At 44.1% G+C, this 116,765-nt stretch overlaps 2 protein-coding genes across 3 annotated transcripts; both read left to right on the top strand.

The window, feature by feature from the left end:
* Positions 1 to 4,344: 4,344 nt before the first annotated feature.
* ATXN3 (ataxin 3) lies at positions 4,345 to 34,014 on the top strand. Its single transcript, XM_045823051.1, has 11 exons — positions 4,345 to 4,419; positions 11,594 to 11,758; positions 12,018 to 12,062; positions 16,281 to 16,366; positions 16,753 to 16,819; positions 19,372 to 19,459; positions 19,861 to 19,993; positions 20,527 to 20,693; positions 21,903 to 21,999; positions 27,942 to 28,057; positions 33,684 to 34,014. Exons 1-11 carry the CDS (start codon positions 4,396 to 4,398, stop codon positions 33,776 to 33,778), a joined length of 1,083 nt encoding a protein of 360 aa, XP_045679007.1. The 5' UTR covers positions 4,345 to 4,395; the 3' UTR covers positions 33,779 to 34,014.
* An 8,177-nt stretch (positions 34,015 to 42,191) lies between these two features.
* Positions 42,192 to 105,139, top strand: TRIP11 (thyroid hormone receptor interactor 11). 2 transcript variants are annotated; one of them, XM_045822009.1, is made up of 21 exons: positions 42,192 to 42,330; positions 46,102 to 46,163; positions 50,642 to 50,752; positions 55,581 to 55,856; positions 59,580 to 59,648; positions 61,336 to 61,501; positions 63,075 to 63,440; positions 66,321 to 66,361; positions 66,938 to 67,021; positions 69,330 to 69,542; positions 70,130 to 73,135; positions 76,896 to 77,036; positions 77,722 to 77,915; positions 81,077 to 81,240; positions 82,345 to 82,448; positions 86,044 to 86,143; positions 96,583 to 96,664; positions 97,478 to 97,592; positions 98,020 to 98,136; positions 99,582 to 99,723; positions 101,808 to 105,139. In XM_045822009.1, the coding sequence occupies exons 1-21, from the start codon at positions 42,204 to 42,206 to the stop codon at positions 102,026 to 102,028; spliced, it is 5,901 nt and encodes a 1,966-aa protein (XP_045677965.1). In that variant the 5' UTR covers positions 42,192 to 42,203; the 3' UTR covers positions 102,029 to 105,139. The 2 variants fall into 2 exon arrangements, with proteins under 2 accessions (XP_045677965.1, XP_045677966.1); XM_045822010.1 differs by lacking the exon at positions 42,192 to 42,330 and adding an exon at positions 45,097 to 45,199.
* Positions 105,140 to 116,765: the final 11,626 nt, after the last annotated feature.

Genomic DNA, 116,765 nt, shown 5'->3' with positions numbered 1-116,765 from the left:
CATCTAATTTATGACCAAATTCAACCAATTCTGTGAGCATCCTGATCACCAGTGCTTTGAACTGTGGATCTGATAGGTTAGCTATCTTTTGGTCGCTTAGTTGTATTTGTTCTGAGGCTTCGATCTGTTTCATTTGGGCCTTTTTTTTTTGGTGGAGGGGTCTGGTCACACCTGTTACGTATGAGGGGCGGAGCCTTAGGTGCTCAAGGGGTGGGGCAACCCAGTCACTGGGTTGTGACGCTGTATGTGGGGGCGGGGTCCAAGCGGGAACAACGGTGCTTGCTCTGCTCTCTGTTGGATTCAGTCCCTTCCACCACTTCCCCCAAGCAAACTGGGCCTTTCTGGTGTTGATTCCTGTGAGGGTGGGCTTGTGCACGTTCTAGGACCCCGTGGGTCTCTCCAGCGAACTCACCTGTGAGGCTGGGAGTCTCTCCCTGTGCCTCAACCCCCACTGGTGTTCTCAGTGCCCCAAGGCTCTATTTCCCAGCGCTGGGACCCTGGGTTGCACGCACTGCCTTGCTTCACAATCACCACCTCGCTGGGTCTGCTGGTTGCCACCCGCACCTAGGGTCTGCCAGACACTGCCTGCACACCCAGGGTCCACCCGCTGCGGGCTTGCATGCCCAGATTGCCTTCCGTGCCCAGTGCCACCGCTCTTTGTGTCTCGACCCCTCTCCACCTGGCTGCCCGACTCCGCCCCTCCTACCCGTCTGGATGAATGTGTCCATTTTAACTCCCTGGTTGTCCGACTTCCATACAGTTCAGTTTTCTGTCAGTTCTGGTTGTTATTCTGTTTCTAAATTGTTGTTGTCCCTATCTTGGTTGTGTGAGGACGCACAGTGTGTCTACCTAAGCCTCCATCTTGGCCGGAAGTCTCCATGTAGCCAGTTTTTTCCTCAGATGTTTTCTAGGAAAATTTTGGCAAGCCATTTGCTTGAAAGGTATTTTAAAAGGATGATGCTAAGGGGTTTTTCTTTTTGCTAAAAATCATATAGCCAAAAATTGTAGTTATGCTGTGTTTTGCCAGATTTCTTCAGTACTTGTGCTTGTGTGTTAAAAACACATAAAGCATGAACTAGTTGTAAAAATCAAGAAATCGTATTTTGTTGAAATTGAAAACTTTTGCTCTTCAAAACACATTGTTAAAAAAATGAAAATGCAGCCACAGACTGGAATAAAATATTTGCAAAACAAAGAACATAGTATGTAGAATATGTAAGAACTTTTCTCTAAAGATTTTATGTACTTATTTTTAGAGAGAGGGGAAGGGAGAAAGACAGAAGCATCAATATGTGGTTGCCTCTTGTATGCCCCCAGCTGGGGACCTGGCCCATAACCCAGGCATGTGTCCTGACTGGGAATTGAACCAGCGACTTTGGTTTGCAGGCTGGCACTGAATCCACTGAGCCACACCAGCCATGGCTGAAGAACTCTTATAGCCAAGGAAGACAAGCCCAATTTTTAAAGTAAACAAGGGGTTTTTGTTTTTTTGTTTTTTAAAGATGTTATTTATTTTTTGAGAGAAGGGAAGGAAGGGAAAGAGGGAGGAAAAACATCAATGTGTGGTTGCCTCTTGCACACCTCCAAGCCAGCACTCAGTCCACTGAGCCACACCAGCCAGGGCAATAAGCAAAGGGTTTTAACAGTCACTTCACCAAAAAAGATAGAGTGGAAAACAAGCACATGCAAATCTGTTCAACATCAGTGGTCACTAGGGAAATGCAAATTAAAAACAATGAGACACCACTACACACCTATTAGAGTGCTTCAAATTTAAAAGATTGGTATTATCAAGGGCTGACAAGGGTGTGGAGCATCTGGAAATCAGGTAAGCAGTTTCAAATTAAACATATACCTACCACATGACCCAGCCATTCCACTGAGGTGTCACCCAAGAGATGAAAGCACATGTCCACACAAAGGCTTTGTCATGAATGTTCATGGCAGCTTTATTTGTAAATTAAGAAATAACCAAGATGTCCATCTATGAATGAATAGATAAATGTGTTAAATCCATATAATTGATTACTACTGAGCAGTAAAAAGAAATGATCTATTGATACAGCAGAGATGAATTTCAGGTTAATTATTTTGAATGGAAGAAGCCAAACAGTACCTACTGTACGATCCCATTTATGTAACATCCCATTTATGTTAGAAACTGCAAGCTCATCAGTAGTAACAAAGATCAGTGGTTGCCTGGGGAACCAGGGTGCAGAAAGTGGTCAGAAGACAAGAATGCCAAAGGGACACATGGAAGCTTTTGGGGTATAGTTCGTTCATTTTCCTGATTGTGATGGTCTCATGAGTGGATATATATGTCATCTGTTATATTCAACTACCTCTTCTTGGGGAATCATTTTACTTTAGGTAAGATTGAGTGTAGAAGTAAAATTACAGTGAAATATGCCCTAATTATCACTGATTCTTGCCAGAACTCAGGACATGAAATGACACATTTTTAAATGTTAAGATTCCTAAGCTATTTGGGTTTTGTTAACAAAAGGCCAGTTTAAAAAGTACCATGTTCAAGAAGATAGAAATGTATTTGTGCAATCTTAAACTTTCAGTGAAATGGATTAGGGAAAAGCTGAGTTCAAGGTGACAGATAGGAAGCAACAGGGGTGCATGCATTCCATTTTCCCTGTCTCCAAAACTCTCCCGATTAGCTTAGTAACCTCTTTTCTACTGAATTATTGTTAATACTTTTTTGTGCCAATGAGTCAAAAAGAATCCATGCATTTATTCATTGTTCTGTACCAACCCTTATGTATTGAGTACGAATCCTCTGACCGTGTACACAGGCACACTTAAAAAAATCGGGAAAAAATGTTTTGCATATTTCGTCACTTCATGAGACCACGATTTCTTCCCCAGTTAGGCCACAATTCCTTAAGAACACGGACTGCTTCCTCAGTGCCGTGCAGGACTGCAGACTGAGCACGCGGAGACATTCGGTAAGTGGTCATTGAACCCTCCCGGAGCAGGGTCCTCACTAGCAGTCTCCTCTCCTAACCTCCCGCTGCCCCTTCTGTTCCTCTGAACGTGCACTTGCTACTCACCAGTGGTGTCCATACCAAAATTTAGTGGGCCCTTGACCTTACGTTGCTGGACCTCTTGGCAGCAATATGGCTGCTGTGTGACACGTCCCTTTTTCAGGGCTTTCGTAATACCACACACTGCTGCTTCTCCTCCCTTCTCCCGGGCTAGTCCTCTGCTCTCAGGGCTCTGCTCGAGGTCCTCTTCTCAGTCTCTTCCTTTCCCACCGTGGTGATTTTACTCACTCTTGTGGCGTCTGTCACCTTTTCTACGTCAACAACTCCCGCGTCCACAGCCAAACCTCGTTATCCAACCATTACTCAACATGATTACTTAACTTCATTTCAAGGTGCAAGATCTGCCCCTATTCAATGCCTTTAGCTTCCTCAACACCCCCCCCCCCAACTTATTGGACTTTTTACATCCCTCAGCTGACACTCTGCAGGACCCCCAATACAACACCTATAACAAACTGGATTTGGACTCCGGCCCAGAACTTGGGACACTGTGCAGTTCAACACCTCTCTCTGTTGTTTCCTCATGTGCAAAATAGAGATAACAATGCCTGCATCAAACATTGTATTACATTCATTAATATGTGAATTTATGCAAACTTTTGCATATTAATATATGCAAAGCTCTTAGAAGTGTGCCTACCCTAAAGTAAGCCCTCTATAAATATTAACTGGTGGAACGTACTGGGAGGTGCAATGATGCCTGTTTCTCTTAAAAAATGATTGATTTTAGAGAGAGAGGAAGGAGGAGAAAAAGAGAAAACTCCTATTTGTTGTTCCATTAATGCATTCATAGGTTGCTTCGTGCATTTGCCCTGACCGGGATGGAACCTGCAACTTCGCGGTATGGGAACAACGCTTTAACTAACTGAGCTATGGAACCAGGGCTGATGCCTGTTATTTAATGGGGCTTTCAGTGGGGTGGAGGAGGAAGACAATAAATCATTGTAATCAGATATTGTAAGTAGAAAATACAAAATAAAGGGGAAAATAAAAAGAACGTAGAACCCGGGAAGTCCTTAAGAACCTAGAGCAATGGGTGGGAAATGGAGATCCTCCAAACGGCAGGTGACGCTGCAGCACCACCCTATCCTGCCAGCTAACAGTGAATGAGTGGACGTGCGATAGAGGTCACGTGTCCCCGCCTTTACAGCCCCAGCGTTCCGTCGCCCTTCCCTCCACGTGACTCTCATCCTTGGGGATGATTGGTCTACGAGAGACACGTGGCCAGGGGTGGGCTGGGGTGGGGCGGGGCCGGGGTGGGTGGAGGGGTGGGGCCGGGGTGGGGCGGAACAGTAAGGGGTGGTCCAGCGCGGGGGCGGTTGGCTCCAGACAAATAAACATGGAGTCCATATTCCACGAGAAAGTGAGTATCCGCGTTCGGGGGGTTACCTGCGTGCGGTGCCGTGGCGGATGTAGCGCGGTATGGCTACCTCCCCGAGAGCTGGGTGGGGCACGTGTCGGCCCCTTGCCGATCTTGCCAGGGGGGAGGAGCTTCCCTGGAACGGGATCTTTGCCGAAGCCCCCATCGCATCCTCCGCCCGTGAGGCCCGCGCCCGAGGTTCTCGGGGAGTCCGGTGGCCAGGGAAGTCCCAGGAGCCGGAGGGAGGCAGGGCAGGGCGGGGCCGGGGACGCCACAGGGCACCGGAGGTGGTGGCACCGAGTGGGCTTGCTGGTGTGCTGCTCCCCTTTCCGTAGGATTCCCTCTCCCGTCCCTTTTCCCCCATGATCCGTAGCCAGTCACCTCTCAGACACTTCCCTCCATCCTTCCCAACTCTTCCAGCCCTACCCTTGGCAGAATTAACTTTTCCTTCTCTGGGCTCCTGAAGTCTGTGTTGGAGTCTCCCCTGCAGTTAGCTCCCTGGGGTTGTATTCATGTCCTCCTCCTGCACCACGTCCTGGAGTCTCTGAGTGCAGGGAGCCTGGCTCCCTCCCATGGAGGCCCTGCCATTTAGGGATGTAAAGTAGGCATCCCTTGTGCCCATAAACAGGGAAGTCATTAAAGAGTTTTTGTTACGAAATGTTTGGGTTTCGTTTCTTTCCGTAGACCCATCTTTCCGGATTAGGAAAGCAGCTTTCTTATTAGATATTAGGGGTGGACTGAAATTGTAGCGTTGTGGTCCGCCTAGCTTGTTTTGCTTTGATTCTTCAATGGCCACGCACTCGGAAAAAATGTGTTGGTGGCATGTGGAGAAACTCGTCTTTTCCAATATACAATTATCAAGCCATTTGGGTGTGAGTGAAACCTTCCTCGGGGGGACTTTGGCACATGATACCTTGTTTCATAAAAGTTTCATGTCTTCAAAGGGTTGCTGGTGAGTCTCTTATTTAATAGGAGAAAAGAGGTTTTGTTAAATACCTGTAGTAAGTGATCCTTTTTAAATTAAAAAGCCTCACATACACGACCATCAAATAAAGCGATCAAAGACAAAAGAGGCACAGCATCAATATCAACAGTGTTGAGTGGAGCGTCCTTCTTTAGAGAAAACATTTCAGAAGTTTTGGTGCTAGAATAGACCGGTTTTTATGTTTGGGGAGGAAGGACCTATTGCTGTAGTTATCACTAATCTTGATAGACATGGTTGATGAAACTTGATGAAACTAGTTCTGAAAAGAAATTTAGTTGCTTGGCTAAGGAATTGGATGAAGAGAACCCTGTATGTTTACTGATTTTCAGAAGCTTTGGTATAAGACCAAATATTTCAATGCCATTTCTTGAGAATTATGCAGTGTATATTTTAACAATATTGTTACTGATTTTAGATAGATTTCAGTGAAGGTAACTACTATGGGATGAAAGGAAGCTGCCTGATGGCCTAATGAAAATCTGGTTATGTGACAGAAGTCACTCAATTATCAGCATGTTTGTAAGCTTAAAGATACTTTAGGAATATATTTACCCTTATCATAAACTTGCATATTCTTAGCAAATGAAGGCTCTTGAATTAAAGTTCTTCAGGCATATTTCAAGAGTATGGGAAACACCCTTAATCATAGGGCCCGTTGTTAATTTTATCGCAGTCCCTTGCGGGAATGTCAATGTGCCATTTTCCAGCACCCTCCCTTCCCCTCCACCACATATATTTAACCCTTGCTACGTCCTGGGTTTGGAGAGCCAGAGGACCAACTCGGGCTCCAAGGAAGCTGTGCATGAAGGGGTGTCCGCCTGCAAAGGGGACCTGCAACTTGGAATGTGGGTTTCCCCGTATTCAGAGCTGTTACTTTGAGTGCCCTTTTATTAATTAAAAGGTAAACTCAACAAACTGTTTACCGCTGTGTCCCCAGTCCTTCCTGTAGTGCCTGGTCCAAAGGAGATGTTCAGTAAACGTTTGCATAACTTGAGTTCTTGGAGCATCTAAGATGTAGATGTTGCTGTTTATCTAAACAGTTTTTTTCTGTAAATATTTTAGGCTCTGCAGGTCATAGATGGCGTCACATATTCTTGTTTGTGTTTTCACAGCCATCTGGAAATGTAAAACCACTCTTAGCTACAGGCGCAGGCTGAATTTGACTCAAGAGCGAGAGTTTGCCAGTCCCTAACTTGAACCCTAATAGTAACTGGCCACTAACTGGTTTTTGTTTTGTTTTGTTTTGTTTTGTTTTGTTTTTGTTCTGTTGCCTGCTTTCTGTCATTTTTGTTATCACTTCCATTGCTGACGGCTCCAGGTGAGGTCGCTGTGCCATCTGAATTGGTACTTTTACGTAATGTAAACTGAGGATGGCAGCCAAACTTGCTGGGATTACATTTAAAATCAGTGAAAATACTGAAAAGATTCCGAGCATCGACTTTCTGACATCTGTTATGCTCTTTTGTGATTGCTGGCGCTTAGCCATATATTTGAGGTGTAGGAATAACCGCATTCCACCCAAGCGGCGGGAGGAAGTGGTAATAACACAGACTTGAAACCTCTGCCTGGGTTTGGAGCCTCGCTCTGCCGTTTTGCCACCTGTGTGCTCCTGGATAAGTTACTTCTTATCTCTCTGCTGTAGTGTCTTCCTCTGTGGGGTGGGGATATCACAGGGTTTGCCTCAGACTTCTGAGAGCCTAGAATGCTGCCTGGCTCGTGCCGTGGGAGTGCTGGCCTCTGTCACTCGGAGGCCGGTGTTTGCCGAACCTCTGCTGCAGTGAGAGGTGGGGCCTTCATGTCTTTCGGACGGAATGACGTGCTGCTGGGTGGGTGGGGTGGCCCCTCTGCTCCCTGCAGACACACCCTTAGGTTTGTGCCTGGTTTCTTTCGTAGGCAGTAGTGTCTCTGGGAGTTTGAACTAGTTCAGGTTGGTCCTGAGGACTTGGAGGGCAGTGAGGAATGATTTAGGTGCTGTTCCCTTTGGCTGTTTTATAAAACATCATGGTAAAACTGAAGATGCCACCGGTTCATCCTCTGAGCGCAAGGCGATAAATTTGGGCCAGAAATCATGGAATGTGAGAATACCTCTGAACTTTGACTGTAACAAGTGAACTTGGAGTCAGCTTTGGTTAAAGCTTGATAAGAAGCAAGTGGCTGGGGATAGGTTGTGGGGAGAGGAGGTTGCATAATCTTAAGAGGGGCCGTTGTACAATTTTTTTTTTTTTGGTCCGTGTAGAATTTGATTCTTCTTAGGACTTTAAAAAGTGATTTTAAATTTGGAATGGACGATTTGTTCTTTCCTTCAATTAAATCATAGTAGAAGCACAGAACGATATTATTTCCTATAGTAATACAGTTTCTCTTAGGATTTGATTTCAAGTGCTTATTTTTCCTTTTTTATTTTTAATATTTACTTTTATCCTCACCTGAGGATATTTTTTCACTGCTTTTAGAGAGAGAGGAAGGGAGAGAAGGGAACATTGATGCGAGAGAGAGGCATTGGTTGGTTGTCTCCCGCACATGCCCAGATCTGGAATCATACACACCTGGACTCAGGACCAAACCTATAGCCCAGGCATGTGCCCTGACTGGGAATTGAACCTGCAGCCCTTGAGTTATGGGTTGACACGCCAACCAACTGAGCCACACCGGCTAGAACTCAAGTGCGTAATTGTCATTTTTTAAATCAAATAATTGGATGTCCCTATTTCTATATATGAGGTCTGTCCAGAAAGTCTTCAACCATGTGATACGAAAAATAAAGACATTTATTGAAGAAGACCCAAGAAACACTGTACACATGACAATGATGCCTCAGTCCCCTTCAAAGTAGGCACTTCGGGACCTCACACAGTTCCCCCAGTCACCACCAGCTGCCCCATCGGATTTTCCGGAATCTCATCCATGGTCTGAAATAGCTTCCTTTTCACAGGTGATTTTAGTTTTGGGAAAAGCCAGAAGCTGCAGGGCACCAAATCGTGCTGTAGTGGGGCTGAGTCACCTGGGTGATTTGATATTTCACCAAAAAACTCTGCACGAGACGTGATGCATCAGTGGGCACGTGGTAGTGAAGCTGCCAGTCCCCAGTTGCCCATAGCTGTGGCCTTCTGAATCACTTGAATAGCTTCCGCTGAGAAATGTTCAAGCTTAACGCAAAACTTGATGCAGATTCATTGCTGTACTCCCTCAGTCATTTTGAATGCCACGGCCACACAGTACACATGTTCCCTCAGTGGCGTCTACCGCCCCCACTGACCAGTGCAGTGAAGTCATCGTTGTTCTGCATGTGCACTCCAGTCCGCTCCCCTTGGCTGCCAGGGTCCATGGATGTCACTAAGCCCTTCTCGCTATATTCACAATGGCTGGACTTTTTCCGGACAGACCTTGTATAGTATTTAATGTGGTAACCATAGTTTGAGAGCCCTAAACTGAGGCATGTGGTCTGACAGCAGGACAGAAAATTTGCATTAGGACTGTTCCCAGGAAAGTCCTTGTCGCCGTATTCGGTAGCTCTTGCCGTGTGCAGTAGCTGTATCTTAGCAGAAGCTTTTTTGCTGTTTGAAATTCTTGCAGTATTTTTTTATTGACTTTATACATAGGGGAAAAGCATCAATTTGTTGTTCCACTTATTTATGTGTTCGTTGGTTGCCGCTGTATGTATGTGCCCTGACCAGGGGTGGAACTGGCCACCTGGGCATATTGGGGCTAAGCTCTCACCCGCTGAGCTACCCAGCCCGGGCTGCTGTTTGAATTTGTAAATCGAACACATGTAGGGGCACACAAACCCTAAGAGTGGAGCTCAGTGAATTCTCTCCAAGTGAACACACATGTGTGAATAACACTGTGATCGAATAACAGACATGTATTTCCCTGAACTCCCTAAGCCTCCCTGTGGCCTCTTCGTCCTGCCTCGGCCCCCTGCAGGGGCAGCCACGGTCCCGAGTCCTAACATCATGGGCTAGTTGTGCCTCTTGCTGAACTTCTGTGAATGGAGTCACATGGTGTGTCCTTTTTTGAGTCTGTCTTTTTTTTTTTTAAGATTTATTTATTAATTTTTAGAGAGGGAAGGGAAGGAGAGACAGACAGACAGACAGACATCAATCAATGTGCGGTTTCTGGGGGCTGTGGCCTGCAACCCAGGCATGTGCCCTGACTGGGAACCGAACCTGCGACACTTTGGTTCGCAGCCTGCGCTCAATCCACTGAGCTACGCCAGCCAGGGCTGTCTTCTTTTAACATTGTTTGAGAGGGTCATCCATGGTGTCGAAAGTCATTGTAGTTAATTCATTCTTATTGTTATGTACTATTCCTTTGTGAATGTAACATGATGTATCCATTCTACTTTGATGGGCATTTTAGTAGTTTCCAGTTCGGGGGGCATTATGAATTAGGTGGTGCTTTTTTTAAACATTGTTACACATGTTTTGATGAACATATTTTTGCGTTTCCTTTGTTTGCATTCTGTCCCTAGTAGTGGAATAGCTACATCATAGGTAGATCATAGGGTGTGTAGATATTAAACTTGAGTAGGCGCTGCAAACAGTGTTCCAAAGTAGTTATACTAATGTGCAATTTCACTAAGTAGTGAATAATAGTTTTTGATGTCTCTAGTCCTCTCCAATATTTTAGCCATTTTGTAGAGTGTGTAGTAGTAACACACTGTGGTTTTAATATTTATATTCAATACTTTTCCCTGATGGTAATGAAGTCGAGCACCTTTTTGTGGTTTTTTTAGCCGTTTGGCTCTCCTCTTGTGAATGCCTGTTTGCCTTGTCCTTTTTCAGTGGAGTATAAGTAGGACATCCGTGCATCCTCCGTCGGCATGTAGTGTTCAGTGGGAGTTGCTCTCTGGTGGGGAGAACTCAGCAGAAGGAGAAGGAGGTGGAAACAAGTCCTCTCTCACCGTCACACCAGGTTGTGCACTTGACTTAGCCAGAAGGCCTAGACGCGACCAGGTGATGGAGATGAATTTATCTCAGCCCCTGTCCCAGCCTCAGACCGTCTCCGCCCTGCCTTCCTGTTCCTTGCATGTGTGTTCCTTATGTCTTTTTTAGCAGCGGAGTGTTGCTCCTGGAATATGAATTCGCAGGAAGAATAACTGCCCTGCAAGGAGGTGTCCCTCGGGGCCACTGTCTGTCGTGTGCTGGAGCTCAGCACAAACTGCAGGGTGCCGGACAGCCTTGCGGAGTGGACTGTCCCGGGGCAGGGTTCAGGGCCAGGGTCAGCAGGAGAAGGACGAGTTCTCCCCTCTGCCGTCATCCCCCAGAGAGGCAGACCTCCGTGGTCTCTGTTCACCGGAGGGGTTCCCTTCACCTGTGAGTCTCTCCGCTCACAAGGCGAGCTGGGGAGGGCACCACCTTGGAGGGGTGGTGAGTGGGCTTCCCAGGGCCGGGCAGTCTGGACACAGACTTGGATGGTCGCGTGTGTGAGAAAGCCAGCTGCCCAGCACCGCAGGCCCTGGGGCCCCTGGGAAGTTGTGCGTCCTCACCTCGCAACAGGAAACCGGTGATCCCACGGGGAGCCGAGCTCGGAGGCAGCCCCCTAGTTGGGCTCGTCCAGAGGTGAGCTCCGGGGATGCTTCCAGTCAGTCTTCCCGTGTGTGTATCTTTGTCAGCGTTCCCTGCAGAAACCTCAGCTCCGTAGCTGCAGGTCTTCGGTGACGTTCAGTAACAATTCAGTGCCATGAAATTCAGTAAGAATGGAATTTTACTTCCGTGTGTCAGTTCTTGAGATAGGAAATCACAGGAGCAAGCATTTTGACCAAGTAGAGATTATCTCGTTAAAAGAACAAATGTTCCAGGGATTACAGTTTCCTGTCAGCATGAGTGGTTTGCCATGGGGTCTCTGAAGACGAATTTATTTCAGGCACTGAAAGTGAGGGAGGATAAATGCTTATAATTTTTAATACAATATGAGATTTGGTATATTTCACAGATGTTCGTTTAATATAGATCATTCTTAAGTATTTGATCATACAGCTAAATTATCGTAGTTTCACCGATGGTCGAGTTGTAAAACAAGTGTTCGATGAAAATGCACGTGCTGTCTGTTAGTCCTGTTTGTCTAAAGCTGAACAGGTTCCGTTTTGACAGTGTTGAGAAGTTCATGATTACATTCCTCTTTAAGGCAAGACACTGGACGAATCTGTTCAACAAATCACATTGGAGTTTTTTTTTCTTTTGGAACCATTAGCAAGAAGGCTCACTCTGTGCCCAGCATTGCTTGAATAATCTGTTGCAAGGAGAGTATTTTAGCCCCGTGGAACTGTCGTCGATTGCACACCAGCTAGACGAAGAAGAGAGGATGAGGATGGCAGAAGGCGGCGTTACGAGTGAAGACTACCGCACATTTTTGCAGGTACTGATTTCAGACTCATGCGGCTGCCTTTTTAAAAAATAATGTGGGTACTGAAAAAAAATAAGGAAAAATGTGCGTATTGTTTAGAAGAGAGCACACCCTTCTCCCTATCGGGATCTGACCTGTTAATTATAACTCTGCTCTTGACTTTCTCAATGGGAATGCATAAGATGCTATTTTAAATATGCACACTAATGACGGTTTTCCTTTCTCTCTCCACCCTCCACCCCTGCCTCAACTGCCTGTCCAAATTCAACAGCAGCCTTCTGGAAATATGGATGATAGTGGTTTTTTCTCTATTCAGGTAAGTAGTCACACACATGTGCTGCGTGTCGTTGTTGTCCCAGGCTCTGTTGAAGCTCAGGGTGTGATCAATACGATTATCTTTAAAGTCACTATAACGATGTGACCCTCAGAAGTTCCCCCGATAGATCGTGTCCAAGAGAATGAGATTGTACTCCAGAGTAGTAAGTGTTTCTGTAGATAAACATGAGTGTTAAGGTTGTAGAGTCTTCAATTTAGGGTATGGTTTTTTAAAAAGATGATATACTTTGCATGTGGATACTAATAACCTTAACTCTAATTAAAGTCGGAGCCTTTTAAACTTACTATCTCTTGTGTAAATTTGAGAAAAATGCAACACCTTGCTGCCTTCCCTTTAAACCACCCTAGTGGGACTAGGTTCTTTTATGGTGGTCTGTGGCTATGCCTTTTATTTGTTGTTTAACATACAGGATTCAGAGGAAGCTGTACTGCTTGTGAGATTCTTTGACCTGTAGGTCTCTCATTCTGTTTGTCATGCCTGGGAGGTGTACCTGGAGTTCTTCCCAGAGCCTCTCCTCGGGGACCTGTGTCTGCAGATGTCTTGGTGTGTGTTCCGCTTGTGCTGTCCTGGACTCCTCGCTCCCCAGCATTTCCATTCAGTGCTTCCCTGGGGACTGTTAGGGTAACGGATACCACGGGGCTGGGATCCAGGCCGTGAGGGGCCCAGCCCTCCCCGTTCCTGGGTGTGGCGCTGCCCTTGGTGCTGATTCACATGTGCCCACTGCATTGCCTCCACTTTTGCCTGCTGGTTTCTTTGTGAGCTGCCTTGGAGGGTAGGTGGTGAGTATTTAGAATTCTCCATTTTATTTCCAGTTTGAAATCATCAGTATTATCTTTTGTTTTTTCCTAAAATTCTAAACATAGGATAACAGAAGTTTAAAACCTACAAAAACTTCATTTTAAATCCCTTGAAAAAACTCATTTTAATAGATATCTAATTATCACTATTACTGACATATCAGGAAGTGGGTTGAAATACAACTTTCCTATGGCAGGACACATATCAGCCAAATTATCGTATGTGGAGAGAGAGAGAGGACTAGTTTTAAGAATGCACTTTAAGGATAGACTGTACATCTGGATTTTTGAGGCAGTTTTATCTAGGAATTGTGTGGATCCCTAGAATATCCCAGAAACCTAGTGTTAGGAAGTACTATTTTAAAAATACTGTATTGATTATGCTGTTACAGTTGTCCCAATTTTTCCCTCTTTGTCCCCCTCCACCCAGCACCCCCCACTCCCTCAGGCGGTTCCCCCCCATTTGTTCATGTCATGGGTCATGTGTATAAAAGTTCTTTGGGTGCTCCGTTTTGTATACTGTAGCCATTACATGCCCATGGCTATTCTGTAACTACCTATTTGTACTTCTTAATCCCCTCCCCTCTTCACCCCCTCCCCCACACCCTCCTCCCATCTGGCAACCATCAAAACCTTCTCCGTATCCATGATTCTGTCTCTATTCTTTTTGTTTGCTTAGTTTGTTTTTTAGATTCAATTATTGATAGATATGTATTTATTGCCCATAGTTTTGATGTTTTTCTTTAAAAAGTCCCTTAAACATTTCGTGTAATAACATCACCATGTTTTGGTGATGATGAACTCCTTAAGTTTTTTCTTGTCTGGGAAGCTCTTTGTCTGCCCTTTGATTCTAAACGATAGCGTCGTTGGATAGAGCAATCTTGACTGTAGGTCCCTGCTTTTCATGACTGCATATTTCTTGCCAATCCCTTCTAGCCTGCAAGGTTTCTTTTGAGAAATCAGCTGACAGTCTTATGGGAACTCCCCCATAGGTAACTACCATATTTTGCTATGTATAATGCTTGCTTTTCTTTTACCCAAATTTTTGAGGGAAAAATAAGGATGCTCATTATACAGGGGTAGTACTAATTCCTTATCTTTATGCATTCTTTTAATTCTTTTATTTATGCTTATGTGTTAAAAGTGTAACTCTAGAAAGCAATAACAATACCTGTATGCAAAATAATACTCTGGAATACAACAATTGCTTTTGTTTCTAAATATAAATAAAAGGTTGAATTAAAAAATGAAAGGAAAGGTTTTTTTCCTGAAAGCTTAGGCAAAAAAGGTGGGTGCACATTATACACAGGAGCGCATTATACATGGCAAAATGTGGTGGTGACTTGTTTTCCCTTGCTGCTTTTAAGATTCTCTCTTTCTCTTTAACCGTTGGCATTTTAGTTATGATGTGTCTTGGCGTGGGCCTCTTCACATCCATCTTGTTTGGGACTCCGTGCTTCCTGGTCTTGCATGTCCATTTCCTTCACCAAATTAGGAAAGTTTTCTTTCATTGTTTTTTCAAATAGATTTTCAGTGTCTTGCTCTCCTCTCCTCCTGACACTCTATGATGCGAATGTTGGACCTCTTGAAGCTGTCCCAGAGGCTGCTTACACTGTCCTCGTGTTTTGGATTCATTTTTCTTGTTCTGATTGGTTGTTTATTGCTTCCTTATGTTCCAAATCATTTGATTTAATTCTCGGCTTCCTCCACTCTACTGTTGTTTCCCTGTAAGTTGTTCTTTATTTCAATTAGTGTATCCTTCATTTCTGACTGGGTCTTTCTTATACTGTTGAGGTTCTCACTAAGTTCCTTGAGCATCTTTATAACTGGTATTTTGAACTCTGCATTGAAAAATTGCTTATCTCCATTTTGTTTAATTCTTGTTCTGGAGTTCTGATCTGTTCTTTCATTTGGGCCATGTTTCTGTGTCTCCTCCTGTGTTTGTTTCTGTGTATTAGGCAGAGCTGCTTTGTCTCCCTGTCTTGGTAGCGTGGCCTAATGCAGTAGGTGTTTAGTAGGGACAGTGGCACAGCCTCCCCTGTCACCCAAGGGCCCCTGGGTACTAGAGGTGTGCCCTTCGTGTGGGCTGAGTACAACCTCTTGTAGTTGAGCCTTGGTTGCTGTTGGCAGGTCAATGGGAAGGATTTGCCCAGGTCAGTCCGTTGCAAGGACCGGCTGTAGTCACTATCCACCAATCTGCACCCTTGGTGGAGATCCGCTGTGTGGGGGCAGGGTGGTGGTGCCCCAGCATGGTCTGTAGCTGTCCACTGGGTGCAGAGGCTTTGGGGTTTCCTGGGTGGTCAGCCCCTACCTGGGTTTTATCCGGGGCCACCCTGCCTGAGCTATAAAGCAATCTGAGATGGCTGCTACTTGGAGATTCCCTGGCAAAGCCAAGCTGTGAATCTTGTCTGGCTGCTGCTAGTGCAGGGCCTGGGGCTCACGGAGACCAGCTGTTGCTGATTTGAGAGGATTTAGGAAGTTCTGAAATGTGAGCCAAGACCAGCCATTCATATGGAAAAGCAGCTTGGGTGGGCCCTTAAATTGGGTGGGGCAGAGTCTTTGAGGATCTCCAGGGCTGGGTAAACAGTGTTAGTCAGGTTGTGGAGTCTCAGATATGGCACCAGCTTGCTGGCTCTATGGCCCTGTTGGGGGAGGGTTCAAAAAAGGGACAGTGGCTTCTACCTACTTGCTCTCGCCTTGATGCCAGTCTCTTCACTTCCTTCCTGTATGTCACTGGGGCCTCTTAAGCTGCTACGCTGGTGCTGCAGCTCTGAGGAAGTGAGTCTCCATGTTTGGGTCCTTTAAGGGAAACTGCTCGGGACTCCAGAAGTTTCTTCCACTGACTCTCTCCCTGCCGGTTTTTGCAGCCAGAAGATATAGGAACTTATCTTTCTGGCTCTGGAACCCTGGGCTGGGGGGCCGGTGTGATGCTGGGAAACCTCACTTCTGGGATATCCTTCCCAGATTTTTTCCACCACATGTGGGTGTGGGACCAGCCTGTTCGGCGTGTGCCCCCCTCCTACCAGTCTGGATGGGTGTGGTTTTCTTTAATTGCATAGTTGTCTGACTTCCATTCAGCTTGACTTCTGACAGTTCTGAGTGATGGTTGTTCCATCGTTTAGTTGTGATTTTCATGTGGTGGTTTGAGGAAGGCAAGCTGTGTTTACCTGCGCCGCCCTTTGACTATAAGTCCCTAGAAGCAATTTTTAAATGCTATGCTTGTATGTTATTTATAGATGTAGTGGTATATCTTACACACACTTGTTAAAAATCATAGCCTTCTGGAGAAATTGGTGTATGAAGTACAATTGTTTGCACAGCTAACATGGCTTTCCCTGCTTAAATCTGAAATTGAACAGCGTAGCTCATGAGAAATTGCTGTTTGTTTTTTTTTTAACAGGTTATAAGCAATGCCTTGAAAGTTTGGGGCTTAGAACTAATCCTGTTCAACAGTCCAGAGTATCAGAGGCTTGGGATTGATCCCATGTAAGGTTTTATTTTGCTTTTCCTACATTTCTTTACCTAATTTTGATTTTGAAAGTTATCATTTCTTAAAGGAGAAAAATACATGTTCAGTGCCTTCGTCTTGATGTGCCCCGTGTCACTCCCTTTTCGCCTTTGGGGGCATCCGTGTGTCCCCAGCCATCCTGGCAGCACAGTGTCTGGGCACCGGGCTGCTCCTCGGGTGTCCTGTGACGCCACCGTTCACATCGCGTCAAGGACCTGCGCACAGATGCTCTCTGGTGTGCTCGTAAACATCCGTGACACTTAGCTGTAAACATGGTCTGAAATTACAAGTTTTGTATAACCCTATAACCCTTGCCAGTAGACAAACTTAATGTTGGGTCTCTATTTTTTTTTTCCTTTTCTAGAAATGAAAGATCATTTATATGCAATTATAAAGAACACTGGTTTACAGTTAGAAAATTAGGAAAACAGGTAATGTTTCTCCTTTTTCCTTGTCATTTTTCTCATTCCACACTTTATTTGCAGCTAAAATGTAAAGGATTAGATGAAGAAATTTATCAGTCATGTGTAGGTGGCATAGTTAGAAATTTCCTGTTTTAAAAGACAATATCAGTTTGCCTTATAGATTTATTTGTGACAACCATTGCTGTATCATAAGAAAAATTCTTTATTTAAGACAACGGCAAACGTGGTTACTTTTAAGTGGGTTTTATGTGATAAATGTTTTGTCGGTTAACTCTTCCATTAATAGATTTGTATTTAGCGCAGCGGTGTGACAAAGCTTGAAAGTGTCCAGAGGGAGTGAAGTTTTCAGCCATGTTTGCTTTAGCATAACAAATTCTTCACATTTCAAACTGCCACATAATACATATATCCCCATAAAATCATTTCTCTTAAAAAGAAAAAAGAACATGAGCTGTGTCTTGAGCAAGGCTTTTTTTTAAGATTGAGGAACGTGCCTAACATTTTATTTTTTAACATAATTACCAGTGATCTTTGTACGCACAGTTCTATTTTTGAAACAATTATTTGAAGTCTGATTTTAGAATTTTGAATCTTTGAGTGAGTGTTAATAAAAATGGGCTAATATAATAAAGAATTAACTATTTTTTAAAAGGATTTTATTTATTTTTATTTTTAGAGAGGGGAAAGGAGGGAGTGAGGTAAAGAAACATCAACCTGTGGTTGCCTCTTGAGTGCACCCTGCTGGGGGCCTGGCCCACAACCCAGGCATGTGCCTGACTGGGAATAGAACCAGTGATCTCTTGGGTCACAGGTTGGCACTCAGACTACTGAGCCACACCAGCCAGTGCAGAAGGAATTAACTATTGATACATGCATCAACATGGGTGATCTCCAAATAATTATGCTCAGTGAAAGGTAGATACCAAACTACCTACTGTATGGTTCCATTATGTAAAAGTGTAGAAAATGCAGGCTGACCTGTGTTGACAGAAAGCAGATCAAGCAGTGGTTGCCAGGGATGAGGAGGGCAGGGAAGGGTGAGGAGGTTCCAGGGCATAGGGGCTCAGCAGTGGTGAGGGCGTTCACTCTTCTGGTTGTGGTGATGGTTTCATGGGTGTATGTGCATGTTAGAACTTTTCAGATTGTGCACTTTAAATATGTACAGATTATTGCATGCCTGTTACACCTCAATAAAGCTGTTTTCAAAAATAATACAAAAAGACGAAGTCAAGAAAGTACGTTGAATTAATGCAATAAAGGATAATTCAAAAACAAAAAATACTGCTATTATCTTTTTACTCAGCTGCCTAAATGCAGCTTCATCTTAAATGGTTATGTCTATTTTTAAAGATTTTATTTATTTTGGGGGGAGGGTGGAAGGGAGGGAGAGGTAGAGAAACATCAGTATGTGACAGAAACATCGATCCGTTACCTCTCTCACCCCCAACTGGGAACCAAGCCCAGAGCCCAGGCATCTGTCCTGAATGGAAATTGGACCAGTGACCCTTTGGTTCACAGGTCAGCACTCAGTCCACTGAGCCACACCAGCCAGAGCTTAAATGTCTTCAGGTCCCCTCCTGAGGAACTCAGAGCTAAGCAAGTAAGGCACAGGAAGTGTGGTGGAGCAGAGGGTGACCCAAACGGGAATCGACTCCAGGGCAGAGCGAGGGCAGGACACTGGGGGTCTGTGCCTCTGGTTTCCTTTATGTCTTTGAAAAGTATGATCACGTATTCTTCACATTTTGTGTCTATAGTAGTCCAGGTATTTTTTTTTTTTTAAGATCTGACGGCTTGGATTCCAGAAGTTCTTTTATATTGATTTGCATGTAGATTTATATCATTATTTTGAGAGGTTTTTAAGATTTTAGTTCTTCAAAATTGTATTTTCACATTTTAAATTACTTTATCTTTGACAAAGACAGGAAATGTCAAACATTGGCTAATCTTTAGCTGTAATTTATATTTTTGTTTAAGATTGTATTTTTTCCCTGTTGACTCTTCTGTCTGAGGTCCCTTGTAGGTTGAGTTCGGGTTCCTACGAAGCAGTGACTAGATGATGTTAGTTACACACAGCGGTGGCTTTCGCAGTCTTTTCAAAATGAGTTGTGATTTAAATTTCTCCCTGTATAGACAGGCTTTCTCACAGTGAAATCTTTGACCAAAATGATCGGTAGTAGGAAAACTTGGTGTAGTTGTCATTTTTCTTCCACATCAATATAGTGTGATTATATTAGGGTTTTCTTAGGCATGCTTTGAAAAAAGGTTTAATTATAGCTATTAATGAAGCTAATTTAAAGTACTGTCAGTTTCTTTTCTTTTGGGGGGATTTAAAGTTTATGGCTTAAAACAAACTTTTATTTTTAAAAAATTTAATAGTGATAAATCATTCTGTTTCAGGTTTTAAAACATTTATTTACTCTTTAAAGTCTCAGTTTGATGTGTTTTCACTGTTTAGACAGCCTTACTAAGTTTAGACGGTGTATATTTATTCTTAACGTGTGAAACATCCTTATTCATTATAATGTACACTAACTGAAACATTGGCAATTTTTTTCCAGTGGTTCAACTTGAATTCTCTCTTGACGGGTCCAGAATTAATATCCGACACATACCTTGCACTTTTCTTGGCTCAATTACAACAGGAAGGTAAGTTAAAATGGAAAATTTTATAATGTTATCTTTCAAAGTAGCTGAATAAAACTGACTCATTTGATGTGAGTGTAAGAGTGCTACTTTTTAAAAGATTTTATTTATTTATTTTTAGGGAGAGGGGAAGGGAGGGAGAGAAACATCAATGTGTGGTTGCTTCTCATGCGCCCTCCACTGGGGACCTGGCCCGCAACCCAGGCATGAGCCCTGATTGGGAATCGAACCGGCCACCCTTTGTTTCACAGGCCAGCACTCAATCCACTAAGCCACAGCAGCCAGGGCCTCAATTTATATTCTTTCCACAATTGTATAGCATGCTGCCTCTGTAGCTACAGTAATTTTTAATTGGTTTTGAATCTCTAACTAGCTGTTTTAGTTTATTTTTGCCTTTTTTTTAGGTTATTCTATATTTGTTGTTAAGGGTGATCTGCCAGATTGTGAGGCCGACCAACTCCTGCAGATGATCAGGGTCCAGCAGATGCATCGACCGAAACTGATTGGAGAGGAACTGGCACAGCTGAAAGAGCAGAGGTAACAAAGGGAACTCGCATTGTGGAGTATGTGACAGCATTTCATTGCACGAATTAAATTTTCATGCCAGCATGGAGTGGGTGGTGGTTTTATAATTGGTGATTTTTTTTAGACCCATATATTTTAGTCAAGTTTATTGGTGCAAATTTGAATGAACTCTTTGAATTACTTAAATATATTAACTTAGAGTCACATCACAACACAATCTTTATATTGGACCTAATCTGTAAGAAAATGTGTGAGGGTTTTTTTTTTTTAAGATTTTATTTATTTATTTTTAGAGAGGGAAGGGAGGGAGAAAGAAAGAGAGAGAGAAACATGAATGTGCGGTTGCTGAGGGTCATGGCCTGCAACCCAGGCATGTGCCCTGACTGGGAATCGAACCTGCGACACTTTGGTTCGCAGCCCGTGCTCAATCCACTGAGCTATGCCAGCCAGGGCTAAATGTGTGAGTTTTGACTTACACAAGATATTCAGCTTGTAAATGTCCGCAAGACCGGCCTGCAGTCATTATCGGTGCTTTCATTCTTCAGAGTCCAGAAAGCCGACCTGGAACAAGTCTTAGACGGAAACGACGGGTCAGGGGTGTTAGACGAGGATGAGGAGGATTTGCGGCGGGCCCTGGCACTGAGTCGCCAGCAGATTGACATGGAGGATGAAGAGGCAGATCTCCGCAGGGCTATTCAGCTCAGTATGCAAGGTATAGACATTCCGGCGTGGCTTCTTCCCTTGTCGAAGAATTGATTCAGAAAATTCTGGGTTTCCGGGGTGAACCGTGAGAAGTTGCTGGACAACCTGGCAGTCACTGAAGAAGCAATGCAATGGCCGTGTACAGTCAGCTGTTCTGGTGGGACACAAAGGGGGGCCTGGACAAGAACGTCAACTGACTTTACAGAGAGCTAACATCGGCGTCTGTGCCATTTACAGCTCGAGCCCCCCTCGGTGGGCCTGCTGTCACCCCGATGACAGCCCTGCAGCAGAGGAGCATGTAGCCCCTGGGGAAGCCAGGCCTGGAGAATGTCTGGGGGTGGCACAGGATGGCTTCATGAGAGCGTGAGGGGTTTCTTTGGGTGGTTTTGTTTTTATCTAATTAACGTGGTTGTGCCTTCCTGTTTTCTAACGAAATTATTCATTGAATTTCTTAAATATCTAAAAATTGAAGTAATGGCCCACATCAGCTTCTATAATTTTAGGTATTTGGGGTAAGTCACTCTTCTTACCACTTCGTTCCACAATCTGTGCGAGGTCTCTGGTTGGCGCAGTAAATGCGCACATGGAGACGTGCCGAAGCTGTGGTAGGACCCCGACTTCTGAGGGTGAAGGGCCGTGGAGAGCGGGTTTGTCTGGTGGGCATCCGCTTCCAGTTGCTTCTGAGGACTCCTGTGCCTTTGAAAGGGGAGTTTTGGGTCCAGTAAGTTCCGGAGAGCTCACTGGAGTGCCGTCCGTGGCTCTTCCCACCACGAGGGCGGTTGGGCCTCGGTCCTCGCGTGTGCTGCTGCGTCGGGGCAGCAGCTGTGGTCGTAGTGGACACACGCTAGAGTTGAACTGCCTCATTCAGGTTTTCCCTGAGGCTTTCAGAGCCTTCCTTGGTTTTGCAGAATGCGAGCAGAATATTTTTAAGTAAACTTATTTTTAAAATTTTAATTTATTGATTTTTAGAGGGAAAGAGGGGAACATCTGATTTGTAGTTCCACTTATATATGCATTCATTAGTTGACTCATGTATGTGCCCTGACTGGGGATCGAACCGGCAACCTTGGCGTGTGGGGACAACGCTCTAACCAACGGAGGTACCTGGCCAGGGCAAGAAGAAAACTTGTTAAAAACCTGTTCACGTAAATATAAACATATTGTTACTTGACCTGGTAGATAAAATTATTTTTTCTCTTCTGTTTTGTTTTGTTTTCAGGTAGTTCCAGAAATATATCTCAAGATATCCCACAGACATCAGGTACACATCTTACTTCAGAAGAGCTACGGAAGAGAAGAGAAGCCTACTTTGAAAAGTAAAGTAGTTTGTACAGTATTAAAATTGCATCTTCGGTATTTCCTTTGGCTGTTCTCTTTGTTGTGAACTTACAGCTTTGGCTTAAACTGTTTCTTTTATTTAAGATTCTCTTTTTTAAAAAAAAAAAAGACTGGTTCCTGCCTGCCCCTGTGAGCATTGGAATGTATTTTTTAAAAAATGCACAACAAATAAACTGAAATGAAATGTAGCTTTAGGGGAAAACTTCACCCCAATACTAATTAAATTTACATGAACCAGAGGCAAGGAGGCCCCGCGAAAGTTCAGTCGTCAGGAGGAAAATGGAATTGGGTCCCGGCAAGCACAGCGCCTGACGATCCTCTGAATGTGCTTCTTGGGTTCCTGCCCCTGCTGAGTCCTTCCCCCGCCCAGGCAGAGCTGCCAGCGGCGAGCTCTGCCCCCTGCCCTCGGGCAGCGGTGCTCCAGGGCTGTGGGCCTCAGGGCCGTGAGGGTAGGCCATCAGTCCAAATCGGCAGCTCCGAAAACCCGGCTGGGTACCCAGCGTTGTGAAAAGTACTCTTAAGATAGAAATTTCACCCCATAAAAATACCTTTGCTTCTAGCAACTGTCGTTCACAAGTCTTCTTCCCTTTTTCTTTTCTGGATGATAAAAACTCATCTTAGAGGTTACAAGATCTAGAATAGATATTCAGATCCTCCGATCCCAGATCGGAAACCAGAAGGCCAGTGGCTGAACCTGGCCTGTTAATGTACTGCGTTTCATCAGTTCTGAGGTACACGTATTCTCACATTTCAACGTCTGGGCACCTGAGCAGCGTCATACAGTCGTAATTGGCAGTAGTTAGTGGTATTTAAGATATTGAAGCCTTTTACACTTGATGGTGAAATGAAGATAATGTTTACCTTGTTTTCTGTTTTGTTTCTTTTTTAAGTCAGAACTCAGAAGTATATGAAGGAAATTCTGATCAACTGACAACCTCTTAATGTGAGATACTTCCAGTCTTTATTCAGTGATAGATGAATGGATTTAATTATATAAAATTTCAAAATAGTGCTTACTGGTGCTTTTTTCTTCGTTTAAATTTTAAAATTAATTTTTATTTTTTAAATATGATAAACTTAGAGCCTGTATAAAAGTAGAGAAACCAGCATAAGGAGCACAGATTTAACAAACATCGGCATGTGAGCGGTCCTGTTTTTATGCCCCGTTCTCCTGTGCCCTTCACTCTTTCCACCCCCATGCTGGGGTTATTTTGTAACAGATCTAAATCATCATGTCATTTTATCTGTATTTATTTCAGTACATGTCTCTAAAATCTATGGGCTATTTTTTTAAACAAACCCAAATGCTGTTGTCATACAATAATGCTAGTAATTATCAAGTGATACTTATTAATGGTAATTCTGTAATATCAAATATCTAGTTAGTGTTAAACATAACTTAGATAAAAATTACTAGCCTACTCTGGCTGGTGTAGCTCAGTGGATTGAGCATGGGCCTACAAAGCAAAGGGTCACTGGTTTGATTCCCAGTCAGGGCACATGCCCGGGTTGCAGGCCAGGTCCCCAGTAGGGGGGCATGTGAGAGGCATCCACACATTGATGTTTCTCTTCCTCTCTCCTTCCCTTCCCTTTTCTCTAAAAATAAATAAATAAAATCTTTGGGAAAAAGTGGTTAAAATGGTAAATTAAAAAATCCTAGAAAACTTCTTTTAAGACATATCAAACTTAAAAGAAAATATAATCTTATCCTTTTTTCAAACATTTTATTTATTTTTAGAGAGAGGGGAAAGGGGGGAGAAAGAGAGAGAGAAACATTGATGTGTGAGAGATACATCACTCAGTTGCATCTCGCATGCCCCCAACTGGAGACCTAGCCTGCAGCCCAGCCACATGCCCTGACTGCAGTAGAACCAGCTGCCTTTCGGTTCACAGGCGGGTACTCAGTCCACTGAGCCACACGAGCCAGGGTTAATCTTACTGTCCTTTAATAACTGATGTTAGTATTTTGGCACGTCATCTTCTAGTTACACAGACACGTATATATTAGTTATACCCGTTTTTCCATGGTACTAAGTATTCTTTGTGTTGATAAATAGGATACATGCTATTTCATGACATAAATGTATATATCATAATTTACATATGAACATTTTATTTTTGCTATTGTAGTTCATAGTGCAACAAATTATCCTTATACTAACTCTGTGCCTTAAATCTCATATCATTTCTTCTAATATTTTGAGGATATCAGATTTTGGGGTTCAAGTACACGGACATTTTCAAGGCCGTGGTACAGATTTCTAGCTGCTTGCCAGAACAACTTCCAGGCGATAACTTCTACCATGTTTTTTCAGACTCTGTGTTTTGCCAGAATAAAATCGTCCAAACAGACATACTTTATAGAGAATCTACAAAATTATGTATCCACAAATACCTCTAAGAAAAGGAAAACATCTTCAAAGTATAAAAACAAATCCCTCTTATTTAAGTTGTTTTTTAGATGTTTTGGATTACAAATGTGGAGCTTCCAGTACATTAAACTTTTTAGAGTAGAAAGAATCACGCATTGACAGTCCTTAATGGTTAGGTAAATTGTAACAAGCACAGTGCTAGCAATAATGCAGATGCTTTAGCCAACGAACGTGGTGCCCTTTTGGAACGACTGGGCGTCGGTGTGGCTCCTTCGAGCTGGAGGGTAGGGGGTTGGGGAGGGACGTGTGCCGTGATGGTTTCCAGCTGCAGCTTTTTATCCTCCGGGTTGACCTTAGAAGTGCCAGGGGGAACTTAAGGAGGACTAGAGGCTGTTCAGAGTCGCGTGTTGCTGAGCAGACTTGCGAGCTCACTTCCTGGCGTGTCTTGTTAGCATTGGCTCACATTCAGCATCTCGTAGGGCTCGTTAGTGAAGGAACGGAGAAACCAACACACAGTCAGACCTCAGTTCTCGAACGTCTGCCGTCTCCAACAGTTCAGTTCCCGACCAAGTTCCCAGGAGAATTGTCTTCGTTGTCAAACAACACTCGGGTTCTCCACCCGGCATTCCTTTCATGCTGACACCTGTGTGGTCAGTCATGAGTCTCCCGGGCGACAAACAAAGGAGAGAATGAGCGAGATGAGTGCGATTCGGTTCTTGAAGAAATTCTTTCTCGAACAGCCTTCCGGAATGAAATACGATCGAGAACTGACGTTCCGCTGTGTTGGCCTTTCCCCAGCACTTCTGATCACTGAGCCTAGGCGGGTCTCGCTCTCCGTAGCTTCTTCTGTCTTCGGGAGCGTAGCTGTAAGGTTATCGGCTCACTTTCTTCTGACCCTCTCCAGACCGCCCCTGGTGCTCACTTGTTATTCATTCAAATGTGTGGGTTTGTGGGTTGTTTTTTTGTACAGTACTTGAAGCTTCACACTTGATGAGGTCGCCACAGTACTCATGCAGGAAGCATAAAAAAACTGTTAAAAATCTACCTGTACAAACTCACACATTCCAAGTAAGAGTTGTTAAATATTTTCATAGCCATTTTTTCAGTAGCAATCTCTAATTCCATGTTACCTACCATGAAACTCCAAGCAGAACTATTATGTCAGCTTTGTCATTGCAAAACCTGCCCTAACTCACAGGCTGTGAGGATATAAATTAGGCAAGGCGTGTCAGACTGTTCTGTAAACTAGAACACGTTCCACGGGCATGCGTTAGCATCATCAACGCCTTCTCATAGGTGTAACTCAGGAATGAAGAAGGGTGGAAAGAACCCTTCTTTCTATCACCGGGAAAGTGTTTCCCAACAAGGAGGGAACAGGCACCGTGTTGTTCATGGTTGTCGGTCGCTGTGGTTTTTTGGTTGCCTAATACCTGAGCCACCATGTCAGCGGCGTGGCATCATCAGGGTTCAGTTTAAGAAACACAACCTACTAGAGGTGTTTGAAACACAGAAGTCTTTCATACAGAAACTAAGGCCTTACACACACTTAGGAAGAGCTGGAGTGCCGGCGGTAGTCCAGGCCTCTGTGTTTGAATTCCACTGTGTCGGAAGAGCGGCGACCGCTGCCCAGGTGGGGGCGATGGCGAGTCAGGAGACCGAGTCTAAGATGCACTGCCAGCGCTGTGATGCCGGGATGAGGACACCGCCACCGCAGTCGCCTAGGCGTGACGACGTGGGAGCAGGAGGAGTCTGGCCCCCAGGCAGCTGCCACGAAGCCGAATCCTGGGACTGGCTTCTTCGTGACACCACTTGCTAGCAGAGAGCAGCCAAAGCGGCAGGAAGGTGGCCACGCCTCAGCTCTCTTTTCTACCCTTTAAAAGCCCGTGCGAGCGCTTCGTCGGTTTCCAGAACCCCAGGGGTACAGTGTTCTGGGTGTCCAGTGCTCTTAGCTCTCTGGACTCTGTGATTGTGAAGGCGCGTTAGATGGCGCCGTGGGGGGAGCTGCCGAGTGCTCTCCGAACACCTTCTGTCTCACGTGTCATCACGTGCCAGAGTTGTTTCCAGGCTGGCAATTCATTTACTTCTCAATTTACGTGAATGTAAAGTAGAGTAAAAGTTGCCCCTCTAAAATCGCTGCCACCTTGCATGCTGGCACGTCTTCCTGAGTGAAGGAGGGAGCGGTCCAGAGAGAGATCTGATGCGCCAAGAAATCCGCCCAGGTCACGGCCTTTCTTGCGCCACTTCCCAGAATCAGGCGGTGCCAGTGGGAGCACGCCACCTGCCCACACGTGCCTCTCTAGCCGTGTGCACCAGAGGCCAAGTGCTGGTCCAAAGGCCAGCAGGGGAAAAGGCGACTCCTCCCTGGCTGAATTTCCTTGGTTGCTCCTATTTGAAACACAAGATTAAGGGAGACCCTGGGAAAAAATGTGCTCTTCTATTAATAGTGTTACTGGAATTTAAATAGTGTTACAGAATTTAAAAATTCTGGTTCCTTTCAAGATCCTCATGCATGTTTTGAAATCTATGGATTCTCAGATTGTCAGCTGTTTTTAAGTTCTTTACATTTTAGCCCATATATGTACATATGAAGTCATTTTAAATGTATATAAAACCAGAACTAGTTCACAGAGCTGTACCCTTCGCTCAGAGTCTCCAGTTGCTGACATTTCTGAACATTTGAGAATAACTTGAAGACGTTATTTCTTACTACATCTCAGGGTTTATTTTCTAAGTACAAGGACCTACATGTTACATCATAACCATCGTGTTTAAATGTTCTACGACATTGTTTTCCCTGCTTAAAAATGTACAGGGAGAACTTATTTTAATGCAAATAGCTATTACAGAACCTTGATTATGTCTGTTAAGTAGTTTTTATTTCTTTCATCAAGTATTTGGCAAAAGCCTACCATGTGACTGGAATAGTTTATGCACTGGGCAACGAACGAGATAAGGGGTGTACCCTTGTTAGCTTACTCTCTGAAGAAGGAGGCAGACAGGAGGTACCAGATGCTGGTAGATTTATGCTGAAAATTAAAATGAAGTGATGAGACAGTAAGAATGCCCGGAGGCTGCTCGAGGATGGTGGGCAGGAAAGGCATCTGTGAGGAGATACTGGAACTCGGATCTGAACACAGGGAGGAGCCAGCCATGGAAGGATCGTGTTCACTCGCAGTAATTTGGGGTGCTTGGTTTTTCCTTCAACGTGTTTATTTTCAGTGACCTCCCCCAATATTAAGGATCTGTAAACCAACACGTTTGCATGAAAATAGCTACCAGTGAATCCTTTTGTACAGTGTGTTATTTTGTGGTAAAAACACCTACCTATTAATTTCTCTGAACAAATTCAAATTTTATGCCTAGGTTTCCTAGGATTGCACAGTGATGCTTCCAACTCGTGTATACATCAGATTTACAGCTCTTGCATTCTTTTGTGGTGGTCATGCCACTGGCTTGTGGAACCATTTCTTTTCCCATGAATAGTGTTTCTTATGGTGTGTTTTTATTTATTTGTTTTTTAAATGTGCGTTCTCTTTTGCATGTTTCAGGCAGCAGCAGCGGCAGCAGCAGCAGCAGCAGCAGCAGGAGCAGGGTCCGCCGGGACAGCTTTCGCACCCAGCTGAAACGCCGACCATGAGTTCCGGAGCACTGGGCAGTGATCCAGGTACACCCCTGACGACGCGTCACAGTTGTTACCTAACGCACACACTCTTTGACACACAGGCTCTGTGTGATTGTGGCTTTACAGGCTGTTTTCTTCCCCTTTCACTGTATTGAAACTTTGAATGAATTTGTTTTCTCAATTTCCCTGGATTAAGGAGTCGACAGATTAGAGCACCCCAGAAATGTTTTGCTTTAAAGTTACAAATGATACCTGCAACTTCTCAAGTAATTGGTGCATTCTGTGAAAGTTTCTCAGAGATTGACACGACCACTGGTCTGCAGTGACCTCGAAACGCTGCAGATGGCTTGTCAAAACATGAGAAAAACATACACAGAGACAACCAGGCCCTGTGGGGAAATAGGGACGGAATGGCCACCCTCTCTAGTGGGGAACACCTCCGCCACCCTCCCCAGGGGAGAGCGCCCTGTTCTCCCCCGCAGCAGGCTTTTTATTGGGTTCGTTTACACAGGAATTGAGGTAAAGCTCATTAATCGTTGCCAGGAAGTAAGGATCAAACAATAGATAACAAGGAGGCCTGAGGGCCTATTTGGAGTCAGGGTCAGATAGCTAAAGAGCTGTAAAACTTTGAGGAACAAACTTACTTCTTGCTTGGACCCTTATCATTTCATTGAGAACATTCTAAACAAAGCAGGTTTCACAGGATTTTACATATTCTTTCTTAGGCCTGATGACCTGGGGAACCCGCCCTTTCCAGCACAGGGCTGCACCACCCTCTGTCATTGTTTCAGGCTTAAGTCAGGCAGGGGAAGTAAGGCAGCCAAGAGATTAGGAGATTTCCTTGCAGACAATGAGGACTCAGGCTATGCTAAAGCCAAGGGGTGGGGATCCATCACCCCTTTTTGCTGTAGCCCCCAAAGTCCTTCCTTGGGGGCCTCCCACGTGATCGTGCCTGTCTTAGGTCGTCCCCCCTTGGAGAATCTTACCTGTCATTGGCTAACCAACCAAGCATTGGGGGCCAGGCAGGGTGAAGTAAAAGGAGCAGAAGCAGCGCTCCTGCCAGGGAGGTAAGCTTTTGTCTCCTTGGTGGCTTATGCCCCAAAGTTGTTCCCTCAGCCTTAGCCTTGGCGGGGGTTACAGCTTCTGATACCAGGCAAGGCGGTTCCCAACAAGAGATAGTGGATATTACCAGGTAGAAAATAAATGCATTTTACTCCCTGGAAAATGAAAACCACCTGAGCGTAGTCTAAATAAGAACAGGAAGTCTAGAGTTACATATTGGGCTTTGGTAATAATACTATTACGGGCCTTACATAATAAGTGTTAACCTTTCGGCAGTTATTGGTGTTAGAAGTTGAGTGGAAAACCATTTATGACAAAAGACTTCCAAGCAGAATTTATAAAGAACTCTCAACACTGAGATGAGAAAACACAAAAATGGGCAAAGGATTTAAGCAGGCACTTCCCCAAATAAAATATATAGGTGACACTTGAGCACGTGAGAATATACTCAGCATCACTCAGCATTAGGGAAATGCAAATTAAAACTACAATGAGATACCATTTCACACCTGTGAGCATGGTTTAATAAGATAAAGTTGACAATACCGGAGGCTGGCAAGGGTCACAGCAGCTGGGACTCTCACACGTTGTTGGAGTGAAATGGCACAGCGCCTTCGGAACACGGTTTAGTGCTGATAAACTTCCTCTAAACCGTGTGACCCACTAGTCCCACCCCTGGGTGTGTGCACTCAAGAAGAGAAAACAGGCTCACAGAAATCCTGCGTGTGAATGCCTACAGCAGCTTCATTCGTAATCGCCTCCAACTGGGGCCTGCCTACGTGTGGTCCATCAGCTGGGCAACGGCTGCACAGCTCGTGGTAGTACTTCACACAGTGGACTGCATTAGCAATAAGAAGGAATGGAACGGTACTACTTCTGCTAACCCCAGGCATCTGTATTAAGCAAACAGGAGACTCTGAAAGGCAGAGAGAAGACAGGCAGACTAGGAAGCTCGGCCCAGAGGCTGACACAGCGGTGAGTGGCCTGGGTTTTCTTTTGGCCTCGTCTGTCCGTCTGTCACGGACTTTGTGCTGGAGGAGCCCCAGGTGCAGACCAAGAAGAACGCCCCACGGAAAGCCTGTTCTGTGTAGCCAAAGGGACCACCTGGCAAGACGGAAACTTTCAGATGATAAACACTAGTCCAGCCACACTGGGCTAGGTATTTATAAACGGACTCCACTGCCACCTCACCTGACAAGTGGGAGCCTCGGCTTGTACCCCTGCCTGGCCGTCAGGAGGCCCTCCCCTGGCCCCCATGCACTAGCCAAGGTGGCGTCAGAGGAGGCCAAGTGGGGAGCGGCACTGTTTCCTCCAGGAGAGAGCAGGCCGCCTTTGCCCTGCTGTCAGTGGCCACAGGGAGCCTGGACTTGCACCCGCAATAAAGAGGCATCCCTCTGCCTTCCCGCCGGGGCGGTATCAGGGGCAAATTAGTGGAGATTCGGGACTGTCACTGATCTGCGGCAGTAACAAGGCTACCCCCACAGTGTTGGTGGGAACCAGTAACAAGGCATTCTTGCCTCCCGGTCAGACAGGTGCCAGCGGAGGGCAGTGGGAAGCCAGCGCCTCCACCTGTCCTCAGCAGTTACGACCACACATGCGTCCCCCCCCGCATCTGGCAGTGGCAAGGGGGCACTCCTCCCCAACTAGCGCTGTGTCAGAGGAGGCCAGCTAAAAGCAAAGGTTCAGGTAAGATCCACAGTCTTATAATAATACCCAGATGTCCCGGATTCCATCAAAAATCATATGTCCTTCCAAGAACCAGGAAAACTTCAACCTGAAGAACAAAGACAGTTACTAGACCCCATCACCAAGGTGGCCCTGATGTTAGAATTTTCTGACATGGATTTTTAAGGCAGCCATCATGCAAATGCTACTGTGACCAATTACAAGCATGCTTGAAAGAAATGAAAAAAATAGAAAGCCTTAGGGAAGAAATAGAAGCTGTAAAGGAGAACCAAATGGAACTTTTAGAACTGAAAAATGACTAACTGAGATTTTAAAGTCAGTGGATGGACCCAGCATGCACATGAAAGGGCAGGAGAGAATCGGTGGACCTGGAAACGGAACAACAGAAATCACCCATTCCGAGCAGTTACACTGGAGAAAAAAATAACATTTGTTAGACACTTGTGGGACTGTAGTGAGAGATCAAATATTTGTGCCATGGGAATCCAGGAAGGAGCTGAGAAAGGGGGTGGGGTAAAAAAGTGTTTGAAGAAATAGTGACTGAAAATTCTCTAAATTTGGGAGCAGATGGAAACATATAGATACAAGATTAGTGGACCTCAAACAGAGAAATCCACACCGAGACACAGATGATATCTGAAAACAGGAGACCAAAAAAAAAAAAAAAGGAAAATCTTAAAACCAGCTGGAAATACCTTCATGTACAGCAGTGTACATGACAGCAGATTTCTCGTCTGAAATCTTAGAGGTCAGAGGAAATGGCACATTTTTCAAGTGCTGAAAGGAAAGAACTCTCAATCCAGATTTCTGTGTCTGGGGATAGTTTCCTTTAGGAAGGAAAGGGAAATTAGAAAATTTGTCACAGCAGACCTGCCCTAAAATAATGGCTAAAGGAAGCTCTCTAAACAGAAATGATTAACAAAGTAATCTTGCAACTTCAGGAAGGAAAAACAAAAACAATAGGAAATAAAAATATGGATAAACACAATAGACTTTCCTTTTGAGTTTTCTAAGTTATGTTTGATGATTAAAGCAAGAATCATAACATTTGTTTGATTTGTGGTGTATGTAGAGGAAATATTTAAGGCAATTGTAAACCGAGGAGAGTAAATGAATACAGAGGGGGGTCAGGTTTCTCCATTTCATTTGAACTGGCGCAGCCACTCCGGAAAACAATTTGGCAAGCTTCTTCACAAATTCAACACACACTGATCACACAACCCAGCAGTTACACTCCTGGGCATTTATCCCAGAGAAATGAAAACTGGTCCATGCAAAAACCTGTACATGAACGTTCATGATGGCTTTATTTGTCATAACAAAAACTGGAAACAAGCAGAACGTCCTATAAGGGGGTGAATGGTTGAATGAACTGGTTCATCATAACATCCTGTAGGGATGAATGTTACATGAACTGGTACGTAACGTCCTCTAGGGGTGAATGGTTACATGAACTGGTACCTCCACACCATGGACTGCTCCTCAGGATTAAAAGGAAACCAGCTGTTGGCACCCTCCTTGGAGCACGGCTGTGTCCTTCTCTCGAGCACATAGTTTTTAAGAAACACTGGATGTCCCTACAAGACTCGCTGCAGGGCAGCAGCGCGTCCCAGGCTGACCCCTGACCCTGTCTCCAAGGCCCCCCTTTCTCTGACTTCTCAGCCAAAGCCACCCGCCTAGGCTTGGTCCTGTGGAGTCTATCCTAAGCCCTGCCTTTGTTTTACCGTCCCCAGCTTTTATTTTTATAAGATTTTATTTATTTATTTCTAGAGAGGGGTAAGGGAGGGAAAGAGAGGAAGAGAAACATCCATTTGTTGCTCCTCAGACGCCCCCCACCAGGGACCTGGCCTGCAGCCCAGGCATGCGCCTTGACCGGGAATCAAACCGCAGCCTCTCAGTTTGCTAGACGATGCCCAATCAAAAGAGCCACACCAGTCAGGGCTCACCAGCCCCAGCTTTAATAAATATACTCACAAAATAAAAATAAAAGATACATTTTAAAAAGGAGAGAAACCAACTGTGAATACACGCACCAACTCGGGTGACTCTCAAGGGCGTTATGTTGAGTGCAAACCAAAGCCAGCCTCCAGAGGCTGGCACTGCGTGGTTCCGTGTGTGGGGCCGTCCGACAGTGACGGACTGGCGGGGTGGAGAACAACGGGGTGGTTGCCTGCGTGCGGGGAAGGTGGCGGGGAGAGGAGCGGGTGTGAACGTCAAGGGATAGCAGGGCAGGTTTTCATGGTGCTGACGCAGTGCCCTGTCTCGGTGCCAGTGGTCACACCGTCCACACCTGAGATCAGACACCATAGAACTACTCGCGACATTGTCCCAGTGTCAGCAGCCAGGTTTGGGGGTGAGCTGTACTTACGTGAGATCGGGTGAGATTGGGCTGAAATGTACCAGGGTTCTGTCTGAACTAGCTTTGCCACTTCTGTGAATAAATGTTTCATAACTTTTTTTAAGTAATGAATTGTTGCACAACAAAGGTAAATCTTCTTTCCCTTAGCTTAACTGCACTGTGCTAAGTGAAGGAAGTCTTACTCAGAAGGCTCCATGCGTACTGTATCATCCATTCATGTTGACAGGCGGCAAAAGGCAGACTATAGGGCAGAGAATGTGTCTGTGGTTGCTTGGGATTAGGGGTGGGGGTTGGCCGCAGAGGGGCAGCACGAGGGAATTTGAGTTGGGGGGGGGGCAATGTAATGGTTCTGTATCTGGGTGGTGACGGTGGTTCAACTGTATGCTTTCGTCCAAACTTACCAAACTGTGAAAGAGTGACTTTTACTGGATGTAAATTTTTAAAAATCAAAATTGGAAACTCGTCAGACAGAAAGAAATAGATTTTCAAAGAGTTTATCTTTTGATAACTGATAATTTTCCAGAAACATCTAAGAAACGTGTGTATTTTCTTTCCCGGCAGGTGATGCTATGAGTGAAGAAGACATGCTCCAGGCGGCCGTGACCATGTCTTTAGAAACTGTTAGAAATAATTTCGTAACAGAAGAAAAAAAATAACTCTACAAAGCTCTAAAACATTCGTACTTCCCAGCATTATCCTGTGTGATTTCCAGCATGGGGCCCATCTTGATCATGTGTCAGAGAGGACAGTGTCCACCAGGGGACACAAGACTTGTAGGTGGTTTGCAAAGAAAAAGATGAGAGAGCGGAAAAACGTGTCCGTGAAAGGACTAAATAATGATCCTTCAAATACTAGCCAAAGAGGCATTCAGCAATTAAAGAAATTGAAAATAGTTTTTTTTTAAATGTTCCTTTTTTGTTTTTGAGCGTGCAATATCTAACATGTTGAAAATTAGGGCATTTTTCTTGCATCTTTTTGCAGACCAACTAACAAGTTCTTGCCACAGAACGTTTTCCATGCATCTTGTTTTCTGTTCCTCCGTTCTGCGCAGGTGGTTCGGCTCAGCTCCATCACCTAACACTCGCTTCGTGTCTCACTTACTGGGCAAGTAGCCTTCCCGGACAGGGGCTGTCCGCTGTGCCGGTGAGAGTAGTGGTTCCGGAAGGAAGAGCGTCCTCCCTCCCCTGTGTGTGTGTGTGTGTGTGTGTGTGTGTGTGTGTGTGTGTGTGTGTGTGTGTTCACTTGGGTGTTGTCTCTTCCCATCGTGTCTCTGGTCGCAGTTTACCTGCTGCCTGGTTTCTATCACTTTTCCACAACTTTTCAAAAAGGTGGTTCCCTTTCTTAAGGTTTTGCTTGTGAAGGCCTCTGAGGTGGGTTCATTATTCCATGATTCTGGTGCATTCCTAAACGCTGAGATCAGCTCTGCACAAGTAATTAAGAATAAAGGAGCATTTTTAAAAAGCGTGAGCCTGCCGTTTCCCAGATGCTCTGCGAACGTCTTCTCAGTGTTGTCGGAGCTTCGCAGCTTTGTCGCAGAACCCTCTGTTCAGCACTGTCTTCTTTCCTCTTTGCCAGCTGAGAAAAACAGAAGCATGTATGCGAGCAAGTCTCCTCCTGTTGTCAGACAACGTGTGAGACCCACCGTGAATGTATAAGAGACAAGACTCGGCCTTCAGTTTTAGGTGCAGATTCGTTTTATTTTTTCTGGTGTGACCGGAGCTCTCTGTTCTTTTCACAGCTGAGCCCCGGAGTGTAGATGCCTGCCTCTGCTGTCCGTCTTCTGATAGGAATAGCTTGCCAGAGATGGTGATCTGGAACATGACAAGAAGTTACTAACAAAAACATGTTTAACTTTGTACTGTGACTTACCACTTGCATCATGTTTAAAATAGCTTAAGAATGCTAGAAGTCACACAGTACTGAATGGGTCTGTAAATAAGAAAGTCTTTAGTTTTGATAAACAGTCTTTAATTAGGATGCACAGAGAGTATCTTACTAGGTCAGTGCAATGGTGTGATTTGGGGAAAAGGAACCATGTCTTTCTGAAATGGGCATTTTAGATTCTGTCATCTGCTTTGCATCCTTCATTCTCCATTCCCATTTGAAACCCTTTTGGATGCTGAATTATTCATAAGCTAAGATCTAAGAAGTAATTTCAGCCAGCGACTTAGAAAATTAAGGTATGGTGTGTGGCAGCACACGTTTTATCAGGGAAGTTTTTTTGATTAGGGTTTATTGCTGAGCAAAAAGATGAGAAAATGCCTTTTGTTTATGATTTTGATACAGTTCTTTCTTGGAAAGAGACAAGATTTTTTTAGTCATTATTTTGTGCCAAATGAAATTTCCTGAAGTTTTCCTTCCATAAAATTAGTTTTACTTTAAAATCTAGTTTTCTTTTGACAATTGAAAATGTTTCGGAAGAATGACAAGAATTTGGAACTGCAAGGGACGTAAGAGTTTTATACTACTCTCAAGATACACGAACAGAAATATGTATTTGGCCTTACCTTTTCCCATTGGAAAGTTACATAGAACTTTTCGTACACTTTGATGAACTATCTAATATAAAAAAGAGAAAACAAATATGTATACGTTTTAACTTTAGAGTTTATAAAGTTCTTACATTGCATACCCTTGTTAAAGCCTTTAAGGAAATGTGGTATGTTGACCTTCGTTTGTTAAGGAAGGACCTTTTTTAAAAGCAAAGCTGAACATACACTGGATACATTTTTGAGTGTGTTTATTTTGTTCGTGTGACATTGTTACATTTGGCAGATAGTTACAGAATCACTTGTAAACTGCCATCTTGTTTAGATTGGCTTAGATTTAATTGAACATGCAACACCATTGATTGGCCAATATGAAAAGATGCCAGTGCTCATAACCACAATATCAGAAAATTTAAAAGTCACCCTGAGCTATGGGTCACACGTCAGGAACTGCTATTGACAATAAGCCACCTGCCAGAAAGTCCAGAGCAATGAAATTGACAATAACTGTCCTGCTAACAACTTTATATTGAGATTTCCATTCTGTTTTGCTAATTGGGAACACCTTACTGTTTAACATTTAAACTCTTGGTATCATTTTCTAATGTATAGTTTGTATTACCTGGATAACATACACGCAGTGGCAATGCTGGTGTTACAAGTAAAGTGTAAACAAGCTTTAGAAATGCCACTTTCATATTTTGAGATGTCATAGAATAAGTAGTTTTTTATGTTTTAAAAATTCAGAATAGTTAACTTCTGATCTAAAACCATCAATATACATTTTTATAGTAATTATAAACATTTCTGTATTGTACATTGTTTGAAACGGTTGCTGTAGGTAAACTCGATTTCAACTCTAAGATCTTGGCCAAATAATTTACAATTCACAGAATATTTAAGGAGGTGCTTTTTTCCCCTTAAAACTTGATTTTTCTTATATAAGACTTCATTCATGCCAAAGTTAATGAAGAAATAAGCTCAAAACTAGTTGAGAATCGTCCTAGGCGAAACTACCACTAGTCTGTATCGCTTCATTGAACATCAGGTTCAGTCGAGTCAGTCACACAGCTAACGTCTGCACGCCTAGACGGTGTCGTGCTAGTGCCAAGATTCACTGAATGTCTTCAGACTGGCCCATCGAACCTGTGCAGACTCAAAAAAGAATTGATTCAGTGCATACGCAAAATAGAGTCACTTAAACGTCTTCAGTTGGAAAGCCATGTTTTAAATCCTTAAGACCAGTAGTGATCAACACTGATGACTTCCTGTTAAACACTCGAGCTGACGTTCGAGAGGCCTGTGACCACGGCTTTCCAAGTGGGTGGTTACGTGTGGGCCCTGAGGAGCTCGGAGGGCGGTGTGTGTGTTCCTGAGCGAGGAAAGCCCGATCGGACCAGCTGACCGTCTCAGTGGTGTGGACGAGCTTTCGTGAGTTCACGTAACAGCTTTCCTCCGCTCCTGGCCCCTTTACAATCAGCGTCTTTTGCTAAAGAAGTGAACTGGCTTGTGTATTTTTTTAAAAGTCTTATACATAAAAATATTTTTGTTCCATTCTGCTTTCATGAACGAGAAGATTGACATGGTTGGTTAATGCTTGAATTGTGATTTTTTAAAAATCTGAATAAAACCTTTACTGTTTTTTTCCCCAAAATGATCTGGAATTTTAAGAATTAATGCTAGTAACATTTTTAAATGTCCAGCAATTGGCATGCTAAATTAATAATGTATCAGTATTTTAAGACTATGGACCATAGAAAGGAGTAGGGAACAATAGTGGAATATGCTTGGAAATTTCTGATCTGTTGAGGAAGCACATCAGTTGTTTCTTGCATGGTTCAAAGGTGAATGTTTCCAGGGTTGTTTTTTTAAATTGAATTTACTGGGGTGCCCTTGGTTCACAAAACCATGCAGGTTTCAAGTACACAACCCAGCGAAACGTCACCTGCACACTGTGTCGTGTGCCTGTCACCCCAGGCAGGCTCTTTCCCGTCCCCGTTCAGCCTGGCCGTGGCCCACCTCCACTGAACGCCACCCCCCCCCCCCCCGCCCCTCTGGCTGACACTGCCCTGGCGTCTGTGTCTGCGTGTCATGTATGTTTCTGTGTTTTGTGTCTTTCCGCTTAGTCCTTCCACCTTCTTCCCTCTAACCCCCCAGTCCCTCTCCCTCTGACAGCTGTCAGTCTGGTCTATGTATCCATGCCTCTGGAGAGGAAAACGTGCATTTGAATGTGCTTATCTATTTTCTACAACCGTGGGTTACTAGGAATAACTTTAGAAATTACTCTTCTGTATAAATACACTATTTGAAATTCAAGTTCAGAAAACACCCGACATAAAAAGCATTGTCTTTTGGCCGTGACCCAAGCGCACTGTGACAGTGCTGTTTGCTCAGGACCTGGTTCTGCAGCCCTCCCGTGGCGGCCCTCTCTGCGTCCCTGTGTGGCTGCTGCGCGCAGGCCTCCCTCTCTGGCCCCGAGGGGAGCTGGGCTTCCAAAGCACTGTTGGACACTGAAGATTCTACTGTTGGTATGGATGTTCCATAAGTTGTATTTTAAATATCAGAGATTATTAAATAAAGATGTTTGCTTTTTATTGTCGTTTTTATCTGTGGTGTTCCTTCATAGCCTTACCATTCAAAGTGTGGGTGGAGGACCAGAAAGAAGCATTTGCACCACCTGAGAAGTTTTGGTGAGTGCAGAGTTTGAGCCCACACTCCGAGTTACTGTGCACCTGTGTTTTTAACAGAATGCCCAGGGGATTCACAGGCAGCGCGGAGCTGGAGAAGTGTTGTTTGCCGGACTCTGGAGTTGAGGGAGGCAGGCCCGGGGAGCCCGCTGGCCCTCTGTCCCCTTGTCCCTAACCGCTGCCAAAGGACCTTTCATTACAGGAGCCGCTGACATTTTCTATGAAGCTAAGAGTCCCGCATTTTCATTTGACATTAAATTTTAAGAGTTGGTTTTATTTTTCAACCCTGAGGGCCAGATCACATTAGCGATTTTTAAGAGTGCTGGTTTTCCCTTATTTTATCCGACTCTGGACACCAGAATCCAACTAATAATTGGGCTCCACCGGGACTGATTGAGGATGATAGAATTCTCCAATTTTATTATGAGGGTTGTATATCCATTTTAGCCTTAGATGATGCCACAGCTGTGCAGAGGTGGGGTGCCACCAGATGGTCCCAAGGAAGCAGCAAGCCTGATGGTGCTGGGGTGGGGGATGGCTGCTTGTCTCTGAGGATCACAGCAGTCTGAAGAAGCTAGCACGTGGTGAACGAGAGAGGAACCTGGGGTGTGCACAGAATCTTCCCCTGTAAGGTTTTATAAATAAAGTAAGGAATGTATTTATATTTTATTACACCAGGCACTCTGGCGCCACTTTCTAGAATATTCTCAAGCTTTTCAAAAAAGTTTTAAGGCTTAACTGCATTCTCTACCAAAGAGCATGCCAGGCCCACCTCAAGTAGCCCAAAACACTGGCTGGATGTTTGACACTAAAGATGTCTCACCCATGTCCGGTCAGGAGTTTAGTCCAGACCCCCACTGCCCAGTTGTGTGTTTTGTGTTTCCTGTTAATTCTGTGCCGTTAACTCTCATCATCATCATCAGACAACCACGGTTCGGTTTTGAAACCTTAGCATCGTTTTGGTGGTTAATCCACATCATGAACTGTAGTGATTGACATCTGTCTTTCTCAGCCACTCCTAGTCCAGGACCGCATAGCACCTGGACACGTGGCATAACAGCTGTTCACTCAGCCCTCAGCCTCTCTGTGTTCGAGTCGAGCCTTCCCACAGCTGTTTAGCCCCATCACTCCAATTGCCTTCAAGTGCACCTTCATTCCTATCACGTGCCCTTACAGGGGATAATATGTGTAAGCACTGATAGGGATGATGCCAAATTATTATTTGCTGAAATGACTGTATGCCTAGACAACCCAAGGAAATGAACTGAAATGTTGAACTGAGGGAAGTCATTTGACAAATAAGAAACTGATGCATGGAGAAGTTAAGTAGCCTACTCAAGGTCATGCAAGCTCACAGGTGAAAGATACAGGCGGGCAGCCCCAGAGTCTGCACATCTAACCCGTGGGCAGATGTGTAAAAAACACTTCCAGAACGAGATGCAAGTTTTTTTTTTTTAATCATTTCAATTTCAGGGAGACCTGTGGCCTGGTGCCATCAGACCCCAGCTCCTGGAGGCACTGCCGTGTTCCACTCACAACTAGTGCCGCCTGTGCTCGTCCTTCCTGTGAATAACATCGAAGAGAAATGCAGTGCATTGAGTGTTACGCTTAGGAGACTGGCAGACCTACCCTCTTCTTATGGAAACAAAAACTGCAGTAGTCTCTCTGGCCAGGTAATCCATGTCCTTGTACCACTGCAGCAATAGCTTGTAAGTCATGTGACCTTCTAAGGACGAAAGCAAGCAAGGCAGGACGCGCAGGTGAATGCAATTTGTGGAACATCAAGTGCCACCGATACCATAGTGAGACAGGAGAGTAAGAAGCCAGGAAAATTCCCTGGCAAGGGGAATGAAGAAAACTGAGACAAGATAGCTAAAGACAGCCAAGCAATGAACAGCCTACTAATAAACTGCAAGATCTTATCCTGCCTAACCAAGGACACTTAGGAGCAAATAGTACATACCTCTCCTCCCCAACCAGAGCATGAATAGCTTACTTAAATCACTCTGGCCAGGGAGAGGGATAACAGAGACCCAGCTGATGCCATTAGTGCCAGCCACACCCCCAAACAGATGACGTCAGGAGACTATATAACAATCATCAAAACCAATTTGAGCCAGACAAATCCAAGACAAAAGTAAAGCAGTGAAGCTGATCAGAAAATAACCCCAAACTCCCCTATAAACTCCTTTTCACGCATCAGGATATTCAAGGTCACACCTGGAAAGCTGCTGAATACTCTGTTGAGACCCTCCCCTGAGAAGCCCCCTAAAACTCCTTTCTGCCTTTAGAAGACAAGTAAGACCCCTCAAGACAGAGGACCCGGCATGTGCTCTCCAGCACACCCCATGCCACCTCTCCTCAGGCTAGACTGTTGCTCTCTCCTAAACTCTACGAGGCCCCACGAGACGGCCCCACCTCATCCCACCTAATCTCCTGAACTGTCTCCAAAGGCCCTTCTTTTGTCTCGAAGTTTCTTTCCTGAGTCCACACAGCCCAGTGTGGCTCACTTCTGCTACTGTAACTTGTTTCCTGAGTCCACGAAGCCCAGCGTGGGCCACTTTTGCTCCTGTGACTTCCACTCCTCAGTCCAGGCAGCCCAGTCCAGGCTCACACCTGTTGCTGTGAACTTGCCTCTTCCACCGTAAACCTTCCCTCTGCTTATTCCCAGCTTTAATAAACATACTCTCAAATCACCTGGACTCAAGTCATGAAATTTTTCCTACACGAAGTCAAGAACCCACACATTCCAGACCATGCCAGGGTTGACTGGCCTCAGTCCTGGTCCCTTTTCCGGGGGCCAAAGGCAAGTTTCCATTAGAATAACATTTCTATTAAGTTGCTGTGCTGTCCTCTAACGAGTTATTTGGGGTAAAAGTGGTCTGTGTTTCTAACTTCATTGGTTAAGTTAGCTTCATGGATAAAGGTCTTCTATATTCAGAAAGGCAGGGTTTTGACCTTGAGCTGGAAAGCCACCGGAGAACATTTCTACTATAAAAGGTAACCCATCATGTGTGTTGCCTGCCTGGACGCTTGAACTTGCAATCCATTCTTTCTGTGCATCCCCAGCACCCGGCGCGGGGCCGGCCCCGGGTCACAACAGCCCTGCAGGAGTTGCCCGATTCTGGATACAGTAACCTGCGATCCTCGCCCCCTGCGCGGTGGAGCGGCCCACCGTGTCCCCTCGCACCACTGCCTCTGCGGGTTGACTAGCACAGCGAGTCCACGGGGTTCCCGAGCCACGTCGGCTTCGGGGGCGCACCCACTGAGGCTCGGCTCTGCCAGACACACATGTACCGCCCGCTGACCGCGCCGCTGCACCGCGGGTTCTGCAGCGGGTCCTGCCGCCCGAGCCCGCGGGCCAGCCGGCCGTCGGCCTCGCCCTCCGCGGAGCGCGGCGACCCCTGCCGGCCGCACTCGGTCCTCCGCGATCCCACGCTCCCTTGCGCCCAGGACACGTCCGCCGGCTCCGCGCGGCCCTTCTACGCCAGCGGGCGCCTCTCTATGGTCCGCTGCCGCGTTGCGAGTGGGTGTCATGGCGGCCGGCGTCGAGTTGGCAGGACTTGCCCAGGGAACTGGGGAAAGTCACTAAGCCAGAGGAAGAAGTGGCGCAGCCCGGACGGTGGGAAGTCGTGGGAGGAGCGGAGGCCCCGCGGGGGAGACTGTGCCGCAGGGGGCGTGCCCCCGGGGAAGTCTCCGGCCAGGCCGCCGCGTTCCCGTGCGGAGCCGGACGTTGGTGGGCGCCCCCGAAGCCGGCGTTGCCTAGGAACCCCGCATTGTGCTGTCGAATCCTGAGTGTGTAGATTTTGGAGCGAAGGCAGCCTTTCGAGGACACTTGGCGGGGTCGTCCGACGGTGCTGGACGCTTTTCTCGGAGCGGACCAGGTCGTTCTCTAACCCGCAGCGATGTCGTCCTGGCTTGGGAGCCTGGGCTCCGGCTTGGGCCAGGTAGGGGGCAGCCTGGCTTCCCTCACTGGCCAGATTTCAAATTTTACCAAGGATATGCTGATGGAAGGAGCGGAGGAAGTAGAAGGTAACAGCTGGAGCGCTGGGGGAGGGCTTTGCTGGGACCCTGGGAGCGTCCGTTTGGTCCCCACGTCCGTCCGTCAGGAGACGTGGACGGGTGTCGGAGGAGTGTCTCTCCGCCCTTTTCTTTTTCTTGACACTTGTTTTGCCTCTTCCTCGCCGATTTTCTCTGACGAGAGACCACCGGCGCCGGGAGAAGAGTTCTAGGTCTCCCTTTAAATACTCCGGGTCTCTCGGAGCGGAGCGAAACTGCTCCGACGTTGAGCCGAGTTTATTTTGGTTTGGTTCGTCCACGCCCACCGCTTACTTTGCCCTGAACTTGGGGGCGGAACTCATTTTGATACTCTTGATACTGACAGTTTAGAAAAGTGGTTTGTGTGCGACACATAGTCACTTTTGCCTTCGATTTATATAACAATTGCAGTAGCTGATAAGTTATTTAGTATCGTTTACCCTGTCCGATTTGAATATACTGTGGGTGAAACATGGCTATGTTTTTTATATTTTTGCTTATTCTGGTGACATAGCGTTCCAACGGAAAATGTGTTTGCCCGTTGCCAAGTAGAACAAGGGAGATACTTTATTCTTGGGTGTCCTTAGCAACCTTCACTCATTTTTGAAAGCTTCATTTTTGTTTTACTAGTGAAGTGACTGAGAGTTACATGGTAATCAATAGGGAATTACTATTTAGATTTTCTGAACTAGTACTGTTTCAACAAATAGTATTTATATCAAAAGAGGCCTTTCATCTCAATCTAGATCTGCTTCCAGAGAGGTAATGGTTTTGGATGAGAGCAGTTCCTTTGACAATTTTAATCTTTATACATTAATAAATTATAATTCTGGTTTAATTTTTAAAATCCTCGTTGAACTGAACCTTTATTTTTATTTGGCTGAAGTAAAGTGAGTTTGACAAAAAGATAGTATTTACACTTAGAATCTCTGTGGGGGCTATTTAGAGGGCAGGAAAATTGGGGAGCTGTCACAACCCATTTTACTGCCAAGGGTACCCCTGGGTGGGAGGTACCTCAGGCCGGGAAGGGTGGGAGTGGGAAGGAAAGGGTCACGTGTGCCAGGACAGTCAGAAGCAGAGAAGGGCTGGATGACGCGGGAAGTGACCGATCTCTCCTTGACTCCTGCAGAGGGGAAAACAGTTGCCAGTTCCTTTGACCCTAAACAAGAAACATGCTGAATGTCCTGCAGGCTTTTCAGGTGGAATTCACTTTGTTCTTCCCACCAAACATGTTCCTGCGTTCTCATTCCTAATGGGTTCGCCATCTACCAGCCTGCGAAAGTAGAAATCTTTGTCATTTTTGCTTTGTCTCTTTTTTCATCTCTTCCCATTGGTCACCAAAGCTTGTTCATCCTGTGCCAAAATTTTCTTTTATTTGTACTTTCCTTTATTCCTCCTACTTCCTGAGTTTGTAGCCCCATTATTTTTTCCACACACTATTTTTCTTTCCCGTCCTGTCATCCCCACTCCACTCCATTTTCTGTTGTGCCAGTTACTCTTCTAAAAACTAATGCACTTTAGAATCTCTTGACCGTATTATTATGGGATAAAACTCAAACCTCTTAGTTTTGGGAGGCCAAAAACCTATCCATGCTGGGTTCAACCCACCCTTTCCAGTCTTACCTCTTGTTCCCTCCCCTTCTCTTCCAGGTGCCCAGTGTAAGCACGTAACATTCACACGCATGCTGGCACCCAGCGCTTAGGCCACATGGGACTGTGTGTGCCCGCACAACTTCAAGCCGCTGTAGGGGCAGCCTTTCCTTTCCTGCTTCCTCCTCTGACCTTCTGTGCCCAGCAAGTATTTTTTCCTGCATGACCTTGCTCCCATGTCAGGTAGTTAGTGAGACCATTCTGACTCCACGGCAGGTGGAGTGGGTTGCAGGGGATCAGTGTTCTAACAAAACTTTGTGGAACTCTCTCTGACAGCACTCACCTTGTCGAGTTATAATTTATCTCTTTCCTTGATGCCCAGGTACTGTATTTTATTTATCCGTATATTACCAGTATGTGGCATGTTTCTTGGTACTTAGTAGATGCTCAGTAAAAATTGCTCAGCGACTGAAGATCTGCAAAGTTGCTTAGTGCTTTTGTTTTCCTTTGTATTAAAAGGAGACTTGCTTAACACCTAATTAATTTATTGATTCTGTAAATCATTTAAAAACAGGGTCAGAGTACAGTTCATTTATTCATACAACAAGTATTTATTGAGTATGTATTCAGTATCACCAGTGAACAAGATAATAGTTCCAAAACAGCACTGTTGGTACAGCTGTTTACATATTTACAGTATCAGAAAGTTGCTGTTCTACCAAACTAACACTGTGCTGATTTATTTGAGGTTAGGAAGCTGAGATTTTAAGTCAGACATGGGTTGAAATTCTATTTCCACGCATTGCAGATTGTGGGATCTTGGCCAGTTATGGGGTACTTAACCTCTTACCAGGCAGGGTCCTCCTGGTCTGTTAGATAGGGGTGCTCAGACCTGTCAGGAGGTGGGCAGGGTTAAATAAAACCGTGAGTGGAAAATGCCCAGCACTGGGCCTGCAAGTAGTAAGTGTTAATGGACAGTAGTGTTGTTCTGTTTTCTTTCACGGAGGAAGACTTTTTTTGTCCTGTATAACATCTCCCCTTTATTCTTAAAAAGACCAGGTTTTTTTTTGGGGGGGGCTGGTGAGAGGAGGTCTACATTAACCATTTTTATCCCTCTTTGATCGATTGCTGCCTCTATAGTTACCTTCCTGAACAGATTAGACTGTAATTTGCCCTCTTCAGAGTAGCAATTAGTCTGTCAGAGTTTTCAGCAAGATGTATCAACAATCACAGAAGCAGCCCCACCTGGTGATTTTCAACACAAGAAGAGTAGGTTAGTCTCTTTTATTGAATGCCACTTGTATTTTCTTTTGATTTAAACTATAATTCAGAGAACTTATTTTATAGTATTAAAGTGCTATGAGTGCCCTGGCTGGTATAGGTCAGTGAATTGAGCGCGGGCTTCAAACCAAAGGGTCTCTGGTTCGATTCCCAGTCAGGGTACATGCCCGGGTTGCAGGCCAGTCCCCAGTGGGGGCCACATGAGAGTCAACCACACACTGATGTTTCTCTCCCTCTCTTTCTCCCTCCCTTCCCCTGTCTCTAAAAATAAATAAATAAAATCTTTTTAGAAAGTGCTGTAAGTAATGAAAAATACTAGTATTAAGAAAAAAACCTATTGTGGATGATGATTTTTCTGGCAGCATCAGTGGTGCCATGTTGCCACTGCTGACTTCTGACTCTTCTTTTAAATGAAAATGTACAAAGCCAGACTGTTATTCCCATTTTAAATAAATTGTGTCTATGGTATTTGAAACGAGTGTTCTTTTAGTGTATTTGTATCCCTTGTTTATGGGTCATTAAGTATTTGACAGTGCTGGGAGCAGAAGACGTTAGAAATAGGGCTTAACCCCAGTTGCGTAAGTTTCATCCAAACAGAGAGATTTACTTTGTAAAACTTAATTTCCCCAATTTTAATGAACACTTCCAAGGGATAAAGGTAGACATCCTGGGGGATAGAAGGCAGACAAAGAGGATGCTCCTTGTCACAGCAGAACATCTGTGGCCGCAGAAGGCTGTGATAAAATCAGGTGATACTTATCTTTTGGATGTGTTCGCAGGTCAGTGTGCCATTCTATTTAAAGCTCAGTGAAATATATTTCCCTTAAAATGCCTGTTTATTAACTTATATGGTGTTGATCACATATTCAATATGTGCTGCTATTTCTTTTGTAGCAAAATTACCTAATTCTATAAGAAAGGAAATTGAAGCCACTGTTACAATCTTGCGATCAGAGGTAAGGAAAATTAAAGACTACTATTAAACTTAGATTTTTCTTTTTCTAAGCCGTGATAGTTACTTGTGCTTTATTTTGGTCTTCTCTTTTTAATGCTCTGCTTACCACTCTTTATCTCTTGCTCTTCATATAAATTTTTTAAAGCATTATCATCTTCCTTTGGATGAAGGATATATTTACATTGTTACTTTGCTATTCGATGTACTCATCTTTGCTTCTACATGCTAGAAGTAAGAAAACTGCCAAATATAGAAATACTAGTGGCAACAATTTATCATTGCCTAGGATTAACTCTGTTTTAATAGTGTTCCATAATTGCAGTACTACCTCTATTGAAGTATAATGTGAAGAATGCAGTTCTGTTAATCTAGAGCTTTTTAATCCCCTAACATTAAAAAAATGTGATATTTATATACAAAGAAGTTAATAATATAGGAATAGCAAATTAATTTTCTCATCTTTTTCATTATTAGTCAGTGCCTCATGGTGACTAGTTTGGACATTGTACTTAATAGGGATGAGGAGAACTTGGAAAGGGTTCAAAGGAAGGCCGTCAAGACACGGAAGGACTTAGAGTGGGATCCGCTGGAAAGCCCTGGACTCAGTGCTTTAGCCTTTGGGTGAGAGCAGTGAGGGAACACTTAGTAGGAGGTCAGCCAAAGATATTCTTAGGGAACTGTGGTAAGCACGTTTTCCTATTTGGTAAGCCCATAAAGAGAAAACTGAATTTAAATATAAGAAAATACTTAATTACAAGAAGCATTTTTAAGCTCTGGTCTAGATTACCAAGATGAGATTGGGGAATTTGAAAGCAGAGGGACTGCTCAAGAGGAACTGCAGTGGTAGTCACCTCAGTAGAAAGAAGATGGCAGTTTTTGGTGGCACCGAAGAGACCTTGGCTGTAATTACCTGATAAATAGGTGCTTTAGTGACAGATGAACTAGTAGCTTCTTTCTTTGTGAGGCTGAGATAGGAAATTGTTCCCGTAGTCCCTAGAGAAATCTTTACTACGGGCTCACCAAGAAAAACTGTGTCCAAGACGTGTAGTGGCATTCATTTGGGTACACTTGCCAGTGTACATCTGGGGGGGCGGGGGCAGTAAGTGGGGTTAACCTGCTTGATGGGGGCCTGCTCTGCACTGAGCCTGAGAAGGCAGACGGAAGTCTTCTGTCCCTCTTGGATGTCAGGGCTGATCTCTCACAGTGCTGTCACTGTACTACACGGCAAATGTGATTCTGGTGTTTAGAAATATGTATTTGTAGTGTAACACATCCCCAAATGAAAGCCAGCTTCCTCATTTGCTGCTTATTCAAAGTAATGTGAGCTACCTGATTACTAGAGGAAAACAGACTGTTGGACTTCCCAAGGGCTTTATTTAAAGGTGACTTAAACCATACGTGATTCTTGCCGTAAGGCAGCACACCAGCGTTTCACCCCCCGCGCCCCGGTGTGACTGTGCGATGAGAGGATAAGGTGAAGGCGTGACCGAAGCTGTCGGGAGGCGGACGATATGGCATTCTGTTTAGAAGGTCTTCGGATAGACAGAGGGCGCTGTGCATCCCACAGGAAGTTAGGTTTGCGCACAGGTGTTAATATTTGAAGGTGACTGAATTCATTGGGTTTCTTTAGTTGCAAGTAACGGCAACCAGTCTGAGCATATTTAACCCTCTATGCCAAGAAAAATACTTCTTACATGTGCCATCTGGATCCAATGGGCTCTTTCAGCTTTTTGATATCAAATCACTTAAGAAGTAATTTACAGAAGTAAGAATAAAGTTGTAGTGAAAAACTTTATTACACATTTTAATAAGAACTTACATGTAGCAAATCCACATTTTTATTCTGTATGCCTCTGGTTTTAAAAACATACTCAAAATAGGCAAGGTTCTTTGAATGTGGTTTACTGCTTATTAATTCTCATGCCTGAACTGGGGTATATCTTACCTTGTAAATACTGGGTCTAGATTCACTTACATTCCTCATAGACTGTAGCTGGCCACTACTTCCTGCCCTTTCCCTCTGCTTGTGTCGTTAAACCCAGTACCTTTGGAAACTAATGGCTCAGGGTTTTGTTGAAGAGGCGTGTTGTCTTTGCTCCATAACTGCGAAGCATTTTTATTCTTAGACTTAGAAATACCGATTTAAGTGATCGGTCCTCTGATTTCTGTTCATTTTCGTGTTACCCCTTTCCTCCCGATCACCTGTCTTCAGCGTTCGGCTGTGTATGAAGGTGTCAGGTAAGCGTGCAGGTGCTCACAATGGGAGATGCTGTCGCTTACCCGTCTAGTGCAGTGGGGAAGGTTCAGGTCCTTGTCAGAAACTGTCGTGAGATAAAATCTTCTTACGACGAGAACGCTGTATTTCCTTTTTGTTCTTAGGAATGCATTGCTCACTCATCAATTCTTGAGTTCCAGAAAGCTTCCCAGAGTGTTGTTATTTGAAGACCTGGCTGAGATTTTGCCTCCACACTCAGTTTCACTCCAGCCGTTAGGCTCTGGAGTGCACTTTGCTGTCTCTCTGCACCATTCTTAGTTGTGTGATAGTTGTTTTATATTTTTCTGTTTTCCTCTATTTGTTGAAAATGAAAAATCTGAATTTTCACCTGTGTTCAATGAAACACACACACACACACTACAAAGATGATATCTCCAGAGACCTTTTATCTTTTTAAAAAGGTGAAAGATTTATACAGTCTGAAGAGAAACCAGAGAAAAGTTATGAGTATCAATCCTTTTAGATAGTTAGGACTACTCAGAAAAGAAACTCACAAGCTCAAAACTTTATAATAAAGTTTTATAAACTTTTTATAATAAAAATCAAATTGGTTCCAGTAGACCTCGATGGTGTAACTGGGGTTAAGCAGGGTGGAATAATGTAAGGATATGAGCATCTCATGGGTCCCAAGCACAGAAATTATGGCCAGTTTTTAGGAAGGGGCTGCACCCAGAACTGGAGGCCGTCAGGAATCCTCCTCTCTCGTTACTGCTCCTCTCTGCTTGTCTTTTGGAGTGTTTGTTCTCTCTTCCTCTCAGACTAGCCCCTCTGTCCCACATTCTGCCGAACAGAAAGCAGAAAGCGGCCGTGATGGCTCCTGCTGCGCTGTGGGTCCGCCCCCTGGAGAGGAACTCTCTTTCATGTCCTTGGTCAACCTTTCTGACTCTCAGAGCTGAGGTCATGGGGGGAGACAACCAGTTAGGTATTGGCAAGTTGAAAGTCTTTGGGTTCTAGTTATTAGTCATAGTTACAAAGTAGCTGTAGGTATTTTATTTAAAAAGCCTAGAGTGGATTTTTATGAGTAGGTTTTGGCTTCACTATATTGCATCGCTTCAGTTGTACGCGGTGTTTTTCTTGTTGACAGAAAATCGTGTAAAAGCAGCCAGTAGAATAGAAAGTGATTAGTTGTGTGAACGTTGGTCCTCTTTCTTGTTAATATTTCTTTCAGGTAACCAAGGTCTGTGTTAGATTTCTGGAGATAGGCTCCCGAAGTAAGATTTGTGTATGTAGGAATTTTTCCATTTACTCCACTGATTTTCTCTGGGAATTCATATAATCTTCCTGAATCACAGTTTTTACATCTATCAATACAAAAAATTCCTGGAATTTAAGAAGAAGACATGTGACCTTTTAGCAGCAGCTTTCTTTCCCACCATCAGTGTCCTTATTCTCAGTTATCATTATTAAATTGTAGATACATCGTATTAGCAGAATTCTTAGTAAATTATTACCTGTAATAATTTGTAAATTCCTTTCTGCAGAAAGTTTTAGTGTCCCATTTCTCTTGCTCCATTGTGTGCTACTTATTAAAATTTCAGAGAATGATAATATAAAATTATCTTTAGGTATATAAAACTTAAGTATTTTTTTCACATAGGTCAACATGTTTAGACAGTGGACTGTGACGTCTGGACTCACTGAAGCACTCCTAGAATACTCTGTGCACGTCTAACTGCAGTTTTACACACCAAGTAGCTTACACGTTGGCTTGTGTGGGGGCGCCTCGGGGCCCCTGGGGGTCAGGGAGGCAAGTGATACAAGTCTTTGGCCTCCTGTCTGTACTTAAGCCAAAAGGTTTTTTAAAAAACAATTCTTTTAAAAAGTTCTGTTTGGGGACAAAACAAAAGTTTAAGCGTGTAATCAAGCCCATTCGTTTACCAGCCATGCACTGCCCGCGGCCTGCTAGACACTGGGCAGGCAGAGATGGGGAGGCAGGGTCAGTGGCTTCTTCTCAGCAAAGAGTCAAAGTGAGGAAGTTTTCTGTTTTTACTTCGGTTCAGAATTATGCATAATCTCTATAAACATGCTTATTACACTAGTAACTTTAATTAAAAGTGTATTTTGAAGGCCAGAATTTTGTCAGACCTGTATTTTACATCTTTTTTTCGGTATGAAGCAGTGTTTTTCATAATGCCATGCATATAACTGTTACATGTTTTATGTTTTAGTCTTTTTGTTGAAAATACTTTTTTCTTTGCTTCTAGAATGAACGGCTTAAGAAACTTTGTACTGATCTGGAGGAGAAGCTTGAAGCTTCAGAACTTCAAATAAAGCATCAGTCAGCAAGTTATCGAAATCAACTACAACAAAAGGAGGTAAAGGCCATTAACAATCACTCCGTGCTTGTTTCACACTAAGGTATTTAGGAAGTTTTTTAAGAGTTATAATAGAAATCAAGCTGTATTTAGGCTTCTGGCTAAGACGAAGGCATAGGTCACTGCACACTTCACTTCCTCACACAACCAAAAGAAGGATAACAACCAATTAAAAAAAAAAATCAGAACTGCCAGAAAATTGAACTGTATGGAAGTCCAACAACCAAGAAGTTAAAGAAGAAACATTCATCTAGACCGGTAGGAGGGGTGGAGATGGGCAGCTGAGGTGGGGGCAGGGGAGGCCCAGCAAGGTGATGGCTGGCGGACCAGGTGGTCCCACATTCGCCTGTGGATAAACCAGGAGGAACAACCGGGGACGGAGACAGACAGCACAACCCAGGGTTGCAGTGCTGGGAAAAGAACATTTCCAAACTTCTGGCTGTAAAACCCTGTAGGGGTTGTGGTGGTGGGAGAAACTGTCAGTCTCATAGGAGAGTCCACTGGAGGGATCCATGGGGTCCTAGAATGTAGACAAGCCCACCCACCCAGAAATCAGCACCAGAAGGACCCAATTCATTTGCGGGTAGCAGGAAAAGTTACTGAAAGCTGGCTGAGAGCTGAGCAAGTGGCATTGTTTCCTCTCAGACCCCTCCTCCACATACAGCACCACAACGCAGCCATGTGGGTTGCCCTGCCCTGGTGAATACCTAAGGCTCCACCCCTTAGAATGTAACAGGTGCACTGAGACAAAGAAATACGGCCTAAATGAAAGAACACATCAAAGCTCTAGAATAAGAACTAAGTAACAAGGAGATAGCCAACCTATCAGATGCAGAGTTCAATACACTGGTAATCAGGATGCTCACAGAAATGATTAAGTATGGTTGCAAAATAAAGGAAGAAGTTAAGGCTATGCAAAGTGAAATAAAGCAAAATATACAGGGAGCCAACAGTGAAGGGAAGGAAACTGGGACTCAGATCAACGATTTGGAGCAGAAGGAAGAAATAAAACATTCAACCAGAACAGAATGAAGAAACAAGAATTCAAAAAGTGAGGAAAGGGTTAGGAAACTCTGGGACAACTTTAAATGTTCCAACATCAGAATCATAGGGGTGCCAGAAGGAGGAGAGGAAAAGCAAGGAATTGAAAACTTATTTGAAAAAACAATGAAAGAAAACTTTCCCAATGTGACAAAGGAAATAGATGTCCAGGAAGTCCAAGAAGCTCATAGAGTCCAAAAAAGTTGGACCCAAAGAGGAACACACCAAGAAACATCATAATTAATTTACCTAAGATTAAAGATAAGGAGAGAATCTTAAAAGCAGCAAGAGAAAAGGAGTTACCTACAAAGGAGTTGCTATAAGTCTATCAGCTGATTTCTCAAAAGAAACCTTGCAGGCAAGAAGGGGCTGGAAAGAAGTATTCCAATTCATGAAAGGCAAGGACCTACATCCAAGATTACTGTATCCAGCAAAGCTCACATTTAGAATGGAAGGGCAGATAAAGTGCTTCCCAGATAAGGTCAAGTTAAAGGAGTTCATCATCACCAAGCCCTTATTATATGAAATGTTAAAGGAATTTAAGTAAAAGAAGAGCAAAAATATGAACAGTAAAATGACAACAAACTCACAACTATCAGCAACCGAACCTAAAATAAAAACAAACTAAGCAAACAACTAGAACAGCAAGAGAATCACAGAAATGGAGATCACATGGAGGGTTATCAGTGGGTAGGAGGAGGGGAGAGCATGGGGAAAATGGTACGGGGAGTAAGAAGCATAATTGGTAGATGGGGAGAGAAGCCAAAGAACTTATATATATATATGACCCATGGACAAGAACTAAGGCAGGGAGTGCTGGAGGGAACGGGGGGAGGGGGGTGGGTACAGGGTGGAGGGGGATGAAGGGGAAGAAAAAGATGGGATAACTATAATAGCATAATCAATGAGACATACTTTTAAAAAAGGGGGGAAGAAAAGAAATCAAGCTTTATTTAGATCCATGGAAACATTGAAAGGTTTGTTGAAGTTAATAATTACCAATGCAGTTTAATATGACTAATTTAAGAAGAACTCTGTAAGGTTTCTATTCTGTTCATGTTACATAAACTGACCTTTGTGGAGTTTAATTTCTGCTTTCCAAAAGAAAAAAAGTCTTTGTATAAAATATCTTTAGGCATCTGTTGCTTATAATTTCTCATTTTATGAAACCTGATTTCTCATCTATTTACCTGAAGTTGTTTGAAATCAGCATGATCATTGCTAATTTTAATTACAAGTATTAACATATACTGTATTGACATTTACTTGCTTTACTTGATTTTCTATGGGAAAACAATATTGAGTGTTTATAGTTTACTTATACTGTTCTATAAACTTTTTCCCCTTTAGTTTGATAGAAATAGCTGTTTTAGAATTGGCTTTTCTTCGCAGTGCCAATAATAGATATGTATAATACGATATAACTAATGTTATCATGATTCTTTAAACAGACTGTGTCTATGTGTTTCATGCTATTGTTGAATTCTTTTAATGTTCAGCACGTAACTGGAATTTAGTAAACACTTCTGTTGAATTGAACCATTTCTTGTATCATTACCCAGATCATTTGGGTGTTCTTCATTTTGTTAATTAAGTGTTCATTCGACCATAAATTCATAATTAGGTTTTTAAAATGTAGATGCACTGAATTTTATTCCTTTAGTGACATATCAAGATGAAAAATGAAAGCAAACCATGTTAAAGATAAATATAAACATTTAAAGAAGAGCTTAGTTTTAAATCTGTTGGGAATTTCATAAAATAAAATGAATTATTACAAAAAGTGAATGTAAAAAAGCAAAACTACAAGTTTAAATTAAAGATGAAAGCCCACCTTTTAATTTTAAGACTCAACAGCTATAAAATTACTCTGTTAAATTGCTTTAAAATGTTTAAGTCTCACTGTTTCAGTTTCTGTACTTTTCATGGACAGGGAGCAAACAGTCACGGTGTCGGTCCAGCGACCATGCTGAGCAGAACCGACTGACAGATACCACAGTAGAGCAGTGGTTCCCCCCCAGGGGCCTGTAGCTGAATCACGTGACACTGAAAAAATACACATGCTTGTGTTTTTCAGCAGATTCTGATTTAGTGTACTGGGAAATGCCTGGTACTGGTATTTTTTGAAAATTCCGTAGGCAGTTCTGATACTTAAATCCTAATGGAAAATGCTGCTGTGGAAAACTTGGGCATTCATGTTGCACTGAACTATTGGTATTAGAAGGCGAATGAAGCATTCAGGTTTAGAGACGCCTCTTTGGCACTGGAGCTTACGTTTTTTTAACTTACAGCTTGGTATAAAGGTCTGTTGTGTAAAGAGAACTCTCTTTGTATTACAGCTACCTTTGGGAAAATCGTGGGTTTTGGAACTTGTATTAGAACGGAAGATAATATATTCATATGCTTTAGCAGAATGGTTCGTTCTGCTGTTTTCTGGATGCATTTGCTGTCCTCACTGTGATGTTCACACTCCCTAAAGATGCAGTTTGCCTCCTGTCATTTGTGGGAGTGGAAGAAATCCCCGTGCTACTGTAAACCTCCGCTAGAGAGGGAACTCGGACGTGAAAAGGCTGTTTGTTGTGACATTTGGCAGAGTTGTGTTTGTTTTTTGTCTAGTTGCTTGACATTACACTCGTAGAAATACTGTATTACTGGCTGGCTTGTCTCTTCACTCTCCAAGTTTCCTTACTTGTGGCAGGGTGTCTTCTGGACCGGCTCGAATATTTTACAAAGCTTAATTTAGGTCTCTCTAGCTTACATCTCTATTTTGTGTAAGAATACTTGTGGCATTGTGGTTAAACCCTGTGTTCATAACTTCTTTTGGACAATGACTTGTCAAAACTGTGCTTGCAGTTTTAGAATGTTTATACTGTTCTCTCCCCGAGGAAAGTCAAATTTTCACTGGCTTCTCTGCTGAGGCTAAAGCCAAAGCCTCTCTCTTTCTTTCTTTTTTAAGATTTTATTTATTTTTTTAGAGGGCAAGGGAGGGAGAGAGGAAGAGAAACATCGATATGTGAGAGAAACATTGATTGGTTGCCTCTCACACACCCCCAACCAGGGACCCAGCCTGCGCCCTGTGCACGTGCAGGCTGGTGCTCAGCCCCCGGCGCCACACCAGCCAGAGCCAAGGCCTTCCCAGTGCATGATTTCCTTCGAAGACTCACTTTACTCATAACCACAGGTCACTGAGTCATCTGAGAAGACCGGAGATCAAGGCTCCTCGCTGCGCAGTACAGACCTCTGCAAACTTACTGTGCTGCACATTACTATGCAAAGTTACTAGTTAAAATGCATGTGCATTTTAATCCTCAGTCCAGCCGCAATCAGTTACAGAAGGTTCTTCCAATAGCTGTTTTCTTGAGATGTTTTCAAGAAACTTTTCAGTGCGTAGGCTGACTCAGCTTTCACTTTCTCATCATTTGAGGTTTGGTAATCACAAACAGAACTCTGAGAAATTGCCTGTCCTACCTGATACGTAGAAGATAGTAAACCCATGTTTGATGAGGAGTTCATTGCTTCAGTTACCATATGAGTGAAATTCTCATATCCATATTTAAAACATTGTCTATGCTTTAACTATGGTAATTCTGTTTGTTTTTTAAATAGAAATGTCATGGTTAGTATGTTATATAACAGAAGTCTTGAATGCAGTTGACAGTACCATTGGATAGAGTTAACATTGCATAATGTTGAATAAATTATAACTTCATATTAATAAAACTTAATATTAATAAAATGTGCTTATTTTTAAAGTGCCTTCTCTAAAGTGTGGGTTATTCATATACAGGTGGAAATTAGTCATCTTAAAGCGAGACAGATCACACTGCAGGACCAGCTGCAGAAGCTGCAGTCAGCCGCTCACTCTGTGAGTTCGGGAGCGGGCGGCGGGCCAGCAGCCGCCGCCTCTCCATTCGGCTACGGCATCGGCCACCACGCCTCAGCCTTCCATGACGATGTCATAGACTTCGGCGACATAATTTCATCACAACAAGAGATAAACAGACTGTCAAATGAAATTTCAAGACTTGAATCTGAAGTCGGACATTGGAGACACGTTGCTCAGGTAGTAAACGTTCCGTGAACCTTTGGAAACTGGGAGTGAGTGGAAGTGCTGGTGCTGTGCATGCGTGGGGCTTGTGGCGTCAGAAGGAACTCTGGAGCGGGAAATTGGAACCTGTGTTCTACTTCTGCCAGTAACTTTCTAAGTGATTTTAATCAGGACATCTTTGTCTCAGCCTCGGTTTCTCCCTCTGCACAATATTTAGAATAAATCTTCAAAATAAAAATGGAGGTGTGTGGTTGAACCGGCACCTTTTGCCCTGGAGTCCTCAGGCCTCACTGGTGAAAAGCAGGGCTCCCAGACCGAGATGTGAACTGCTCTCCTGGGCACTGTCTGAGGCGCCTGTTCGCATTGGTTATGTGTGAAATGAAAAGCTGATCATTGGTATCACAAATTTATTAAACTATTGATGTTGTTTCTCATGGCTTCGAAATCAAATCCTTGCTATTTTGTTTTATATATATTACTAAGGTTGTTAACAGACATGAGATTAAAAATAAATTGGGACATTGTATGAATTTAATTTCATCAGTGTAGAGAAAAATAAACTATATAAGTAAAGGTATTATTTTCTGTCTTTTTGTGAGCATAATGTAATTGTGGAAAGGAGACGTCTTCCTAATTAAAACGATCTCCTTGCTTCCCAAGTGGCTAGACATTCCTGATACCCAGAATAAATCAGGAGAGCCCTGGCCGGGTGGTGGCTCATTCGGCTGGAGCGTCGTCTTGTGCACCAAAAGCTTGTGGGCTCTCGTTTCTGTCAGGGCACATCCCTGGGTTGTGAGTTCAGTCCCCGGTTGGGGCGTGTACGGGAGGGGCCCGTCAGTGTTTCTCTCAACCATTGTCTCTCTGGCTCCCTCCCTCCCTCTCTCCTTCCTCTCTCTAAAGTCAGTGAGAAACATGTCCCCGGGTAGGCATAAAAAATAATAAATAAATTAGTCTAGAGAGAATGATCTGTCTATTCATCTTATCTCTGAACACATTGTTATTAAACTTCGTATGGGTAAGACTAACCTGGGGAGCTTGATAATATTGTAGATTCCCCTTCCTCCCTTCAGAGATTAGGATTTTGTAGCCTGTTTTGGATCATTGGAAACTGCATTCAAACAAATAAATACCCTGGGTGATTCTGACGAGGAATCCATTTTAAGAAACATTGCCTGGGGTAAGGTTTGTAAGGAAGAGATGGATGTTTTGTGTGCATGCCTTGAATGCCCACTATACCCCGGACCTGTACTGGGGTATAAAGGTGAGAGCATAAAGGCGACCTTTCAGGAAACTTAGTTTTCTAGCATGGCATAATCAAAGTTATAATTTACACGGTGTTTTCATATATACTATTCCAATATATGTTATATTACTCTATTTTTAAATTAATATTCTTATTGGTTATGTTATTATAGATGTCCCATTTTTTTTCTCCCATTTATTCCCCTCTGCTCTGTTTATTCCCCAGCCCCTCCCACCAGGAGGTCCTTGCCTTTCACAACTTGGAATACTTCTTTCCAGCCCCTTCTTTCCTGCAAGGTCTCTTTTGAGAAATCAGCTGATAAACTTATGGCAACTCCTTTGTAGGTAACTCTCTCCTTTTCTCTTGCTGCTCTTAAGATTTTGTCCTTATCTTTAATTTTGGCTAATGTAATTATGATGTTTCTTGGTGTGTGCTTCCTTGGATCCAACTTTTTTTGGACACTCTGAGCGTCCTGGACTTCTTGGAAGTCTATTCCGTTCGCCAGATTGGGGAAGTTCTCCTTCGTTATCTTTTCAAATAAGTTTTCAGTTTCTTGCTCTTCCTCTTCTCCTTCTAGCATCCCTATAATTTGGGTGTTGGAACGTTTAAAGTTGTCCCAGAGGTTCCTAAGCCTCTCCTCACTTTTTTGAATTCTTGTTTCCTCATTCTGTTCTGGTCGAATGTTTATTTCTTCCTTCTGCTCCAAATCATTGATTTGGGTCCTGGTTTCCTTCCCTTCACTGTTGGTTCCCAGTATGTTTTCCTTCATTTCACTTCACATGGCCTTCACTCTTCACTCTGTTCTGTGACCATACTCAACCATCTCTGTGAGCATCTGATGACCAGTCTTTTGAACTCTGCATCTGATAGGTTGCCTATCTTTCACCACTCAGTTGTATTTTTTCTGGAACTTTGATGTGTTCTTTCATTTGGGCCATATTTTTTTTTTGTCTTGGCACGCCTGTTACTAGTAAGGGGTGGAGCCTTAGGTATTTGCCAGATTGGGGCAACCCACGTGGCTGCATTGTGGTGCTGTTTGTGGGGAAGGGGTCCAAGAAGGAACACTGCTACTTGCTCAGCTCTCAGCCAGCTTTCAGTCACTTCTTCCCCTACCCCCAAGCAAATTGGGCCCTTCTGGTGATGATTTCTGGGTGGGTGGCTTTGTGTATGTTCTCGGACCCTGTGGGTTTCTCCAATGAACTCTCCTGTGAGGCTGGGAGTTTCCCTTGCTACCTCAACCCCCACAGGTTTTTATAGCAACAGGTTTTGAAGCTTTCTTTTCCTGCACTGGAACCTTGGGTTGCGTGGTCTGTCTCGCTTCCCAGTTGTTCCTTCTGGTTTATCTGCATGCAGATGTGGGACCACTTGGTCCTCCAGCTGCCACCTTCCCGCGAGTACGCTCTGCCTAGCTGCCTGTCTCTGCCCCTCCTAGCAGTCTGGATGGATGTTTCTTCTTTAACTCGTTGGTTGTTGGACTTCCATACAGTTTGATTTTCTGGCGGTTCTGATTGTTTTTTGTTTTTAAATGTGTTGTCCTTTTGGTTGTGCAGGGAGGCAAAGTGTATCTACCTACCTCGTATTACTCTTAATAGGTATGTGAAGTATTTATTACTTGTTTTGCAGGTGAGCAAATTAAAAGTTTAAGTAATACACCCATTATCACAGTGATTACATTGTGATTCAGACACACACTTCTGACTCCATATCCTCTGTTCTTTCTATTAGACTGTGTTCCTTCTTTCATCCAGAGAGCTGTTTGTGGTTCCTTATCACACTGTCTAGTAAATGTTGAGAGAGGTAAATGAACAGCATGCAGCTTGGAATGAGAAGAGAAGAATCCAAAATTCTTTTATTTACTTGTCAAAGCAAAGATTATTCTATATTGGGGTGCAGAACTTCTGGGTAAAATAATTTTTTAAAGATTTTTACTGTTACTATTATTAATATTGATAACTTCATTTTTTAGAAATTACCATTTAGGAAGCTGCTTAGTTGTCATCAAATATACATTTTGTTAAGTAAAATATTCTATGATGATTTCCTTCTTAGTTTGTAAAAATGTTAACATATTCTTAAATGGCATCATTTTTGTTTTAAAGAGTTTAGAGTTTATTTATTTTTGGAGAGAGGAAGGGAGGGAGAAAGAGAGAGAGAGAAACATTGATTGGTTGGTTGCCTCTTGTACGTGCCCTGACTGGGAACTGAACCTGCAGCCCAGACACTGCCCTGACCAGGAACTGAACCGGCAAGTTCTTGCTTTGTGGAATGACCCCCAAACAACTGAGCCCCACCAGTCAGGGCTTGAAGGGTGTCTTTTATTTATTGTGTATTATTCACTATTGGACTCAGTTTCTTCAGAGGTTTTTGGCATTCTTTAATCATAATTTGTCTGGGAAATGCCCTATTCTTGAAAAGTATTTTCTAATAAAGTTAGTCTGTGACTGTATTTTTTATAAGAAGATCGATATAATTTTCTAATCGTTTTTCTGATCTAGATTTCTAAAGCACAAGGATCACATACCTCTGATCAAAGTGAAATCTGCAGACTGCAAAATACCATCCAGGTAAGGCAGGTTGTCGGGACAGCGGCTGTTCCACATTTAAAGTTTGCTTGTGAAAGTTATAAGCCTAAATTAATAAAAGTCTGTTATAAAAGTAACTAGATTATGATATTTGTTTCTTTTTACTGTTTTTTATTTTTCTTTATGACAACTAAGGTATATAAATAAAATATATCTCTTCAAAATAATTTGTTTTAAACATTTATATATTAGGTAGTTTATATTCTGTCTCTGTTTTCTCTTGTATTTCATAAAATGGTCCTTATTAAAACAATTCTATGTTGCTGAATTTCAATGTTTAGGATTAAAGGATATTGACAAAATGGTCATGTTACTCATTACAACTAGTTATTCTAATGCTGGAATTTTGCTAGTTTGTATCAGTTATTTTTTTCAAGAAAAGTCTTAATTACGTATTTTTTTCATGGTAATGAATTGTTTTTAGTGTATGGAAAATGTTTAGTTTTTGTTTTTGTTACAGTACTAGGGTAGGTTCTGAGTCAGACCTGAGTTTGAATCCGGGCTCTATTATTTACAAGCTGTGCTTCTTTGGGCAACTTTCGTTCTGTTTTTGTTAAAGCAGATGTCATCCTAACGCTGCCTTTGTGGGATTGGTTTGAAGAGTAAATGTAAAGCTCCTGGCCATGTGCTGGCACATGGGTGCATAGGGTTAGAGAACAGCGTCACTTGTTTTCTCAGAAAATAGAAGCTAATTTATAGATTAGGATTCTTAGTTTCAAGCAACAAAAACCAGAGATGGCAAAGTGAAACAAGAGGATTTATTGATTGGTTGATCGATCGATCAACTGAAATGATCCAAGGTAGCTTGTTTACAGGATTGGAGGGAGGTTGGAGCATTTTGGCCTGAGAGAAGCCAGGAACGGGGAGCAGCATCGAGGGTTTGGGAATGAGGACACAGTAGACCGTCTCTTGAGGGCGCAGCTATCATAGTGCTTCCGGTTTACCCAGTTTCCCTCTTGGAGGGACTCAGCCCGAGGTCTAGCTTCCTGTGAGAGAGCTGGCGGTTTCAGCGTGGGCAGCAAGCCACGTGGTTGACAGTGTGGGAGTCCCATCGAGACTGGGGGAAGGAACAACTGAGCAGGAGGATGGGGTAACAGGACCGCAGGTACATACTGGCCCGAAGGTTGACACTGATATTGGTGGAATGTTACTAGCAGTTGTTGTTCGTGGTCACAGATACTAAGGAAAAATAAATTTTGGCCCTGGCTGGTGTAGCTCAGTGGATTGAGCGCGGGCTGTGAACTGAAGTGTTGCCAGTTGGATTCCCAGTCAGGGCACATGCCTGGGTTGGGGATCAGGTCCCTCGTAGGGGGCACTCGGGAGGCAACCACACATTGATGTTTCTCTCCTTCTCTTTCTCCCTCCCTTCCCCTCTCTTTAAAAATAAATAAAATCTTAAAAAAATATTTTTGCTCACTTTTTATTTCAGTTTTTTCTTGCTGGTATTCCTCCATTAAAAGTAGGAAAACTGTTTTTAAGGCCCAAGAAAAGAGAAAGGGTGAAGTCTCAGAATTGTCCAAATTTGGGGCTTGTGTTTAAATTCTTTTCAGCCTTAGCATATTTGGAGAATTATTTTTAATAATACAGACTTTTGGATGAAAATGAAATAGCTTAGGTAAATTCATTGATTATTAATGTGGTTAACTTTGTTTTTGTTTTTGTTTTTAAGGAACTTAAACAGAGCCGAAGTCAGGAAATTGATGATCATCAAAATGAAATGTCATTTTTACAAAATGCGCATCAACAAAAATTGACAGAAATAACTCGTCGGCATCGAGAAGAATTAAATGAATATGAAGAACGAATTGAAGAACTGGAAAACCTGTTACAACAAGGTTATGAATTTCATTAACTGAACATATTAGGTGACATTTTAAGTGACGACCCTGGCACTGTAAGGTCAGGGCACTGGTATGGAGTCACACAGAGCTCTAGAGAATGAGGAACGGACCGGTCCTGCTACCCTCCCCCCCCCTCCCCCCCCACAGACACTTGCAGTGGCACCACGCAGTCAGGATTCTGCAAAGACGGAAAGGTCCTTTTGCCTTTGTGGTAAAAAGTTACAGTGCAGAGAGTGTTTTTGTGTTGTTTAATACATTTTCACTTTCTTGCAAACTCAGATACTTAGGCTTTTTAGTGTTGGATTCAGATATCTTTCCCCAACTATTTACTTTTTAATGCTTTGCTAATTATATGTAATTATTTAACTTTTTTAGACTTAATTTTACAGCAAAATTACAAAGGACGAGATATCCCTTCTATCTCCTACTACCCCCCTCCCCCACCTGCATATTTTCTCCTACCATCAACATCACTCATCAGAAGGGTACGTTTTTTTTTTAAACCAAGGATGAAACTATATTGACACATTAGAATCACCCAAAGTCCATAGTTTATTGTAGGGTTCATCCTTGGTGTAGTACATTCTGTGGATTTGGGCAGATGTAGAATGACACATATCTATCACCATAATGTCATACAGAATATTTTCACTACCCCATAATCCTTTGTGCCCCACGTATTCCTCCCCTCTTTATCCCCTGCAACTGATCTTTTCTTCTTCTTTAAGATTTTGTTTACTTATTTAGGGAGAGTGGAAGGGAGGAGAAAAAAAGGGAGAGAAGCATCAGTGTGCAAGAGAAACATTGATCAGCTGCCTCTCACACGCTCCCAGCTGGGTGCCCAGCCTGCAGCCCGGGCATGTGCCCTCACTGGGAATCAAACCAGCAGTCCTTTGGTTTGTAGACTGGTGCTCAACCCACTGAACCACACCAGTCAGGGCTGCAACTGATTTTTTTTATTGCCACTATAGTTTTGCTTATTCCAGAATTGTCATAGTTGGAATGATGTAGTAGGTACCCTTTTCAGATTGGCTTCTTTCACTTAGTAATATGCCTTTCATTTCCTCCATGTTTCTTCATGGCCTGGTAACTCATTTCTTCCTAGCACTGAAAAATATTCCATTGTCTGGATATATTTCAATTTATTAATTCATTCACCTACTGAAGGACATTTTGATTGCTTCCAAGTTTTGGCAACTATGAATAAAGCTTCTATAAACATCCTTGTTGGGGTTTTTGTGTGTATATAAGTTTTCAGCTCCTTTGGGTAAATACCAAAGAGTTTGGTTGCTGGATCACATGATAAGAGCATGTTTAGTTTTGCAGGAAATCACTAAACTGTCTTCCACAGCAGTGTACCAGGTAGCACTCCCACAAGCAGTGGGTCAGAGCCCCTGTCGCTCCACACCCTCACAAGCATTTGTCGGTGTCACTGTTCTGGGTTTTACCGTCCAGTATGAGTGTAGTGTTATATCATTGTTTCAGCTTTTCAGGCCTTGCAAATTCTGAAGTCTGTGTTGTATATAACAGGCTATTTAACTCTTGGTACATTTGTTTATGGTTCTAGGTGGCTCAGGAACTGTGGTAACTGATCACTCTAAAATCCACGAGATGCAAAGAACTATTCAAGTTCTACAAACTGAAAAAGTAGAGTCTACAAAAAAAATAGAAGAACTTGAAGATACAATAGAAGACATACGTAAAAAATTATCTTCTTCTGAAAATGACAGAGAAGTTTTGAGGAAGGAACAAGAACGACTAAATGTGGAAAACAGACAAATAAGTAAAGAATGTGAAAGTCTGAAACTGGAGTGCAGTAAGCTGCAGCCGTGCGCCGTGCAGCAGCGCGACGGCGTGGAGGCGGAGGAGGGAGCTCTCCCACAGGCTGCGGCGCCCGGGGACGAAGGGTTCAGACCGCAGCGAGCCTTGTCTGGTATGAAGTGTTTGGAGTTCATGGCACACTAGTTGTGTTAGAGACAGCCTCTTTCTATACCTGGGTACTTTGTGGAAATGGAATATTCCTGGAATTGACTGTGGAATTTGGACGGAATTGTCTGGTTTAGATCACAGATAGGAATTTTCTGCTAAAAAGGGCTAAGTATTGGCTAGTCGTCTCTTAACCTCCTTTCCTCATCTTTCAAGTATTTACATGGAATTCACTGATTTAGGAGGCCATGTAGATTTCTGAGAAATGTTTGTATAGACATTTCTTGGGAAGAGTAATGGGTCTTTTTCTGTTCATCTGCATAGAACCAAATATTTCCCACGTGAGAATTCATGAGTGCCCAGACCCTCCAGTTAGGGAATCAGCCTACCTTCTTCACAATTTTGTATTATGTTTTGAAATGATCTCTTGAATCTGAGCAAACCTGAGAATGGTAAGAGCCTTAGGTCTTCCACCATTGTCCATGCTCTAGATACTGTATTGCCACAGCAGGGCTCTACGTTACAGAAACACAGGCAGCAGCTGAGACAGGCCAGGCAGCGTGCACTCGGGCCAGGAAAACACAGCGGGAGCTCTTCAGTGGAAACGATGCGCTGTGTCCTCTTCCCACGGTGTAGACTGTCACTCCACAAACTCATTCACTCGCTCCTGCGCTGGAGGCGTCCAGCTCTTGAGTGCTCGGGGGGCCTCCTGCCCCGTCTGTATTCCTCGCCTCGTTGTTTATCGTGAATTCCTGACCTGGATGGCCAGCCCTCTATAAGTTCAAAACCAAGTAAGCTTCAAAGTAATGGTTCCGTGCCCCCGCCCTCATGTTTTCCCTACTTTGGTAATTGCTAGCATTTATCAGTCTCCCCAAAGAGGAAATTTGAAGTTACCCTTAGCAAGTTCTGTAGGTTCCATTTCCTTAGCTTCTCTTGGGTTCGGCGACATTTTGGTATTGAATCAACAGAGGGGCTCGAGGGTGTCTTGTGGGCATCTCAGTCCTGGGAGCAGCCACGGGGGCACTGTGCAGTAGGACTCTGCACTTCTCTCTCGTTGGGCTTCCAGGTAGCTCTGGTCTTTTGTGTCTTTGTATAAATAAATGTGTCTTTGTATTTAATGTATTGGGTGACCCATGTGAATCTGCTGCACCAGGCCCTCCCCTTTGTTTTCCATTTCTACTGCCACTGAAGAACTTCAGCATATATATATTTGGCCTAGTTAACTTTCATGGTCTGAATGAAGCAGGACGGTATAGTGGTTAAAAACATGATGGAGTTGGAATTCAGTTCTATCACTAACTAGCTGAACTTTTTTTAAAAAGCTTTTATTTATTTCTAGAGAGGGTAAGGGAGGGAGAGAAACGCCAATGTGTGGTTGCCCCTCACGTGCCCGTATTGGGGACCTGGCCCACAACCCAGGCATGTGCCCTGGCTGGGAATCACACCAGTGACCCTTTGATTCACAGGCCAGTGCTCTGTCCACTGAGCCACATGAGCTAGGGCCTAACCAGCTGACCTTGAGCAAGTTAATTAACATCTCTGTTTCGGTTTTTTCATCTGTATGGTTGTGATAATACTATCTCCTTCATAGCTGTGGTAGTAGTAATACGGGCTTTATGAGTTACTAGCTGCAAAGTTCTCTTTAGAATAGTTTCTACCCACAGTCAGCATTATAAAAGTGTTAGCTATTATTCTCTGTTCTTCGTGATCCCTTTTCAAACAGTGTTTTCTTTCTGCAGCCAGAATGATTTTTCAGAAATGCAAAGCAGGTTACTTTCCCAACTTTAATACTTTGGGGCTCCCTGTGAACTTCGGGATAAAGTTGAAACTTCTTAATCAGTTATATAATGTTGTAATGATTTGTTCTCTGTCTGCCTCTTCAGTTTCAATTCTTCCTTTTCTAACAGTCTTAAGTTTTAGCCATTTTGAACTTTCTACATGGCTCTGTAAGCTGGCAATGTTGTCTCTTGGCTCTGTTGCTTTTGTATATACTGCTTTCTTTCTCTGTGTAGAGTGTTTTTCTTTTCACTGACTCTTTGCATAGAATAATTCGGCGCAGGTGTTTTATCCCCTCGGAGGCAGCTAGAGCAGCTGCTTCGCCGGCCGCACCGCACCGCCGACACCCCGCCAGCCTGGGTTAGGAGTCTGCCCTCTCTGGGCCCGCAGCAGCACCAAGCGCTCCCTGTATCTCCCCGTAGTGTGGTCACGTGCTTGCTCGTCTTCCCCCTCGCTCCCGAGAGCCCGCACGCACCAACTTCCCCATTTCGTGGTCTAGCAGCTGACCTCATGTTAAATGCTCAGTGTTTCCTGTGTAAACGTTGAGCGAAGTCCTTCAGCTGAACTCGTGGTATTCTGTCTTTGGGTTCTTCTAGAACCTGTTCTGTTTATAGATATATCTGGAATACCATGGTGAGTGGTCTTTTTATTAGTAGTCATGTTTAATCACTTCATGGAATTGATAGATTATTGTATTGTTGTATAAATATAAATTTATATTTTTCAGTGTTCCCCCCGTCTTAGTTCTTACACTGTTTCCTTCTACACAAACTAATCAGCTCACTCTGAAACAGTTGTAATTGTTCTTATCAAGGCAATAACTCATGACTCACACAAAATACAATTATAATTCTGTCATATTGTTTCATAGAATTGGATTTTGACATAGTTTATAACTGGCATTTATATTATGATTTCTTAGAATAGTCAAAATACAAATGCAAAATAACAAAAATACACTTCATCTAATAACACCAAGGGCTTACAGATTTAAAGTATCTTAAAAAGATACTTTATTTTAATCGGGCCTCATTTCTGAGTTTAACTTTAGGAGATAAGTATTAAGTTGTTTTAAAGAATGTTAATGTCAGACCCATTGTTCTGTTTACAGATGCTGGAAATGAGATAACAAGACTGAGTGATTTAAACCAGGTAAACCTGTTTTCCGAGAGAAAGCTTTTGGCATTGGCTTACTGAAAAATAAGTATTTTGATTAGTGTAGCTGCATATTTTGTGTTTTGTATTTTTATTTTTTTACAAATTCATGTGAATTTATCCTAAGAACATTTATCTTAGTAATTTTATGTTTGCTCATTCATAACACACTTTTTGCATCATATATTGACAATTTTAAAGGTTGCATAATTGAAAACTGCAAGTGTATTTCTTTGAAGATTCATTTGACTAATGTTATATTTGAAGCAACAGTGGAAGTCAATCCTCTACCAAAGTGAGGAATGCATTTTGATTTCCCTTTATGATATTCAGGAAGTTGTTTCTTTTTCTCGTGATTACATGTTGTTTTGTAAATGTAAATATATATATATTTTCAAACGTAATAAAGAAATCCCTACAAATGCCTAAAAAGCGAGTGACCGGCTTTGCTTATAATTTTTATATATCACTAAAGAAATGCCGAGTAGAAATGCACAGTTGTACAGCTTGCCCACTTTCTTGTAAACTTGAAATTTCCTGTTATTTGAAACACTGTTTTTAACATGTTTATAGGATAATCTTGCTGAAGACAACCTGAAACTTAGAATGCGCGTCCAGGCGTTAGAGAAAGAGAATTCCCTGCTGAGTGAAGAGAAGGTGGGTGCCGTGGAAACGGGGCAGCATCACTGTGTTGTGTGTGTTCTGTGTCAGTCTCCGCCGAGGGCCAGTTTCCGTCCAGATGAGTAACTAGTTCCGGAGAGTCCCGAGGATAAAGCTGATCTCACTGATGATTGCGGGGCCAGGTTGAAGTTCAGAGTGTGAGAGGCTGGCCAGAGTCTATGTCTAGAGATAAGCCAGTAGGCACGCAGATACGAGCAGAAAAGGTAGGTGAAGGTCTCCGGTTTCAGAGGAAGTCCTGATGGCAGCCACACACGCAGGCGGGTCCGGAATCTGGAGTGGCGTGCTGTGGTAACTCGTCCTGCTTACCTGGCCCCGAGTGTGTCTGGCGTGGTGCACAGGGCCTTCTCGGAGGGGCGGGATGAAGGGGGACACTCTCAGTGGTGGAAATAGGGTCTCTGGCATATATTGGTAGCAAGGATAGAGTAAGGTTCTGGAATGCGGTCTCGGGTGTGGGGAAAGGTAATTTTATGTTTGTACCACTTGGGGAGCTAGTTCCTTGACTAAGGCAGGTGTTTAAATACAGGAATGTGATAAGCTGGTATTTATTACAGGCAAGTGTCTCCACTCAATTTAAGATCTTAATTTTTAAAAAGCAGTAACATAGTTACTGATGTACATGTTCAGTAATACATTCTGAAAAACTTCAGGCAGTGCAGGCGGGCTCTCCATACTTCCGTTGGCTGCCTCCTTCCCCAGGCCGCCTCTCTCACCAGTTTCTTACATATCCTGCCAGACTGTAGCTGTGCACGTATGCTTGATACATAATTTTTAAAAATACAGATATTAGCCCACTGTGCACACTGTTCATACGGACCTTAACACATTTTGGACATTGTCTCGTGTTAGTGTCTAGGCAGTGTTTCTCAAGGGGGTGCTGTTGCCACTCAGCCTGGGACAATTCTTAGTCACTTAAACTGTCCTGTTTGTCGTAGGGTCCTTGCGCCCACTTTTCGTGCCCCTTGGCGCCAGCCTGTCTCCCAGTCATCTCTCGTTACTGTACTTGACGTGTTTCCTCCGCTCTGTTCTGCTCCTTGTGCATCCTGCTGCTTTCGGTTACTTCCTTCTGCAACTGGCCTTGGAGTAGTGTGTGGTCTGCAGGTCTCTGCACACATCTGATAGGGCTTGTAGCTTTCTCGTGGTGTTTTTGGACTCTGTAGCTATTTCTGATAGCTGTTTCTGCTTTCTTTTGATGTTCAGTAATCCATTGTAACTCTTCCCTGAATTGTGTCTGCTCACTGGTTGAAAATGTTGAAAGGCTCTGTGTGATCTTCAGATCCACCTGAAAAAAATACTTTGTCGTTCTCCTAACTTCACAGATAGCTCTAAAAAGGCATAGGAGAGTACTGTTTTCATCTTTGAGTTGTAATTCAGAAGGGATGCTTGTATTAGAAGAAGAATGAGAACTGTGAGGCAGATATTCTAATATAGTTTTCATTTGTCTCTTTTTCAAGGTGTATATTAAGCTGTAGAAATTTGAGATTCTTACTCACTTTAATGTGCACTCCATAGAAATTTGAGTTTTAAAAATACAGTAACGAAAGAAGGCATTACAGCATTATCACAAACATAATCAGAGGTTGAAATAATATTGAAGCATTGAGAACTGTCCTACTTCTTGGATTTTGGAGGGAAAGCATTAAATACCAATAGAAGAGGACATAAATGCACTGAAAAAACACATGTAGATACATGTTTACAGATGTTTGAGAAAGGAGAACCTCGTGTGCACTCAGGCTAGAAGGGAAAGAAAGGAAGGAGGGCTCTTTCTTGGGTGAGGAGAATGTTTCGTGGTGACACAAGCCAGTTAATACAGGAAATTCCTTTAATGAGGGAGAAGAAGCCCTTATGTTTTAATTAGAGAGGACAAACTTCCGAGTGAACGGGTGTTGGTTTTCACATTTTTGTCTGGTCCGTGGCCATTGGTGATGGGCTGTCAGGAAGGTGAAGCTGAGGGAGCCAGGAGACTTGTTGGGGAAAGTGTGTTGTGGGCGGAGGGGCGGAACCGCAGAGACGCGGTGGTGGGAGTGGGCTGGGGGTCTCAGATGGTGGCGTGTCCCTGCAGAAGCCGGGTCAGAAGGCGACTCCTGCCTCGGGTTGTACAAACGCTTTGCGTACAGATGGAGTCTGTGGTTTGTGAATTTTATATGCGATTGCTGAGGTGTTACTCAATAATGTTTCTGACACAGCATTTAAAATTGATTCCCAAGGCGTGTTAATGTTTTTACTCTCAGTGTCTCTTCCTCCAAATGATGGTATATGTTGTCTTTCTCCTTTCTCATTTAAGGAAGAACTTCAGATATCTCTTTTGAAACTAAACAATGAACGTGAGGAAGTTAAAAGTGCAACTGTAAAAGACATGGATTTGGAATCGAAGTTACATGACCTAAGACGTGATTTGGAGGCAAAGGAACAAGAACTCAACCAGAGCCTCACTGAGAAGGAGATGCTGGCGGCTGAGCTGGAGGAGCTGGACAGGCAGAACCAGGAGGCCACGAAGGTGAGGAGCGCGGTGCTGGAGACGGCGCGGCGGGGCGTTCTGCGCGGTGGTCCGCGAGCCAGAGTGACCGGCACGGGCGGTCGGTGTGGTTCAGCTTCATGCTTTCGAGCTGTTTCAGTTCGTTGGTGCTCCGGCTGTAGAGGTTGGCGAACTTTTTCCGTGAAGCGTTAGTAAATCTTTTCAGCTTTGCGGGCCACACAGTCTCAGCTGCAGCTGCTCAGTTCTGTTGTGATGTGTAAACACGCGAGTGTGACGCTCTTCCAGTAAAACCTTATTTACTGCAACGGGCGGCGGCCCGATTTGCCCCATTAGGCTGTGGTTTGTTGACTCCTGCCCCGTGTGTAATGGTGGAAATGAACAGCGTGTATCTTTTACCTTCTTTAGTGTAAATTCTAATCTCAAAAGTGACAAAATAGACTTGCTGTAAAATATTAGTAATTTTGTGGGGATTTTTTTAAAAAGCATTTAAGAAGAATTAGAAATATCTGAGGATTATTTTGTTGTGTACGAAATTTTATAAAATTTTCTTTAGGTACTAAAATGAAAGAATGTTTTAAAGTTAATATGCTAATTAATTTTTCTTTCAGCACTTGATTCTGATAAAAGACCAGCTATCAAGACAACAAAATGAAGGAGATGACATCATCAGTAACCTGAGAAAAGATCTAAATGATGAAAAAAAGAGAGTTCATCAACTTGAAGATGATAAAATGAACATTACTAAAGAGTTAGACGTGCAGAAAGAAAAGTTAATTCAAAGTGAACTGGCCCTGAATTTAACCAAGCAGGAGCTAGAGGATAAAGTAGAAAATTTAGTGGATCAACTAAGTAAATCACAAAACAATAATTTAAATATCCAGAAGGAGAACCTTGAACTGAAGGAACATATTAAACAAAAGGAGGAGGAGCTTTCTCGAGTCAGGTGTGAGTTTACTCAGCCCCTTAACCAAGACTCTGACAGTAATGTTAAGGATGACTTACTGAAAGAGAGGGAAGCCGATATTAGAAACTTAAAGCAAAATCTTTCAGAAGTAGAACAGCTCAATGAAAATTTAAAGAAAGCTGCTTTTGATCTCAAAACGGAAAATGAAAAGTTGGTTTTGGCATGTGAAGAGGTAAGACGCCAGCTGGAAGAATCCGTTGCTGGTAACAGTCAGACTTCTCTAGAAAAAAACGCTATTTTGGAGGCTCTGAAAATGGAGAAAGGACAGCTAGAAGCAGCCCTGTGTCGGGCTGAGAAGAGACTGTCAGAAGAAGCGGGCAAGTGTGAGCGAACCACTGAAGAGCTGGCGCTCCTGCGCGGGTCGAGTGCCGCTTTGCAGCTGGAGCAGGAGCGCCTGACGAAACTCAGCCAGGAGAAGGACTCTGAGATAGCGGCGCTCAGGAAGGCCATCGAGCAGCTGGACAGCGATCATAAAGCGACTCAGCACACTCTGTCTTCCAGTCTAGAGGAGCGGGCGCAGTTGGCACAGCTCATGAACGAGAAAGAGATTGCTATGGAAAAGCTTAAAGAGAGAAGTTCAGAGCTCCAGGAGGAATTAGATAAATATACCGAGGCCTTAAGGAAAAATGAAGTTTTGAAGCAAACCTTGGAGGAAAAAGACAGAATTCTCGGATCTATGAAAGAAGAGAACAGCCACCTGAAAGAGGAGCTGGAACGAGTCCGGGAGCAGCAGAGCCGGGCGGCGCCTGTGGCTGAGCCGAAAACCCTGGACTGCGTTACAGAACTGGAGTCTGAGGTGTCCCAACTGAATGTAATCAAGGGTAACCTTGAAGAGAGAATAAAACACCATCAGAAGGTAATCGAAGATCAAAACCAGAGTAAAATGCAGCTACTCCAGTCTTTACAGGAGCAGAAGAAAGAAATGGACGCGTTCAAATACCGGCACGAGCAAATGAGTGTCACGCACACCCAGCTCTTTTTAGAGAAAGATGAGAAAATTAAGACCTTGCAAAAAACAATTGAAGAAATCAAAACCCAGCTGCATGAAGAAAGGCAGGGCGTTCAAACAGAGAATTCTGATATTTTTCAGGAAACAAAGGTTCAGAACCTTAACATAGAAAACGGAAGTGAAAAGCATGATTTATCTAAAGCTGAAACTGAAAGATTAGTAAAAGGAATAAAAGAGCGAGAATTGGAGATTAAACTTCTGAACGAAAAGAATGTATCTTTAACTAAACAGATTGATCAGCTGTCCAAGGATGAGGTTGGTAAGCTAACTCAGATCATCCAGCAGAAAGACTTGGAGATACAGGCTCTTCACGCGAGACTTTCCTCCACCCCCTGCACACAGGACGTCGTGTACCTTCAGCAGCAGCTGCAGGCCTTTGCTCTGGAAAGAGAGCAGCTGTTAGCTGTTCTGAATGAGAAGACCAGGGAGAACAGCCATCTAAAAACAGAGTATCACAAAGTGATAGATATAGTTGCTGCCAAAGAGGCAGCCCTCATTAAGCTGCAAGATGAAAATAAAAAACTTTCCACTAAATTTGAAAGCACAGGCCAAGATATGTTTCGAGAAACTGTTCAGAATTTATCACGTATCATTCGAGAAAAAGACATTGAAATAGATGCATTAAGTCAGAAATGTCAGACCTTAGTGACCGTTTTGCAGACGTCTGGCACTGGTGACCAGGCCGGTGGCGTTAACAGTAATCAGTTTGAGGAGCTTCTGCAGGAACGCGACAAATTAAAACAACAAGTGAAGAAAATGGAAGAGTGGAAACAGCAGGTGATGACCACAGTACAAAATATGCAGCATGAGTCAGCCCAGCTTCAGGAAGAACTCCATCAACTTCAGGCACAGGTTTTGGTGGACAGTGACAATAATTCCAAGTTGCAGGTGGACTATACTGGTCTGATCCAGAGTTACGAGCAGAATGAAACCAAGCTCAAAAGTTTCGGGCAGGAATTAGCACAAGTCCAACACAGTATAGGGCAACTCTGCAATACCAAAGATCTTCTTTTAGGAAAGCTCGATATCATTTCCCCTCAGTTCTCTTCTGGACCATCGCTTACTCCCCAGTCGGCCGAGTCTGTTAGAACGGTTAAGTCGGAAACACTGAGTGAGTCTTCTCAGCAAGAGGTAGAAGAGCTCAGAAAGTCACTGGAGGAAAAGGATGCAACTATTCGAACTCTCCAGGAAAATAATCACAGACTGTCCGATTCCGTGGCTGCCGCCTCAGAGCTAGGGAAGAAAGAACACGAACAAGCAGGTGCAGAACTTAAGGAGCTGAGGGACAAACTAGACGTTCTGCAGAAGTCACTGAAGGAGAAAGACCTCTTAATCAAAGCCCAAAGCGATCAGTTACTCTCCTTAAATGAAAATTACACAAACAAGGTCAATGAAAATGAGCTGCTGAGGCAGGCAGTGACGAACCTAAAGGAGAGAATATTGAATTTAGAAATGGACATTTGTAAATTAAAAGAGGAAAATGAAAACATAGTAGAAAGAAACAAGGAAAAGGAAACAGAGTACCAAGCATTACAAGAGACGAATATGAAGTTTTCTGTGATGCTGCAGGAAAAAGAGTTTGAGTGCCACTCAACGAGAGAGAAGGCTCTTGCCTTCGAGCGGCTACTGAAAGAAAAGGAGGTTTGTCCCGGCTGGCGCATGGCGGAGGGGGGGGCGGGGTGGTGGGCGGGTTTGTTACGCCGCTTCGTGGGTGTTGTCTTTGGAGGGGGTGTGAATTCGTTCATTTAGAGATACTTATTTTAAGGTGTTGTGGTTCATTCTAAATAAATGCACTCCAGAGGCACCTGGAAGTTTCTTTTCCCAGTTACTAGGTATTTCCAAATATTTTAAAATACTGGGTTAATTTTTTTCATCCTGTTAAGTAGGAAAGGTTAGTAGCAATTAATATTTTTCTTCAAAAAATAAAAATGTCCTGGCTGGCTTAGCTCAGTGGATTGAGCGCGGGCTGCGAACCAAAATGTCGCAGGTTCGATTCCCAGTCAGGGTACATGCCTGGGTTGCAGGCCATGACCCCCAGCAACCGCACATTGATGTTTCTCTCTGTCTCTCTTTCACTTTCCCTTCCCTCTCTATAAATAAATAAATAAATAAAACCTTTAAAAAAAAGCACTCAAAAAGTAGAAATGTGTTACAAGAGGAAAATTTGTAGTACCAAATTTTAGGCATATTTCAGTAGGTGCTAGTAATGGTTAACATTTCAGAAGTTTTTAATGAGAATGTAATGTAATGAGAAGCTCTGTGAAGTACACGCTAAGTCTCTGACAGTCTGTGGGAAGAAATATAGCCCTGGCCAGGTGTCTCGGTTGGAACATTGTCCGGTACACTGGAAGGTTGCAGGGTATGTACCTGGGTTGCAGGTCTGATTCCCAGCTGGGGCATGCACGAGGGCAACTGATAGATGTGTGTGTCTCTCTCTCTCTCTCCCCCTCTCTCTCCTCCTCCCCCTCCCTCCCACCCTCTCTCTTCCTTCTACTCTCTTCAAAATCAATAAACATGTCCTCAAATGAGGATTACAAAAAAAGGATTTAGAAAATATATGTTTTACCTTGTGACACAGTAAGCACTTGGGTGTGTGTAAAACTGAAAAGTTTCAGGAATCAGAAATTACCCTTACTGCACGTGATGCTCTGTTTAAAAAAAGAAAGTGCTGGGTGACCCATTAAATTGGTTTCTATTGAACCAGTGAGTCATAACCTGGTGCTAACAAAACGTCAGCCACGAGGGGTGCTTTCCACACAGTGGACCCGTAAACACTCCACTCCCAGCTCTGCCACTGGTGTGACTCTGGGTGCGTGTTGACCTTGTTGGTTTGTTTCTTCAGTCAAAGTGGAGGATTGTAGCAGCTACATATTTCAAGTATCAGGAGTTCTGATATATTTAAATCTCTACATGCAGTTGATTTTGATTGTAATAAGACTATCTTGAAGACCTTGTAGTACATCATACTCTATCTAGTAATGGTTATTACTCTGATCGATGGTATTAGTAATAGAGGTTTGGAAAAGAAATCAGAATACTGAACAAGAGCTTCTTGAACGCTCAAGTGCTGCCAGGCCCATGATACAAAATGATTTAACTTCTTTTGCCAGTTAAGTTCTCTCTTAGAGTCTTGGATTACAGTTTGGGAATACTTCATGAACTCTTCACTTTGGCAAGGGAAGTCATTTTCCCCTTGGACATCTGATTGAGTACACGCGCTGACAGGGTCGAGGTGTCCTCCCTCAGGTGTCACTTCTGAGCTCCTGTGGCACTGGTCTGCAGTCAGCATGAGAAAGGTCTTCCTGGTGCTCACTGACTGGGATGGGGTGGGGCGTCTTAGGGCTGGCAGGTTACGACAGAGGGGTGTGGGACAGGGAGGTGCTCTTTTTAATACGCTTTTTCTTTTTGTGGTTTTAGCCTCTTGTACAATGTAGTTCTATTCCATTGACATTTACAGATCTAAAGTATACTTTTTTTTAAAGATTTTATTTATTTATTTTTAGAGAGGGAAGGGAGGAAGAAAGAGAGAGAGAGAAACATCAATGTGTGGTTGCTGGGGGTCATGGCCTGCAACCCAGGCATGTACCTGACTGGGAACCGAACCTGCGACACTTTGGTTCACAGCCCGAGCTCAATCCACTGAGCTACGCCAGCCAGGGCTTAAAGTATACAGATTTAACTAAGACTCACCATTTAGGAAACTCCCTAAGCCGAAATTAAGTTATTCTATTACTTGAAGGTAATTAGTGTAAATTAATTTTTCCCAATACTCTATGTAGCTGAAAAGTACCTTTATTATATTTTGAATATAATAAATAACATCTCTTTTTTTTTAGGGTAAAAGAGATGTTCTCAATAGGAGTCTTTAACTCTTTAATTTTCCAATCATTTGTTCTTTCTCTGTAATACGGAAAAATTTTAATTGAAAAACTACTTGGAAACTCCTGGCCTCATTATCGAGGAGAGAGTGTTAAGATAAAAGGAACAGATGGTTTTATGTTTTGGTTTAGCTTAATTTATGTTGGGGGACACATTGTATATTAAAGAAATGGAAAGTTTCCATGAAAATTTGAAATAATACCTTCAAACTATAAATAGATTCATATGACATGCATATTTAAATAGCCTGTTAATTTTTTGTGCTTTTCAGAAATCCAGCTATCATCTTAATTTCATGGCCCTACTTTTGCAATGGTTATCTTTTTTTATTTTATTTTATTTTATTTTTTTAAAGATTTTATTTATTTATTTTTAGAGAGGGGAAGGGAGGGAGAGAGAGAGAAACATCAATGTGTGGTTGCCTCTCACGTGGCCCCCACAGGGCCCCCACTAAACCCAGGCATGTGCCCTGACTGGGAATTGAACTTGCGATGCTTTGGTTTGCAGCCTGCACTCAATCCACTGAGCTACGCCAGTCAGGGCTTGCAATGGTTATCTTTTTTTTTTTTTTAGGATTTTATTTATTTTACTTTTAGAGAGAGGGGAAGGGAGGGAGAAAGAGAGGGAGAGAAACATCGATGTGAGAAACATTGATTGGTTGCCTCTCACTCGCTCCCAACTGGGGACCAAACCTGCAACCCAGGCAAGTGCCCTGACCAGGAATTGAACTGGAGACCTTTTGGTTCACACTGGTGTACAATCCACTGACCCACACCAGCCAGGGTGCAATGGTTATCTTTTTTCTGCTCTCTTTAATAGATTGTACTTGTGTGGACTGCAACCAAGAATAAATTTCCCCATACAGCAAGATATTATTCCAGAGTTGCCTCCATTCATTAAATTGTTGCCAAAGCATTCTTTTAAAACAGGCCGTGCCTGTGGAATGACTGGCCTCTCCTCCTCTGCCAGCGCGTTGATTGACACTTGCTCTGTCCAACAGCAGCTGCGAATGTCTGTCCGATGAGTGGGGGACACACACTCTCACGCTGTGTTTGAGTGATTTTGGGTTTGTGAACAGTGTTTAGGGGACCTTTGAAGAGAGTGTGTCTTTTGAGCTCTTTTAAAAATATTTCTAATAAAGTTTAAGAACCATTTGAGATTATTAGAGAAGTTGCAAAGACAGTGGAGAGTTTCCATGTGCCTCACACCTAGTTTCCTCTGTCATGTTGCACTTGTGACAACTGCCGAACCCGTGCTGGTGCATCACTGTCACCTGAAGTTCACACTCCATTCGGGTGTCCCCAGTTTCTCGCGGAGCGGCGCCCCTGCTCCCGGAGGCGCCCAGTGCACAGCGGTGTGGTCCGGCGTCACGCGCGCTCGGGCTCGCTTAGACTGACCGCTTCTCACACGTGCCTCTTTTGACGACTTTGACATGGTTAGCTGTATTTTAAAATTAATTAATGAAGAAATGTCCTTTTGAAATGTGTTTTTATGTAAAGCTAAAGATATTTCTTCCCTAAAGGGTGAGACTGGGGAGCTAAATCAGCTTCTGAACACGGTTAAGTCGATGCAGGAGCAGACGGTCACGTTTCAGCAGGAGAGGGACCAAGTGCTGCTGGCCCTGAAGCAGAAGCAGATGGAGAACGCTGCCCTGCAGAAGGAGGTAGGCTCTCCGCCCTGCAGAAGGAGGTACGCTCTCTGCCCTGCAGAAGGAGGTAGGCTCTCCGCCCTGCAGAAGGAGGTACTCTCTGGCTGCAGAGAGGCCGTGCTGTCCGCACTCGCTGTGAGAGCCTCCACGTAAGGCGGCTGTAACGATTACCACCTGAACTGAGTCTCTTCCATGGGCGACTTTTGCCGAGTCTTCCTCTCGTGTGCTGTGGTAGGGTTTGGAACTCCCGGAATGCATTTCACTTCATTTTTCAAAGTGGAAATCATGATCTAATCATTCATGTTGTATACCTGAACCTAAAATATACCTTGATCTTTTTAAATAAAAAAGTGAAAAGCATGACATACCTTGGATATAAAAAATATTTCCCATTCATAAAATATGGGAAAAATGAGATTTACTGAAAAAGTGGTTCTGTGGCAAAAAGCCTAATACTTTGTACAGTTCCATTTTCCACTATAGCCACTGGACTGAGGTGTTCCTAAGTGAACCTTCCAAATGAGTATTCAGGATGACCTCAGGAGACTTTTTTCCTAGCATAAATACATCTTGCAGTATGAGAAATTAGTATACAGTTAAAATACTTCAATATGGGGAAGTTTTTTGATAACAGTGGCTTGTGGGGTTGAGGGGCAGGAGCATTTTGTAGAAGAAAAATAAAGAAATGTCCTCTATCTAGGTTCAGCATTTACGTGACAAAGAATTACGCTTAAATCAGGAGCTAGAGAGACTGCGTAACCACCTTTTAGAGACAGAAGATTCTTACACCCGTGAAGCTTTGGCTGCGGAAGACAGAGAGGCTAAGCTAAGGAAGAAAGTCACAGTGTTGGAGGAAAAGCTGCTTTCTTCCTCTAATGCAATGGAGAATGCAAGGTAACTCTCTCGTTTTCTTAGCCTTGATGTTAACCCTACGCTTCTTGAGTATAAGAGCCAAGAAGCATTTTTCATATTTTACCTCATTTTATTCTCTATTTTACAAATGATCTCTATTTTACAAATGAATAAACGTAAAGAGGTTTGCTGACCTTCCCAAGGCCAGGCACACAGCGTGCCGGGGGTTCACACTGAGGTTTAGCTCTCGCCCGGAGCTGGCATTCAGGGTGACGGCCTCTGCGTCTCAACCGTTACCCTGGAGAACTGCTTCTCGTCATTTTTGGAGTTTAGATTTAAATACCAACTGATTTAACTGGCTTTTCTGACTCTAAAAGAAGTAAGTTGATTACATTTGTATCATTTTATTTTTAATCGAATGATCTAAGGTTGAACAAGGTTTGGCTCTAAGAAGGGAGAGAGTAAAGGAAGTAGCAAGGTGAAGACCTAGGTTAGTGTGAATCAACTCTTGGTTTGTTAGAACTTTTGAGTAGCCAGGTCCCTACTTATACAGTTAAAAATTTTATTTCTCTCAGTAAAATGTCTTTTTTCTTATTACAAAACATATTTTTCCCTTAAAGAAAAGCACATAAACCAAAAGAACATAAAGCCAAAGTCCCACCCACCCAGAAGTCATCTTTCTCTTTGTGTCTTTATTACACTTTGATATATTTGTGTACATATTATATACTTTTAAAGCAAACAGAGGTCATACATTCATACTGTTTTGTAACCTGCTTCTGTTAATATGTGTACCAGTACACATTAAACTATATGTTTCTGCAATATCATTTTATGGCTACATAGTGTGCCATTTTTGGGATTGCCATAATTTCTTTAATCCAGTTATTTATTATTGGACATGTATGTAGAGTGTTTCAATTTTTCAGAATTACTAAGAGTGCTGTCATACCTTAAGAAAGGTATTTTTTCTTGTGACATTATTTCCTTGGTGTAAAGTTTTAGAAATGGAAGCTTGGTTCAAAGGGTATTTTTAAAACTTCTGAAATATATTTCTGAATAATCTTGCAGAAAAATGGTGTCTACTTTTATTTCCATTCTGATACGCATGTGTTTTTATGCATGTATTTACTGTGCGCTGTGCCAAGGGAGCAGTGAGAAGATGGTAGGTGCCTGAGTCCGCAGAGAGCCGTGGGCCAGGGGAGACGGTACTCCAGTGGTGGACGGCCCCTCCCAGTGTGGGGAACTTCATCATTGCGTCACACTCGGACGGAAAACTCGTGTAAAACGAGAACAGGGGATGTCGTTTGTGTGTGCGTTTCACACAGACAGAAGCGCCTAGACACCCTCGGCCTGTGACGTTGCTGTCTCACTTTTCGGGCCCTGTTTGCTCTGCCCCCGTTCGCTTGCCCGTCATAGTAATTGCCGGGGTAACAGTTGCGAAGAAGAGCCGTGGTCTTGGCACTCCTTTTTTAAAGCCCGGGTGGACCCGTGGTGTGGTTGCGGGCCGTGTCCCACCTCAGCCTTGCTTCCTTCTGGCTGTAGCCCACAGCCCACCAAACCGTAGTTCTCAGTGCTCCAGACACAGCGACTGGTTTTGTTTCTTTTCCATTTCGTACTCTTGCTTCTGCTTTAATGATCTCTGATCTCTGATCTCTGGCAGTTTTTCTGTTAATCTCACCTATTCTTCAGGTAGCATGTCCTTCACAAAGAATGCCTTGCGTCGCACCCCACTCCTCAAGTCCAAAACCAAACCCTGGGGTGACATTTTTTTCCTTTGACCCTGCATAATACTAGTGCGTCTTTGATGGGGCGCTTATATTTTATGGGTAATTGTTGACTCATCTTACACTTCTCTTCCACCCAGTGGAATGTAAGGTCACTGAGGGGAGCAAGGACACCGTTTATTTTGTGCCCTTCCCACAGGCATACGTTCTTGTGCACAGCTCAGTAGATGGTCAGCAAATCCTTGTTCTGCACGTAACACAAGCTACAAAGCAGATTACGGTGTCTGAGTCTTTACCTAACAGCAGTACCACGTGGTAAACCGTTGACCTCCTGAGTGGCCTCACAGCTCATTTCATCTTCACAGTCTCCCTTTGAGTGCTCCACTAGCCTGCGAAGTTGAACCAAACCCAGGGACATTTGAGGGCAGTTGTCTGCTGCTTATCAGTTTACTGCTCTTTCCACGAGAGGGTGCTATTGGGTAAAGTTTCTTCAAAGTACTAATAACTGTTCTACATGGGCTTCGATGGGCTGCCCTTGAGTAAGAATTTAACTGGATTATTAAAAACCCAGGAAAGACTTGCAGTAAGTATTTTGTATGTAATAATTATACATTAAGGAAGTACATCAGTGATATGAGCCTGCATAGGTATTATATAAATCTCTTAGGGAACTTTGATTTATCGTTTGGGGCAGTTGTAGGGGTTAGTTAAGTACCAGAAAGATAATGGTAAGAGATGATTAACTAGTGATGAGAGCGGTTAATCAGTGCTCTCACCTTAGGAAGGCCGTGATTTCACATGTCAAAAGCAAGGGGGTGTCAGAATTCATTGCTCATTGGATTTGGAAGCTGGATAAAATGATTTCTGAGGTTTCTTACAATTAAAAATTTGCTGGTAAATTACATTCTGGAGTTTTAGTCTGGAAACAGGAGAGTTGCAGGCCATTTGTAAATTTTCCTTATGGTGACATTTCTTGTCTAGCCCTATGCTGTCTTTAAAATGCTTGCCATTTATTCAAGTCACATTCGCAGGAAGGATGGTTGGATTAACAAAAATGGGGAGAACGAGGATTAGAGGCACTCCAAGGTTCTTTGAACTCGAACTTGATGTAATGAGGTCAGATTCATGGAGACAGAGAGTAGGATTGTGGTTGCCGGGGGAAGTGGAGCTACTGTTTAATGAGTGTGGTGCTTCGGCTGGGGCGGAGGCCAGGCGTTCTGGCGGTGGATGGTGGGGATGGTTGTGCAGGAACGTGAATGTCCTCAGTGCCACTGACCTCTGCGCTTAAAAGTGATTGAAGTAGTAAATATTATGTGTATTTTACCACAATAAAAAAAGTAGGGAAGAGACTTCACCTTATTAAAGTTATCTAAATAGTGTGAAATCTAATTTGCATTTAATCCAAAAACGTAGGGAAGATGTTTCGTCTTGTAACGCGCCTAAATAGAAACAGTTTGATTTTTCTCGTGTTTGAAGCCATCAGGCCAGTCTGCAGGTGGAGTCCCTGCAGGAACAGTTGAACGTCGTGTCCAAGCAAAGGGACGAAACCGCCCTGCAGCTCACTGTGTCCCGGGAGCAAGTGAAGCAGTACGCTCTGTCGCTCTCCAACCTGCAGATGGTCCTGGAGCACTTCCAGCAAGGTGGGTGTGTGGTCAGCCTTCCGGCGAGGAGAGGTTACCGTCGTTACTGGGAAGGTTGGCTTGTTTCAGTGCTGTTTTAGGCTAGACGTGGGGACATGGGTGTCTTTGAAAGGTTGCCCACTTGTAGGGGGGAAGATATGTAGCCATTAACCAGTTAGTTTAGACTGTTTTTACAAGTAAGACTAGAGAATGTAAGCTATGTATAGTAATCACTGAAATTTGTCTTAGTATCTATCACATGGCCAGGTAAGGTACGTGTGGGGAGGCTGTAAGGGTAACGTGGAGAGGACGCTCCTGCGGTCACGCGTGGAATACAGAGGAAGAGAGTCGCACCTAGGAAAGGGGGTTCGGTTTTGAGATCCCAGGTGGAGGTTGAACCTACTTAAAGAGTTGACTGTCAGTAATGGCTCTCCTCTGGAAAGTTGCAGAACCTGTTCTTAGCTCTTCGCCTATAGTTCGAGGTAACTGTTTTCTAGTCCGGCTGGAAAACAATCTTTTGGAGACACGATAGCGGTGATAACCGAGTATGCTTTTTCACATCTATCTCCCCTCCTCAGAGTTACTCCCTCTGACATTGTTTACGCATCCATTTGTTTGTTCATGCGTTTAGTAATTGTTGGCAGCTAATTGCCGGCTGGTGGGAGCAGGTGGGCGATTAGGGGATGTGAGGCTAATGAAGCAACAGGAGTTTCAGCTTTGTGCCCAAGTTAAACTCTCAACTCGAACACGGTAGGCCTTTGGGGTTCCTTATATGGTTGAAATCTTGAATTTTAAGTATAAGTGTTTTCTAGATCCACTACACATACATACTGAAGTGAACGTGTGTACAAAACAGTGTGGGGCTGAGGCTGTAGGGAGGAAGGCTTTGCCAAAGAGGGGGTATCGAGTGGAGTCCTGGACGGAGGCAAGAGTCTGCGAGATGGCCCAGGTGGGGAAGGGCTCAGGCAGGCCTCGTTATCTCTATTCCGGTAAGGCTGTCACTGAGGCATGCATAGTTGTTGAGACGTATGAACTATTTTTGTTGAATTATTAAAATTTCAAGTGGTTTAAAACTCTAATTTTATAATACAATTGCAAAATATATGTAACTTTTTTCTTCTTTAGAGGAAAAAGCTATGTATTCTGCTGAACTAGAAAAGCACAAACAGCTCGTAGCTGAATGGAAGAAAAAGGCAGAAAATCTGGAAGGGAAACTGATCTCATTACAGGTGGGTTGAAATAATTTCCCCTGTAAATATTATTTGCAAAGCAATTGCTTGTAGAACTGTCGTCCTAGAAATAATTTCCTAAATGATTGAGTGAACACTGTCTGGGCGACTAGCCTGCCCCTGTGCCGTGGCGTCATAGTGAGCAAGGCCCTCAGGGTTTTCCTCGCGTGACCAGCAGCAGATACGAGATGCAGGGTGTTTTAATTCCGGGGCGCGGGTGAGTATTTTAGAGATCAAGGAAGAAAAAACAAATTAATCTACAGTTTTAACTTTATAATTTTCTCTTTTCAACAAAATATATTGGGTACTTTATTTCACATGGATTGAAATAATAGATATTATCCCATTAGATCTTTTTTGCAGCATAATCCTTTAAGATACGTTTTCTCTTTATTATGCTGCCTTTTACACATACAAACATTTATATATAAAATATAAACAGAAGGAACTCTTATGAAGAGATATGACACAAAGTGACTTGCTTTTAGATTTAGGGTAAACTTTTCTAAGTTTGATTAGATTCTGGTGATTGCTGGTAGAAACTAAAATGTGCGTACCTGTCATTGGTGGTGAACGTGCTATTCAGGTACATTAATATTCCAAATAAGTGAAGCCATAGTTCCTGTAAAGTTCTGAAATTGTTAAATATTGAGTGTCTGCAGAACCGTGTGTAGATAACGTGTGTAAAATACAAGACCAGGCACCCAGCAAAGGCCCACACGCTCACCGCCCCAGTGGGGCGCCGTCCTTCGGGGCTCCTCGTGCGTGCCTCCCCCTCTCGTCCCTCCCTCACCGCCGGCCCCTCTGGCCTGTTGTGTTGGCCCACCCTTGTCATCTCGTGCGGTTTCGTCACGTCGATGTGCAGCTCGAACAGTGCACAGTGTGGTTTCGCATAGTTGTGAACTCTGTATAAGCAGCACTTTGAACTGTACATCGAATAATTTTCCTGGGACTTGTTTTTTTGCCTAGTAGTCTGTTCATGAGTCTCAGCTGTGTTGCTGTGTGCAGAGTGTTCCTTATTTTCACTGCTTTGTTCATTGCATGAATATATAATTTATTTACCCATTTTATTGGTGAGGATATTTTCATTATCTGGTCTTCAGTGTGGTTACGAACTTCCTTGTCCATATCTTCTGGTGCGCGCTACAGGGGTTTCTTCCAGGTGTGTGTCTTGATTGGAATTGCTGAGTCATGAGATACGTGTGAGCAGTTTCCACTTTATTAGATGGTGGCACATGGTTTTCTAAAGCGGTTATGCCGACTTATTCCTACCAGTGGTACGTAAGAGTTCTCATTCTACGTCCTTGGTGGCGCTTGACATTATAAGAATATGTTTAAGTTTTTGCCAATGTGGTAGGGGCAGAGGGTTCTCTTCTTCTGGTTTTAGTTTGCATTTCTCTGACTACTAATGAGGTCAAGCATCTTTTAATGTTTATTGGCCATTTATGGTTACTTCCTGGTCAGCTCATTAATATGTTTAAACAAGTATTTTACCCAGTACTTTTAGTTGCTTCTGTTGGGTGCAGAGTATCTAGTTGGTGATACTGTTCAAGTAGAAGTCACATCTTCTTTTTTAAACTAGGTTTGTTTTTAACTTAAAATGTAACATATGTTTAGAAAAAGAGTAAAATTAGAAGAAACAAAAGGGAATTAGTAAAGATAAAAGCTGAAATTAATGAAATAAAAATGAAATGGTAGAAAGAGTAACAAAATCTGAGTATTAATTTTTGAAAAAATCTTAGTGTAGTTTTAACTTTAATAATTGATTAAATATAAGCAAAATTAGGTTAAAATAGCATTTAAACTTCTTTTACACAAGGCTTAGTGTTGTGGATTTTGAATATTAAGTCTTTGTGTGTGACATGTGTGTGAAGGCACACGTTGATACATACACCATGCACCCCTCTGAGCTCTACCGCGAGGAGCTTCGTGGTCCTGGCAGGCAGCGCAGGAGGATCACAGGGTGTGCCGGCAGGACGCACAGGCACGGGCCGGGGCTGCCGTCCGCAGGTGGTTTGGAAGGAGTGGCGCCAGCAGGACGGAACTCCAAGGGCAGGGGCCAGACTTGCTGACCAGAAAAGGAATTCCTTCTGTTGGGGGAGGGGTGGGGGGGAGCCGCAGGCCTGCTTTCAAGGATTTTCAGCTGGCTCAGTCAGTTGAGACTGGTCCACCCTGATTATCCAGGATAATGTACGTGCCTTCCTTAAATTAAGCTGATGAGAGGCTTTGATTCTATTTGTAAATACCTTCACAGCACCATGTGGGTTATGTGTGATTGAATAACTGGGGGCTACAGTCTGTCCAAGATGACACCAAGATGACAAGATGACACCTGTCCAAGGTACCACATTCTGCTTCAATATGGCAAAACTTGACCTAAAGTGTACATGAGTGAATATTCCAGAATAGCTAAGAAAATTGTGCAGAGCAACAACAGTAAGGAGGGGCTTGTGCACTAAATATTGAAATAGAGCCATAAATCAGTGCCATATTGACTAGATTAGTGGAAGAGACGGAAAATTCAGAAACAGAGCTCAAGAGAGATTTGAGAATTTAAGACTAAAACCCTCAACTAAACTAACTTAAATTTCATGGGAAAAGGATAGATCATGTAACGAATGTTGCTGGTACAACTGGCTCTCTCTATGAAACAAAACAAAACGGGCCCCATACCGCACCGTGTGTGGAGTTAAATCCCACGTGTGGTGGGGTGAGGGTGCCTAACGGGAGCGGCGCTGGGAATCGGGGCATCTCCGGTGGCTTCAGTGACGGCACGGATTTCTGGCATTTGGTGGTCAGGGGCCAGGATGTCAGAAATACGTCCCTTGAGAAACACTATTTTGAAGATGTAAATATTTTCAAAAGTAAGTTTCCTGTAAGAAAACCTAGAAGACCACATGGACAGCCTAGGGTCAAGGAGGGGCCTAGCCACGACTCAAATGCAAAAGGCTGCGAACACAGGGGAGCGTGTTCGACCACGTGCAGTTTAAACACTCCACGTGCAGAAACAGGCGGTCGGCAGGCAGACGGCAGCTCGGGGGAGTAATGTTTGCAGCGGCGCTGCTGACGAGGGTCCATCTCTCCTGTGGAATGAGTGCGCGCCCACAGGCCGCCCGCAGGGAGACGGCGCAGCAGGAAAACGGCAAGGCTTGTGAGGAGGCTTCCACAGAAGAGCAGATCCGGCCATTCTGTAATCAGGAAAAAAGGCTCAGATTCACTAGCAGTTAGGGAAATAAAAAGTAATAATGAAACATCACTTTACACCCATCAGGCTTACAAAACTTAGAGCATTTGTTGCTGTCGTTCTTGACTTTGTGTATCTGCTTCTTGTAGCTTTTGTTCTCTCCTGTCCCTTTTTTATGTTTGTCACCGTGTCTTTTTGTGTTGCAGCCTCTTTTCCTGATTAGTTCCTCTAAGAGAGGCGGTGTTGGGTTGTGAGGTGTGGGTTCCGTCTTTGACACTCAGTTGCGTGACCTTGCTGCCCAAGCGCACCTGCGGAAACGGAAAGGGTTGACCGACTCTAAGATGCGTCCTGCCCCGTAGTTGGTGAAGTAGCTTTGACATGCTGCGTTTTCATTCCCTTCCCTTCCCTTAGGAGCGTCTGGATGAAGCAAATGCTGCGTTGGATTCAGCGTCAAGACTCACAGAGCAATTAGATTTGAAGGAAGAACAAATTGAACAACTTAAAAAACAAAGTAGGTTTTTTCCCTTTTCCTTTTCTTCCCGCACACTAGTGAGTCAGTGCCTTCCCCCATGCCTGGGTGAAGCTGGGTGAGACCAACTTCCGTGGGTGGGCGCCTTCCGTTACCACCTCCCATGACCGATTTGCTTCCGCTCGAATGTGGTCCTGGTGAGACCGGAGTCGTAAGTTGGCCCTGGCCGTCCAGTTCGTCTTCCTTGGCACTGAGGCGGTCAGGTTGTGTTGGCCGTCACCCTGGTGACCACCAAGGGGGCTGCTGTGACTGACCTGACTCCTTCTGTTGACGACCCCCCCCAGTCAGTCCGTGTTCATCTGATCGCCTAACGCCGTCTGCTGTGCTAGCGAGCGAGTGCTGGCTGGTAAAAGGAGCTTCTTGTGTGATGAGCGTCTGGGCACAGCTGGGTTTTTATGACTGTAGACGGCGCTCCACCTACAGGCCACTCCTCTGGTACATTCTGGTGCTTGTAAGGTTTGTCATAAGCTCCGTCAGTTCCCTGAGTTGGGTCCTGTGCTTAGGGTTGTCACCTGGGCCTCAGATGATCAGGTGGCTCATCAGTGCTTTGTTGACTCTGACGTGACAAAGGTGGCGTGTCCTCATGTAATCTCTGATGTAAGGGTCCCCAGGAAGGTAAAGCTATTCCGGGGCTGCCTGCAGTAGGTAAGGATGTAATGCTGTCAGAAGGTGATAAGGGGACCTACAAACCCACCACCTTTTAGTGTCTGCGTAGTCGCAGTCACACCAAGACGTGATTAAGGAATTAAGAAGTGCCACCTAAAATAATGTAAAAGTTAGAAACAGGCAAAACTGGAAGGAGATGCCACGGCAGAGATACTGTCAGACAGCAGAAACAGCGACTGAGACGCTGAGGAAGCAGGCAGGCGGGAACCTCTGAAACTCGGGTACCAAGGGACAAGCCAGAATCCAGCAGGAGGCAGGGGACAAGAGATTTTTGGGAACACAAAAAATAAGGTTGGTCACGTGAGGTGGTTTTCCTCCAGGTCACTTGATTCGGAGGCAGATTACCGGCCAACTGGAAGTCCTCTGTTCGCTTTGTACCACCTGCCTGGGGTCCCCAGCCTGGGGGTCTGGCACGGGCTGACAGTTGTGTATGGAGTGTCGTGGGCATTTTACATGACACGCACTGTGTGCTGGGTCTCCTTTCTTTTACTCTTCACACGCAACTCTAAAGTAGGTGGCGGTAGTTTCATTTTATAAATCAAGGAAGCCGAGATTTGAACTCTGATCCTTTACCCTTGACCAAAGTCCGTGTTCTTTGCATGTTTGCCGTATTCCTTCCTGTCGGGGAAAGAGCACTGTGTAGTCTGACTTATACTTGTTCCGTGCGTCTCCAACTCCTTTGAAGAGAGACAGTCCCTTCTCTGGTGCACCCTAAGTGTTGAAACCGTTGCCCGTGTCTGGAGGCGGTGTTCATTGGGAAGAGAGCCCAAGTGGGTCTTGAAGGCCAGTGCAGCTGCAGCGTTTCCTGGAAGACACAGGAACAGCCCAGAGTGGACACATGGGGCACCCGAGGGGTTAGCCGAGAATCACAGCAGCGTAGCGCTGAACTCGCGGAGCTGAAAAGGCAGCGTTTGGAACCAGCCCTTGGTCTGTGCCGGCGCAGGGTTCTGTGTCATGCTGCTGGAGTGTCTGAGGCCACACCCCCTTTTGGATGTCTCCCTGAGTCGTTCCCAGTAGGTAGCGGTGAGACTGCAAAATCTGGGACTTACTGTGGTCGACACCCACGACCAGAGTCCCTGCACTACTCAGTGCTTGTTCAGGCACCCACTTCAGCACCCGGTAGCAGGGGGACATTTTCAGATTTGGGTTGTCAGGGACAAGGCTGTGGCCTAGACCCCTGCTCACGTGAAGAAGTTACAAGTAACGTTCATTGTGAATGTATAGTAAGGTTGAGAGTCAGCGTTCGCGACAGAAAAAGCCCCGATTATGCTTCCACCGCTGGCGTTTGGAAGGGCAGGCAAGAGGCCAGCGCTGCGCAGACGGGAAGCGGAGCAGATACAGTTCTGTTATGTCTTCAGGCTGTTCTTGCCCTTTACAGCTCTAACAGTCTGTTCTTTTATTACCTAAGTGCTCGATACTGCTTTACATCTCTAAACAGTGGTGTGATTTTATTTTCTCAAAGCTACACTCTTGATTTGATAATATAAATAAAACTTTGATTGGCTTGGTTGTTTCAAAAGAATCACTGTATATTTTCTTTCATAGATCATTAAGTACTTTAAATGTTGATTGATGCTGTAATACTGTACTTTATTTTTAACACAAAACTTGGCCAGACAGCAAAAATATTTGCCAGGAGAAACAATTTTGAAAAGGACAGATTGGCTTTTGTTGCAAGAAAGTACACAGAGCCTTGAATCGTAGAGGCAAAGTATTGTTTTATTCCTAAGCATCTGCAGACTGATGATTAGTTGATATGCAGTTTCAACATTTAAACAATATTAGGAAACTCATTTTAAAAAGTGATATTTTATTGGAAATGCTGATTATGTCATTGCTACCAGAAATGAGCTGATTCAGTCTGGTCGGACACGAAAAGGGAGCCATCGTGTATAATACCGGTATTAAAGCAGCAAAGAGTTGATGATTTCAGTCATTCTCAGAATACATAATTGTTGGTGCCATGTACGTGCAACTGTGCTCGTGAGTTCAGGGTGTTTTCAGGCTCCGTGTGAAAAGTAGGAAGGTGCCTTATCAGGCATTAAATAATTAATGAGAACCAATTACTTGGCTTCATTTTCAGTGCTGCGCGAGATACTAGACAGGATCCCTTTTTCCGAGGAAGTAGCACAGCACGTGGAAACACCGCCAGTTCCTCACGTAAGACCAGGGTGCACAGACAGCACCGCCCGTGACACGGTGCCTCGTCAATTCCCCAAGGACCCCGGTGGGCCAGGAGCGGTCCGTGGGCCGGAGGCGCTGGGGCAGGGCCCTGCATCGGTGGTCTCGGGCTTTCACCCCGAAAATGTGAAAAGTCTCTCTCTTCGTCCCCGACCACCCCCTAAGGGAAATAACAATGGAAGAAAACCCCAAGATGATACAGGTGCTATATTTAATAGACAATGTTGGCTAGTAGAAGAATCACTGCTTTCCTCCCTTTTAGAAATTATTCTTGCAAGGTTTTCCCTGAAATATTCTTTTTTTAATAGTTCCAAAGACTTCTTTCACATGTCACCCCGTACTTGTACTGATTTTTCTATGAAACAGATAGGACAGTGTCTTTCATTAACTATTCTGAGCTGATCAGAGCTCATCATTTCTGTGGAATTGTCATTCGCGGGAACAGACACCCCTGGGGAAACGGGGCTGCCGCCAAGCCATCGAAAGATGCGTTACGCTTCCTTACTGCGTGTATGGCCAGTTCCCTTCTTTCACCTCTTGTTCTTCACCATCGTTCTCAAGGTAAAGTCCTGCTTAAGTGAAGGTGACGGGATGAAATCGAAATAGTACAAAATTCTTTTTGTTTTGATAACTAGTATTCAAAAGAGTAGTGAATTTTGTGTACACAGGGAAAAATAAGCTTCATAAACAATACCAGTTCAGGTTCTGGCATCGGGAAACTCCTTTGGCCTGTCTGCTGGTTTATACCCACGTCTCCCAGGGCCCCAGAACTGATATTATTTTAAGGAAGGTTTGGTGACTGCTTTTCAAAGTATCTATGAGTTGAGAATGGAAAGTTTTCTTAGAGTGTTCTTTAAAGAAAATCTAGAATACCATAAAAATGAGACCTAGTAAACCTGCTGTGGCATTTTAAAACTACAAATATAAAAGAAGTTTAAAATATTTTTTGTGGAACTAACTTTTTGGTATTGGATGGTAGAGTTTTTATTTCAAATAAAGACATTCCGTTTTCCAGGACATGATTTATACAAGAAAACATACAATGTCCTGTTGAACGCAGGCCAGATACATTCCCAGACGCTTTGTTACCCAAACCTTTTGAGGGATTTCTTTATAGATGTTTTTGGCAGAAGTGGTGATTTTAGAGGAAACATATAAGAAATACCAGATGCAGTTTTCTGAATTGCCATAAATGGTTAAAAAAATTATTTGTGACGATATAAACATCTGGGTATACTACACAATGCCAAAATTTTAGTTAAGTAAAAAGTGTGTATCAGTTAGATAAATAATTAAGCCCTTTTTAACTTAATGGTTCTATTCTTACATGTGTGTTTTATTAATTCTTCCAAGTATAAAGGCAGAAGGAAATTCTGTAGAGAAGAGAATGTTTTGAATTAATATGTTTTGTGTATTTTCCTTCATATGGATGAGTAATTCAGAGCACAAATCATATATTTCTTTTGTCCTGTGTTCTGTTCTTCCTAGATATCCTCCCCTCCCGGAGAAAAATCAATAAGTCTTTCATTTATTTATCAAAAATCCATCGTTTGCTGTTGTGTGTTACCAAGCACTGAAACAGGCACTAGCGCTACAAAGGTGGGGGCAGGCTGCCGGTCAGGCACGAAGGGGCAGACTGCCAGTAGTTCCATCCGTGCAGCAGATTGTTTCCGGAGGAAGGAGCGATCCCTTACACTCGGTGACGGCGGCGCGGAGGGGGAGAAGGGCTAGTGAAGGCATAGCTGACCTCCCATAAATGATGAGGAGGTATAACTGAGCAGACAGGGAGTCGGGGAAGGACATTCTGGACGCAGGGAGGAATTCACGTGAAAGTGTGTGACATAATCTGGAAGCTGGCTGAAGAGCTAGCGGACTAGCAATGACCAAAGTGATGCATGTGCACACGTGTGTGTGGCGTTGGCGTGGAGTGCTGAGTGGACAGAGTGGGGAGTGGTTGCTGTGTGAAGAAACACCGTGAGTGCGGATCACAAACACTGATTGTGGACTGGGGCCCTAAGGATAACCCAGAAGGGCAGGTCGGACTGAGCAGAGGCCGTGATGAATTGGAGTTTCTTACAGGGGCAGCAAATGCTCAGCCCCACTCAACGCTTGCCACAGAGGACGGGGGCCCAGTGTGGCCCGGTCTTCAGCTCTCTCACGAGACCCAGAAATGGAGGCTTTTATGTGAGTTATTCCAAAGGTTTTAAATCCTCACCCGAGGACATGTCTGTTGATTTTGAGAGAGAGAGAGAAACATTGATGTGAAAGAGAAACATTGGTAGCCTCCCTCCCACATGTGCCCCAACCACGGATGGAACGTGGAACCGGGGCACGCGCCCTGCCCGGGGGCACGAAGCTGCAGCTGTGCGGCGCGTGGACGTGCTGCAGCCGGCTGAGCCACCCGGCCGGGGAGCCGTTCCGCTTTTCCAGTGCGACACATGGTCCCAGGCTTCTAAACACCTGTGTGTGTGTGGCCTGAACATGACGTACTGGTTTGTGACAGAAAGCTTTCAGAAGTGGTTTAAGGTCCAGTCGGTCTGCAGCCTAGAGAGCCTTCTGTCATTAGAATGTCTTCTGCAGTGTTGGTGACAGTAAGTGCCAAAGTTACTGTAATGACTTCACTTTTCACTGACGGATCGCCTTCCGTTTTGAAGGGATGTGCTTGGCTATGTGAGCCTTTAGAAATTAAATATAACTTGACTCACATTAAAATATTCTTGTTTTGATATGGAAAATACAGTACAGAATATCAGAATTCATACTAGAGGATTGAAGGAAGAGGGTAGAGAGAAAATAAATTTGACCTGGTTATGTCAAAAATGTATATGAAATCTCTCCCAGATGCACATAGTAACTCGGACTTAACTCACGGGTAATGAGACCTCAGCATTGTCATTTCCGCTTCATCGCTGACCCTGATCTGGTAGAAGGCGTGACTGTGGAGAACCAGACAGTGCGCGCTGTGGACTCTGCACCCAAAGTTCTGTCGGACGGGGTGGAACGAAGTGGGTTAAAAGACAAAGCAAATATGTCTTATCTTCCAATGTAAATAAGTGTCAGGTGCCTTTTAAAAATACTGTTTGGTGTTACGATGACAGTGATCTTGTGTAAGTTGACATTCTCTAATAAAAGGGCCACCTAATTTCTCACTTTTGCTTTGGTTATACTTAGTTAAATGAAAGGACTAAATTTTCTTACATCAGATTTAATGTATTAGATTGAAATTTATCTTTTAGGTAGCCAGTTCATGTAAGACACAGACCCGGTTTATCTACTGACATCTCTGTGAACGGAGTTATCTTTCTAACATTTCTCCTTCTTTTGATGCCTTTGTGTTGGTTCATGAAGATGACAAGGCAAAATGGAGGAACAGGTATCCATGTTAATGTCAACCAAAGCGATACATACTATTGATATTGGTTAGCGCTAGATTAAAGGTGATATTTTAAGAAATCAGATGAGTGAGTACCAACGCTTCCTACAGCACTTTCGTGTTCAGAAGAGTCATAGTTAACCACTCAGCCTCTCTAAGAATCCTTTGAGATGGGCATGCTTGTTTTATAGAACAGGCAGCAGAGGCTGGCCCTGGTGACAGAACCAGGGCTGCTCTCCATGTCTCGTGACAGGACCACGACTCCTACGTGGGTCTCCTGTCTCCGGAGCCCTGCTGCGACCACCATTCTCTTCCCAGTCAGGCGATGGTCACAGCTGACCGAGTCCGGTCCAAGAGAGCGTAGTCATGAAATTGCCACATGACTTCGTAAGGAGCATGACCTAACTTCACCATTTCTCTGAAGACAGTGTTAATAATCACACGTGAAATGTGAAATTATGACGTGCTGGTCTGTTTCTTCGTTTTTGAATCAAGTGAGGACGGTCATTGCGCCGTCCCCAGGTGCTGCAGAGAAGGCTGATCGGGCGGGTTTTAGGACATCCTCATAGTAACTCTTCCCCTGAACTCGACGAAACCTCAGCTGCTTTGTTGCTCAGCTTTAAAGTGTGCCCCCTTGCCCCCCCCCCCGTGGTCCCCCCACCCCCGCCTTCTCTCTCTTTTTTTAACTTCCAAAGTATTTTTTTGGCATCTTAGATTATTTCACAGGGATATTGTATTTGGCTAAAAACCCCTTTCTGAATAACCATATTTTTTCCTGCCTGTGTAAATACAGTTCTGATTTCAAGTTGTGGTTTGAATTAATGTTCAGTTTTATGGAGAAATATTCAGCATCTCTGATGGGAGGAAGGTAATGGTGCCTGGAAAAAGCACTGCAGGAACTTGACTGACTTTCCTAACCCTTTCCTAGTTAATACCGGCCTTCCAGCCTCTTCCCCAGACCCGGAGGGTGTTTTCTGAGCTTCAGCACCAGAGCGCATGTGAACACTGCCTGCGTGGACACAGCCCTGTGCACGCCCGCAGGATGGGCAGAGACCCGCGTCCTGTCACGCCAGCTCAGGACCAGCTGTAGTCTGATGATGAGTGTAAGGGGTGTTTACCCTGGTATTTTGGCCTTCAGGATGTTTGGACCTGACCTTTCAGAATGCAGAGATTTTTTTTTTTTTTAGTTTATTTAGTTTTATGGAGGAAGAGGGGGAGAAAGGGAGGGAGGGAAACGTCACTGTGAGAGAGAAACATCCATCAGTTGCCTCTTGCACGAACCCCAACTAGGGACCAAACACAACCCAGGCTTGTGTCCTGACCGGGAATCGAACCTGCAGCCCTCTGGTTTATGGCACAGTGCTTTAACCAACTGAGCTACCCTGGCCAGGGCAGAAGACAGATTTTTAATCAAGTCTACACCAATGTTAATGAATTTTTATCAAGAAAACATTTTTGACAAACTTGATTATAAAGACAGATTTCTTGATCAGTTTTTCATAAAGTTACACTTTTCTGATTTTACTTGAATCAACTCTTTGCTTTGTGAATTTTACTCTGAATATGTCTATCATTCAGTTTTTACTTTTTAAATAAGAGCCAGTATGTGCAGTGGTTATATCCTGGTTATGCTCCAAAGCCATGCTATCAAATAATATGCAAGTCACATGAATAATTTTAAATTTTTTAGTGACCACACTAAAAAGGTAAAAGGGTGAAATTAACTTTAATAATATATTTCATATAACCCAGTATGCCAGGAATATTGTCATTTTGCTATGTAATCAATATTAAAAAAATCATTAATTGTAGAAGAAAGCAGAGAGGAGAAAGGAAACCTCAGGGAAGGAAGGGAATGGAGGCACAGGGAAGTTGGGCCTCCGCTCCCACTCCCTGTCCGCACCCTGGGGGCGGAGGAGAAGCCAAGACCAGGCCCGTAGTCCCTCTGGCTCTGACCGGGGCTCCTGATGGGACGGGCGATTCAGAGTGCTTCGCTGACTTGCCGCTTTTCCCCCGGATAGCCTGGCCGGGAGTTCTGTCTGGACTGGGGACGCAGTGCTAGAAGAGGCCCCAGAGGCAGCAGTGTGTGTGCTCACTGAGAGTCTACAGTGTCTGTTACTGACTCCAGCTTTAACAGTATTCTCGTTCTCCCCCCACCCCCTGTTTTTTAATGCCCAAGCTTAAATTTCTTATTGGAAAGACGGGAAAGGAAACTGTAGTAGATTTTCCGAACACAGACCTCACTTTTATAATATGGTTATGGCAACCATCTCTATTTTGGTAAATTAGCCTATTATATGAATTATATTTTGCAATTCAGATTTTTGCAATTTAGAAGACCCATAGCCAAACTGGATCTTTTGTCTATACATTTAGTACTGTATGTAAGTCAGAATTTCAGGTATTGTATGGATGAGATGAAAACATAAAGCAAATAGACCTGGCTCAGTCCGTGAGGGTCAGAAGAAGCTTCTTGGGGGAAGTGACCTAGGAGCTAAGACGTGAAGGGTGACCAGGAGTTAATAGGCAGTGCCAGTGGAAAAGAGCTTTGCAGGCAGAAGAAAAATCATTCATAGGAGTCTTGCAGCGGGACTCGAAAGTCCAGGACCAACCATGCTCCTATGTAAGTCAGTAGATTTTGAACAAGGGCGCCATGTGGCGATGGAACGACTGGATGTCTGTCCACGTGCATAAGCCCAGGGTTGGGCCCCTGCCCAACAGAAAGGTAACTCCAGGTGGGTCACAGACACACGTCTTAGAGCCACAGCTATAAACTTCCAGAACAAAGCATAGGAACAGATCTTTGTGATGTTGAGTCAGGCAGCGGTTTCTTAGCTGTGACCCTGAAAGCACAAGTGACAAAAGAAAAAATAAACTGGGACTTCAACAAAATTAAAAACATTTGTACTTACCAGGATACCATCAAGAAGGTGAAATGAGCCCTGACGGGTGTGGCTCGGTTGTCTGGTGAAGCGAAAGATTGCAGGTTCGATTCCTGGTCAGAGCACATGCCTGGGTTGCGCGTCAGGGCGCGCACGGAGGGCAGCCAGTTGGTGCTTATCGCTCCATCGATGGTTCTCTCCCTCTCTTTCTCCCTCCCTTCCCCTCTCTCTAAAGATAAATAAATAAAATCTTTTTAAAAATAGCAAAATGACAGCCCACAGAATGGGAGGAAATATTTGCAAGTCATATCTCTGATAAGAGAACTCGTTTCCAGCTATTTATGGGAAATGCCATGTAAAGCAGTAAGTTTGTGGAAAGAGGTCAGAGTGTCTCCTGTGGGTGTGTCTCTTGATTTAAAAATGCAGAGCTCTGCTGCAAAGCAGTCTTCTTCGTTTCTTCCAGAGTGAAATTCGTGGTCTCTCTTGAAGTTAATAAGCATCTCCCTCAGGTCACGCCTCCCATGTCTGAGGTCGGTCCTAGGTGTGAACTCCAGGGGTTTGGCTGAGCGCCCCTCAGTCTGGGAACCCCTGCCCCACAGCGTGGCTGAGTTTGGGAACAGGGCATTTCCTGTTGAAATTCTAGACTGCTTTTAATATTGCTCCAACTCGAACCATTCCACCAAAGATTTTACAGATTTTGCTTCCTTTTTGAGCAAGAATTTTAAAATAGTCCAAACATCCTTCTGAATCAGCCCTAAATTATAGTATCTTGATCAGTATGTTAGAATCAGTGATACGAATTATATTTTGCAATTTACCCAAGAATTCGCCGTATCAGCTACATCCTGAGCCATGGTCTTAGCTGTGATACTTTTCTTAGCTCACCGAAAAGCAGAGTCCAGCCAGGAAAATGGAAAAAAGGAAAATCTAAAATTGTCCTTTCTATTTCTTCCCATTTAACATTTCTCTGGAAATGTTTCATGCAAGGAAGCAGTGGTGAAAATCTCTTCTTTGCTACGAAGTTTCTGAAGAGAATGAAAAACTTTGGGTGGTTTATACAATTTCTGCTAAAGAACAGATTACTTTATTGGGGCTAAACCATATGGATTAATGCGTCCTCTGGCTTCTAGGTCATTTCTGCACCAGCAAACCTAGCTCACTGAACCCAAGGAGAGGTGAGATGGAAGTAATCGAACGTCCCTCATCGGAATAAGTGCACATATCAGAATTCACAGCGAAGACTCTGAAATCGCATCACATATCCATCCGGACTATTTTAATCAGCTAATGACTGTCTTCATTCGCATGTTTTAAAACAGATGAGCTCCGACAAGAAATGCTGGACGATGTACAGAAGAAGTTGATGAACCTAGTAAACAGCACAGAAGGAAAAGTAGACAAGTACGCTCTGCCTTTTAACTTTCATGTATTTTATGAGGAGTCCTTTAATGGTAAAAACCTGTGCGTGTGCGTGTGTATATCTGATTAGGTTTTTTAAAGACTTTTTCTTGCATAGTGATGAGACGTAGGTAGTTTTAATAAGGGGTCAGTAGAATAACTTCTCTTCTCTTGGCTTTTAAATAGAGTTTTCCAGCTCAAATTATTTTCCTTAAAACCATATGGAAGAGTTAAAATATCACCACTCTTGTAAAATAAAAAGTGTATTCTTACCATTCTCTTTACTATCTTCAAAGGAACATATTTTGTTCAAATATATTGGATCTAGATTTCAAATGTATGAAATCCAGGTATATATGTAGTATATCATAAATATTTTAAAGACTTCCGTATTATTAGCAAATTTAAGTAGGTGTTAATGGGGAAATACAAGCATAACCATTACACCTACAAACTGTCATTACCACCTGAGGTGGGGAGAGAACGATCTAAAGTGTCCCTTTAGGGACGACACCAGTGCAGTCACCGAGTGTTACTGACAGTCACCGTCTCAGCTGGTCATGGGGTCAAAGTTCGTGGGTGGCTAGTAAGTGATGCTTCGGCCATATACCTTTCGGGTTGTTCGAAATAGTCGTAATTAGAGATGGCAAGACTTTTTAAGTGTTACTTCAAAATATATTATTGTTTAGTGCCTTTTACAGTGATTATTTATGTATAATTAAATAGTTATATATTTAGTGTTTATTATTTCAATACCCTAAATACTGGGATAGCTTGCTCAGTAAGCTTGAGCTGTTTCTTCCTCCATTTGGGCAGAATCCTGATGAGAAACCTCTTCATTGGACACTTCCACACACCAAAGAATCAGCGCCACGAGGTGTTCCGGCTAATGGGAAGCATCCTGGGCATCAAAAAGGAGGAGCTGGATCAGGTAACGGCGTGAGGAGCGCCGCCCGAACGCGTTCACGGTGAAGACAGTGGCCTCACGCACATTTTCTTTCTCCGTGTTGTGTAACTGTTCCTGGCAGAATTTTTTCAATAATGTGAAAGTGGAACCATTTCCTACTACAGTGAAGGGGTGGCCTTGCTCGGTTTGTATAATATTAGATTAAGTATTTCGTAACTTATTTTCCATCTTGTTTATCAGACTGCTGAATTTTGAGAGTGACAGTCCTCGACTTTTATTCAAGATGGAGTTTGGGAGGACATTCCGTTGTACTTGTAGCCGCTCTCGGGGGGAACGTCTATTAGGAATTGGACCTGACAAGCATGTTTGGCTGCCCTCTGAAATCATGTAAAAACGGTTCTTATTTTTTCTTGTACTGATAATACTTTTCTGTTTTCAAATAACTTTTCAGTTGTTGAATGAAGATCAGGGCGGCGTTACCAGATGGGTGTCTGGGTGGCTTGGAGGAGGATCGAAAAGTGTTCCCAACACGCCTCTGAGGCCCAACCAGCAAAGCGTGTTCAACAGTGTAAGCGCTGCTTTTGTTCTCGCTGAGCAGGGGTGGCAGAGGAGTGGCAGGGTGCCTGTGCGTCACGCTCGCTTTCAAAGCCTCAGCTTTCTTTTTTCACGTTATTTTATGCAGCCCTTTTACTTGGAGTTTTGGAAACTGAGATCCAGAAACGTAATTAGCTTAAGGATAATAAGGCAGCTTTAATAAGTTTATTGCATATAGGTTTTATTTTAGCTTTTTATTTATATAGTGCTTCTATTTTCAAAATATTTTTATTTGTATTTGATTATTGATATCGCAGGCACACAGTCCTTTGTCTTACTACTAAATTATGAGGTTCTTGAAGGCGGAGGTTTTATTTCGTGCGTGTAGGATCTGCCTGTCACTGAGCCAGTGAGTCCAGCGGGCATCTGCTTTGTGCCCAGCTGTCCCGAGCACGGGCAAGCGGCCGCAGAGTGCCCGCCCCTGGGAGCTTCCATCCTGGCGGGAGGGGCCGGGAGCGGACATGAACGGCGGTGCCCGGCGTGTCTGTGGTAGGCTCGAGACGGGCACCAGCTGAGCTGAGCAGCACTGTGAGGGAGAATGTGGGGTCTCTCTATTTTTTTTATTTTTATTTTTTAAGATTTTATTTATTTATTTATTTATTTATTTTAGAGAGGGAAGGGAGGGAGAAAGAGAGAGAGAAACATCAATGTGCGGTTGCTGGGGGTCATGGCCTGCAACCCAGGCATGTGCCCTGACTGGGACTCGAACCTGCGATACTTTGGTTCCCAGCCCGAGCTCAAGCCACTGAGCTACGCCAGCCGGGGCCTAATTTTATTTTTTTAATAAAGAGGGAACTGAGAGTACGTGACCTACTCACAGGGAGCTAACAACAAAACCCTGTTTTAAATCGAATGGCATAACATTTACGGTTTTGGATAATTTGAAAGAATTTATATACTTGACTACATAAACATAATTTTGTATTTATATTTTTCGTTATTTAAATCATTTATTTTTAATTACAATTAATAATTAAGTAGTTTAAATTGAATAGCATAAAATGTAAAGGAAGGGTCAGCACTATGATGTTTTAATCTGACCAAATTACTCATGAGCTCTGGCTCTATTCATTGGCTGGGTGTTACTTTAGAAAAATAGAAGTTTAATACTTGTTTTCTGTCAATACAAGTTTTCATGTCTGTGTAAACAGTTGTTAAAATGACTGTAGCATGTGGCTGATTCCGACTACAGGTTTATGAAGTGTTGTCATCAAAGACTAATTAAGTTAAAGGCTTCACTTGTACCCGTGTAACTAAAGTGCTAGCACTTTTAATTATTCATAAAGCTTATTTATAAAAAAATGATTCAGATGACATGATTAGTTTTTAATATTTAATTAGAGTAGTTAGTATATTTTCTGAGTGGTAGTGAATGCAATTTTAGTATCTGCCTAATATAAACCAAATGTTTTTTCTTAGTCTTTTTCAGAGCTTTTTGTTAAATTTCTAGAAACAGAATCTCACCCATCCATCCCACCACCAAGGCTTTCTGTTCATGACATGAAACCTTTAGATTCACCAAGGAGGAAACTAGATACAAATGTACCACAAAGTTATAAAGGTAAAACCAGATACTTATTTTTGGTTTTAATTAACTGTTTAATTTAAGATTATGTTCTACTCATAACTGTTAACTTTTAACTGTGTAATTTATGATTATGTTTTACAGTGATACTAAATTTTTATAGTTTTTGAAAATGTACAATAGCTTCTTCCAAAATTCCAGTAAGACATTATATTTTGGCTTCATATATTCTGTGGTGACCTGATACGTAATTGCTTTAGATTGATTGAAACAGTATGAAACATCTTCCCTTTGTGTATTGGTATAATTGTTCTCTGTCTGTATAAGCCACTTGGACTTACTGGTATTCTTCTCGGAAGAGGGGGTGACGTGGTGAGTCTTCGCCCAGTTACCCGTTTTCCTTTCCCACAAATGGTGCTTTTTCTCATCGGGGAAGTGTAGTTTACAGTTAGAGAAAGATTTTTTTCCCCTCTGGAAATCTCAGCGTTATTATGTTCAATGCCCAAACCTTAGCATGTTAGTAACATTTATTATAAGGGCAGTTTGATCAACTGGCTTAGACATCCAGGAACACCGGGCGCACTCTTACATGTGGAAAGATCTGCCTGGAAGCAGCGGACGGTTTGGAGGTGAACGTGTGCCACGTAGTTTTCACCCCACTGTCCACGAGGTCTTTACGGAGGTCGCTCACCACTTCACAGTGACGTTGTTGGAGGTCTTGGTGCTGAAGCACAACCCCATGCAGTGCGACACTGGGCACAAACCGAACACCTGGTTCAGTGAAAACTGATTGTTCAGCCTAACTCTCTAGAGAAATAATCTAATTGACCATTGTTTTCAAGCCTCTGAACGTCTAAGAGATGATCGGGTAATGCAGCGATTTCCACCCGAGTGCCACGGGGGTTTTAATGCGCGAGGCCCCCGGCTGCTCAGTCGGGGGCGCGACCGCTTTCCCCTGAGGTCGCCAACCAGAAATGGCAGCAGCCAGCACAGCGACAGCCATCCAGTGTGGATGGACCAAAGTCAGACCTATTTTTTGTCAGATTGGCAAAAAAATATTTTTTTTGGTGTGCCACAGAACTTCAGTAATTAAGAACTTCAGAACTTAGTGTGTGCCGTGAGTGCAAAAGGTTAGAATTGCTGAGCTGATGTAATGAGTGTGTTGCTTTCATTTGGTAAGTTAATATGGACCTGATTGTTGGCATCGTAATGTGGGTGCCTAATTGTTTGAGGAAAAGCAAGTTCTGAAGTCCTTCACCTTTCAGGTGGGTAGTTAGAGAGTCTGCCTTGTGACTTAGACAACACTCTTTAAAACGTGGTTATGGTGTGGGAGCTAAAAAAGAATAACTTTCTTCTCACCTCCTGTGTTCTTTTATCGGGGCCAACCAATCAAATTAACAGAGACGGATTAACAGGAGACAATAAAATTTCTAATGTGTGTGCATGGGGAATGCACAGAAGCATGAAAATTCCAAAGACAGGCAACACTGGGTGTGTGGCAGAATTGTGGACAGCGGAGCAGGGCTGGGATAGGCTCTGAGATTCCCGAAGTGAGGGTGGGCTGCGCACGCGGAGGAGCGGGCATGCGGGGCGGGAAGACCCTCGCTGGCCACTCCAGACGCTGGCCGCCCCGCTGACAGGCCCCGCCCGAGCCCGCCCACTGGCTGAGCTCCATGGTGGGGGGGGGGCGGCGCTGCTGGGGCGAGGGCCGGACCTCCGCGCCTCCGGGGCGGGAAAGGGGGAGACGCTCAGGTTCTTTCTGGGTTTTTCTTAATTACCAGCTTGAAAATCAGTGTCCTCAGCGGCAAAACTTTTGTTCCCCTGCAACAGTGAATGACGTTTATCAGTTCTGTGACTTGTATGTAAATGTAAAATGGGAATATTAATGTGTTTGATGAAGTAGGATTCAGTCACATCTTCTTCTGTCCCCTCTCCTTCCTCCCGTCCTTCCTCTCGTCCTTCGTTCTTCCGTGTTTCATGGACCCTGCTTACTGGGCCCAGGACCCAGCGGCGTAATGAGCTGCATTTACTTAGGGGCCAGGCCCGGGAGCCTGAAACGCACGTGTGGTGCTGGTTAAATAACCCGGAGGGGGCTAAACGATTCCCATCTTGTCGTTCAGATGTGACAGAGCCCCGGTCTGGCAGGAGGGCGGACGTGAACCCGTTCCTGGTGACCCGCTCGGCGGCCGTGCCGCTCGTGAACCCCGCGGGGCTGGGGCCCGGCGGGCCAGCGCACCTCCTCCTGAAGCCCATCTCGGACGTGCTGCCCACGTTCACGCCCTTGCCGGTGTCGCCGGACAACAGCGCCGGGGTCGTCCTGAAGGACCTTCTGAAGCAATAGGCGGCGCTCCGGCCGGAAAGGACAGACCGAGCACTTAAACCGTGAACACTACGTGGATGCACTTGATCACAAAGTGGCCTTTCGGAAAAAGTCATGTATTTGTCTGCACTTGTACTTTCTCTAAATTTAATAAAGATATTCTTAATACTTTTAGAAATTGCAGGTGTCACAGGAGGAAATGTTTGCTGCATTACTGCTTTTTTTCCTTCTCTGATTTGACCCAATTTAAGCTAGAAACATTTGATTTTTTTATCTTAAAAGAAATAGAAAAGTAAAAAACAAAAATACTAGTAGCTATATATCAACTTTTAATTTTTTCTCTGATTTTCAAACTCATTTAGGCTAGTAATAAACCTGTGTTTTCTCTTTTAAAGATAACCAAGAGATTTGCCAAAAAAGAAAAGGAAAAAGAAAAGAGCAGTGGCTGATCTGCCCAGTGCAGAAAGCCGACGTGAAGTCCGTGTCAGTCACCCTCAGAGGACTCGTGCGCACGGGCGAGAGCAGCGCCGTCCCTGGGAGCACGCGGGTGTCCGGGGGTGGGGGGGTGCGTGCCGGGCTCTGTGCAGTTTCATCACTGCGACCCGCGTGACCCGCCACTACGGCACAGGTGCATCGTGTGACCCCTCGGGCTGTCCCCTCCCCTGGGCCCCACCTCTGGCCGCCACCCAGTGCTCTCCCGTGTCCAGGGCGCTGTCACTTCAAGAGTGCTGTGTGAATGGCATCAAGCAGGACTGTGACCTTTTGAGACGGACTTCCTCCCTCAGGGCAGCGCCCTGAGACCCGTCCGAAGGGTGGCGTGCACGGTATCCGCAGGTGCTCACTGCCGGTCCCCGAGTTGGTCGTGCGAGCTGAGGTGTCTTTGTAGGGTGTCGTCTGAAAGCTAATGGCTTCCTCACACAACTTGCGTGTGAGTGTGAAACCGTACAGCTGCATTTACGAAACTACAAGTAGCAATATCACTCTGCGTGACCCTCCTGCCCCGTCGAGGGGCTGCCGTCCGTGCTCTGAGCGCGGGGGAGCTGCTCCGACGCCAGCGCCCGGTGTTGGGGGCTCCAGAATAAAGGGGCGTCTCTTCAATTTTTTATAAGCCCATCATGAAAAATCCTGACTCGGAACTCGATCAGGATGTTCACGTTTGTATTCGTTGTTGATGTTGTATATTTAAAGACCTTTCTTGGAAATTTTGTAAATTTCAACATGCCTTTGAAGTAGAAACATCTGTATAACAAGGAAATGTGAAATGATACTAATCCAAATATGTAAATAGTCCTGGCTCCGGCCAGGGTGCATTTGATTATCTGTAAATTTTGCCGTGGCTAACTCGACACTTTCTACTGTATTTGGGAGAGTGGAGATACTGGTGTACTGATGGGTAAAACTGGTTTTCCTGAAGAATTTGTAACCGAGGCATTGCTGCTTCACACCATCGTGTCTCCTTGACTAATTTATTTATACTGCCATTCTTTGTTTCGTACGTGTGAAAGGAAGCGGTCATACCGGTTCTACATTAGAACTGTCCGACTGCCTCCCGTCTGTTTTACCTGTTATTTCTCTCATGGGATTATGACCCTGGGGTCTTACATGATCCTTTCAAAGACATTTTCACCAACCATCCTCAATCATTTGCTGCTTGCCATTGAAGTTTCATTTCAGTGTGGAGCATCTGAAATAAAAGTTCTAAGTTAAAAAAAAAAAAAAAGAAAACAGACACATGATCTTTCATTTTGGAGAAGTAGAAAATGCAAAAATCTTTGTTTTATTTTGAAAATTAAGATTTAAGTAGTGGGCATTTAAGTAGCCTGTCGTCAGATTTTAAATGCCTTTTGTGACACATTCAGTATTTCCTTCCCCGCTCAAAACAGCCCGTCCCCCCTCCGCCCCATAGGTTGACGTGAGTCCGCAAGCTGTTGTGTGCAGATTGCGCATCCGAGTGTCACTGCACGGCCTGCCGTGGCTGCTATTCAGTGAAGTCCGTGACCTTGGGCCGAAGCTGCAGTACCTCATGTTTCAGCTGTGTCATCGTCGAAACTATAGCTCCCTGGTATGCACACTAAGTGTTTGTTGATCTAAACCAGACATAACTCATCCTTTTCTGCAACTAAGTTGTGTAAGAGATGGACCATCTGCGTCCGCTCAAGGAATCTTTTTAGTAGCCACAGAGTGATGAAGCATATAATTCTAGTGTCAGCAATAGGGCACTGCTAACGAACTATACTGCAATATTTTAAACTGCAGTAATTTCACTGTTTCCTTCTCTGCAAACTTAGGAGACTTTGTGGTTGAACTTTGCTTTAGCTGCCACAGTTTTTCACAACATTCCCAATGGCTTTCAGTACTGTGAGAGAAAATCCAGCCAGACATTGAATGTGACATTTTCAGTACAATTCTGTATTGTGTGGTTGGTTTGAGTTTTAGTTCAAGCCATTATTGCTTTAAAAGGAAAAAAACAACAAAAAACATGAGAAGAAAGAACTTCCTTACAATCAGCCAATTATAATATTTAATATTCCCCTCCCCCCCAAATAAAGCCTCCAGTTCACTTTAACCTTTTAATGGTTAATTGAAAGGGGCGAAAAGACTCTCAAAATGCTTATTTACTCAGTAGGTGGAAAATAAAAAACTTCAGGGATGGGGAGTGATGAAAATTACTGAGAAAGTGCTATTCATCCAATTCGAAGCACTTGAATTTGATTGCTAAAGCTAATGAAGTTTTTCATGTGTCAGAGTACCGGAACCTCTTCCACCAAAATATTAATTTTGTAAGGATCAAACCAGTGACACTTGATATTTATAATTCCTATGGGAAAAGTAATGGCACTTTCAATGTTCTGACATTTGTGATGATTTCCCAGTGTTTACTTTTTTTTAAACTTAAGGTTTCAGTACTCAAAATTGCTAAGTTGTCTTTTGATTTTTAGGGAAATAACTAAATGTGGGAAATTTACAACCCAACTATAAGATTGGGCTGTGTTTTGTACAGCTAAAGTCAATGCATATCTGAATTTCTCAGGAGCACTGCAAGGCAGGGGAAAAAAAAAAAACTCCAAATAAAAATGATATATGTGAGTTGGCCATGTCTTCATCCACAATAAAAAAAAAAAGATTTTTTAACAAACAGCTGCTGACTTTTTCTTTAGAAGGGGAGAAATGACTTACACATGTTGTTTATAACAGCCGTTGATCCACTACTGGAGCTAATGTCTTCACCGGATGTCTGCTGGGAGGATGCGCTGTGAGCCCTGGAACTGCGAAGTACGAGCAGTTCATTAGATGCTTCACATTAGCCATACGACTTTTTTTTCTTTTGAGTTCAAAGGTGACATTCTGCATCACGGGGCTCTTGGAGTTTCTGCAAGATAATCAAGTCACGTCTTCAGTGCCTTCGTGTTTTCTAAGATGTGGCACTCGACTGTTTTTAACTTGAACGTGTGACGGCTGTGCTGGAAGGAAGCTGAGAGGTGGATTCGGTCGGCCCTTTCTGTGGGGCCTTTCACAGAATCACTGTGGGCTGTGGGACTGATTTTTCTCGTCTCTGAAATAACCTACATAGCAAAGTGGGGTTGGAAGGATCCAAAGACACATTCGTTCATAGTATTTATTAAGCGAACACACGTACCGCTTGTGGACAAGTGTCAGCAGTTGAGATTATGGCCAAAGAGTGCATAACAACGCCAGGCGTGGGGCCTTAGCCAAAGCCAAGACTCGTGTCAGGAAGGTAGGGGGAGGTCAAAAGTGTGGAGCGCTTGCAGCGCTCTGTGGTCAAGAGAAGCTGGAAGGAAACGCCTTTGGATTTAGGGACCAGGGATCTGTCGGCTTTGACTTAGAGCTGTGTTGGCGCAGTGGTGGGAGGAATAGCGGGATTCTTAAGGGAGTTGAGTAGGGGATGAGCCATGGAGATAGTGTTTGTTGGCAAGTCTTCTGAGAAGTTAGACGGTGGGGGGAAGAGGACATTAGGAGAAGAAAGTGGGGTGGGGGGAGATTGGCTTCAGTGGGGAGGCTTAAGCGTGTGCAGGTGCGAACGCTAACAGGATGGAGAGGGTGCAGGGGAGAGCCCCGGAGGAGGCGGGCTGAGAGTCCAGACACAGGTGGAGGGACTGGCCTTGGACAGAGAGGGCTCCTTTGTTAGCACAGGAGCGATGGAAGAGAGGGAGAGGCGGACAGCAGGTGCATCTGAGAGGAGGGAAGTGGGAATTTTCTTCTGTGAGATTGGCAGGGAACTTCATGGGCTAATGTGAGGGGCCTGGGGAGGGTCCGAGGCTTGAGACACTCACAGCAAAGTGGGAGAGACAGACTTCTGTCCCCATCACTAGAGAAGTGTGGGAGGTGCTAGGGCCCTGACTCCGTCCTGGCAGACAGATGGGAGGAGGGGGTGTAGTTGTCCAAGGAAGCAACGCTGGCGCAGTCAGGGAGGAACTGCTAGCGAGCTAGCAGTTAATGTCCAGCGGTTCTTGCCCTAACCAGTTCTGATGGACTACGGAAGGTTATTCACCTGGACTTGTTTTCCAGTCCTTGGGGCTCAGGTCGCACGAATACATGATGTGGTGGAAGGTTTTACTGCGTGTCAGTCATTTAATACGTCCAGTAAGTCAATGATCCTTCTTAAATACACCAACATTTGTTTTGGAGATGAAGAAAACTTCAAGAATGTTAGTAAGTGGATCATTAAGGCAAATGTTTGAACCCTTAGTTTGTTTTCTTCCTTGGCTGCTTGTGCATCAAAATTTTAGCCCTTCAGGGTTAAGAAATTAATCATTTGCACTATGATGATATTTTAACTGTGATACTTTTCAGCTGTGACTTTTTTTTTTCACAAGAGCGCTCTCCTTTCTCCTTTGCAGCCTGAACATTCTTTGACTTCAGTGAACTATTTCTGACCCTCAAAAATTAAATCTCGATGATTGAAAATATTTGTGAACTTAATGTAAGAGTTTGGTAAAGTCGTTTCCCAGCTATCCTTGGTCTGTTAGAAATGTAAAATATAGTCTTCTTTTGTTTGTGGAATATAAGGTATTTAAATGTCAGGGGCCGTTCAACTGTGAGTTTTCCTCTAACAATGGTGAATCGGTGTATATTCTTGAATGAATACATTTCCCAAAGGGCGAGGTCCACGCCAGACGGTGAAGCGAAACATGATTTCTTTTAAAGAAAAGAACTGGAAGCAAAAGGAACATAAATTTGCTTCAGGTTTCCTCAGCAGCTCCTTCCATTCCGCTGTGTTTTAAGAACCACGGTGTCATCTGTGAGTTAACACATTCGTCCCTTTATGAAAGGGATTTTCAGGCACTCCCTGAATAAAAAATGGAGTGGCGGTGATAAAGTTACAAATTCTAGACTAATGAGGTAATTTTTTATTTTTGAAAACGTATATGGAATGTGTCGTCTTTGAACAGTTTTGGAGTCCTTTCAAGCTCATTTCCCCAAAGCATTTAGCATGCCTCGCGCATGCACACTCCCCACCAGGACAGACCACATGTGTGTGTGCAACCTGCCTCGCTGTCTCCAGGACCGCACTTGCCAACCGCAGCTCCTGGGTTGAAAAAGATCGATAGCAAAAACCCATGCTCCACAGAATTGCTACTTGAGAAATGGACTTCCATTTCTTAAAATGTTTTCACTCCGTTTTTTTTCTTTTAAACATAGTAGCTTTCCCCGGTGAAGTCATTTTCGTTTCTGCGGTCACGCTCTGATTTGTGTGTGTCAGATGTTTCCATCATCCGAGAGTAGACAATGCGGATATGAGGGGGGACAGACAGCTGGCCGCGGCCGTGTGAAGAGGTCAGCCAGTCCCCCCTGCCAAAAAACAAGTGTTGTAACCAGAATGGTCAAAAACAACCGTTTGGGGGTTCTGCTAATTGCCTTTGCAGACAAGACCTTGAAAACTGTTCCGTTTTGAAAAACTTCTAGAGCTGCAGGTAAGACCCACTGGAGTCTGTGGCCTTCCTGCCTGAGGCTCCCCCCAGCCCCCCCACCCCCGAGCATCCTGGTTTATCCAGCACCGGGCCAAGTCTGAAAAGCAGCCTCTTTGTTGCCTGAGGGGTGAACTCCACGGAGTGGGGGTGGGGGCTGTGCAGAAATCGTGACTTTGTCAGTCAAAAGTAGCAGGCTTGGAAAGGAAATGTGGAGAGAACTCCGCGTTGCTAGCCTGAGGTTGCAATTCAGGTAGGGCGAAGGCTGACCAGTGGAAACTTAATGAGGAGCCCCTGGAACCGGGACAGCCACACAGGATCCTGGCTGACGGGAAGAACTGACTCATGTGCGGGGGGGCCTGAGGGGGGGACACGAGAGCCCAGTGGGCAGAACAGCCTCAGCCAACAGCAGCCTGGCGTGTGTGCTTTTCTCAGTCAACACGCAGATCCATTGGCAACGGACGGAAGCCACGTGGGCTCTCGGTGTTCAATGAGCACAACCTCCTGCTGACCATCAAGCCACAGACGGCAACCTCTGGGGAGCCAGAATGAGGGATTACAATGAGGATATAAAAAGAGCCATGGCTGTATGGCTCAGCTGGTTGGAGTGTCAACCCGATGTGCCAAGGTTGCAGGTTCGAACCCCGGTCCAGGCACGTAAAGACTTAACTAATGAAGGCATAAGGACATGGAACAACACCACACTCTCTCTCTTTCTCTCTCTCTCTCCTTCTCCCCTCCACCCTGCCCGCACACACACATCAGTAAGAAAAAAAAACAGCACAGACATTAGGAGCTACACTGTCCTGTGGGGAAGATGGCTTCCTCTGTTTAAATCCAAATTTTAAACCCTGGCTGGCGTAGCTCAGAGGATTGAGCTTGGGCTGCGAACCAAAGTGTCGCAGGTTCGATTCCCAGCCAGGGTACATGCCTGGGTTGCAGGCCACAGCCCCCAGCAACCGCACATTGATGTTTCTCTCTCTCTTTCTCCCTCCCTCCCCTCTCTAAAAATAAATAAAATGTTTTTAAAAATCTTTAAAAGATCCAAATTTTAAAAATCAGAAAAATACTTCAGAATCAATAGTTGCTACACACAATTTAAATTATCCAGATTTCAACCAACAACCGTGAGGAATGCAAAGAACACAGTGTGACCCATACTCAGGGAACATGCCTTCCAAAGAAACCCGGTTTAGCCCGCAGAGACTGCGGAGAGGGGTTGTCAATGCAGAAGCCTGAGGGAGGTCTGTTCGAGGGGTGCAGAACGAACGCTCGTGTGCTCCTTGCTCAGCTCTATCAAATCTGAACATTACGCTGTGTTTTCTTAAAAAAGCGTTTTTAACTTTTTATGAGAGAAAATGTCGAACATAGACATGAGGACATGGAACGACACCCACTTTGACGATTAACAGCTCAGGATTATCAACTCTCATTTGATCCTCACCACTGCCACCGCCCACTCCCTCTTGTTATCGGGGGATGCGTTTTTAACGCCGCAACCAGGAGCCAGTCCTGCTACTTTCTGTAGGACAACAGGAGTGATCCTGCAAAGGCATGCCTGCATCTCCTGTTCCTGAACTCTGCAGGAAGGTTGTTGAAATTGAATATCCCATCCGGACACACAGAGAATCTCACATGGTCTCTCCTACATGTGGGGTTAAAAGTCTATTCTTAGCCCTGGCTGGAGTAGCTCAGTGGATTGAGCGTGGGCTGCGAACCAAAGCATCACAGGTTCGATTCCCAGTCAGGGCACATGCCTGGGTTGCAGGCCATGACCCCCAGCAACCGCACATTGATGTTTCTCTCTCTCTTTCTCCCTCCCTTCCTTCTCTAAAACAAATAAATAAATAAAATCTTTTTTAAAAAGTCTATTCTTTTGTTCAGTATGGCAACATACTATATGATAGTTGCATACCTGTTTTATTTTTATTTGGCAGAATTAAACGTTGACAGTGTAATGTGTCTTCTGATTTCGGAGGGCGTTGCTTTTACTGGTTGGGTAACTTCAAGAATCTGGGAACCACTGCCGCAGGTGGACTGTAAACAGGACATGAGGTCGCCTGAACATTCTACTATTATAAAACTTACATTAAATACTAACTTTGCCCCAAACCTCAGTATATGTTAAGTGTCAGAAAACTAACGGGCAAGAACGAAGCAGAGACAGCGCGTAGGAGAATGCCAGTAGCCGTTTTCTGGGGTGCATCTCTGAGGCTCCACGGTGAGGAGCACAGCGGCTTGAAGTCTTGGACAGTGGAGCGCCCCCATTTCCCACGGGAGTCCCTGGGCAGGCCCCATTCAAACAGGCCGTACGGAGAGCCCAGGTGTTCTCGCGAGTCTCCGAGTTTCCCGAGAATTCCGAGTGTGTGCGGCGGCTCCCGCCGAGCCGGTGGGCTGCGGAGGAGGACAGTCAGCCGCGGCGTGCGATAGGCGGAGGTGTCCCCAGGCAGCGGTTCAGACACCTGCTCCCGGCCCCTGTGCTGCCTCAGGTGGTAGGATCTTGGGTAAATTAGTCCCTCCGGGCCTTCGCTCTCACATCTGTAAAACTGGGTGGCAGTGCACGGTTCCTAAGTCCGGTACTCGGTCCTTCCTCCAGGCAGTGATCTTTTCAACGCCCCCTCGACTGGCGAGGGTCCTCCCTGGACGCGCCCTTGGCCTGTGCACCCCTGCTAGGCTGATCAGGCACTCCCGGTAACAACCAAAGAGCAAGTGTCCTAACCTTTAGTGAGGACCTACTGTGCCTTGGCACCTGCTAGGTGTTTTATGAACACTGTTTCCTTTACAACATCTTGATGTTATTTCTGCCCCCCCATTTTATAGCTGAAAACCTGGAGCTCAGCAAGGTTAACAACTAGCTTAGGGCGCTGCATTTGCCAGGATTCTCCAGAGAAACAGAGCCCGTATTTTTAAACATTGCATATGTTTAACATAAGCATGACACAGAGGGCAGAAACCGTGAAGGATGGGATGAAGACATGTAAACACATAGAAATGTAAATGTATGCATTGCCGAAAGTGCCATAGATTAAGAGGTAAAAACAAACTAAGAAAAATATTTGTAATATATGAAATGATAACGGGGACATCTCTGTACTACAGAAACAAAGACGGGCAGAGTAAGTAAAGGTAATTGATGCTCCTTAAGTTTTCCGGCGGAACTGGCTGCTTGCCCCCTGATGTCCGTGTTCTGCTTGCGCAGTAAGAGAACTCCGGATTTTTAGCTAAGTAGGTTCATGGTCTCTCAGAACAGACCACCTCTCCTAGTGTCCCTTGCAGCTAAATGCTGCTACAAGGGACACGTTCCAAAATGTAGGTGTGGTGGCAGTGCACCGTTTTGGACCTTGTAACGTAGGTCAACACTTTAGAGATTGCTAGGCAACAAGATAGAAGGAGCCTGAGTCTCCGGTACCTTAAAGGAACAGGGCTGCCAAATTAGCCCTCAACCACCAACCTACAGAACGTGAGACCATGAGTCATTTTATCCTGAAACATACCTGTGGAGCTATTCCTATTGAAACACACACCACCATCACCACCACCACCCACCACCACCCAAACCCCTAACCAAAGCCACCACTGGGTGGAATCCTTTCGACTTTTTAATTAGTTCACAGGGAGTGGCTGGGTGCCTGGTAAGCCAGGAGAGGAAGTAGGCTTAGGGAAATATCTCCAAAGGAGTTGGACATTTGGGTCTGCAGAGAAAGAGGGGAGTCAGGGACGATGAGAGGGATTTGAGGCGTCCGCACAATGCTGACCCATGAATGTCCCATAACACCTGCAGGCTCGGTGACTGTGTCCCCAAGAAGACGGTGAGAAAAACTAGAGAGGCTGCATTTGCCTTTTGGGGGACTCTTTAGCCAGGGAGGAGGAGAAAGAAAAGAGGCTGGGCAGTCGTAGTGAGCAAACCAGGGTAACCTAAAGTCACAGACACGAGGGGGAAGATGGATTCCCAGTGGTCAAATCCTTCAAAGAGACAGAAGAACAGTTAAAGAATGAAGAGCACAGTATTTCACCAAGGGAGCACCGAGAAACTTAGGAAGCATCATTTTGGGTAAATGGTGGCAACACGGCCAGACGCCAGAGGATTTGGGTGGGACTAGTTGGTGAGGAAGTGGCTGACACATGTACCCATGTGTCACGGATACTAGCTGTGCAAGCAGGCAGTCAGAGGAAGCACGTGTTGACCCTGAGAGGGAGTATGTGTATATCTTCCAAGAACTCCTTGTGATTAATTGGGCTCAATTAGCCGTTGCTGGCAGAGGCCTCTCACACACTCAGTGTCTTAGGGAAAAGCACAGACTGAGCCAGCGTCCTGCACTGGGTTCCTGCCATCTGAGCCCAGCCTTATGAAGAAGCTCCTGAAATCATCTTTCAACCAATAGGACTGAGACCCGCCCTGTCTCATTGGACATGCAGAACTACATCTCCATTTGCATCACTACTAGCCAATCAGCGGCTCCATAATGACCATCAGGATGCAAGATTGTGACCAATCAGGAAAGTGCTATTGGATCAATCAGACTGTGCAAATCTGGATTCCTCATTTACATAAAAATGGACCAAATGGAGACTAAGGCAAGACTTTATACAAAAGCAATCTCTGCTTTATCTCAACAGAACCTGCTATGGTTTCCACTGGAGACTGCATCTCCTAGGTTTGCGAAGTGATTACCAGATTGCAAAGTGATTACCTGAATACTTTCTCCCTTACCACACCCCATACTGGGGATTTCTGTTGGTATTATTGGATTGGCCAAAAGTTCATTTGGGTTTTTTTTTCTGTAAAATGGCTCTAGTAGTACTTAGTTGTCTTTAACTTCATTTGAAACACTTTTGTTAGATTGTATTGTGACAGCTGTCGTATCAGTGTGCATTTTTAAAAACTTACCAAAATTGGTGAATTTTTGTGTAGCCATTTTAATATTGAAGATGGAAGAAAATAGGTAACATTTTCAGCATATTATGCTTTATTATTTAAAGAAAGGTAAAAACAACTAAAACACACAAAAAAGATTTGTTCAGTGCATGGAGAAGGTGCTGTGACTGACCAAACGTGTCAAAAGTGGTTTTCGAAGTTTCCTGCTGGAGATTTTTCCCTGCACAATGCCCCACGGTTGGGGAGACCAGTTGAAGCTGATAGTGATCAAAGCAAGACATTAACTGAGAACAATCAATGTTATACAATGCAGGAGATAGCCGACATACTCAAAATACCCAAATCAATAAAGTTATTGGTGCAAATGAAAAATCTGTCTTTCATTTTATGGAAAAAACCATACGGACTTTTAGGTCAGCCCCACAGGTTGGTGGCAGTGGACTTGTGCTGGAACAAGTCGTGGTCAGCTGGAAAAACGAGGGCTCTAGGATCGAAGGGGCTTGGTGTAGGCTGGGGACTTGACTGTTCGCTGTCTGTGAGGCCGTGAGGTCTCTAGGGCTGTTTGCTCCCGTGCAGAAGGGAGGGGCCCTGTTTGATGGCAGCCTCGTGGGGGGGTCAAAGGAGAGGGCGTGGTCGCGTCGCGCACCGTCAGACACGTGCGGCAGCGTCCCCTTCCCTGTTTCTCCTCCTCTCGAGTAAGGCATTCTGATGTGATTATTTGGGACAGTGAAAAAAATAAACAATTTAATATGAAGTCAAAATAGATCACTACATATATTAATTTTGTGAAATTCACCCTCAATTTGAGGCATCATATTTAAAAAAAAAAAAGCTAATCTCCTGGCTGGCGTAGCTCAGTGGATTGAGCGTGGGCTGTGAACCAAAGCATCGCAGGTTCGATTCCCAGTCAGGGCTCATGCCTGGGTTGCAGGCCATCACCCCCAGCAACCTCACATTGATGTTTCTCTCTCTCTTTCTCCCTCCCTTCCCTTTCTAAAAAGTAAATAAATAAAATCTTTAAAAAATATATTTAAAAAAAATAGCTCCTCTGTTTTCCAGCCCATGCCACAGTGAGGAAATCAAGTTTCACTGGAGCCAGGAAAGTCCCACTCAGCAGACGATAGCCTCTTACAGTCACATTATAATTCGCATTTTGTGAAGTTGTTCTGTAGTCGTGATTGTGTTTAACTCCGGTGATGGGAGGTGGGGTAGGTGTTGGGATCCCTATTTTGCAAATAAAACATTTTTAAAAAAATAACACTTAGCAAAGGAAGTGATGGTCTCTAGAAGCCAGCGAGGGTCCTTTAGCAGTCCATGCTCTACGAACCTCACTTTCTTTTCTGAAACAGAATTGCTAGATCAGGAAATGCTATCGATACTGTGCACTGTGATGGTAGCTGGGCATCTGATAAAGTCTCCCACCAAGTCTTTGTGGACAAGGTGGGGCAATGGAAGCTGAATGCGAGAAGCTGGCAGCACCCCGAGTTAGAGCATCGGCACTGGCCCCGCAATGTGCAAGAAAGAGAAGTGAATCGGTGCCTCGGTGCCCAGCTGGACGGAGGGCTCCCTTCTAGCACCCGTCCTGAATTTTTAAAAATTAGTATTAATTTTGAGAGTGAGATCAATTTGTTGTTCCACTTATTTATGCATTCATTGATTGGTTTCCCGTAGGTGTCTGACCCGGGACAGATCCCACAACCTTGCTGTATCAGGATGGTGCTCTGACCACCGAGCTATCCAGCCAGGGCTGTCCTGGTACATGTTCAGTGGTAACTCCGATCAAATTAAAGACATCGTTACCAGCAGATCTGTAGTTGTCAAAGCTGGGAAGAACACTTAATACTTTAGGTAGTAAACATGTTGAAAAAGATCTGGAACGATGAACAAAAATTTCATAGGGACACATGCAAAACTTTGTTTTTCACTAAAAAAACATTAGCAACCCAAGTACGGGATGGAGATGGCGTTCAGCAGCCTGTGTCCCGTGGACTGTTTTTGTTGGTGCAAGTTCAGTCTGAACCGAGGGTGAGGCAGCCAGGAGAAGGGGAGGGTGTCCAGGCTGCAGCAGGGTCTCGTGGCTCACAGAGGACCCGTGGATAGGGCTGGGGTGTTCAGCTGGGCAAAAGGATACCAGCTCTGGCAAGAGAGGGAACTGTTTTCACAAAAAGGAAGCTGGTTTTGTAGCAGAGAGAGTAGCCCATGGCTTCGGGGTGGAGGGGAATGACGACCCGGGGGAGGTGGTTACATGCAGGGAAATAGATTTGGGTTCAACTCAAGACAATTTTCTAACAATCGGAAACCGTTCGACAGTGAGTGGGGCTGTCTTGGGGAGGCCATGATTTCCTTGTTGGTGAAAGTGGGCAATGCCACATGTACCGGACATTAAAGATACTTTGGAAAGGGTTGTGTAGGGGTGGGAATTTGGACCCAGTGATAGCCATGAGGATAACTGACTTGTTTTATTCCCCCGACAACCCTGAGAGGTTTGTACTATTTCTCTTTTGCAGACGAGGAAGCAGAGATGCTGAGAGGTTAAGCGACATGTGCAAAGTCACCTGGCAGGGCAACTCAGACCCAAGTCTTTCATCGGAGCCCTTTTTCTTTCCCTTTTATCCCAGCCCTGCAGTTTTAGGATGGAAACCATCTCTGAGGCCGTGGACAGTTTGCTTTCAAGACCCTCTATTTGCTCATGTAGAAAATGGGCACATTGCCTTGGCTGGCGTAGCTCAGTGGATTGAGCTCAGGCTGCGAACCAAAGTGTCGCAGGTTCGATTCCCAGTCAGGGTACATGCCTGGGTTGCAGGCCACGGCCCCCAGCAACCGCACATTGATGTTTCTCTCTCTATCTCCCTCCCTTCCCTCTCTAAAAATAAATAAATAAATAAAAATCTTAAAAAAAAAAAGAAAATGGGCACATTGATTTCCCCTCCCCCAGAGCCTTTAGGGAGGTTGACGGCATAAGTGAGGTAATATGTGGTACTAAGTCATTTAAAACCCTCTCCACCCCTCCAAAGAGCCCTACCTAGATAGAGGATATTTTTCAATAAATGAACCTCATATTTTGAATAGATAATACATGCACATACTACAAAATTCAGATTATACCAAAGAGTGAGCAGTGCAGAGCAAATTGTCCCCTCACCTCTCTCATCCAGCCAGCGACCCGACCTCCTTCTTGGAGACGAACGGTGCTAACAGGCTCCTGCGTTTCTGTGCACACACACACACACACACACACACATATGCAAGAACGTGTGTGCCTACGTTCTCTCCAGTAATGGCATGCTTTAGACACAGGTCCACAACTAACCTTTCCACTTCTTACTACGGTAGGCTGATGTAGGTGAACTTACCAATATTCTACCCTTTCAACCTAGAAAATACATGGGAAATCCTTCCATATCAGCACATATGGAGCTGCTTCAGTGTTTTGTTTTGTTTTTTAATAAAGTGTAACAGACAGAAGATTCCACAAACCCCAACTGTACACTCCCCTGTAGAATGAACACCCAGATCAATAATTGGGATATTACCAGCACCCAGAGGCCGCTGGAGCCCCTTTCAGTCACTGCCCCATTTTGATTTCTATACAGTGGAGGCAGCGAAGAGGCACCCTTGTGCGTCTAACTCTGTGTTATTGGTTGCACAGTCGTCCATTTCTGGGAGTCCCTTACCTTGTTGAACTCTGTTGACGCCCCAGTGATGGACGTTAAGGCTGTCTACAACCATGCGCTATTGCAAGCTTTGGGAACTATGAGCAACCTTGTATATATAATGCATTTTAAAGCATGTTTTATGATGGGAAATTTCCAACATGCATAAAGTAAATAGAATAAATGGACACTCAGCTTAGACAACTAGCAACCGTCTGCCATTCCAGTTAGAGCAGTTTTAGAGAAAGAACCACGTTTCCTCCCACCTTCTACATTCTCTCGGCTGGGCCAATAATCAAACG

This window comes from Phyllostomus hastatus, unplaced genomic scaffold, assembly GCF_019186645.2.
Source record: "Phyllostomus hastatus isolate PE091 unplaced genomic scaffold, TTU_PhHast_1.1 phas_scaffold_501, whole genome shotgun sequence".
In the NCBI taxonomy this organism is placed as follows: domain Eukaryota; kingdom Metazoa; phylum Chordata; class Mammalia; order Chiroptera; family Phyllostomidae; genus Phyllostomus; species Phyllostomus hastatus.
Note: the sequence above shows the minus strand (reverse complement) of the source record. Positions and strands in the feature narration are given on the sequence as shown.

What these genes read in the sequence shown, in the direction of transcription:
- TRIP11 (XM_045822009.1), top strand. Translation starts at nt 42,204, where the DNA reads ATGTCGTCCTGGCTTGGGAGCCTGGGCTCCGGCTTGGGCCAGGTAGGG. An exon ending in ATTGGAGACACGTTGCTCAG is followed by an intron (nt 55,857 to 59,579) that starts GTAGTAAACGTT and finishes TTTCTGATCTAG; the next exon opens with ATTTCTAAAGCACAAGGATC. An exon ending in GGAAACTGATCTCATTACAG is followed by an intron (nt 82,449 to 86,043) that starts GTGGGTTGAAAT and finishes CCCTTCCCTTAG; the next exon opens with GAGCGTCTGGATGAAGCAAA.
- ATXN3 (XM_045823051.1), top strand. Translation starts at nt 4,396, where the DNA reads ATGGAGTCCATATTCCACGAGAAA. An exon ending in TATTCAGCTCAGTATGCAAG is followed by an intron (nt 20,694 to 21,902) that starts GTATAGACATTC and finishes TTTTGTTTTCAG; the next exon opens with GTAGTTCCAGAAATATATCT. An exon ending in AGAGAAGCCTACTTTGAAAA is followed by an intron (nt 22,000 to 27,941) that starts GTAAAGTAGTTT and finishes TGCATGTTTCAG; the next exon opens with GCAGCAGCAGCGGCAGCAGC.